Source organism: Ostrinia furnacalis, unplaced genomic scaffold, assembly GCF_004193835.3.
Source record: "Ostrinia furnacalis isolate ACB-3 unplaced genomic scaffold, ASM419383v2 OfSCF6453, whole genome shotgun sequence".
Classification (NCBI taxonomy): Eukaryota; Metazoa; Arthropoda; class Insecta; order Lepidoptera; family Crambidae; genus Ostrinia; species Ostrinia furnacalis.
The window spans coordinates 203150-316615 of NW_021136692.1; the positions used below are offsets into that span (position 1 = coordinate 203150).

Here is a 113466-nt window from a genome sequence, read left to right on the forward strand (position 1 = left end):
CGCATTTTTTACGCAAGGACCCAGGGATAAAGTACTGCACGGTAGAGACAGACAGCTGAAACGAGTGCCAGAATTGCACCGCGCATATAATCCGTTACGTCTACGATTAGGACTACTTGGCGGGTTACAACAGCGTCATCTAGTTCCTGGTGGCAGGACTACTTGGCGTGTTACAACAGCGTCATCTAGTTCCTGGTGGCAGGACTACTTGGCGGGTTACAACAGCGTCATCTAGTTCCTGGTGGCAGGACTACTTGGCGGTTACAACAGCGTCATCTAGTTCCTGGTGGCAGGACTACTTGGCGCGTTACAACAGCGTCATCTAGTTCCTGGTGGCAGGACTACTTGGCGTGTTACAACAGCGTCATCTAGTTCCTAGTGGCAGGACTACTTGGCGTGTTACAACAGCGTTTTCTATTTCCTGGTGGCAGGACTACTTGGCGTGTTACAACAGCGCCATCTAGTTCCTGGTGGCAGGACTACTTGGCGTGGTACAGTGCCATTTAGTTTTTGGTGGCAGGACTACGCTATGCGGCGTGATACAACAGCGCCATATGCTGGCAGCTGGCATTTTTTTAAACTTTATTCATTATTCATTCACGTTTTATTTCTCAGGCAATTGGATTCAATGGGAAAGCTATCGTAAGAACATTCAAATAAATAGTTTATTTTATTATAATTATTCGTTATTTTTTTTGCCTCAAAACTTAATCTCACATAATCTTGGGACTATTTTGATTTTTTTAACTTGTTGTTTAAGGTGTACGGGGATCTTTCTACGTCAGAGGTATGATGTTGAAATTGATTCAAATTGAGGCACTACCTTGAGGCTTGAAACTGCGTTAGGGCGCACGTGCACGGCTGGCTTTTGTGACTGTCACTTTACCTTTCATAAGTGGAGTGAGTCACGAAGCGTGACAGTGACCAAACTTTTTGAAATCGAAGTGTCACTTGCCGATATGGATTTTGATGTATGATGACGCTATTTGGATCAAATATGTAATTGCTCAATAATGAATAATAAATAAAATAAGTAAAATAATAAATGCAACGGTCCTTGTCTGTGAACTTCTCAGACTGAGGAGAAAAAAAGCAGATAAAAACTTGGTACACCACACCCTCTTTGGCGTGATAGACTATTCAGTGGGAAGTTTTGGCTAAGGATGCTTTAGGTTTCTTTTCTACTCCTTCTATAAAAACTAACTAAGTATTCGCAGTTTAGATCCTAATTTCTTGGCTTATTTTAAATTTAATAATCATACAAATTCTTTTACTTTCAGTGCTTTGGACCCTTTTGCAAAAGTATTGTATGTGTTCAATGAAATTTATAATTTTGTTACGAGTAGGTAGTTCATCAACACATTATCGTGCACATAGTGTAACAATAGTCATAATAATGGTGTGTACTTTGGTACAGAATACATCATGTACAGAGTGTAAGGGAAAGGATGACTTTTTAAACATTAAGTTAAACCCTGTTTGTTTCCAAGTAAAAACCAAAGGATTTGCTTCCAAATAATTGTTTCACACACCACCACAGTTTTTAATATGTCGTGTACTATACTGTATAAGAATTAAAATAATTGAGAATGAATCAACGAAGTGATCGTAAAAATAATAATATAGATTTTCACACTGTACAGTGCGATGGAGTAATGAATGTCTGCATGGCAAAAGTGAGTAATGTTATAATATATTTTATCACCATAAATAAAAGATAACACAAATAAGACACCTCTCTTCATTATAAAAAAAAACTTCTGTTTTTAGTGCGGAGGACGGGCCTGTGAAGCTTTTGTAAGTACAACAAAAATAATTTATCTCTCTACCTAAATGACAAGAAAAAACAATTGTACAAACGGAATTCAAGACATACTTTGTTAATTTTCTCAGTGCCGTTCTGGGGCCTGCATAACTTTCGTAAGAATTTTTTTATCATTTCTCTATCATTATGTAATTATATTTCTTTAGACTATTTCAAATAGGTAATAAAAAAGACCAATATAAAATGGAAGTTTTGACAATTATGTTTTCCAAAGCAGGAATCAATTTGAACGTCCAATGAAAAATCACATGTAATGTAACCGACGTTTCTTAACATTTTTCAGGCTGATGGAACAGCTGCCACATCAAGTGTGAGTATTCAAATGACTAGAATGCTGACAGATTACACATTAGATCCAATAAATTAAAGTCACGGTAATTGTGACAAAGTGAACTACTTCAAAACGAACATTCATTGTTAGATAGTATTTTATTATTAACCTTAACTTTCATCAAATTTCAGTGTCTGGGACATAAATGCAATTCTAATGTAAGTATTTTTTTTTCAGATCCTAGCTACGATAACTTTTTAATCAACAATTTTAGTACGATAGATCTCTTTCTTTTGCGGAAAAATATGAAAGCTTCAAGGAAGAAATCTCTCCAAACATAAGAGTTGTAGGTAATATATAAATTCACCAAAGAAATGGAGAGAATTAAATAAACAAGTCCTACAGCAAAATACTGGATGCAGTAACTTAAAACGGATACTCTGGTCCGTAATTTTCATGAATCAGAACAGACGAATGGACAATGCATTTAAAACCAGTGAACCTAATTAATGATTCCTCAGTGGACACCTTTACTATGCTAAAGCCTGTCGCATTGACAAAGAAATTAAGATACTCCTGTATCTAAGAGAATAGGTTAGGTAAGTATGACTGTTTCTAAAAAGGCAAAAATAGCAGTTACAGTAAAGCTACATTAGAGATTAAAGTATTAAACAGAATCAACAACAATGTTATTTGGTGTAATAGTGTTCCTTTTTTATGGATTTCAGTGCACGGGGGATCATTGCTTTTCAATGGTAAAGTAATCTTATGTACTGCGATTTTATTACATGTTTTGGTACCCTGAACCAGTGTTGGACGTTTAACCATTATGTTTTTAATTCAATGTAAAAAATAATACAATCAAAAGTAGGTAAATACGAGATTATTTCGATGTTCAATTATTGCTTTCTGAATATGATTCAGACCATCAATAACGGTACAAAAAGAAAACAACAAATAATATTATAAGCAAAGCTCTATAAGCAAAATAATATTATTCAACAATGATGTTGTATTTTTTCAGTGTGAAGGCACCGGTTGTTCAGCAGAGGTAAATCACATTCATTGTTTTTTCAATGGTCGAAGTTTACTAACTCACTTTAGAAAATGAAATTAGCCTAATTGTATTTTAAAAAAAGTGAGGAAGGGAACACAGCTGCAGAAATAACACCATAAAATTATTGTAGGCGTTATTTACACCCAAAAAAATTCAGCAAAAATTTATATTTTTATACTCTACTCACTCAAAATAAGACTTTTTATTTGTTTTTATAGTGTCATTCGAAACAATGTCGAGCACACGTAAGTAAGAGATAGATTAACAGGCCCACATAAACAAGTGTTTAATGAGTGTTTATGTTTAAACCAATGATATTTTTTGACAATTGAGAAAGGAATAATTCTTTATTCAGCATATGAAATATTAATATAATGAAACGCATAAACTATTGTAATCGGATGGAGACTTTTAGTAATAAGATATGGTTAATAATCATCACTACAAAAAATAATAGACACAACAAAACCAACTGGTAGAGTCATTTGGGAAATAATAGACACAGACAAAATCAAACGGTAGAATCTTTTGAAAAATAATGAACACAAACAAACCAACTAGTGGGCTTCTTTTTAAATATAATGGACACGAAACCAACTGGTAGGCTTCTTTGGTACTGATATGCCACAATATACATTTATAAATCAAATAGTCACACTGGTCCAGGAAAATCCTTAAAATCATTAGAAACCAGGAGATATGCTAAAAATACCCGATAAGTGATGGCTCGTGCAGGTACTACACGAAAAAAAATTAAATCCTGTAGGTAGATGCTCATTATGAAATAGCATGTGAAAGACCCGATATGGAACCTGAGGATTATGAGCGAGGGAAACACCTGTTTTTAAAAAGTTCAAAAGAACAGACATCAAAACGTCAATAAATTTAGAGAGCCACCGTCTTACAAGCGGAAAGCTCTTTGTGGCTTGAACTGAGAAGGCGCATATTAACTGCGCGCCTTCATTTGCTAAAATTTGCAATAGACGAGCAAACCAAAACTCTGCTCTCCTCGTTAAATCACTTCTATTTTCGTATAACCTGGATCACATTACTTCGATAAAACACGGTAGAGATAATGAACCAAAGGCTCTAGCTCAATTAAGTATACAAGAAAAACAATTAAAGAAAAATAATAGACACAAAAAAAAAAACAACCGGTAGAATCTTTTGAAAAATAATGGGCACAAAACCAACTGGTAGGCCTCTTTTGGAAACTAATGGACATAAACAAAACCAACTGGTAGGCTTTTTTGGTAGGTACTGATAGACCACAATTTACATTTTATAGATCAAGTATTCACACTGGTCCAGGAAAATCCTTAAAATCATTAGAAACCAGGAGATATGCTAAAAATACCCGAGAAGTGATGGCTCGTGCAGGTACTACACGAAAAAAACATTTTAATCCTGTAGGTAGATGCTCATTATGGAATAGCATATGAAAGACCCGATATGGAACCTGAGGATTATGATCGAGGGAAACACTCGTTTTAAAAAAGTTTAAAAGAACAGGCATCAAAACGTCAAGAAATTGAGAGAGCTACCGTCTTACAAGCGGAAAGCTCTTTGTGGCTTGAACTGAGAAGGCGCATTTTAACTGCGTGCCTTCATTTGCTAAAATTTGCAATAGACGAGCAAACCAAAACTCTGCTCCCCTCGTTAAATCACTTCTATTTTCGTATAACCTGGATCACATTACTTCGATAAAACACGGTAGAGATAAGCGATAAGAAACAAGAGCCTTTGGTTCACCAAAGGCTCTTGTTTCTTATCGCAAATGTCCAATTCCCGAAATGTCCAATTCCTGAAATGTCCAGTTCCCGAAACGTCCAATTCCCAAAATGTCCAATCTACTATTATGATGGTTTTTTTTAAATAAGTCCTCATAGGTTTAACAAATATTTCAATAACCAATGGATGGCAAAGGCTGACTTCGAAAAAATTAGCTGTTATTCATCATATAAAATACGTACTACCAATAATATAGAAGGTTGGCACAATCGCCTTAACAGTTGGACGTAAAAGACCGACATTGGCACAACTCTTAGATATTTTAAGAAAAGAAACCACCGTAATGGATATTATACATATACAAGAGAAAATCGAAACTAAGCCGAGAGTTCAAAGAAATTGATGAAGAAATAAATGACGCCATATCTCAGCTAAATGAAAACGAAATTAGTGTTGGACATTGTATCGAAATCATTTCGCCATTTTATTCCAATAGGTTTTCCAAAACGATTCACAGAACTATTTCCTTGTTTTCTTGTATGTTTTCAACAAAGCAAGGGTTTTACAATAAGCGTAGGTACAGAATGCGATCCGATGGCTTTTACTCGGATGAAAAAGGACAATAATATAACCAGAAGTGGATAATGACATAACCAGTTAGGGTTCTCATCTTAGTGTTGAATTGGGGACTACCCTTGCTTAACACAGTTTTGCCGAGTTGGTTACATAGGCAGAATGTTATATTCCTTACTGGATACTGGTTACCAAACATGATGAAGGGTATCAGAAAAGTAATAAATCCTATCACTTGGATACCAGTACGACGATCATTTTTTCTTCGTATGATACTGGTTACCAAACTCTGGTATCATACACGGCCGAAGGGTATAATGGACACAAACAAAACCAACTAGTTGACAAACAAACCATATTGTAGGCCTCTTTTATTAAGAGATGTCCAGTCAATATTGACTGCCTATATTGCAAAGGTATACGAAATTTTTTTCATAATTATTAAAGCAGGACTATGTAGAAAAACTGGTAACTTACGACGTCTTTAATTTTTTATGAAGTTTATAGGATTTGCCACATGCGGGCGGCATTTACTTTGCCCTGACCGCAGACCGCATCCCGTGTGACAAATCCTTATAGGTACCAATCAAAATCAAAAGCCCATCAAAAGATAATGCAAAACGCCGAAATCTGTTAAAAAGTACCAGATATGATGTGAAAAAAAAAGAAGTTGAATCTTTCAATATCACCATACTTTTTTCGTTCATAATTTTTTATTCCTTTTTCAGTGTGACGGGGCTGCTTGCTTGTCATCGGTGGGTATTTGGGTTTATTCCCGTCGTCCCCACCGGCCGGAGAAGTGGCGGCAACGGGAAAATATAATAAATTTTAATATTTACATTAAATTCCTGTTCACTGGTGGGAACAACGGGAATAGACCGGTATTTGAACTTGTCTGAGGAATCTCTTATTATTTCCCGAGTCCATGAAATCAATCATGACAGTTTGTTTATTGTCCATGAGCGATGCTGTATTTAAATATATTTTTTTACATTTCTCAATAATTGCTTACAGTGTACAGGGCACCGATGTAAAAAAACGGGCGGAAGGAATGAAATTGCACAACCAACTGAATAAATTATATTTAAGTAAAACAGATTTATTTCTCTCTCTCTCTCTCTCTCTCTCTCTAGCGAAGGTTTGATTTTGCTGTAATCAAAATGAAAAGAGACAAGATCGACCAAGAACGCTAATAAGGGGCCATCCATAAAGTACGTCACACGAATTTCATGATTTTTTGACCCCCTCTCCGTCCTTGTCACAGGTGGTCACATTTCTGAGACCCCCCCCTCCCTAGTGTGACGTCACATGATTTGCAATTTCACATCGANAAATTAACAGCAGTTCCGAAATTAGTTTTATTTCCATTTAAATTAAGTACTTTTTTTTATGAAATCAACATTATATCAAATATTTAAAACGATTGAAATGTGACGTCACGAAACTTAGGACCCCTCCCACCCCTTGTCACACCATGTCACACTTTGTCAACCCCCTCCTCCCCTCTTTACGTGTGACGTACTTTATGGATGACCCCTAAATAAATAGCTCTAAAGATTCTAATACCATTATAACTACGACTCCAGATATTTTTGACATTTAACTCTTCAGGACAATAAATAAACATACACACATATAACTTAGTGTAAAAATATATTACGATTTATACAGAAGTGATTATTATAATATTCTATAACTTTGAATCGCTAGTTCTACGTTCTTAAGATTGTCTATTTTACACCGAATTTTATATTTATCATGATTGTTAATCACAAAAATACTTGTATGCTGTTGATTTGTAATTCCGGTTCTTTAAACAAATACCTACTACCATAATATCAAAACTATTTCCTACATTAAGCTACATTTTTCATTGGAATATCGAAAATAGATCTTTCATCTGAATTCTGAAGCAAGAAAAATATGTGTAATATAATTATTTCTAAAATTATTCTACACTTTCTAAATACTTACTAATTTGAATAAAACATGATTATTATAGGTATTTCATTAATATCTTGAGTAATTATGTTTTTGAAAATTTGTTTTAAATTAGTGTTAGGCAATAATATCCAGATATTTTTTCAACTATTTATTCAAGTGGACATCAGCTAAATTCTATCTGCTAAATTGCATTGCTTGTCCCTGACTCGTGACTAAAATAAATTGTCGATTTGCCCAACACTGTTCAAAACAGGTACTTGAAAGACTCGAATTCACAAATCAACACTGTATTCTAAACATTGAAACGTTTAAAGGAGAAAAATGTTTCTATTGCTATTATCATAATGAATGAAACTTTACTTATATTATGTAGCCTCAGTGATGTAATTAATTGAATAGTTACTGGTTAGCTGGTGGGTGCGTGATGTTTTGAACGGAGAAGGTGGTTAGCACGTGGCTGTCTGCGTCCGGTCTGAGGGTTGGCTTGAGCGCGTACGCGTCGTTTGTGGAGCGGATGACGTGCGCTTGCGCGTCAGGCGACGCGCCCGCCGCGGGCGGGGGGTAATGCCCGTGAGTACGCCTGTGATTGTGTAATGCTGTGCCCTGAAAAACATAAGTTATATCGTGACGTCATCGAAAGTTGTTTTTAATCCAACACTAGTCAAAGAACGTCAACGTGATTATCGGGACCTCTATATACAGGGTGTTTGGCGCATCGTGTGCCAAAATGATTGCCAAATCACTTCACAAAATATTTACTTTGAGACTACGCCTAGTAGTTTTTTTTAAATCGAAATTAAATGATGCGATTTGGGTATAATGGTGAAATTACTTAAAAAATTTATATAAAAGTAGCCGCCTGGCATGGAACGTGTTATGGGGGCTGAAAATATAGGAAATGACAGATTCTATCCGCCAAATAATTTTGGCACACGATGCGCCAAACACCCTGTATATTATTACGCTAACGTTCGTAAAAGTAGCTTATCTAACAGTATTCTACAGGCTACATTTCGGAGAATGTGCGAAGGAATTATACGACCTAATTCCACCAGCCCCCTTCCATCACCGGGGAACCAGAAGCAGGTTAGCGTACACTCCCTACATTGTCGACATTCCACCAGCTCGCACTAAGCGTTTCGATGACTCTATTATAATGTGAACAGCTAGGGACTGGAATTCGCTGCCTGCTGCTGTCTTTCCTAAACACTATAATCCGGGCCTTTTCAAGGCGAGAGTGAATAGGCACTTACAGGGCAGATATGTACCATCCTAGGCAGCATCTCACTTAACATGAGGTGCAATTGCGATTGTCCTAAATAAATAAAAAACCTACCTTGTTCTGCATAAATAAAAATAAATCACTACATAGTACAAAACAAAGTCCCTTTCCGCTGTCTGTCCCTATGTATGCTTAAATCTTTAGAAATACCCAAAGGATTTGGATGCGGTATTTTTTAATAGATAGAGTGGCTCAAGAGGAAGGTTTTTAGGTATAAAACATGTAGGTACATTGAAAAAGAGAAAAGCCGGGAAATTCCATTGCATTGAAGCCGGGGCGGGCCGCTAGTAAAATAATAAAACTTATTTAGAGGTCTAGTAATGGGCAAATCGCTTACTTGGATGAACCTATCGCCGCATACTTCACAGATGTACGGTTTGTCGCCGGTATGCCGGCGTATGTGCAGCGTTAAATCGTTACTTTGCGAGAATGCCTTCTCGCAGTACGTACATTTGTACGGCTTCACGCCGGTGTGCACGCGCATGTGCCGTGACAGCTTGTTGCTTCGCGAGAAACCTGGAACAAGCAAACAGTACACAACTGGTAAGGAGATATCGCAATTTCAGACGACCATGTAATAGATGCAGTCAAAAACGTTTCTTGAGTACTGGCGTAAAGCAAACTGAGCAGGGTCCTGCGGTAGTGGAGTAGTGTAATAAAATGCAATACCAGACGTGACGTCGCGTCAGCTGTCACGGTATAAACATCTTTTTTTGTTTTTTAAAGTGACATTTCCATACTAAACGTCACTTTGCAACGGGGCGTCTAAGCTAGCTCAGTCTGACACCCCGCTGTTTAGTACTAAGTCCCAGTTCGCCTTCTGCGATGAGGGATGTGTACCTATCCAGGATGCCTACAGGGATATTTGACCAAGGAAACGCACAATCAATAACACAATGGCACTTATAATTCAGGTTCCACAATGGTTCACTTATTCTAGTTTCACTGACTCTAAATCGCTATCGTTTAATAATGAGCAAGTTTACGAGTACTTTACAAGTTATATCACAATTTACTAATTACAACAAGAGGAATAATGACGCGCCCGGTTCGCGTCCCGTTAGCTAGCTTTCGTATCCGCGAGAGGGGCGGCGCCCTGTGCGAGGTTTATCGAGTGTTAGTCTGGATACTTATAACTAGGGGGGCAGGATGTGGTTCGTTAGCTCAAGCCAGAGACCGAAGCCTCGATAGTGAGTACGACCACTAGGGAAAGGCGTTGGACCTACGAGGTGAGGGGGTGTGAAGTTCAGGAAGGGTGGCAGCAGGATTGCTACCGCAGGTTCGGGATGAGTATCTCATGCACTACTCGGTAAGGACGAGAACCGGTTGGCTATCAACGATAGAACGTCTCGACACGACGCTATATGGCAAGCCGCGGATTAATGACGAGGTATCGGATCAAGCCAGAGTCGAACAGTTAGGGTTAGTAGGGAACAATGTGGATAGCTATTCGCTAGGGACTCTTTGCAATGCAGCCGAGGGAATGATAGACGCGCGCGCGAACGTCTGGCTGTTACAATGGCTCCCGAGCGAATGCTAGGCGCCCGCGGTCGCCGCCGTCTCATATATTAGCTCGGTCCGTGCGGCGTGCGGCCGCGCAGCCGTAGGGTTGTCAAAATCTCTGCGCTGGGTGCTAGGGCTGTCGATGCGTCGCGGGGCGCGTCACAACTTTAAAACAGGGTTTAACTATGGTGTATAGATGACCCACGCTGAACTGTCCCACCAAACTCAATGACAGGGGGGCGCTACCATCGTTCAACTATATGGTTTCCAACATGGCAAAAATCGGAACCAGCGATCCGGTATCCGGACGGTGGCGCCCCGCTGTCAATGTCATGGATAGGACAGTTCAGTATTTTGGAACTATGACTTTTAATACATATGTAATAAGGGGGCTAGTCTTGTAGCATTTAACGTAACACTCTCTCTCTCTCAAATCCGTTCCGCTCAACTCTTATACCGCATGTACCTACTTACTCAGTTATATGCTATGCCTGTAGATTAGGTACTTACCTTTACCGCATATTCGACAAACACACGGTTTTTCGCCAGTATGAGACCTCCGGTGGCACTGAAGATCTGATGATCTAGGGAACCCTGTAATTACATAAAGACAACATATTTACTGATAACCTTTTTTAAAAAACTGTATTGTGATAAAATAAGGTTCATATTCTATTAAAATATCTCTGTGAAAGGGTTAAATTGATAGTTCAACAAACCTTTTCCACAAAAATCGCACTTGTATGGTTTTTCGCCGGTGTGCCGACGCATGTGCACGATCAGATTGGACGAGTTGTTAAAGCTGCGGCCGCAGTACAAACACAAACAAGTGCTAGCTTTGGATTTCTCGCGCGGATCGTGAGTCTTTTTGTGTGACCTAAAAAACATTTTCAATAAAGAAAAGAGCTAACGATCTGAATCGAGCTTCATAATATACATATTAAAGATAAGAACTCTCACGATCATGTCAGCTTACAAACAAAAACAACGTATCACAATCGATTCATTCGTTTGGGGGCTACGATACCACAGATTTGTCACTCTTATAACACTTTTCAAAATTGGATTTATGAAAATTGTCATCGATGTTGTTTTTAGGTGTTACTCGTCAATTACTTGTGTCTACACAATCTACCCAAATCTATTTGGGCTGGTGTAGAGCAATAGAAACTAGACATTAAGTGTTATCAAACTGCTTTAGCGCCTTTGTCTAGCTAGAAAACATAAATACCTTAAATTATCGCTTCTATTGAATTTCTTCTTGCATATATCGCATTCATACAACTTGTCCGAATGGGTTCTAGTATGCTTAACCAGCAACTCTTTCCTGTAACAATTTGTGTAAAACAAGCAATTTGATTTACAGTTTCAACTGTCATACCTACTATTTTTTTACCAAAAAATAATAAGTTATTTATTTGACCAAATTATGTATTCTGAATAAAAAATAATAATGAGTGATTCATTATGAGCATTAATTACTTAAGATACGGCAAACTACATACCTTGAAAACTGTTTGCTGCAAGTATCACACTGGTACTGTTTTTCCTCGTCTTTAGCTTTGGTGTCCATAAACTTTACAGAAACGCTTTGGCCCTCATGGTATCTCAGTATGTGTTTGTTTAATGATATTTCGTAGGCGAATTTCAGGCCACACGTGGTACATTTATGTTTTCTCTCGATCTGCTTACAAATACTTCTGTGGCGAGCAGCGGATTTTATTGAAGCAAACACCTGAATTTGGATAGTCAATATATCAACGATTTTATCGGTTTAGGCAAGTTATTCATAAAATATGCAGGATAGAAACGACAATAATATTAAATGGTTCTTGTTGGTTGTCCAAATAAATAAATAAATAATAAAAGTGTAAATTAAAAACCTGTCGTGAGGTTTTGGATTTAAATCCCTTCTACTCTTCCCGAGGACTTCCCGATAAAGGACGAATATAAATAATATAAATCAATCATTTGCCTCGAATAAGAGAAGTGGTTATTTGTTGATGTTGTACCTAATTAATTTGCACTGCTTATGATGCTCCAAAATTAGCACTGTCAGAAAATACATAAATATTGTCGTCTCCACATTGCATACACATTCAATTTTATAAAAAGCTACCTTCAAACAAAGATTGCACCTAAGCGACCGTTCGGGATGCTCTGCATCATTATGGCTCATCAAATCTTCTTCGGATGTGAACACACCACTACATATTTCACATACCTGAAGTAAGGTACAATTTTCCTGTAAACAAACATATTTTTTTAATTCGATCTTTAAGAAAATGCCTGAGTTGTTAAACAGCTTCTTACCGTGATTCCATTTGGCTCCAGTAGCTCTTCCAAAAGTATTTCAGACACACAGCTTTGTTTGTTTTTTCCAGCAATTGTTGACAAATCATCCTGCAACGACGAAACATTGATCAATGATCGAATTTAGACGATATACATACATACATAACATATTACATCATTTTATGTATTGTGCTACTTACTTCTTTTTTATTATTTCCTTTTTCTGTGCAAATATGCCGACTGAAGTGTCTTGCCTTTAAATACATTTTCTTACAAAGAAGACAGCACATAACTTTTGTATCTAAAATGATTTAGAAACATAAATTAAAAATGTTATATGAATAATAAATATTATGTTAGTGTCATAAAATTAAGTTTTTTGCACCTTTGTGTCTGACAAGATGGACACCTAATTCTTCTTTGGTATTGCATTCTTCTTTACAAATCATACAGTCATACTTTTCCACGGTTATAGCTTTCAAACGAAACCCATTTTCGGATAGTTTTGTAAGAATTGTCTGCGAAAAAAAAATGTGTTGAATTTTTTGCCACACGCAATTCACACGTCAAATGCCATAACAAGTCAAGAGTCACTACAGTATGGTAGCTTAGTGTATAGAGACATCGTTTCAGCCGAAAGACGTCCACTGCTGGACAAAGGCCTCCCCCAAGGATTTCCACAAAGACCGGTCCTGCGCCGCTTGCATCCAGGTACTTCCCGCGACCTTCACCAGATCGTCGGTCCACCTAGTGGGAGGCCTGCCCACGCTACGTCTTCCAGCTCGTGGACGACACTCAAGAACTTTTCTGCCCCAGCGGCCATCAGCTCTTCGAGCTATGTGCCCCGCCCACTGCCACTTGATTTTAGCGATTCTGCGGGCTATGTCAGTCACTCTGGTTCTCCTACGGATCTCCTCATTTCTGATTCGATCACGCAGGGAAACTCCGAGCATAGCACGCTCCATCGCTCTTTGGGTGACCTTGAGCCTTCTTATGAGGCCCATAGTAAGCGACCACGTCTCAGAGCCATACACCATCACTGGCAACACACACTGGTAAATATAATCTGCCGTAGCGTATGTATGTGGTCTATGGTACTAAAGCCTTTTCGGAAGAGAACATAGAGACATACTGTTGTTAATATTTTTTTAGGTCTTCCTCTTTTCTTCGGTCCCATTAGATCAGCATGATTCTCCCACATATGAGTTGTCAAGTTTACTGCATCGCGATAGCTGGTACCACACAGAGGGCAATAATTATTGCATGTATCATCAAATTCCACTGAAAATAGGAAAATATTAATATTAATGAGTCAATTCAAGTGACTAAGAAATTAGAAAATTTAAAGTGCGTAAACCATTTAACTACCACAATTTACCTTTTAAACAATTTTTGGACGTATGTTCTTGCAACTTCTTACTGCTTTGAAAAACTAAATTGCAATTTTTACATTGAAACGTCGCTGTTCTGCTTTCGGTGAATTTGATATCATCTCTCTCATCCTTCACTGCATCTATGGGCACAAAATGTTAAGATCTCAATAATTATTATTCTGTATTTCACATTAAAAGTAGTCAATTTTAAAAAGATGACTAAATTGTATACTCGTTCAACGAATTATTAATATTTGCCGCTAACCTGGAGAGGTACTTGTACTTGGTACTTGGCTGGCGGCTGGAGAGCCGCCAGCCAAGCTAAAATAATTATGCATTTAGGAAAAATGAATTTATTTTTTGTCTGTAAATCAAACCAAACAGAAAAAATCTTATCAATATCTTGTATCCATGTTTGCGGAAGTTTAATTGATGACTTACCTACGTCATTAAAATCGTCAAGTCCGATCCAATCCACGTAATCACCATCATCTGCTGTTGGTTGCTCTGTCTTTATGTTAGGATCCGTTTCCTAAAAAACATATTTTACAATAAGTACATACAATTTCTATTATAATATCGTATTTATTGTTAGTAATATTTTTTTTGTATAATTTAAACCTGGTATGATGTATTTTCCTGATAAGATAATTCATTTTTTTCTTTTTTGTAAACATTCTGTAGAGTTGTATTAGCTTCTCGGGATAGTTTTCTGAATTCGAAAGCTTTGCTGGCCTTTTCTTTACATATCTGGCATACAGTGAAAGGAAGTCCATCGGAACGTTCAATCTGAAAATAAAAACAATTCTTGATGGTAGGTGGTGTTTTAGGTATACATCGTTTCATCCACAAAGACGCGCCCCACCATTTTTCCGCTAAATTATCCATGAGTATGCACACTACAATAATGACGCTTGGATTGCTCGGATCTAACTCCCCGTACCCCGCGCTTCCCTCGACCAAAAATGGTGGGGCGCGTCTTCGTGGATAAACGATCTATAGGAATATGACCTAAAAAAGCTGCAGTAATTTAGTTAATTTCTCTCCGCTTCGGTGGAAAACGGGCCTTAATGTGGAAATTGTTCCATCATGTATGAAAAAATTTGTAAATACATGGAATTACCAGGTATGTACTCTATAAAAATTCTCAAAATAGGATGTTGGAAGTGGTGGTGCTAAGCAGAACAAATTTAGCGACATTAGTTAAAATAACACATAACATTTACTAGATGACTATACTCAGATGTTACTTACAAGTAACAAAAGGTAGAGTTGAAAGTTGCTGCAACTTTCAATACGACGAAATTTTTTTACATGTACACAAGTGGTATTGCGTTACTTCGGCAATTAAAAAATCTCTAGCTGCTAAGGCTAAGTTCAGCAACCGACAATCTGACGATAAAACTGGCGATAATCTAAAGTACCAACTGTGCTTGCGGCTCCAGAAAAGATACATTCGTGATCGCGCCAGATTCATCTTCCAAATCGCTTCACGGAGCAAAGTAAAGAAATGTTTAGTTACGAAACTATGTACGAGTAATGAAAAAGCCGTATCAGTAGGCAGTAAAATAAATAACATTTACAAAAAGAAGTATTTAGTAGTAGTTAGTTAGTTAGAAGTATTATTTATTTGATTCCAACCACGTGCCCAGTGCCCTTCATCTTTCGTGTTTGTGCGACGTTGTTGGATTTGGAGCTTATCTCAAAAACATTCTTATAAAAAATAGAATAACGAAAGAATTTTCTTATCGTAGTTCATGACCATTATTTCATTATTCTAGGTACATTTGCAATGGAAATCGACGCGACTGCGCACTGCAGCAAGGACCGAAGTGCAATCGATATCCATTTGTTTACCTACTGCATGTTACGTGCGCTATTTCACTGACGGTTCTCGACCTCATGGTCATAATAAAATTGTTTATAGACATTTACCTATTCTCATAAAGACAAATTATGCCACTTACATGAGAACAAAGATAGATATAGTACCTAATACAGGGTGTTTGGCGCATCGTGTGCCAAAATTATTCGGCGGATAGAATGGGTCATTTCCTATATTTTCAGCCCCCATAACACGTTCCATGCCAGGAGGCTACTTTTATATGAATTTTTTTAGTAACTTCACCAAAATACCTAAATCGCATCATTTAATTTCGATTTAAAAAAAACTACTAGGCGTAGCCTCAAAGTAAATATACTCTTTTATTTTTTTTATTATAGCCATGTAAACTTAATGGTTCAGTCCATTTTTAACTTTTCGAAAAACTTCAAAGCTGAATTTAAAAAAAACTAGATGATATTTGCCAGTAAATTTAGATTTGATGCAACCCTACATCAATGCACGTCAAAACAAAATATTTACTTTGAGGCTACGCCTAGTAGTTTTTTTTAAATCGAAATTAAATGATGCGATTTAGGTATTTTGGTGAATTTACTAAAAAAATTCATATAAAAGTAGCCGCCTGGCATGGAACGTGTTATGGAGGCTGAAAATATAGGAAATGACCCATTCTATCCGCCAAATAATTTTGGCACACGATGCACCAAACACCCTGTATATACCCATCACTCAGTCATAGACCCAGATTTAGAAACAACTAGCATAGTATAGTCTCAAATACCTAGGTATTCGTGACTATGTGCTCCAAATAGACATGATGTAATGTAAATACATTGAACAAGTCAATATTTCTAATGTCCGAGGGTATCTTGTCAAAAAGACGCGCTCCTTCACTTGTTATTGTGGTTTGGCCGTACTGTGGCCGTACCTTGTTCGGGTCTTAGGTAACCTCCTCATAGGACCTCATGGTTGAACACAATATAACTCATTAATATTGTGCTATTGATACATTTATAAAACAAGCATTTACTTTTGCCCTATTAGTACTGTCTATCAATGAAATAAAAAATAGATTGAGTAATAAAATAACATTAGACAACAATAATAATTTAAAATAAATAACATTTGTTCACTCATCTTGCAAATCATGTTTGGTAACTTGAGTTAGGTATTTGTTTGAATTCCCAGTTGAGTTTTGTCAGTAAATTATCAAGTTAATGAGTCCACCACCAGACTTTATTTTTAATTTTACAAAAGGAAGTTTTTATTATCTCGTGAATGATAATTATGTGCTGAACTGAAATGGAAAAGACTACTTTCCAACCAGGGTCATTTAGCCTAGGCGCAGACCACCGATTTTGTTAGGATGGGCCGATTTTAATTTGTACGACAATCAAATCGGTGTAATGTGCGCACTTCCATACAAGACATGCCCATACTGATTTTTTTTTTCTTCGGCACTTTTTCGATTTTGGTTAAAGTACCTAATAATGTGCTCACAGTTTTTATTGAACTTCGAAAGTTCTGAGCTCCAAGGGCGTTTAGTTGCAGATTAACTGCCCCACCAAACTATCGGCCAACGAAAAATCGGTGGTCTGCACCTAGGCTTATAATTAACCTTTTATAATTTATATGCCTTTAGCACTGATCAGTTCGAGACATACACATTTAACGTGGTAAAACACTGAGATGTGAAGAGAACATTTCACAGCAGTGTTTCTCATCTAGTGACAAAAATCAGTAACCAAAAACAAAGCAACATTTTCAATGAATAACTTGACTTGGAAACAATGTAACATCAAAATTTCTTATGAATTAATATGACAAAAGTATCTTATACTGTTGATAATTATCACAAAGCGTAATTATCTTGATAATTTTGAACCCTGGTAATCACAGAATGTACATTAACGACAATGTGTATAATCCAGCATACTATACAATATATGTTATTCTGGGTTATAAAGATTAATACTGTAAAGTTTCGTTAAAATCCGTTCAGTAGTTTTTGCGTGAAAGAATAACAGACATCCAGACATCCAAACTTTCGCATTTATTATATTAGTAGGATTTTACACTTTACCTAGGTATTGCATACAATACCGGATGTGCAGCCGGCAATGTGTATAAAAGATGATAAACAAGACTTACAGCCAGGCGGAAACCCAGAAGAATGTTAAGTTTAACATAATTTCATTGTGATTGTTAAAATAAGTAGTTACTACTTAATATATTGTTAAATTCAATAAAGCGCACCGCTTTTGTGGTCAATTGTTAAGATAACTAGAGGGGCATTCCACNTGCTCCTAGACTCAGACGCAGAGGACCTCTGAGTTCAATTCCTAACGGGGGCAATTTACTGCTCAGTTTGGTTGGTAGTGAGGCTTGTTTTAAGTCCGCCTGGTTAGTTACCACCATCTTACCTAAGAATGTTGCCTAAGCAACAATGTTAACAGCATCATTGTTTTGGCAGTTAGAGGTAAGCTAACAAGTTCCCCTCTAATTGAGCTTTCCAGATAAAGCTTGCTTCCACCATTAGCTTAACATCTTTCTACCAGGTGAGATCCAAGGGATCTTTCGGTAGGTATCTACTTACTTAAATTAATAGAAACAAGCAACAATCTATTTATTTTACACATTGCCCGTGGGACAGCGGGTATTCTATACAATGCCTAGGAATTTGATACATTACCTAGGTTTAATGGACAATCATATTCTTAACATTTCATACATTGCATAAACGCCTCAGGCATTTCATACATTATCTAGGTAATGTGTAGAATACCTGAGTTAGACGCATTTCCGGTAACATACACATAAAATGTTTTTAGGTACCTACAGAATTGGTATAGATTCGCCAAGCACAAATTGGATTTCGCTATAGCCTATAGCTAAATGTAGCTAAAGATAATATGTAACTTTTAGCTCTAGCAACATACCTTAACTCCAGTAACATCTGCTATAGCACAGTCCAGAGTTACAGCACCAAGGGATACATCAAACACCGAAAACAATTCACTTTCCTTGGCTAAACAAGTGCGACATACATCTTCAATTTTAATTTTCACTTGTGATGATGAAGCCATTTTCCCATGTAAAATCTAAATAAAACAATAATCTAGAAACTACACTACATGTGTACCAAAGGTACAAATGATACCAAAAAGAAGAAAACAATTTTATCGATCAAATGATTTCCCGAAGAAAAATGCACCTCTGCAATCTCCATCCGTCACACACACACGGATTCACTCACTCACTCACTCATTCTCATTTCTCAGTTCAAATTTTACGGCTTCGGGCCTCGTCCATATAGCCAAATCTTTCCGTAGCCAAATGCCAAAAAACGGAACCCTTAAAGATTCGTCATGTCTGTCTGTCCGTCCGTCCGTATGTCACAGCCACTTTTTTCCGAAACTATAAAAGCTATACTGTTGAAACTTGGTAAGTTAAGTAGATGTATTTATGTGTATTTTGTAAACCGAAAATAGAAAAAAACAATAAATTTTGGGGGTCCCCATCAGGGATGTGAATGGAAATGGATATCCGTAACCGTAACCGAAACTATCGGATATCCGAAATAAAAAATATCCGAAACCGTAACCGTAACCGATTCAAAAGTTTCGGATGTAGGCAGTTTAAATTGATTTTTGTATCCCAACTAATATTATAAATGCGAAAGTAACTCTGTCTGTCTGTCTGTCTGTCTGTTAGTCTGTCTGTCTGTTACGCTTTCCCGCTTAAACCTCGCAACCGATTTTGATGAAATTTGGCATAGAGATAGTTTGAGTCCCGGGAAAGAACATAGGATAGTTTTTATCCCGGTTTTTGAAACAGGGACGCGCGCGATAAAGTTTTTCTGTGACAGACAAAATTCCACGCGGGCGAAGCCGCGGGCGGAAAGCTAGTAGTATTATAAAATATGTTAAGGCATAACAGCCTGATTTACCTTTATAATGTCATCTAGTATCAATTTTTATTTTTTTATTACTTTTTATTCAATGTTAACTTTAGTGTGCGGCCATGAATGAACCGTGTTGGACAACTATTGCAAATTGCATTCTGAAGCTTAGATATCCGTAATCGTAACAGAAAATTTCGGATATCCAAAATGAAAAATATCCGTAACCATAGAAACCGGTATAATATTATTCCTATATCCGTAACCGTATCCGTAACCGAAACTACATATCTATAACATCCCTAGCCCCATCCCATACTAAGAACTGAAATATACTTTTTTTTTTCTATGGATAGGTCTTCAAGAATTTATTTCTTAACTGAATAGTTTGCGCAAGAGACGCTTCCAAAAGAGGTAAAATCTGTGCCCCCCTAACTTCTAAAATAAGGTAATGGAAAAAAACCTATAAGACTACGACGACGGACGACTGACAAGGTGACCTCACCCGCGGCACAATGTAGGTTATTTGTAGATAGCCCAAGCCACACTGTCTAAAAAAAACATTTTTGTTTGTGTGTGCGTCACTGTGTGCAAATTGCATTTTTCACTTGTCACTTGACTGGTGTGGAGAGGAGTGCTAATCATCTGTTTTGTGAGCGGTCCGTGTTTGGTGTTTATTCGACGAACGAGTCCAATTACACAAATTTTCTATCTGGTCTTCAGCTCAGCTTAATTTAATTAGGTATGTACCTACAAATATCTGAAGTTAGTTCGATATTTTATGAAGTATTTGCAAGTGTAAAGGTTCAGCAACTCATTCGTCCAGCTATAGATTTACGTAAGTATAACATGAATACTTACGTATTATTTTAATTACGAACAAATTTTTGCTGATTAGATCTCGTAGTAACATTTATAAGTAGCAGTAACATTTACTTTTATTCATCAAACACAGTTTTGTCTAAATTATTGATTAATATCAATGTATCAGTATTGATTCCAGACTTGTGTTTTTCTGCTAGTGATACTTAGCTGTTCATAGACGTTAGGCGACTTAAAATCAAAATTTTTACCCTTATCCCAGAAATCTTAATGACGTGATGTTCGTGACAAAAAAGCTTTAAAAAATCAATACTTACTCTGAAATAATTTCACTAATATTCTCAAGTGTAATAAAAGTTAATTTAATTCACTTAACAACTCAATTTTAATAGAATTTATTTGAAATTTGACACCACTTTCCTTTCTCTAATATTTATTTATTTATTCATATGGCATACCAACAACTAATAGCAACTTATTGAAGAGTCCTAAAAAATATTTGATCTGTTTGTTAATCTGAATTCCATACTGTATGAATTAAATGATGTGAAGTGCGTGCCACCAACCTCCATATACTGAAAAAATTGTAAAAGACTGTGTTACACACTTTTATTTGTTTTATGGTTTTTTTTTTTTTTTTTATTTTTTTTTATTTTTATTATTATCTGCAATCAGCCCAGCGGCTTTAATCAGATTTGATGTTGATTGATAATTCGACTTTTGGGGAGTGCACGTCCTGTGATGTGTCATCCCTGCTCTTTTTCTTCCTGAGAAGTTTTATATGGAAGCCAATCGCATTCTTTTCAACCGAAACAGGCAGTTGTTTGTATTCACGAGCTGTGTAGCCAGATGGTTGATATGTCGTTCAAGGCGTTGCTTGTAGGATGCAGAAGAACTTTCTATTTCTCCCATGACTGTAGGGATTTCTAGGTACTCGTGCACTTCCGTGTTTCGTGTGAACCATGGGGCATTGATCAGGATCTTTAACACTTTGTTCTGGTAGCGCTGCAGGATTTCAACATTTGAGTGACTAGCTGACCCCCAGAGTTGTATGCCATATGTCCAAATCGGTTTCAGGATAGACTTGTAAATTAGGACTTTGTTTTCCAGGCTTAGCGTTGACTGTCTGCCTAGCAGCCAGTACATATCTGCAAACTTTTTGTTTGCCTGTTCTCTTTTGGCCTTTATGTGGGCTCGCCAAGTGAGTCTCCTATCCAAGTGCATGCCTAGGTATTTTACTGTCGTGTCTGTTGGCAGGACAGCACCATCCAGTGTCACCGGTGAACAGTCCCCTCTCTTTAACGCGAAAGTTATGTGGACGGATTTTGCTGGGCTTGCTCGGATTCTCCACTTTTTCAGCCATCGTCCAATTTCGTCCAGGCATTCTTGTAATTTTGCAGAGGCTGTGTTCGGGTCTTTACTGCAGGAGAGGATTGCAGTGTCATCTGCATAGGTAGCAGTCACAACTTTATGTGACGTTGGTAGGTCAGCGGTGTAGATTGTGTATAGCTTTTTTTGGTATTATTGGATGGATTTTCTTTTGTCTCCTCGGTTAGATCTATAGGAAGCCCGCTGTATCTGTTGGAGGTGGTGATTCCTTTTGGTGTCCCATGATTTACTTTTTTAGTTTGTGTTGGACTGTTGGACATTCTTTTCCTTTTGGGGTTGCGGTCAGTAGGTACTCTTTGCCAAGAGGGAGGGCAAACTTTGTTGACACAATCATCTTCAATTTCTGTGGCTGAGTCAGTGGTCTTGATGTTTCCCAGTGAAGCCGATCTCGGTCTTGTGATGAATAGGCTTGGATGGAATGCCTGTTGGGTTAGTTTTTTTGCAGTGCTACCAGAAGCATTCACCGTCACGGGAGCCTGGTCGCCCACTCCCGCGCAGTCTTCGTTTCATTTGTTTTATGGTAGAATTTTATATATCATCTACTCAACACTTATAAAGAATCTAACCCATATCCTTAGTAACCTGTTGGGTATAAGTAGTGGCGCATTCACACATTTGTCACCAGTAGGCTATCTGCTCCTCTACAATTTGAGGTATCTACTTTTATTACCACTTGATCCCTTTGTCAAAATCAAAAATATTTTATTCAATTTAACCCAGTATTTTATAATTTAGGAACGTCAAAACTAAAAAGGGGTAGCCCTTAAGGAGCACTTTACACCAACCTTTGTCTACCCTAAAATCTGCTGCCCTAGGGCCCAGCCTACCTTCTCGTCAACTCGGCGGGCCTGTCGGGCAACCCGTAACCCACAATTGAGTGGGCCGGGGGCCGTCGATGCATTTGCCCGGGCCTCGATTCAGGGGGCATCTTTAAAAACCCCCACAGGTGGGGACTGGCGGGGCGTTTGCTCGGGCCCATTCTTAGGAGGGCCACTCTCGGTACTTCTCTGATCAGCAGAGCTGACTGAGCAGCGGCATGGAGCAGACCGTACCCCCTACGGCGGGCCGGGGGTCCTGTCGTACCAGGGCCGTGAGGAGAAAACCTCTATAAATAACAACTGGAGGAGGAGATTGGGGGTTCCCTCGAAGCCAGAGAGTCTCTAGCCTGAGGCGGAGCTGCGGACGAATGTCTAACTAGGATAATAACTCGCGGCTCCGTTTCTTTGGGCTCTGGTGGAAAACGTCGGGTTATAATGGGTAGGCCCTGCCTTTAGTGGGTCGGCGGGGAGAGTCCCACATAACCCACTGGCCGTCCCCATCGACCAGTGGGTATGCGCAAAGCATTTCCCGACGTAAAAAAGGGTCCAGCCTACATAGCTGGTTAAACTTACTTTTGGGCACAAGGCCTCCTTATGACTATTGTAAGTTGTAACATTCAATCTCATTTTTTCCAATGAGGCCATTAAATTAGCCAACTGATTAAGTGTGTATGACTATACACTGTGTGGTGGTCTTTATTCTCCAAGCCATGGATTTTTGAGATTTTTCTATTGTCTTCATGCCTTTTAACAAATTGTCTGCCCAAGCCCCACTTAAGCTCATATATTCACCTGCTGACATCATAACATTCTTTATTATTTTATCAGCAAAAGATGTATCAAAAATAAAATTTTAATCAACACATTTCATGGCTCTCTGTATGACACATACACAATCTGTTTTGTAGTAAGAGAAGATGTGCATGTGTAGGACAATATACATTGCTTGTAAGACTTGATTTTTGTTGTTATTTTATTATTGAGGTAAATATTAAAGGTGTTTGAAAAAGATCTATTCTGACTCAGATACTTATCTCTTAGGAGCTTCATGCAGATATAATAATTGCTAACAATCCATGGTGCATAATTATACTAAACAGTATGATTTATTATTATTGATTAATGATTAGTATCCACAATATTCTTCCGTCTGAGGAATATCCTAAGGTTACCTAATTCTTGAAGATATTATGAATTGTTAATATAATAATTTCAGTTATCAGAAACTCAAGAAACTTATTATGCATAGTATTAGCTCTATTGTTAGGAGTCTATCTCTAGGTAGTGTTAAAGTTCAAAAAAATAAGCAGATCCTAATTGCGTCATTGATTTCATACATCTCCTCATAATGTCTCTACATACCTACCCACATACACCATTAACATTACAGCAATCTGTATGGTAATTGGCAAATCAATAGATAGGTACGAATTGTTTGCGTATGGTGGTCTTAAATTAAAAATCGTCTACAGTAAACAGTTGTATGTTTTCACTAGGTGAAATAAAATTAATATGTCAAAACATGTTATTGATAAATGCTTAAAATTTTGTTCAAGTTTTAGAAATATTTGGATTACAAAAGACATAATAATCCTATTTAAATACTTATGATACTTAGAGGATCCTATGACAGCAGCTCCCAATGTCCCAATCTTTGCATCCCGTGACGCAGTTACAATTTTAGTATTTTGTCACGACGCCCTACCCTTTGAAAAAGATACAGTCGAAAGAAATAGGCACTAATATGCAACACAGAAATTAATGAATTTTTGTAAGGTCGAAAGAGGGCGCGTCTCATATAAGTTAGGGAACCCCTGATCTAAATAGAACTAACTAGCTTACCGCCCGCGGCTTCGCCCGCGTGGAATTTTGTCCGTCACAGAAAAACTTTATCGCGCGCGTCCCTGTTTCAAAAACCGGGATAAAAACTATCCTATGTCCTTCCCCGAAACTCAAACTATCTCTATGCCAAATTTCATCAAAATCGGTTTTGGCATTTATAATATTAGTATAGATTTTGTGTATGGATGTGTTATTAATCAAAATCAGCTAATACGAAAAAAGATGCAGAAAAAGGCGAACCTACCCAGATAACATGGCTTTTATTAAACAGTACATAAATGTAAAAGAAACTATAAATTAACGTTTAAGGTATTATTATTGGTTAAACAATCGATCATATTATTTTTAATGTAAGAAGGTAGGTACTAAGCTGTGCGAATTTTCTTGTGTTCACTCGTATTTCGTATAAATAAAAGTAAGATATCCACATGTATAAGAGAAAGTTTAGTGGTTTTGCGTACGCATTTGCCCGTCACTTTCACTAGAACACCAAAGGCGATAAGCAAATACACACCTTATTTATACGGAATACCGTTGCTGTACCTTGCTAATGCTTTTAGTCATATGGATTAAAAAATAAATTGACTTTTGTTACAATTTTTCAATAAATAAATACAATAAGGTTTTAGCTTATGAGGTAGGCTACCTTTTCACTGATCATTGCCGTTGGTTTCGCTTCCGTATTTTTACAGTTCGTCCAAGGAAAAATAACTAATCTGTAGGTAAACCTACACGATAATGATTGAATCATCCAATTAAATATAACAGATTCCTACGGGTGCAAACGTGCGACATTAATTCTTTAGAGATGGGCGCTTCCCATCTCATACTTCATTCTTTCACACATTCCTTCGATAGTCGATTATTATCGATACCATCCTATTGTACCATGCAGTGTACGTTATGATTAGAATAAATCTTTTGCAGGAAATGAGTGCACAACTGAATTGATTGCTTCAGCGAAATGTCATTTACGAACCGCTATGTTACAGTGTAACCCATGTATGTATAGCAACGGGTCTTTACTAAAGACCCGTTGCTATACATACATGGGTCATACCTAAACCACATATCCACGGTAATACTATCTATATATTACCGTGACGTAACCCTTTACTTGTGTACTGTACCTATTTTGTACCTAGTATCTTTTCTATGCAATACTATTACGTTCTTTGGAAAGGTTCTCCAGTATGCATAAAGCCATAAAAAGTTCGTTCAGGCAGCGTAAATAATTCACTTTGTGATAATTTTGGCTATGATTAAAGTTAATTAATTAATTACTCGTAATTCCAAAAAACAGTACCAGTATTACAATGACATTACATTAATAAATCGATTCAATAAATTCGCTGCTGCTGCACTGCTTTTGACAGACGGTGGCAAATCAAGCTAAATACTGTTGCTTCAACATTAGACTCTGTATTTGGAGACTTATGGATGCGGTCGCGAAATTGAATCCGTCACAAATGTTACATTATTTCTGTGACTCATACATAAATAGCTTAGAAGTCGATCGATGATGTTCCCAGTTATTTTCCCGGGCCGGACTTATTTTTGTAACATAAAGTGTAGGACGGGATAAATTAGAAAAAGACGTCCATACAAAGTGTAGACAGGCAACCGCCCACACAAGTGACGAGAATAGAGCTATTTTCTTGCTATTATAACAAAAACGTGACACACACAAGACCTGCCGTTCGTATTAAAGGAACAAACAGCACCTTTTTCGAGAACAAACAAGTAATTACATAATTTAATTCTAACACATCTTGAAGTACATAGTTTAAAATAAGGATTTCTTCTGTCTGATATCGTCACACAAGAAAAACATGTAGGGCTACCATAACAAATCAAGCTACATAAGCTTGCTAGGTTGCTAACTTGCTAGTTGCTAGTAATGTAGTAAATAATATGTTAGGCAGGTAGCCACATTAATAAAAGTTAAGCTATTTTCAACGTTTTGATAATTCATATTTATAATGATTTATTAATTACTTATGTTATTAAACCTTCCACCTCATCATTGACAAGAATTTAGTTAAAAAAAAAAGTTTATTTTCAATAGGTAGGTACTTAGCTGTTTTTAAGTCGTTTTATTGTGTTTTTGAAATTACTTTTTAATCTAGCTCTTTTAGTAATCAACCAACAGAAAAAAAACATAATAGGCTTCTTAACCTGACCTCCTAGCTGCTTTCATTTTACAATTTTATTTTTTGTAATAATATGGTATTGTGATGAACCTACTCATAAATCAACAATTTGATCTGCAATGTTTCTTTGAAATCATCATTATCATCATCGAGCTCAAGAAATAATTAGGAGTAGAAAAATTTACGACTCAAAACAAGATTGTTTTTCACTTTTGTAGTTATATGACGTCATTGAAACTTAAATTTTTGCCCACTTATTCTCAAGAGCTCTTTTGTTCTAACGAATATGTTAATGATACCTCGCGCCCCGTACGGAAGTCAGTCTTGAGCCTCAATGCTAAAGGTTATAATATAGTTTTTGATACAGACGTAATGTTTTATTAATAGCCCCGCCATCAAAGACGTGGCAATTCAAAATGGTCGACCCGATTACTAATTTGTAACCAGTTTAAATTATTTCTAACACGTCCCACAAATGTAACTGGTGGCCTTATCATGAATTTTGCTAAGCCAAGCGAATTAAAATTATACGCAATAATCAAAATGAAAATCGCGAAGTTGTTGATTGTAACGTTGTTGTTGACGTAATAGCAAAAATCTTGCCGTCGCAATGATAGCGTTTTTACGCTGATAGACCAATTTAAGAGTTTATGTATTATTATATGTGCATTAGGGGTCATCCATAAAGTACGTCACACGTAAAGAGGGGGGGAGGGGGTTGACAAAGTGTGACATGGTGTGACAAGGGGTGGTAGTAGGGAATTTAGTGCAATGATTTGTATGGAGACCCCTCCACTTTGGTATAGAAGGCTCATTTTTGCACCAGTTGTTCTTTGGGTGCTCCTGAGTAGATTTCCGTCGGTAGACATCGGGAGCCCCCCCTGTGGTAGCAGGGGGAGGGGGGGCAAGTTTCCTTCTGCCGCGCTTCACTTTAAGGCCCATATCTTCAAAACTATGGGTATTAGGGCAAGTGTGGTGTCATTTTCAGATAATTAAAGGATGGCGAATTCATTTCTAGAACAAACTTTTTGCATAAAANGTATAGATTATTGTTAGACTTAAATAAAAATTGAATCCATCTAGACAAAAAATAGAAATATTGAACAAAATTCACAAAAGCCAAAAAGTATTTTTTTAAATAAACGTCGTTTACTTTTAAACCACTGGAGATAATCTAATAAAAAAAATATATCCTGAAAGCTACATTTATCAGGATTATAAATATATACCATTGTATGGTACTTTTTTCGAAAAAAGGAGGTGAAAAAAATTTTTTCTTCAGGACACAGCGGGCGAAATTTACTGCGCGTCGGAAAAAAATATTTATTTTATCCATGAATTCATACTATTTGGTTCATAAGCAAGTAAAGATTATTATTTTAGAATTTATTTAGAGTTCCTGGCACATGAAGCTACCATAATTTGTATTTTCTCTTCAATTAATTTTGAACTCTATAGGTAAGACATAAGGTTGATAATAGCTTAAATACATTTTAATGTTGAAAATATCATAAGAAGAAAGCACTAAATAAATAACTTGAATTTGTCTAAACGTCTAATGATTATTATTATTTGATTGAATTAATTTAATGATTATTGGATTAATATGATAAGTGGGAAAAAACAGTAGATTGAGCTTAGAAGTGGATAGATCTCGAACAAGGGACGACTAGAAAAAAGGACCAAAATCCCAACAGAACAGCCTAATCTGTTTTACTGACAGCTCCAAGCCAAGATGGCCTTGGGAACGGGAGCGGGCGTGTACTGTAAACACTACGAACACAGTGAACGTTTAAGGAGGTTTGCTAGAGTATTTCAAGCTGAATTCTACGCTATAATTATGTGTGCACTAAAAACAGGGGATTAAAAAACGCAATATCTACATCCTGAGCCACAGCCAGGCAGCACTCAAACAAAGCCATCGCCTCAGTGAAGGTTGAGTCTAGAATTATTCTAGATGCAATCTTAAAGAAGAACAAACTCGGAAGGCATGACAAAGTGTCCCTGATGTGGGATACCTGGACATACAAGGATCGAATGCAATGAGAGAGCCGACAGTCTAGCGAGACAAAGGTCAGAGATTATCTATTGGGTCAGAACTGATAGTTCTATATCTAAAAGCATACCTCATGGCCATAATATGGCCATATCCAAGAAGCATAGGGCTGAATGGGAAAGCTCCAACGATATAAGCCTCTCTAAAGGGAAATACAGGGTCATGGAGAAAACTCATGAAAGTTAAGCCCAAGCAATTACAGGTACGCAAACTGGGCATTATGAAACGAACCACATGTCCCATAAAATGGACCTAACAACAGAAGCTCTCGAGCATGTGGAATAATGTGTGGTTTCATGAAACACTTAATACTATAAGGATGGGTCTGCTTGGGTCAGCATATCCGGCATCAGAAGACTACTAGGTGGCTTTCACTCAGACGCTTAATTCACCTAACTCATTGAAAGGATTATTTTAGATGATAGGGAATAAAAAAGGAGAATAAAGATCCTAATGGGTCGCTGTGGACTACGCTTAGGTGTGGCCCTACATAAGATAACTCAGACAGTTTTGTATCAGCATTGGCTACTGGCAGTATATCAAGGGTTTCGTGTATAGGATCAGTTGCAAGCAACCGACTCAGTCTTCCCTTTACCCGACTGGTTGGGGATGGACCAGAGTCGATAGCAACATGGAGCCTACATGGACCGATTTGCCCGTAGCTGCTGAAGCTTGCCTGGAACTGGTAAGATGTAAGTGCAAGAAGTAGTGCAGAAGCTGGTGCTGTCTGAAAAAACAACTATAATGGTCACAGCCGTAGTCTTTATGCTAAAAATAATCTCCCGTACTATGATTATCAATCCTCACTTTCCTCACACTTACCTTTCCGTTAAATCACTGGTACAATAGTATGTAGAAATAAGTGTTAATTAAAATAATAATCATCATTAGACGTTTAGACAAATTCAAGTTATTTATTTAGTGCTTTCTTCTTAAGATATTTTCAACATTAAAATGTATTTAAGCTATTTTCAACCTTATCTCTTACATATAGAGTTCAAAATTAATAGAAGAAAAAATACAAATCATGATAGATTGATGTGCCAGGAACTCTAAATAAATTCTAAAATAACAATCTTTACTTGCTTATGAACCAAATAGTATGAATTCATGGATAAAATAAATATTTTTTTCCGACGCGCAGTAAATTTCGCCCGCTGTGTCCTGAAGAAAAAATTTTTTTCACCTACTTTTTTCGAAAAAAGTACCATACAATGGTATATATTTATAATCCTGATAAATGTAGCTTTCAGGATATATTTTTTTTATTAGATTATCTCCAGTGGTTTAAAAGTAAACGACGTTTATTTAAAAAAATACTTTTTGGCTTTTGTGAATTTTGCTCAATATTTCTATTTTTTTGTATGAAAAGGCAAAAAGTTTGTTCTAGAAATGAATTCGCCATCCTTTAATTATCTAAAAATGACACCACACTTGCCCTAATACCCATAGTTTTGAAGATATGGGCCTTAAAGTGAAGCGCGGCAAAAGGAAACTTGCCCCCCCTCCCCCTGCTACCACAGGGGGGGCTCCCGATGTCTACCGACGGAAATCTACTCAGGAGCACCCAAAGAACAACTGGTGCAAAAATGAGCCTTCTATACCAAAGTGGAGGGGTTCTTGCACTAAATTCCCTGCTATGGGAGGGGTCCTAAGTTTTGTGACATCACATTTCAATTGTTTCAAATTTTTGATATAATGTTGATTTCATAAAAAAAAGTGCTTAATTTAAATGGAAATAAAACTAATTTCGGAACTGCTGTTAATTTAATAATTTTTCGATGTGAAATTGCAAAACATGTGACGTCACACTAGGGAGGGGGGGGTCTCAGAAATGTGACCACCTGTGACAAGGACGGAGGGGGGGTCAAATAATCATGAAATTCGTGTGACGTACTTTATGGATGGCCCCTTAGTCGGTGCCCGTGACATCGTGATTAGTTCAACTAGCCTATTTCTTTCTTCGAAGTTTTATATCTTACTCTATCTCCTAGTATGAAGATACGAGTAGATATTGAGCAAGAACATGCTATTTCTTTTTTCGAGGTTTCATAATTATTTGTTAGATGCATTTTCCAATATTTTTATTAACTTGTATAAAAAATTCCGATCGAGTTTATGCACTCTAGAAAAATTCCTGGAATATTTCTTTACTTGTATAAAAATTTCCGAACGCCTTTTTTCTCTGTATTTCTTTTTAACGCACGCAAAATTTCGTAGTCGTTCATTTTCCTTGGGCATAACTTCTTATTCGTTTGTTGTGACCTTGTTTACAATTATGTATGGAATCTTTTATTTTCATGTTTATTTTTGTCGATACGAAATTTTAAATATCAGTGAGGTTGGTTTTAATCGCGCTGATGCTGGCTGACCGTCAAGCTGATACAAAATTACAAACAGGGTCACAACAAACGAATTAGATGTTTTGCCCCAAGTAAAATGAAAGACTACGAAATTTTACGTGCGTTAAAAAGAAACACAGAGAATAAAGGTGTTCGGAAATTTTTATACAAGAAAATAAAAATATTGGAAAATGCCTCTAACAAATCTTTTATCACAGATTGACTTGGCATATTAGCGCAACTTAGGAGTTTTATTGTTTGTTTAATAATACTTTACAAATATTTCGCTAAATTCATTTTACATAATTCATTCTTCTTTTATTACGCGTAGATAACGACTTGAACTGGACGTTGATGAATTTCAAGAAAAATAATAATTATGTAAACAACAATGAAAAAAATCTTTCACAACTTCTAAATGAAAAACCCATTGTAATTCCGATTGTAAAGTCAGTATTTCTTTTGGTTTCAGGTGAGATGATGCACAAGATATAGAGTTCAACACGTCATATAAACTCGATAGGTTGGTATTTTACTTGGTATTTTTTTATAATGTATGTTCACTATGTTGTGCCACCCGATGGGTAATGCTAATTTAAAACCAAACATGTTATTTTATGCAAAATGTTTTAATAATTTAGCTATATCCTGTTTTAAAAGACAAAACGAGTGCATTAACGAAATTAAAAAAAGTGCAGCAACATAATGTCAGGCGGCATATCAAGCTAAGCTCGTGGCAACTAAGCAGTCGTAACAGGTGCAATTTTGCAATAATCTGATATACACTGTAGTTTGTTACCAACTCCGGAACTGACTTCAACAAATGAATGAGCGCATGGGAAACTAATGCATAATACCTTTATTGGTTATCTAATTTTATGTGGATTCTAACGAGATATAAAAATAAATCTGCATGTAATCTTCTTTAGTTGAATATTTAGGCAACCTTGTCGCCGAGTTTATATTCTTGTATTTAAAATTGTTTTAATTTTAATTCGGGTATACAGAAAAGAGGCTATAGAATTAATGCCCGTGAAGTACAATACTTTCGGGATCAGTAGCCAGTTTTTCGATAACCTTGATTAATACTACATAAAATAGGGAATTATGTTTAAAAATGTAAACGATAAACAAAAATCGTGTTTTAAATCAATAACAGGAAAATGGCGCTGAAACAAGAAAGTGCTCCCACTCTCACTCCGTCCCGTCTGCCTGCGGCCTTTCGGGAGGGTGGCATTCCTCCTCTCGCCTCCGAGGACTTCGACGATGTTGTGAGTCAGAGTCATTTTCAAACGAATGCTTTATTTCTTTTCTTTTTGTTCACCATCTGCGCTGCTAACTCCTCCTATGTTCTTCTGTCTGATTAATTTGGTTGCGGGTCCAATGACAAATTAACTTTCCCTGGGAAAAACTTGATCTTCACTGGTTGGGGTTTTATTGGCGATCAAACTGTAGATCCTGGCTACACAGGAGTTGCAGCGGTGGGAACAGTCCCGTATCCGCGCTCCAGTACCTATCAAGTGCACAAACAAACTGGATACTTATTTGGTCTAGGAACCAAATTGTGTCATTTTAAAGGTCATAACTTCCTGAGCGAACCTGTTACAAATGTAAATGTGTTTTTTTTTATTATTTGTCCTACTTTTTTTCTAATCATTGTGATGGGATATACCTCACAATAGACATTGTGAGGCATATCATTATTCATTATTTAGCTTAATTTCCAATTAAATTATTTAGGTATTTTCATGAAAAATTACTACCTGTTTTTCAGGATGACTTCGTTGACGCAGTCGCAGAGCAGTCCAAGTTAGTATAGCAAATTAATTTACTTTCCTTCAAGCAATAATGTAATGAAATAAAAATTAAAGCACATTACCATGATTATTTTTATTAAGCCCGGTTTCCACCAAGGTACAGCGGAGCGGAGAAGTGTCGGGCCTTCAAATTATTCTAGAATTTGACAGCGGCGGATCTGTCCGGTGCGGAGAAGAGAAGTGGAAATAATGAAATTTGATTGATTATTCAAAACACTTCTCCGCTCTGCTCTTGGTGGAAGCCGGGCCTTAATCGTAATTACTGGAAAAAATATTGTGGTACTTATTTGCCTTTAATTTATATGGCTTCACCTGTAATTGCTCTGCAGAGAAACGCGAGGTGGGCTTTTAACTCAGGGCACGTGGGCCAACAACGTGATTATGTTCGGGGAGGCAAAAGTTTAATCATTTTCTAATTTCAGTTAATCAAACGTCTTCCAAATATATATTTCTTCTTCTTGTTATATAAATGATTTGTTTTCATCTACAGATGTGACATGGACTTGCAACTAGCATTTGAAGACTGTGAGGTTGCCATTAGAAAATTCTTTAATAACGATTTAGTGGGGGCTATGGACATCATGTCGCCATGGTATGTCCTTAATTTGTTACTCCATTTCAGAGTATTGTTGTTGTTTTTAATTGTTAAACTCAATTGGCTTTTTAAACTGACATGCCTTTTTGAGTTGCTCACTTATATGGCTATGAGTAGACCACATCGGTCACAGAACTGGTAATTGGTAGTGGCGACTGGCGACCACCAGTAAATGGACTGACTTCGATAACATTAAGGATGTTCGTTGCATCTACATATATTTTAATTCATAAGTCATCTTAAGCTTCAATCTGGAATAGTTTATGTATTTTATCATATTTACAATCAATTTTTTCATTTAAAAAAATATCCATCTATTTTCCGAGACATAGTCTCATTACAGTCTTAATTCTCTAACCTAAAATCCCCACCTTTAATCGGTTCTGTGGCATATAGGTATGACTGGCACATAGTTACTTTAGCTTGCTACATATTCTGTTTTTTGTTCCGTCCCAGATTTTATCTTATCTTCTATCTTTTCTCTGATTTTTCACAATAAATATCAACTTTCATGTTTTCAGGTGTCGCACGTCCCTATACCACAGCTTAGGGGCGTCCATTTTTGAGTTCATTCCCGCCATTCTTACCTTTGATCACGGGCAAATCAATCGCGCGTTATCAGCACTGAAGATCTGCATTAATTTATGCAACCAACACAGGCGGAATTTCACGCTTGTCGAGAGCATTGGCACCATTATCAAAAAGGTTAGCTAATCTTACCATCAAACAATACTAATCTTGATATTATTTCAGATTTAAGGTTTATCTTACAATACATAAGAGTTGTTTCCTTATCTTATCGACATCATCAGATATCTCGCCAATGTGTAACATTGTAACCAACGTGAGTCAACACATTCCTTGCAGCTAAAACAGCACAAATGCTAATATATCATTTTTTGTTTTGCTCAGCAAACAATTTGTTGCATTTTGCCGCAAAAATGGTCGTATTACAAAAATCTCTTCTGTTCTGTTTTTATTTCTTTACAATGACCATGTGATTTAAAGCTTATATTTCTTACAGCCCAATTACAGTTCGTACACTGACATGGAAGCTCACGCCGAGCTATGTTACGCTGAAGCCCTTCTACTGCAAGCCGCCATGACAATAATGGAGGGCGAGGACCTGACCGGCTTGATTAAAGGGACTATCAAAGTCAAAAGCTGTTACAACAGTTACAAGTAAATATATTTGTTTGTCAATAGCACTCAGCACAATAAACACCAAGGTTACAATGTAGGTAATTACTTTAAAAAATTTGAACGCCAATTATGACTATCTATTCAACATTACAATCGAAAACCTGACCGTATACCAGTAAATATCCTAACTATACTAATTTAGAGACCAATTGATAACACAAAATCTAAACCAAACCAAATAGGACTTGATAAAAAACTGGATTTCTTGATCAATTAACAAAATGTTAAGTTCTTTTATAAAAAAAAATACTTGAAACGTTGAAACCACGATGTTTCTTACTAACAAACTTATTTCCTTATAGCTCTATTCGAGATGGCCTTTAATTTTCATAAACAAACCGATAATTATGACGTGTACGTACAGGTAACAGAAATTCAGACTAACATTTACATTGCAAATTCGCATCTATTACAAATGTATAGATGCCATAGCGTTTAACTTAACTTGCCGTCGTTCGTTCTACAGATTGTCGCTTAAGAAACTATACTTATTCAAGATTAAGATAAGTATTATTGTGATGTGAGAAGTCAAGGTCAATTTTAGTTGTTTTGCATTAGAAACGCGTTATCTTTACACTTATGTACCTAAATTGTTCATTTAGATTGCATTATATTGCAAATCTTGAAGAGTCAAATTAGTTTCTTTTGCTCACACTACTGGTAATTACTAGAATATTTTTAAAATGCGTAGGTAAATACAGACAAATTGCGTAATTCGGAAATAGACATTAACAAAGGAAATATTACAAGACATTGGAAATAGAAAATAAAGACACATCTTACTTACATACCTAGAATTCACAAGTGTACAATGTAAGAATGTAAGTACATACGTTCGTTAGGTACACCAACTGCAACATACATATTTAAAAATAAGGAAGTTGTGTAAACTTTCCTTAACAACTTTACAAATGAGTCACTATTTAGATTCTTAATTATTATTATTAGGTACATATTTTTTTATTAAGACTCCCCGCAGACTACAAACTTTTTGTCGGCTGATAGTTGGGCCCGATTCTAATTTGTATGAAAAATCGGCCGATACCAATGTGAGAGAGAATGCCTTATGGCATTAAGCTCGCCTTTTTGTACGGAACATTCTTATGTGTGTGCAATAAAGTCTTTTAAATAAATAAATGTGCGCACTTTCATACATGTTCGTTCATACTAATTAACAGCCCGACCCAACTATCGCCTCTCTCTCCTCCGCTCCGTTTAACCACCCCAGACAAGCTAAATTACACCATATTGTCAATGACATTGAGCATATTTTTTTTAAATTCCTTCGCGAAGTAAAGCTTCTGTACGTAGTACCAGGCCTGTTCATCTCCGCGAGTTTACATCGAAAACAAAACACGCACGATGGCCCACCTACAGAATACTATTCGACAAGGCCTCACATACGAGCGAACATTGACTCACGCACGCGTATTCTTGTGTATGATGGAAGAAAATAAAGAAAATGGTGTACTAAATACTGTGCAGTATTTAACTGCCTAAATAATAATAAAAACACAGAATGTACTTTTTTAAGTTGCCTCAAGACACTGAGAGGTAAATAAGTAGTTAATATTATTCATGATAATTCATGCTAAATCATGTATTTCCTCCGCCATTTTCCGCAGTTTGGCACCTCACGTCACATCATTTTACCGAAGTCAGCCCTATAGCTTCGGCGCAGTGCCGATCACTGACGTTTGTCAACAAAATGGTGCTTGACTCTTGAGACAGGCTAAATTACACCATATTGTTAATGACATTGAGCATACATTTTTTTAAATACCTTCGCGAAGTAAAACTTCTGTACGTAGTACTTATTATTATTCTGTGGTAGTACTTATTATTATTCTGTGGTAGTACTTATTATTATTCTGTGGTTTAACTTCATGTTTTCTTCCAGAGACTGCGCGAAGATTCTAGAGAAAAAGAGGTGGGATAATGAAGAGTCCAAGATTCATTTCCACAGCGGCGTGCGGCTCGGAACGGCTACCTTCAACCTGATGATCTCGCTGCTGCCGCCGAAGATCATCAGCCTGCTGGAGTTCGTGGGCTTCTCCGGGAACAAGGTCAGGTTTATTTAACCTTTAACTATGGACGTGAAAAAATAATCACACTCCCATGGACGTCGGGTCTCACAGACCCCTATCTAAAATTCTTCTTATTTTCATATCTGAATTAATTTGAATTTATTAAAGAGTTGATATATATCTAATAACTATTAATAAAGGATTTAGTGGTAAATGTAATCAAATTTTAACCATAATTTAATTATTTTTTTGCAAATTTAAAAAACTTAGACATTTTTCAGTGTTAATTGACTTGCCATCACATAATAGGCTCCTTGATCACAGTCGATTATTAATAAATGAAAGTAATATTTTTTTCCTTGCTAATTAATAACCATGTAACATAAAAACATGAACAAAATTTCTGAAGGACATAAATTAAACATTTTGACAAGGGTTGAAGTTACTAAAATAATACACAGTGGCCTAGAACACTAAAAACAAATTATCTCTACAGGCATGTGTTATCTTTCTTTGAGAGCTTTGATAGACAAAATGTACACCATTCAGAATCGGAATCTGCAGCAATAGTGAATTCTAAGACATCTAAACTCAAAAGAATAATCGTCTACAAGTAATACCTTACTCCTAAAATGTTCTTTAGATAGTTGGGCTAATAATATAGCTGATGTACTCAGATACTTTCTGCCATTAAGTATTATTAAACTAGAGCAATTTACTTAAGATTATAATAATATAATAAAAAAAAATTATAGTTGACAAGTCACATCCATACAAGTATGTTTGTATGGAAATTATAGTCATCGGGTCTCCCAGGCCCGGAGAAAATTTTGGATGGTTATTACTCACGTAATAAGTGCCGGAAGACGCGATTTTATACCTCATCGGTCCAAACACAGTTAAAACTGAAGCTACTGAGATGGTCGAGAGCAGCACGTGGTGTTTAAACCGGAAATCGGAAAGGGGGGTGGGCCTCTGAGACCCGACGTCCATAGTTAAAGGTTAAACAATTTAATGCATTAAGTGTTTATCTGTAAATATTAAGTGTTTATTTTATTGATCTGTACAACTAACCCTGACTCTCTTTCTTTTTCTTTTCTTTCTTTATTTTCTGTATCGATTAATTCTTTTAAATGTATGTATATGTATATGAATGGATTACTTCTCGAGTGGCGACCATAATGTGGTCAAGCGACCTGCAGAACCTGCCTAGAATGCGTGTCATATATCGTTTTATTGTTGATTCTTTTACACGATAAGCCAATACGAGTACATGTGTATTGTGCAGCCTAAAATCAATGATAAGATCAGACCATATTATGGCAGCGTGCATCCTAGGTTAGCTGGTGAAGGTTGCGGGAATCCTTGGAAAACCTGTGGGAACCTAAAAGTGGTTTACCCGTTGCCTAATTTGTTATTACATAATACACTGTTGAGAACCAACAAAAGAGTTTTTAATGTTTTTTTTACTTTTTCTTACTAACAAAATAAAATCACACTTCACTCTGACAGCTGGAAAAAAGTCGTTTCATTTATACATTTTATCCATACATCATTCAATAATTCATACATTCAATAATTAATTTATGTCTTAAGCAACATACACGCTGTAAAACCCTGGTTCTCCTGAATAAATAAAAATAAGATGGAATTGATACAAAGACTCATTCATAAATTAATGTCCCGTGTCTTTTTATTTTAGTTGATAAAAAGACGTTTCTTCTTCTTATTCGTTACGCTCTTGGCAGAGCGGTCGTGGTCACGTTGAGGCGTTTAGGTATTTGCAAAGAATCGGTTATTATAGGTGGTTTCGTGTAGGCTTGTTCTTACTCGGACACTGAACGGATCGCTCCGAACTAGTACAATCGGTCAAATGAACTAGTTCGGTCTTATAGTACTATTAGTTCATTTTAGTACACTGATTCTATTAGGTAGATGGAACGAAAAAAGTCTTTGTTCCTATGCATTTATGGTCCAATATCGAAAAATATTCGCAACACAATTACAGAGCCCTACCCATCTCACTCGCGCTCACATGTCACTAATCTCACGTCTCATTCTAGCACTCTTAGTTAATTTTAGTACCGATTTTTTAATCAGATCGGACGAAAAACGTCTTTATTACTATCACCTTATAGTAGAATGTCGCAAAATACTCGCAACACACTCACAGAGCCGAATCCATCTCGCTCGCGCGCGTTTGTAACCAATTTCACGTCTCTTTCACACCTATTCATTCGTGATCAGCTGTACTAAAGTGAACTAAAAGACCGATTTGAACGACCAATACGGAATAGTTCGTTCTCGTTCACATAAAGGAATTGCTTCCTTTTGTACTTTAGTACATGTACTACACAAGCCTAGTTTCGTGGACACATAATAATCAAATTGTTGCTTTCAGGCTCTCGGCTTAGCTGAGCTGGAGGCTGGCTCCCGCGCGCCCGGGATGAGATCGGTGCTCTGCGATCTCACACTCCTTGGTTACCACCTCGTCATCTGCCACTTCATCGGCTCTACTGGCGACCTGCAAATATGCGAGAAGATCCTCAAGAAGGAACTTAAGGTATTTACATAACTTTGAGTAATAAGCACATATTTTGATTACTTTGTGTGTGAATTTCTAATGCGACACTGAGTTTAGAACTCAACGCATTAGTTCATCTCTATCATTTCTCTCATCTCTCTATATCTCTGTGGTTATGCTTTAAGCGGCTTCACAATGCTTACAATAGAAATGTACAGTTGTGTTCTCTTTCAGACGTTGACGTTGTTATGGCGTGGAAAGGAACGTTTGACGCTGACTTTGTGAATAGGACACCATAGGCTAACTGTAGATGATTTTCCAGGTGTACCCGAACAGCGTGTGGTTCCTGGTTTTCAAGGGGCGTCTGGAACTGCTGCGGGGCCTGTTCGAGCCGGCCATCGCGACCTACAACCGCGTCGTCCTCAACCAGGAGACGTGGAAGCAGTTCCGCCACGTCTGCTACTGGGAGATCATGTGGGTTAACGGGTAAGTTCTGTTAATTGTGAAAAATCTCATCATCATCATCATCATCATTTCAGTCACAGGACGTCCACTGCTGAACATAGGCCTCCCCCAATGACTTCCACATCGCACGGTTGGTAGCGGCCTGCATCCAGCGCCTTCCCGCTACCTTTATCAGGTCATAGCTATTCCTCCTCCGCCAACAGGAGCAGTGTCGTAAGAGGCGACTAAATCCTGTAGCACGAGATGGGCAGCAGCGTCTAGGTGCGAAACCTTATAAAAAACTGCGCTCGCCAACCCGCCTGCCAAGCGTGGCGAGTACTGGCAACTCCCCCCCCTGATGAACGGCAGAGCTAAAACCAGGCCCCCAGTCTCCGGCAGCCCCGTTGTTCCTGACTACGGTAGCGGTTGGGGTGACGACGGGGCGGGGGGTGCTAAGAATCCCCGGAGGAGGAATAGCTACNCTGAAAAATCTATAACGTTAAAATAACGGTACCGTTATAGCCAATGAGCTGCTGTCATAGTGACATTGACGCAATGTCAGTATCACACTAGAAACGTCAGAGGGACGCGCGCCGGATGACTCCCGCGTGCTTTTGTGCTAAGTGATGACTTGTATTTAAAAATAGCGGCCGTACTTCGTACGCGTGGACCCCGTTTTATCCTTAGGGGTGAAGTTTCGAGTTTTTTAGGGTTTACCCGGAAATTATTCATACTTTTCTCGCTGTAAAAACCATCCTTGGACTTCAACAAACATTTTAAAAAAAGAATTGGTAAAATTGGTCCAGGCGTTGTTGAGTTATGCGCTTACCAACACATTTTGCGATTCATTTTTATATCATAGAAGATAAGGCTTAAGCCTGAGAATAGATTTACCAGCCTCTTATAGTTCAAAGTTCTACTGAAATAAATTTTGAAGGCGTGGCGTATAAGAAATTAATGATGTTTTTTCCTGTAATTAATTTAATTTTCCACGGATGCCCACTAGCTGATTGTGACCCAGAGCTGATTATGAAAGCTTAATATAGTCTCAAGTTTACTCCTAACGTTTTAATTGACTTCTTATTAAAACAGTCGATAAACATCAGATACATTTTTATTGCACAATTTAACCATAAAAAACATAATATTTATTAATCATTTATGTGAATTCATTATTTACGGTTTAATCGTCCTGCCAGGCTTATGATGGACTGGCGCGAGGCTGCCTTATACGCCGGCAAGCTGATCGAGGAGAGCTCCTGGTCGCGCACCGTCTACTCCTACACGCGCGCCGCCATGCTGCTGCAGCTGGGCGACAAGCTGACCGCGGCCGAGAGGCAGCAGTGCAACGAGCTGCTCAGGTAACCCCGCCAGCTGACGACTGGCGCTGACCGAGGAGACTCCTGGTCGCGCACCGTCTACTCCTACACGCGCGCCGCCAAGCTGCTGCAGCTGGGCGACAAGCTGACCGCGGCCGAGAGGCAGCAGTGCAACGAGCTGCTCAGGTAACCCCGCCAGCTGACGACTGGCGCTGACCGAGGAGACTCCTGGTCGCGCACCGTCTACTCCTACACGCGCGCCGCCATGCTGCTGCAGCTGGGCGACAAGCTGACCGCGGCCGAGAGGCAGCAGTGCAACGAGCTGCTCAGGTAACCCCGCCAGCTGACGACTGGCGCTGACCGAGGAGACTCCTGGTCGCGCACCGTCTACTCCTACACGCGCGCCGCCATGCTGCTGCAGCTGGGCGACAAGCTGACCGCGGCCGAGAGGCAGCAGTGCAACGAGCTGCTCAGGTAACCCCGCCAGCTGACGACTGGCGCTGACCGAGGAGACTCCTGGTCGCGCACCGTCTACTCCTACACGCGCGCCGCCATGCTGCTGCAGCTGGGCGACAAGCTGACCGCGGCCGAGAGGCAGCAGTGCAACGAGCTGCTCAGGTAACCCCGCCAGCTGACGACTGGCGCTGACCGAGGAGACTCCTGGTCGCGCACCGTCTACTCCTACACGCGCGCCGCCATGCTGCTGCAGCTGGGCGACAAGCTGACCGCGGCCGAGAGGCAGCAGTGCAACGAGCTGCTCAGGTAACCCCGCCAGCTGACGACTGGCGCTGACCGAGGAGACTCCTGGTCGCGCACCGTCTACTCCTACACGCGCGCCGCCATGCTGCTGCAGCTGGGCGACAAGCTGACCGCGGCCGAGAGGCAGCAGTGCAACGAGCTGCTCAGGTAACCCCGCCAGCTGACGACTGGCGCTGACCGAGGAGACTCCTGGTCGCGCACCGTCTACTCCTACACGCGCGCCGCCATGCTGCTGCAGCTGGGCGACAAGCTGACCGCGGCCGAGAGGCAGCAGTGCAACGAGCTGCTCAGGTAACCCCGCCAGCTGACGACTGGCGCTGACCGAGGAGACTCCTGGTCGCGCACCGTCTACTCCTACACGCGCGCCGCCATGCTGCTGCAGCTGGGCGACAAGCTGACCGCGGCCGAGAGGCAGCAGTGCAACGAGCTGCTCAGGTAACCCCGCCAGCTGACGACTGGCGCTGACCGAGGAGACTCCTGGTCGCGCACCGTCTACTCCTACACGCGCGCCGCCATGCTGCTGCAGCTGGGCGACAAGCTGACCGCGGCCGAGAGGCAGCAGTGCAACGAGCTGCTCAGGTAACCCCGCCAGCTGACGACTGGCGCTGACCGAGGAGACTCCTGGTCGCGCACCGTCTACTCCTACACGCGCGCCGCCATGCTGCTGCAGCTGGGCGACAAGCTGACCGCGGCCGAGAGGCAGCAGTGCAACGAGCTGCTCAGGTAACCCCGCCAGCTGACGACTGGCGCTGACCGAGGAGACTCCTGGTCGCGCACCGTCTACTCCTNAAAAAAAACACATTTCATTGAGTATTATGGTATTTTGTATATCTAATAGATGGAATACAATGCTGTCACAACTCACCTCGGTACCTGTCACAACTTACCTCGGTGCTAGGAGAGTTGTGACAGAGGGAGTGGTCTAAGATTTTGGTGATTTTCTTAGAAACCCCAATACTTTAGTTAACTTTGGTGATTGTTTTGAAAACAGAAGGAACGGCGCTACATTAATTTGTATGATTCATAGCTGTGGAATGTTTTTTGAGCGAGATATGGCCCCTAAAGTAAAAATTGTCACAACTCTCCTAGGTCTCCCCTACTCGAAACAAATCACGTTTGGAACTCTGCCATCATCCGCAATTGACAGTTCATATCACTCACTTTATAGCTTATCCCTTTATACAAAACAACAACAACACGACATTCATTGACTCAAGGCGGTACGAAGATCGCGGCTCAGCTTGAGGACATTTTACTCTGCGCCATAACTACATGCTTGATATCCATATTGATATCAAATCAAAAATATTTATTCAATTTTGCCCAGTATTTTAGCACTTATGAACGTCGAAAATATTTAAAAGAAGGTAGCCCATATGCGGCACTCTACACGTCTCCTTATCTTTTGGCCGCTACCTACCACTGTAAAAGGTGTCAGCCACAGGGTTTTGCTTCACAAAGTGTAGCTTGTGTTATTATATTTACCTATTATGTATTACTTTATCAGCAGTTAGCACTCGGCCGGCTCTTAAGTGGGTCGGTCATTGCCCTCGAGGGTCGTGATGCGTATGCAGCTCGCAGTAGTAAACAAAATATAATTTCAAAATAATGTTGATAAAAAATATAGGTATTTTCACTAAACGTTACTTGGTGACAAAACAAACAAATGTTTTTTATAACACACAAAAACATGTTGATCTCCTGTTGAAATGTCAAGTCAGAATCTGATAGTAAATGTGTCAAATAAATTAGTAAATTATGTATAGTTTCTATTACAACATGAGTTATCATTCCTTACAATCAAGAAAGGTCACTTTAGGTTAACTTCAATCTGTGTTAAAGAGGCTCCAACTTCCAACCCACTACTACTTGAGTACGTGTAATAATAACGCGTAAAAATAACTTTGTGTTGGGAATTTATTATCTAACAGGTCCACATTATTATTTGGGTCTATGTATCTATGTGATAAACAAAATTAAAGATTAATGTTTAAAGAAACCTGGAAGCACTTACAATCCGTTGTTTTGTGATTCCTCCCAAATATGAACAAATTAAATACGTCAGACGAACTAGTCTAGGATTCTTGTAATTCCTTTTATGTATAAAAAGCAATAAACGTTTTTTATTATTATTATTATAAGTATCGACGATCGGAGGAGATATAACAGCCTGTACTGACGACAAAATGTGGTCTAACTTCATGTTTAAAAGATCTTCGATGGCATGGTCACCCTACACCCTAAACTCTGGTCAATAGTTTCAAACACCATGGGCCGACTATGCTTCTGTTCCCTTGCCCCCATGTCACATGTATATTCTAGGAACGCGTCATCACAAATGTGCAAATCCGCCGCTTAGAAGCTCTCACTCCCATTACGTCACTATGTACAGTCGCGTTGTACAGTCAGCGTCAAATAGTTCGTCGCACTCAAAGTGACCAAAAAGTTGACAACACTTATTCTTCTTCTTCTTCTTTGGTTTATGGCGATGAACTTGTGTTTTTTCGCCACTGAGGGCACACTATTCCGCCAATGTCACGTGCGCAGCTTTTACACGGAGGATGTTATGAAAATAAATAATTTTGTAGCTGCAATCTAAACAAACTTATATACCTAAAACAAACAGACATCACAAATAAGACAACACAATACGTGAAAATAAAATATAAAAATAACAAACAATTATGGGAGACAAAAAAGGGATGTTTTTGTTGCAGGAGACAAATTAGGGAAAGAAAAAAAAATTGACATTCAAAGGGATAATTTAAAAATGATTGCCAAACAGTATCATCTACCTACAAATTAATTTTGTTTATGTTAATGAATTTAACAAGGGATTTTAAAGTGGAAGGGTTATTACAATTAAGTACACACTTAATGTTAGTAGGGAGTGGGAATTTTTTGGGAAGAAAATCAAACAAGGAGGCGCCAATTTTGGGACAATTGAAAAATATATGGTTGGTTGATCCCTCATCTAAGCCGCACTCACATAGGGAATTATCTTTAATCCGCATTATTGCAAGGTGAACCGGTGTACAAGCATGACCAAGACGCAAGCGACAGATAATGGAAACAGTCCTTTTAGATAAGTGGTGATATTTAAAGAACCAGGGTCTTGTGGGAATGCTCTGTTGGATGTCTGCATAATATCTACCAGCCAATCGTTTAGACTTTTCCCAATGAGTGTTCCATGATTTGTAAAGGTGACTGCGTGGCAGGGAGGAAGCGTCATGCGCATATAACTTGTAATGTTCCAACCTGCCAGTGGTTATAGCAATTTTTTTTTTTTCTTTGACATTTTACACTGCGCTTCTAGTCCCAAACTAAGCAAAGCTTGTACTATGGGTACTAGAGAACGGATATAAACATACTTAAATACTTTTTTTTTTTTGTAAATACATACATAATTTTGGCGGATGAGTCTACTGTTTCATTACCAGGAATTCCTCGATGACTTGGGATCCAGGCCAAAACGACTTTTAAATTCAGCTGATTACACTGATATAGGGCTTCTCGAATTTTGAAAATTATAAAATTATTAGAAATTTGGAGTTGGATTTGAAGGGATTGGCTAAAATGGATTGAAGACAGCTTAAAGAATCGGTGAAAATCAGAGTGTTATTGAGTTGATGAGACATAATATAGCGAATAGCTTCAAGTATAGCAACAGATTCTCCGGTGAACACTGATGTAACAGGAGGACACTTAAAGTTATTTTGTATGCTGGAATCCATACTGCAGCACCTGTGCATCCACCTTCGTCCAGCTTAGAAGCATCAGTATATATCTTGAGCCAGCCTTGCCAGTGTTCGTAGACAATATTGATAAATTCTTGGCCAGCAGAACATGAATCTTTAGTTATACCAAAGTTTAAAATAATCGGGGGATGGTAAAGAAGAGATTCAAAGCTGTTGGAGAAAAGGGGATTCAATGTAATTTTTTCGATCGGAGTGGGGAGACGGCTGAGTTGCAACATCTTACTTTAACTTTGACAAACGTCAAAATCTGTCAAACTCCATACAAAAAACGTTTATGGATCGTGCCATCCACAAAGACTCGCCCCACCATATTCTTCCGCTAATGTGTGAGTGTCATTTATCGGTACACGCTAAATTATCCATGAGTGCACTTATGGATACGCACGCACGCTACAACAACGCTTCCCCCGACCAAACATTGGTGGGGCGCGTCTTCGTGGATGAAGTTAGATGTGGCGGAGTTGCGCCACATCTAACAGCCTAATTATATCAAAGACGTGTTACGAACTTTTTGGCTACTTTGGGAGTCACGAACTATTTGACTGTACAACGCGAAATTGTTAGCGTACAAGCACAATGTGTAAATCCGCTGTCAACTTGTGTTCTTTTGTTCCAACCTCACACGTAACTTCCAGGAACGCGTCGTTCTACAAGCAGCGCATCGCCGGCAAGTCGCTGCCGATGGAGAAATTCATGATCAAGCGGTGCGCGCGCTACGTGGCGCAGGGCGGGCAGCTCATCCTGCCCGGCGTCGAGCTGCTCTGTCTCTGGAACATGTTCCATATTCTGGCCAAGAACAACCGCGGCGCGCAGAGCATTCTCAAGGTAGACATTTGTTTTTTTGAGTTAGCGACAGCGCACACTGGGCGACAGACGAGACGCGCGCGCCCGACATTTGAGACATTTCATACATTCGCTGTCGTCGCGCCGTCGCGTCTCCGCGACTTCTTGTCGCCCAGTGTGCACAGTCGCTTATGTTATGGCTTGCATTCTCAAAGTAAACTTTTTTTAGGTCAGGTTATGGCTTACTTTTGCACATGTGATAAAATGTATATTTCAAGTTATCAGAACATTCAAAATAATGATTACCCCCTTTTCCCTTGATGAATTCGATGATGTGGCTCATTATTGAGACGTTGCGCGGACTTAAGAATAAGAATACTTTATTCAGTATAAGAATACAGTAGGTACATAACATTAACCTAGAAGCTATGCTGAAGAGGCGTCCGCTGAGCAATATTCGCGACATAACAAGTGCCATTTCGAGAAGCTGGTTTTCAGCGGGAACCAACACACGATGAGGATTGCGGAATGCGGATTGCGCGTCTTCTTGACCGAGATCATACCGAGGCAGTTTACAGACTAGGCCTGCTTCTTGAGAGACATTGCACCGTTTTGTTTCATTGACCCCAATGATATTAAAGAACTATAGATATGTTACGTTCATAGAAATTACGATTTAAATCCGTGCCGAGCTATTCCAAATTGCACACATTGACAAATGTAACTGATAAGTGAAACAAAAGATACGAAATAGCACGCAAATGAAAGAGATAGCTATAGTTTTAACGATTCTGCACTAACTAATCTATGTCCGCAGCGCACGCATCCTTATCGCTCTAACGTCAAAACAAGATCGCTTTCTCTTTCTTAACTTGAACATGGCGCATGGCGTCTTGATTGTTTGCATATACAGTGTGAGTCACGTTAAAGTGTACATATGAATTAATTTTTTATAGAATTTTTTTTGTTCCAATTACTTATTCTAAAGAAAACATAATAACTTTTAAACTAAGCGGTATATCTTGATAAAATAAAAACAGTAATAATGCTAAATAACAGGCAATACTAAAAAAATACATAAAATACACAAAAAAGCCAACAAATAATAAAAAAAATATACTTTTTGAAAAATATCCGCTTAAAAATTCGTGTTTTTTTGGTTATTTGATAAATTTCTCCAAAAAATGCCCCTATAACCGGTAGTTTTTATTACTTTGTATTATTCTCTATCGTATTACCTTCGTAAAACGAAAAATCGCATGTCTCTATCCCTCTCCTGGTCGCGCACCGTCTACTCCTACACGCGCGCCGCCATGCTGCTGCAGCTGGGCGACAAGCTGACCGCGGCCGAGAGGCAGCAGTGCAACGAGCTGCTCAGGTAACTTCGCCAGCTGACGATGACTGACGCTGACCGAGGTAGGGTTGCCAGGTCCTAAAACATAAAAGCCGGACTCTGTGCTTCACGGTTACCCAACATCCTGATGCGTGCGCTTGATATATTCTGTAGCTCGACTTTCGCCTGGCGCGGCAACCACATAAAAAGCCGGACACCTGGCAACCCTAGCGAGCAGACTCCTAAATTAACGTGTAGGGGAGACCTAGGAGAGTTGTGACAGAGGTGAGTTGTGACAAGGACGATTTCTCCTTACTTAATATAGTTAGGAAGCTGGTAAAAACGCTGGTTTGTCGCATTTAAGACGCTCTTCTTGACTAAGTACCTGCGGGCGGCGCAAGAGGCACGGTTACGTGAATATGACGTCTGTGTACAAAAAAATGCGAAAAGTAAGTTTATCTTCAAAATTGTATTTCAATTTATATCATGTTGTAGTATATGTGCACTGTTGTGTTATTTTTTCACAAGTTGCATGGTTATTCAGGTCTCAAAATGTAGCACTGATCTTTTGTGTGCGCATCGTGTTTAGAAAATAAAAATTATTATTCAAACCAAGTCGTCATTTTAAACACCTAGGAGAGTTGTGACAGGCTGTCACAACTCTCCTAGCTTACTGAATTTTTCTGATGGGCCATTTCCACGATGTTTTTAGACGTTTTTTTTTGTGTGTTAGTAGGTTCATAATTTGTATAATTGCATGCTGTTACTCTTTTGATTCAGAATGCCTAATAACTATACATGAAAGCCATATAGAGGAACTGTTTGCTAAAGTCGAAATCTAGGACNTAGTTGAATGATAGTTCTGAGATACCGGAAACATTATTTTCAGACGTTAGTGGTGTAGCGCAAACCCGTAAAATCACTTAAAAAAATTAAAAATGAGACAAAAAAAATGTCTCATAGCAATACGTCTGAAAATCTTTTTTATTAGTAAATTTTGGTTATTTGATGCGAACAAAACAATTTTCAGACGGAAATGTGAACGCATTAAATTTTGAGACCGTTTTGAAAATGTTAACAAATTTTACCGATCGGTATCATAGCAATATGTCTGAAAATTGTTGGACATGATAAAATAAGTTGTCCACATGTGCAAAAAATTTATATCAGACAAATTAAGTGTAGCACCTTCTCTATCATACAACTTTTTGATACACTTAAAGTGTCTGAAAACAGGTTTTTGGTAATCATGGCAGCAATACGAAAAGTTGAAAAAAAAATTTATCCGTATTGCTATGATACAGGTCGGCTAAATTTGTTGACATTTTCAAAAATGCGCTCAGGCTATATGCTACGCGAAAAATGTCTGAAAACAAACTTTTTCGTAATACAATTATAAAATCTATGTACATTTTCACTATCAGACGTATTGCTATAATACCGACTGTCTTTTTTTTTTGACACAGCAGAAATGGCCTCCCACGCAGTTGCTACACTTTCGACCGTTACTACACACCTAGTCGGGTTCATAATCATACAATCTAACGATTTTATAGGGTTTTTGCCGTATTGCTATGAGACATGGTTTTGGTCGTGGGCTCTCGTACTATGTGGTACGCACGCGATTGCGCACGACGCAGGCCACACGAAGACTAAACACAAGACGTCCCAATTGGGACGTATTTGAGTATTCACAGCGCGAGCGCTTATAACATATCTGCTTTTGTTTTTATACTATAATATCATTGATTGACCCTCATGCACATTGACAGCTGATCGAGTCGACTCGCGACCGGCTGGAGTCAGGCCCGCAAGAGTGGATGGCTGGCTACGACGCGGACAACCGCGCGCTCCTCCGCTACCTGCACGGCTGCTGCCTCGCCGCCATGGGGCTGCCGCGGCTGGCGCTCGAAACCCTCGACTCGGTGTTCCAGTGAGTACTCCAGGCCAGGGATGTTATTTATATCCGTAACCGTAACCGAAACTTTCGGATATCCGAAATAAAAAAATATCCGTAACCGATATAATATTATTTCTATATCCGTAACCGTATCCATAACCGAAACTACATATCCATCCATCTCCAGGCACTGACCTGTGCTGTGGCCTAATTCACGTATTCTGACAGGCAAGATCTCGCTGACGTTCAGAAGTCGTCCCATTGAAAAACAGTTCTAAATCCGTATTCACAAGGGTCATTTTGATAAAACGATTACTCGATAAGATCGCAACTTCAGTGTTTTGTTGTCGTTGAAGTTTTGTTACGTCGTCCCATTGAAAAACAGTTCTAAATCCGTATTCACAAGGGTCATTTTGATAATACGATTACAACTCAGTGTTTTGTTGTCGTTGAAGTTTTGTTACGTGAATAAGGATACTTATCTTCTACATTTAGTAGTAATTTAGTTCTTACGATCGCTCGAAACAAATAGTGTGATTCCATACTTTTGCAAGGTCGTCTTTCATTTACATTTTACATTACCCTTTCACTTACTAGAATTATTTCTAAAAATATCTCGTTGTTCTTTAAATAAAAATTAAAAATACATATTGATTGTAAAATATGACAAATCATTATAATTTTTTCATTTTTCTTTTTTTTTTTCAGATTGAAGAATGACATAAAAGAGGACACTTTCTTGCTTCCGTACTCGGTCGCTGAAATGGCCATGTGCCATTATCACCTTGGCAACAAAGACCGCGCCATACAAATGCTTCAGGATGCCAGGTAAGGATAATCTCATCATAATTTCAGCCCATTACCCATAGTCTACTGCAGGACGCCTTTCTCAAAGTCTCAAATAATGATCTCCCACTTCTTTTACCGTCGCTAGCAGCCGCTACCAACCTTCTGGAAAAAGTTCATCATCATTATTTTGTAATCCGTACTCTCCAATATGGCAATTTGACATGATTAGATAATGGACAACTTTATATAGCAATTTACGATTTTCAATGCCTAGAAGGTATTAACGATAAATAAAATACCGTATTTCATAAGTACTTAGAATGATTTATGAATGTTAAACGTCTTTAGAAGCATCAAAAGACATTATTATTTTAGACGTATCACTCGTTTTAAATCCCTAAACTGGTAATAAGATAAAAAAGATCAATGATAAGACAACTACAGATGCGTCACTCCTAGCTAAATGAAGCACGACAAATAATAATTATGGAACTTGATTGGCGTGATTTAAATGACAGGTGTCACCCTACAGCATTATCCATTAGCAATAAATTACCGTTATACAATGAGGGCTATCGTTTTTATACTCAACAGTTGGCACCCCTGGCGATTGACAGGACCTTACTCTACAGTGGCGCCATCTTGATGAGTACAAATGCGATAGTCCTCCTACCACTTTCGTGCTCACCAGTTGGCGCCACTGACTTCGCTACTAGCAAGTGACAGGACCTTACTCTACAGTGGCGCCAACTGGTGAACGCTAAAACGATAGCCCCCATTGACAAAAATGTTGGCAAATTGTCTCCGGCGTAATTTCAATACCCTCAAAAACGTATTGTTTCCATTTCAGGAAAAAATATTCGGGATATTCCCTGGAGTCGAGGTTACACTTCCGCATGCATTCCAAGATGCAGCTGGTCAAGAGCAGCTCCCCCGATAACTCGGCCTCCAGCAAAGCCACCACCAGCGTGTAAACTGACAACCCTGCGATTAAGGGCGCCTTCAAATTTGCCGCAGGGTGCAGCACTGTAGCCGCACTGCTGTCGCTAGGTTTGAGAATAGTAGTGTTATACATTTAGTTGCAGTATATATTAGTATTACTATTAAAACGAAAAAGGATTTTCGGCAAAAAATCACGTGAGCCTGAGCGCAGTCACTAGTCGATCGATGAACTGATGCGTGGCCGCAGCGCGGCACTTTGCGGCATATTGAAGACGCCCTAACAACCATTCGAATATTTCCCGCTTATACCAAATCAAATTAACATCATTGAATCAATCATATTGCTTACGTCTTCTCGTAGCTGCCATTATAAATGGTGCCCTACTTTTATACTTTTTATATAACCCTTTATATTAAATAGGCATTATAATAGTATCCATTTGAAGTTTGAACTATATTTTCTATAATATGTATACCCAAACAACGCTTTCATAACAACTGCCTTTGCGTGAATTTCTTGAACGTACACAATGTTTTACTTTATGTAAGTAAACAAATATTCTAAAATATATAGATACGTCATTATAGAAATAAAATTACATTGTACAAAATAGTGAAACAGATTAACGACTGACGTACAATATATCTCGAATTTTAATTTTAGTTATAACATTTCAATGATGTTTGGCTCGAACGAATTACCTACTTTAGATGCCAAATTATATTTAAATAAGTTTCTTAGAAAATATTAACGTCCTGAATCTGAAAAGCTGTCCATGACTTGTGTAAACCAGCACTGACTGCAAGTTTCAATTAAATTACAATCATTTTACGAAAGAATTTTGATTCGATACGAAAGAAATTTGATTAATGTGACGTCACGTGTGACAGTCTCTGCACACAAAAAGATTCACACTAGCTTGGATTGCTACGTATACAGGATTTGAAAAGTTTCTAATATATTAAGTGCACTGAAAATAATATTACGTACCTACATCGTTAAAAATATACCTGATCACTGTCTCATTAGCATATCCTTTATGATTATCAAAAAAATATACAGGGTGGAAACGATAAGTGATCTCACCCGATTATTTCTAAACTATACAAGATATCGAAAAACTGGAAGATGGAAACATTAAATTTTTAGATAGATCCTGTTTATTCTGTAACTTAATATTGATACCATTGGATAGAGCTCGTGAAGCACTTTTAGGATCAGTAACCAGTTTTACGATATCTTTTGTAGTTTTTAAGATTATGAGGCTGTACCAAATGTATGGAAGCCGGAAACATTGAATTTTCGGATAGATCCAGTTTGTTCTTTAACCTATTATTGGTACCGTTTGATAGAGCTCATGAAGCACTTTCAGGATCAGTAACTAGTTTTTTAATATCTTGTATAGTTTAGAAATAATCGAGTGAGATCACTTATCGTTTCCACCCTGTATAATAAACCAAGGATTTCTGATATTCTAAACTAAAACATATTTGAATATGGAATTACATATTAACAATACTAAAAATACATAGGTACATAATTATTATGTTAACCATAAGAAATACGTCAATTCGGATTAATTCTTAAAGGCGGTTAATTTGCTCAGTTTCTACACTCGCGAGCAAAACTATGGAATCACTTACATGAAGTTGTTTCCACGCGAACTTGTGTACTAACGAATTTGTTAGTAACAAAAAAGTGGCACCATTTTAAAGATTAAACTTTTATCTTTAAATTGATACCAATTTCATTTAAATCACACCAGTATTTAAAAAGATATCCCGGCTGATGTGAAGAAGTAACGAAAAAGACATGTATGAACTGTTTGATACGTCGCGAGTTGCGGCCTATTTACCCCCTATAAAAGCACGCGTTTTCAGATTTTTGCTTTCACACGTTGATTCATACACATCTCCGCTTCTTTTGACACCTTACCTGGGATTCTACACCTTCAGAAGCAGCACAAATCGTTGCACTATTGCAAGAAGGGCTCAGCCAGCGGGCTGTCGCACGTCAGCGCCACATAAGCCAGTCCTGGGTTTCGAAAGTTTTAAGACGCTTTCGGGAGACTGGTGGCTTTATCCCGAGACCAAGTTCTGAACAGCGCCGGCGCACATCGCAGAGGGAAGACCGTTTTTTCCTGTCAACCTCTCTATGAAATCGTCATTTGACTGGAATCGATGTCCATCAAGAGCTCAGAAATGTTCGTAAGATAGCTGTTAGCGAGTAGACAGTTCGTCTAAGATATAAGCAATAGAATTTGACTCCAAAAAGGCCTGCCACAGGCTCGAAACTGACGGCAGGTCACCGATAAGCACCCTTTCAATTTGCTCGTACACATCTCGATGGGAAGGCGAGTAATGGAGGCGAGTTCTGTTCTCCGATGAATGCAAACTGTGTTTGCAGGGCAGCAGTCGAAGAGGTCGGGTTTATAGGCGGCCTGAGGAGCGATTTGTGCAGTGCTGGTTCGCTGAAACAGTGGCTTATGGGGGTGGCTTGCTCGACTTAACATCGAGATGTGTACGAGCAAATTGAAAGCGTGCTTATCGGTGACCTGCCGTCAGTTTCGAGCCTGTGGCAGGCCTTTTTGGAGTTAAATTCTATTGCTTATGTCTTAGACAAACTGTCTACTCGCTAACAGCTATCCTACGAACATTTCTGAGCTCTTACTGGACGTCGATTCCAGTCAAATGACGATTTCATAGAGAGGTTGACATGAAAAAACGGTCTTCCCTCTGCGATGTGCGCCGGCGCTGTTCAGAACTTGGTCTCGGGATAAAGCCACCAGTCTCCCGAAAGCGTCGTAAAACTTTCGAAACCCAGGACTGGCTTATGTGGCGCTGACGTGCGACAGCCCGCTGGCTGAGCCCTTCTTGCAATAGTGCAACGATTTGTGCTGCTTCTGAAGGTGTAGAAACCCAGGTAAAGTGTCAAAAGAAGCGGAGATGTGTATGAATCAACGTGTGAAAGCAAAATCCGAAAACGCGTGCTTTTATAGGGGGTAAATAGGCCGCAACTCGCGACGTATCAAACAGTTCATACATGTCTTTTTCGTTACTTCTTCACATCAGCCGGGATATCTTTTTAAATACTGGTGTGATTTATATGAATTTGGTATCAATTTAAAGATAAAAGTTTAATCTTTAAAATGGTGCCACTTTTTTTGTTCCTAACAAATTCGTTAGTACACAAGATCGCGTGGAAACAACTTCATGTAAGTGATTCCATACTTTTGCTCGCGAGTGTAGATACCGTACTTTTTTTATTTAAATATTAAATATGTATATCTCTAAAATTAGAAAATAGGCTTCTATGAAGCTACATATTACCCTTACTTCTAAAAATCGACCGTCTATACATGTATTTTTGCAATTATGTTATGAATGAAGTTATATTGATAGTAGGTACATAATAACCAATTCGTGTTTTTAAACTGAATCTCTGTGTATGTTAAACTTATATTATTATACTTAACTATAATAACAATAATTATTTAATGACAAACCAGAATGCTTGTTATAGATGACCCACGCTGAACTGTCCCACCAAACTCAATGACAGGGGGGCGCTACCATCGTTCAACTATATGGTTTCCAATATGGCAAAAATCTGAACCAGCGATCCGGTATTGACGGTGGCGCCCCACTGTCAATGTCATCGACAGGACCTGGACAGTTCAGTATTTTGGAACTATAAAAGATTTCTTCAGCCTGTATTGTACTTGTATTAACACTATTATTTTCTGAACCTGTTTCCTTTTTCTTGGCATCATAGTAATTTGAATAAAGGTTCTACTAATAATATTTTAGGTCTTTAATGTGAGGTATTATTATAATTAATTACCGAATGTTGAATACCAACGCATTCATTGACAATACCTTGACAATCTCTGTGTACTGTGTATTTTGTGGATTGAATTTTATTCTGACTTTGTTAGTGCACTATTTAATTCACTGATTTAATTTGAATCTTTTGTTGATCTACTTTTTTATGTAGAAATTATTGTGTTATATTTTTTAACAATTTTGTAAATGTTATGTTATATTATTTATTATTGGCAAATCATTTTTACGTGCACCAATTGAACGACATCGTTTAAAAGATACAAAATGTACTATGGCTAAATGATATATTTTTATATGCCTCGTATATCGCCAATATTGTGGTTTACATATAGATATGTATACCTAGTACAAAAATACAAGTAAACGTATATATTTAAACAATGCGTTTCCTAATTTTAATAAGGTATTCCTATATGCCATTACATTTGATTGTACTTATGTGTTAATATTATTTTAATTATAAACAAGTTGTGTTTGTTGTTTATTCGTTTAAACCCGTTAAAAGCCGGGTGAAGTCGCTAGTTGTTAATAAATTAGAATATCTACTTTCAAGTAGGATTTTATGGGAAAGTACAATAACTGCATTTTTATAAAATATTGTTATTTATTGAATATTCGGATATTATATTATTTAAAAATACAGATAATGGTTTGTACTTACGCCTAATAATGTATATAAATTGCCAGTATTTATGTGTCACTATAAGTGTCACCCAGTAGAACATTCCATTTTTGTGAAACTTATTACATACATAATGTTAATAATGTATTAAGAACACTTTTTAAATAAACTGTAACTAGTAAAATCTCAATATTCAAACCAATATACTATAATCACATACCCACCATATAACCATACATATTTCAGATAATGCCAGACAAAACCCCTTAAAAATTTCCTTTTGCTTGATCCAGGCCTAGTACTTAGTTGTTTCCTGGGTAAAAAGAGCAAGAGTTTGAATTAGTCCGTCACTTTACTGAACAAAAAATACTCGACACGTATTTTTCAAACTAACGAAAGAAAGAGATAAAGCGCGCCAAAGTTCGTATGAAGAGGCCCATAACGTCAAGAAGTGCTTAAAAGTGTAGCACTTTCTGACGTCACGGGGAACTTCAACGCACCATAACTTCAAAATTACTTGTTTGTTTGACAAATAAAAATATAGCATGTGTTCAATATTTTTTGATAAAATAATTGGCGGACTAAAAGTTATTTTTTATGAAACTAGCCTAATAGACTCACAGGAGAAATCAGGCGTTACTTTATTTGAGCCTGCCGGCCTTGCCTAGGGAAAACTACATCAATACGTTGTTTCTTATTATTGTAATGATTTATGTATACCATAATGATCTTCCAAATACTTTTAAATTATTCAGAGTACATTATTAATTAAGTTAACTTTGTTGTTAAGATTTATTGTTTTTTATACTGGTACTGGTAAGCCTAAATAACGAATTTATGCAATTGTCGACTTAGTGGTATCCCTTACTTATGTATTGTGGTTACCATCTTGAACAGTTTTATCAAAAACCCGGACAAATTGGTCACAAACTGAAATATGCGTTTAGCATAATTTATACAAATTGCGTTATAGTTATTTTCATCTTAATCTTATGATGTTTCAATTTGAACAAATCCAAAAAATGGTAACCCAATACATATGTTATGTATGACAGTTCGTATTTTATTTAGATAATATTTTTGACAGTCACGTATTTAACATAATGTAGCCTATGTACATAATATGTTACCCAGGCCATTATTATCGAATCAAACGACATTTCATTCATCAAAATCCGATGAATTTTAGGCGCTACGGAGGCACATAAAATATTACTTTCCACGTAACATTTAGAGACGCCATAGTCTGGTAAAAAGTCGTGGTGACCACAACGAACTGTCCAGTAAAATATTATGTACATGTTTAATGTACTTATTAATTAAAATACGAGTTTACTGATGTAATATTTTGTATAAATATATTACTTTGTTCCCAATAGACTTGATACACCTATTTTTATAATGTAGAAATCTGGTATTTTCGAATGAACGTAGATAATAAAGTATTGATGTATTTAATCTTATCTTTTTTTTACTGACCCGTACTTACGTAACGCTACGGGATGAACACTAATGCCCGTATTCACAAACATTACTATGAGGTCTCACAGGGCGCGTGGATGCACAGGGTCACACACGAACCAATCACAGAGCTCTATTCAACACAGTGCGTTCGATTTGTTGCAACAAACAACAGTTGTGAAACTGTTGTTTGTTGCTACTCGTTCACGCAAAAACTACTTACTGAACGGATTTTGATGAAACTTTACAGTATTATTATTTATAACCCTATACAACAGGGGTGGCCAACCGGTCGATCGCGAATATTATTCCAGTCGATCGTGGCAAGGCAAAAAACACTACAATGATTGTGTAACTACACTATGCTGTTTCATTTAAGATTTCAAGAAGTATGTAAGTGATAGATTGCCCAGGGTTTCGTTAGTAAACAGTAGATCTTAAGTCTAATCAAGTTGGCCACCCCTGCTATACAGGGTGGAATTTTGTAATGCCACCTGGAGGGAAAGTACTCTTAATACTGTATATGTTACAGGAAATGTATGAATTCTAGGAATTGTATACTATTCCTAGGAAATGTATACAATTCCGAAGCTATTTAGGAAATGTATAAAATATTGCTTCAGAGATTTTTTAATACGCACATATCCTAGGACATGTATACTTTTCCTAGGAATTTTATAGAATTCCAATATTGTATTAGGAAATGTATAAAACTAAGCGGCACAAGCGCGGTCATGTGATTTGGTGCCCCTCAGTACGCCTAAAATTTTATTTAGACAAACCACATTGACCGATAGGTACTTTTAACTCACAACTATTATTGTTTAGCCTGAAAGTTGTTTTTGCACTATTATACTTTGACTGAAAAAAATATTTGCCTATTGGCATACGTTTCTTTCGGCATCACGCATATTACGCTGAAGTATTGGAAAACCCTAATTTTAACATATCTTTTATTAAACTATTATTGACATGAAGGTTTTAGTACTCCTGTAGCTGGATAACAAAGTCTCGGTTAGGTTAGGTTAGACTTGCGACCTTGTCACATACACAGCGGCCGCGGCGCGGGAGCGCCATTTAAGTTTCGGAGAAAAAAAAAGAAATCTTAATTACATTTCCGATTGCTGTTTAGGAAATGTGTAAATTTCCTAGGAAATGTGTCTAATATAATTTACATTACACATTTCCGGGTGATTTTAGGACTTATACACAAATCCTAGGAATTGTATACAATGACGGATTTCATACATTTCCTGTAACATATATAAAATTTTACTCAAAGGAAACATTCCTTAATTTAGAATGCAGCTCTCTTTCTTTTCAAAAATAAAGGATGTTTTCTTAGGGTTCCGTAGTCCTGACAAGGAACCCTTATAGTTTCGATATGTCTGTCCGTCTGTCTGTTTGTCCGAGGTTTTGTTTGGAAACCATTGGCACTAGAGAGCTGTAATTTTGTGGAGGTATGTATAATTACACCGACAAAACGGTAAAATAAAATATTGAAAAAAAAATTTTTTAGGGTAGCTCGTAAAGTGGGGATAATTTTTTTTTCAACTTCTACCCCATCGAGTGGAATATCGTTGAATAGGTATTTTAAAATGGCTTAGGGGTTTCTTAGACTATTTTTCCATTTATTAATGCGTTTGCAAATTATTAAAGTTTAAAGTGCCAATTTTTGTTTGAGTAGGGCGTCCCCCTATTATTAGGCGTAAGTACGTAAAAACTAAACTGTTGGCTTGAAAAATCTGGAAAAAATCGTAATAATACTACTTTTCATGAACTTTCAAGGAAAACTATAACGGTTAAATTAAATCAGTTAGCTTAAGAATAGTCATTATCAAATCAAACCAAACACTTTTGGACTGAACTTTTTTCTGATCTGTGTGTGACAGGAAAAACATAGTTACCTTTTTGGGTATTATTTATGAATCATGGCCACCGAGACAGTCTATCTAATTATGGAGTTCGAAATTTGACTGACGTCAACCATCATCAGTAGACAAAAGAAATTCGACTGACTTGCCGAACTTGACTTTCGTCGCAAAGCGACTTATCGGAATTTGTGTGGTTTTCTCGAAAAATCTCAATATGAGTGAGCAGCTGAAAACGGTATCTGCTATGAATAAATTGTACATCGGCAATTTGCCCATAGAAGCAGACGAAGCTGCTGTAAGACAACTGTTTGCGGAGCAAAACCTTACTGTGGCTGATATTTCAGTGAAAAGAGGTGGCTATGCTTTCGTAGATTTCCCTGACCAATCGGCTGCGGATCGAGCCATTGATAAGCTTCATGGTAAGTGAATTAACAAATTCAACAACTTATAATGGTAGCATTGTTAGGCGATACACAAACTGTAGGTAGATAGGTAGGTACCTACCTACCTAGATATTAAATCTTGAATGACGTGCATAATCTTTGGTTCTTGCATCTGTAAAGGCCTACCTAATCTCTAATAACTAAACTGCAGAACACAGTAGAATTTCGATGAATGTTTTTATTCGTTTATTATATACTTAAGTGACAGATTTTAGAACTTTTAACCACAATATGTATGTAATTTTAAATAAATAAAGAAAGACTTAATTATTATTTTTCAGGTTACTCTTACTGCGGTTTGCCGTTAATTGTGGAGCCCTCCGTAGCTAATAAAAAGATGTAAGTTTTTTAAATTTAATTCCATACAATTTAAGTAGCCTACCTGAGGAATAAGCCTAGGCGCAGACCATCGATTTTTCGTCTACCGATAGTTTAGTCGGGCAGTTGATCATGTATGGGCATGTACGGAAGTGCGCACATTACACCGATTTGATTTGGCCGATTCTTCATACAAATTAAAATCGGGCCCAACTATCGGCCAACTAAAAATCGGTGGTCTGCGCCTAGTCTTACAGTTTGGTGCACAATTATTGGTATTACGATCATGTTCATAGTTAATAACCTGAAAAAATCGAACTGCCTAAGACGGGAATTGAACCCACGACCTTCCGCTTGCCGAGCGACTGCTCTTCCAACTGAGCGTCCCGTCTAAATTTTCAAATGTAATACACTGTTACGGCCAGCGTTTGTTTCATCAATGTTGGGTATACCTACTATCCTTCATACATCTAACAGAAATATTGTTGCAAATATTTAACTTTCAGTTAAGATGAAACAGCTCTTTACATAGTTATTTAAGTTAAGTAAGTTAAAGTTGGAGATGCGACTCTTAACGCTAAAAATTAAATAACTATGCTCATAGTTCTTAGAGGGATGAAGTTAACTAAACCATAGACCGTATTGCCGTAACATGAACAAACTCGAATATTCTTTCGCCAGACAGGAGCCACACTTGTTTACCTGGTGTCGGGTTAACACTCCATTGTCGACTCGGAGACAATAGTTTCGTTCAATAGAAATAGCTGGAAGTTTCTGTCCCTTTTCGAATCCGTTATTAGGCATTACTTAAAATAAAATGCATTTTAAGCACAGGTAAACAAAAGTTCTAGCTAGATCTACAAAATACTTATATTTTTAATTCGAACTCAGCATCATGAGGTTCACTATAGGTAGTTACTACGTGACACCGAAATGTTTTATAGAAATGTAGAGAATCCACTATAATAGTATTGTGTGATACCTTCTTCCTTCCATCCTAACCTGTTCAGGTTTTACGGGTAGATAGTAGATACCAATTAAAGTAGTAAAATGTCAGTTATACAATGTCATTAAAATATATCTAATGCATAATGCGTAACGTTAAATTATTGCACGTCTGCAAACCCCGGTCGCTTCGGCGAAATTCCATACAATCGCCTTATTAAAATTACTACATAGACAATGTCACTATCACTTTACAATACACAGATGACGTTTTTACACGCGCAACTGTGAAAAGGGTGCAGTCCTGTTGTCCCCCCTGCTTGGCCCCCCTAGGGGAGCCAACAGGATTTCGAAATCCTGTTGTCCCCCCTGGCTAGGGGAGACAACAGGACTAGATTTTTAATCAATGATTTGAGGACTGTTGTCCCCCCTGGCAAAAATTATTTAAAAGCCATAAAATTTTATAACATTTAAGAAGGACTGGAGTACCTGAATGAATGGCAAATTGCCAAACTGAATACCTAAACGTATGTCAAATAATATTAAGATTTGGATAACGAAAAAAATATAAGTTCTTGGTACCGGTACTATTTCAGACTATTTCAAAATCTGCTTTACTTGCTTTTGACAAAATCGTTATGAATTATCCCTACTAAATAATATTATAAATGCGAAAGTAACTTTATCTTTTTTTATAAATAAATATAAACATATAGCGGGCAAAGCCGTAGGCAAAAGCTGAGTACCTCTATTATGCTATTCTCATGTATATGTTACGGCTAAAGATAGTTGTGAACATAAACTTAAGATTAGCCGGCTAAACTTAAGTTTATCTTCGAGAAGCAGCTAAAGTTCGATAACATGTTAGTTTGCGTCGTGATATTCCATCTTTAGCCGGCTAATGTGCACATTAGCCAAAACGAAACGGCTAAAAATGTATTCGATGGGCGCGCCAGGCCGACGGAGGGCTTAAAGGGGCGGTGGGGAGACAACGCGCGCGCAGTTTTCAACCGACTTCAAAAAAGGAGGAGGTTCTCAATTCGACCCGTATGTTTTTTTTTTTTTTCTATGTTTGTTGCGCGATAACTCCGCCAATTATGAACCGATTTGAACAAATCTTTTTTCGGCGTATAGGTAATACCTCAAGGGTGGTCCCATTTAAATGGCAATGCCAGATTTTGTATGGAAGGTGGCGTCTTTTTTTTTTCGCGCGGCCATCGACCAAACTTTGTTTTTTGATTACAAAATAGTGTAATAAACCAAACTTACTATGGCATGTATACCTCTAAACTCAGTCTGAACTGAGTTACGAGCATTAGAAGTTTGATGATTTTCATACTAGATTTGCTTTTTGCGCGCAAGTTTTGTAAGAAATTGCAACAAAATATTGCGCAATTTTTTTATTGCGCTGATTCTGCTGCATACTGATGTCTGGAGCCTTTAATGGATGGTATTGTTTGTTCACACATACAATGTCACTATTTTGTTGCAATTTCTTACAAAACTTGCGCGCAAAAAGCAAATCTAGTATGAAAATCATACTTTTTTATACGCAATATCTCCGCCGATTATAAATCAATTTTTGTTGAATAGGTATTATCAAAAGGGTGGTTTCATGCGAATTTGAAGAAAATATTTCACCCCCGATGGTGGAAAATTGGGGATGAACTTTTTTATACTCAATATTTTTAATTTTTAGTTTTTTTTTGTGTTCACGCATTTGAAGTCGGTTTTATTTTCTTAAAAAGTTATATTTTGTAATTTTAAATACCTACAAATTTCAAGCGTCTAACTTAAGCGGTTTAGATTTTTCATACAGAAGGATTTTCCCGCTAATTCCCGTTCCTGTGGGAATTCTTAAGTATACNATGCTTTAAAATTTTATGGCTTTTAAATAATTTTTGCCAGGGGGGACAACAGTCCTCAAATCATTATTAAAAATCTAGTCCTGTTGTCTCCCCTAGCCAGGGGGGACAACAGGATTTCGAAATCCTGTTGGCTCCCCTAGGGGGGCCAAGTTGGGGGGACAACAGGACTGCACCGTGAAAAGGGACCGGTGGGTGGACGTGTGTAACGTCTTAGGGCTTTCACTACGGATCCTAATCCTAACCATTATTTAAAGTTAACCAGTTCAGTCCTAGGCTGTGACGTGGCAATGATGATGAATGAAGATGTTCTGTTCTGAATAAAATTTTAGCCATTTTGTAGCTTTAGGCGATTTCAAGCTTCAACAATTCAAAAAATATGTCTTCCATCCACCCAGCAGCGCCAGAAAACTAAATAGCGCTCGCGCCCAACTAGCTAGTTAGGCGCCTGCCACAATGCAAATGGTAGTATTGGTAGTACCTACTATTAAAAATTAATCTCGTATTTATAATGTTACGAATGTATGAACAAACGAAAACTACCCTGGCACTGAACCTCTCGCTTTCGCGCCGCGGTGGAAAAGTTCCGGCGGAGTTAATTTTATTTCTAAACATATTACCTACATACTGCCATTCAACTTGCCTGGCCGTTCAATATTATTAAATCTAAAGAACAAATCTTAGCCTACCCTAGATTTACCAAGGAGTGAGATTTAACAAATTGCTAGTCAGTACCATGGTGTTAGGCAGTTACCAGCTTATTATGGGCAGCCTTTAATAAATAAATAGTACAAGTTCTTTGTTGAAAGTGATTCACCTGGTGTTGTTCCCTTGGGAAAAACTAGGCACGGCAGTTATGGATTCTTTAATAAATCAATTGTCAATTTGCATATCTATCAGTCGTATTCTGCTATCATTAAGAAAGACTCGACGATCATTATAGTCTTTTTCACGTAAGATGATCCGTATGACACTTCAAGGTTATCCATATTACGCATACCTACTACATAATTGCAGAATATTTTTGAAAAAATATTTGTATTTTATTAGCAATATAATAAAAATAAATTAACTACTTGTCTTGAAATATATAGTAAAATCTGAGTCTATTGATTATATTTTAATTGAATACGATGTAAAAATATTTTTTATTTAATGTACGCAATGTGTGAAACGGAATAGATTTAGTGCTGGGGTATTTCTTGTATAATAAAATCGATTATTTCCGCGGTTCATTAATCGATTGCAGTGAATACTTAGTCATTAAAAACATCACAAAAATCAACTATATTTTTCGATTATTGACTTTAATAAACACATTGAAAATAAATTAATAGTTTTTAATTTAAAGAAACAGAACCAGTACTTTTTAGGAATCGTTTTTTTGAACACGAACCATGAAATTTGAATATTATCAATAAAAAATTGTTACAATAATATTTGTAATTAAAAAAAACATGTTTTTTGTTAAATAACACTTACACAAATTATTTCTCTAAAAGTAGGTTTTACTAACTCTTCGAAAAAAATCGATAGATGAATCGCTATGGTTTAGTTATGTGACATCTCTAAATCTTTCAAACTCGAAACGTCATACGGATCATCTTAGGTGAAAAAGACTTTAAGTAGGTACGTTCCAACATCTATGTATGGAACCGTTTGCCTTCTATTTTGGATTCAACTTTAAGTAAGTAGATTAGGCAGCATTCCACTTTTCTAATTAATAGGATTTTTGAATTTGATAGAGATTTTTCGAGTAAAAAATATCACAATATGATTTTTTTAACTCGAAATATGTATTATCATTATTTATTCTGTGGTACCTATTAAAACAAAATTATCAAGGCATAATGTCATGCTTTATTAATACCATTATTAGGTTTGATTGGCTGTTGAAAGTAAATTTTTAACGAATTGTTACAGAGTCAATGTTCCGAACCTGCAAAGCGCGAGTGCTACTCAGCTGAAGGAGACTAACACCGACTCTCCGCCAGGAGGATGGAGGTAAGTGTTTTTAAATTAAAAATTTTAAAAGGTTCTACCAGCAAATGTTTCTTCGTTATTTCAGCTTGCAGGTTGCTTAGGGCGTTTTATGTCCATATTGGTTTTCTTGATAACAATTTCCTGATAAAATTAGGTAACTATTCATTTTTTGTTGACAATCTTCTATCGTTCGTTGACTAGCTAGGTAGGTACTACAGTTTAGATACGTGTCTGATAATGAGATGATGTCTTTTGCTTTTACTAGTTACGTCCCTACGAAAGTTCAACTTCAGTTCATACAATTTAATTTACTCAACTTAAATGCATGTTAAATATTTTTTTGATAGTGCACTCTGAATTTTATAGATTTTTAACTAGTACCTACTTACTTATTATTAGTAATAGGTACTTAGATAATGTTGATTCCTCTCATACAATACAAAACAGTCGTAACCCCCTAACTACAGGAATCCAAACCATAAATTTTAGTTAACGTAATAAATAAAATTGAAAATTCGACGTGAATGGCTTAACTGCGACACCGCGCCGCGCCCGCCGCTAGCGCTACCACATTTACGTTCAGTGCGTACACAGTAGTACGAATTTCGTGCGGTGAAGCCACAGGTCGGTACTCTTTGTCCTCATCGTCGGCAGGGGTAGATACGAATTGACGCCCTTATCTAGCGCCAGATCAGAGATCTCTATAGAGCGTGCTCTTACAACTCCACACTTTTCAATTGCACACCGCCGCCGCCGCGCCGAAAGTATTTACTGAGCTATACAGAAAAAGCCGGTTACTACATCCCAAAAGGGGTTCACTGTATAATGTATTTATTTAAACTTTACTATAGTAACTGTTCCGAAGGGTGGAAACGTTGTTGAAATGTGGTCCGGTCCAGCTTCAATTTATTAGCTCGGACGATTACATAATGTGCATAAGCATTCACACCGCCGGCCGTGGTGTGTTTGCTTTATGATAATGGTTTAATAAGAATAACTATTATATGGGCTGCTTGAAATTTGATGCTGAACCATGAAACGGGCGGAGCAAAATGGCGGGAATGTTTCTCGTCGGGTGGAACGGGGTGTAATGGGGGTAGTGAAGCGGATTACAGAGCGAAGGGCACGTGGCGGCCGGGCGAGAGGTGCGTGGGCGGATGGCCACGTGGCCCGGTCGATAGGCGGGCGCAGGCGCGCCGAGCTCGCCCTTCATTCCGCCCGGCCCGCCTAGATCTCCCGGCCAACACCTACGCTCGCCCGGTTCTACGACTACGAAAGGAAAATTTCATCATATAATAAAGACCAATTAGGTATGAAATATGTTCAACAGTCCATGGTGACTAAAGATGTCTGTGTTTAATTCAATTTTTCTGCTATTCCGGCTAGTGCAGTGTAGTGTTCCCTAATCCTAACACCGTGAACCACCACACCATAACTAGGCGCTCTTTGGCATAATTTGATAAAAGTAAAAAAAAAACTGGTCCATTCTTCCGCATTTCTATCATATTCAGAAAAGAAATATGGTTAAATCTGGCAACTTTGTTGAAGCCTAGACAAAGTAACCATTCACATAACCCTTAATATTATGGTTCCCATCATACTTTCCTTTGTACCACGATCCAAAAAACAGTGAAATATTTGAACTTGCGTGCGATAGACACCTAGGTTTCCTCCTACCTCATTCGTCATTAACATGTCGGATCCAAAATTAGAAATTTGCCTTATTTGTCGCCACCTCTACGCTTAAACGATTTTTAAACGTCACGTGGCAAAAATCAAAATCTAAAAACCCGGTATTGATAAAAACTCCCTCCTTTAATGGTTGTCTAAGGCCCAGAACAGACGGTGAAACGAAACTGCAACGAAACTGCAACTGCTAGTTACTTTTGAGTTGCATCTAAGTTTTTGCCATAGCGTCCGTTGAGAGACCACACAATACGCGACCAGTTTGAAACTTTCAGTTTCAGTTTCATTCATAAGAATCATCAGAAAGTTGCAGTTGCGTTTCACCGTCTGTTCTGGGCCTAACAATGAAATCGCCATAAATATTTAAATCTGCCTTCTCTCCTTAGACACAAGAGTAAAAATTATCCTGAAACAACATTAATCATTATTTCCAAACCACATAATCCTTTTTGTTCCTTGTAGAATATTATGAAAAATAGCCTAGAATTAAATCTAGTTCCTGGTATACCTCCACGTTCCGCCCGCTCCTCACACCTACACCCGCCCGGGTCTCTATCAAAAGGCATCTGTCGGCTGAGATGTATAAAAATAGTCACAATATTACCTTATTCAACAATTAATTAGTATAAAAAATGGGTTTGTTTGTGGTAACTCGGCGATACACATGCCAGTAAGGTACAAAACATAAGAGATTATGTCACCGGTGACGGTCACTGGGTACAAATTGTCCACATTGACCACTCTTGGAGCGACTTGCCTTGCCAGTTGTCACCAACCACCTTGGTTTGTGTGAAACAGCCACCAGTGGTTGTGGTCGTAGTTTTCGTGGTTTTTTAACCTTAATTTAATACTAAGCAATAAAGTTCAAAATAATCTTATGCTTAATGCTATTGTCTGTTTGAGGGTTAACGCACTACCAACAATGATGAATGTAAGTTTTAGCGGCATCTTGTTGGAAGAATATTACAATATTACAAGGTTAAAAGAGTGCTCTGTCTCTCAGTTCCTCATGCTTATTCACATTGCTCAGTACCTATGCTCAGATAGTGATACTTAACAGAGTACACCACTGCGCTACTAATAATAACTAAACCCCTTGCGCTGCGCTAACAAGCATAAGAACCCGACCCAAGGCTCTTAGCCAGAAATAAAGTTTTTTCTTTGTAATGCCATGTTATAGAGTAAAGACGGATTCTCTCAGAAATTGATAATATTCTTATTAAAAGCGCAAGCAAAGCGAACGCTAAATTCTCTCAACTTTAATGGAAAATAATCTAAGTAATTTATTATCTCGTTGCGCGAGGATGAACTTGTTAACAAACTAGAGCCCTGTTTCTTGAAAGGTACCTACAAGAAGTTAGACAAGTTCACAAGCTGCAACTGACAGCAAAATATTTAATATTAAACTACCTACAACACTTTTTCTTTATGCGAGGTTTCTTTACGAAACACAATTAACAGTTTCTTAAAGTAAACCGCGACGAATGAATTGTTTTAAAAGTAAACAGGCCAGTAGAATAAGACATGAAAATTAATCAAATCGGAAATAATTCCTACAAAATGTTTGTTTTAATGGCTTCATTTGTTACTATCCTAGGTTTTCGACTTCGATGAAGTTGTGCGTGGTGGGCGCCCCCGAAAGGGGCATTTTTGCTGTTTTACGGTTATACCGTGTAAAGGACTTGCAGTATCGAAAACTGATCTTCATGACGGTTGGAGGGCATATAACTACTATCCTAGGTTTTCGATTTCAACGGAGTTTGGTCTTATTAAACACAGGATTATTATTAAGAGGCAACAAATGAAGCCATTAAAACAATAAAATCTTTTGTAGGAATTATTTCCGATTTAAAATCAAATTCTACTGGCCTAAAAAGCAACAACACATTTCGTTCGACAATCTGAATAAAGTAGGTTAGTTATAGTCTTTTTCACGTTTCACCTAAGATGATCAACATGACGACGTTTCGAGTTTGAAATTTATAGAGATGTCCAATAACTAAACCATAGCGATTTTTGCTAATAACGACATGCTAAATAAGTAATTACCCATGTAGTATGCCTAATATGGATAACCTTGAAGTGTCATATCATATTGATCATCATGACGTGAAAAACACTATAGTTTATTAACCCTTTAACATAAGGGTAGCTAAATTATTTTTGTTATCATCATATTTTGAACTTTATTGAGATGACTTAAGACTCGAACCCAATTATTTTTTTTTTCTATTTAATAACCAAGTAGCTATTTATAGGTAGATATGTACGTTTTTAATGTTCGGATATCGGATTGGCAGTACGTACCTACCTAGATGATGCACAAAAGTTAAAACAACATTCGGGTTAAAAATAGTTTGGATTAAGTAGGTACCTTATTTCATTAACTAAGACCCAAGCTACCAAAACATTTATCTCCTCTTGTAGACTACATAAACGGTCGTAGGTATGCAATAAACAAACTAAACTCCCTTTAGCAAATTCATTGCATATTTCGTTGTTATTACACTGCATTATTCACCCAGTACATGGCCATAACTGTCTGGCCACAAGTGTGATTTCTGAATTGAATCGAAAAAACGTCCATGATAACTCACCCCAACTCAAGCCAAAGGTGTTAAACAAACACTGCCCCTGCCGAGCTTTCATCTGACGTTGCGTGGTGCGTCCCTCTGACATAGGGTTGCCATCTCTAAAATTTGGCAACCAGGACTAGGCTTGAAAACCCCGGATTTCGAAGCCCAGAAACCGGATATGTCAACAGGGTCCCGATTGCGCTCAATCAATGGAGAAGTTTCGTGATGTTGAAAACATTATATTTCTCTAAATGGGATTAAAATATAGGCCAAAACTAAAAAGCTGGTGAAGTTATTTTTGAAATTCGTCAAGAAATGGCTGAGAAATTAATTATTTAAATTACCTACATATTTTCACGTGGAACACATAGGCGGTGCCGTGACGTCACGCCACCTGTTCAAGTTTCAACCACAATGCTTACCACCCCTGGCGTATTGTCGAGAATGACACTATAATGTCAGTCTTCTTCTTCTTTTTGTATATGACCGACCAGGTCTTGGATATGTCAACAAAGGTTACACAATTTTACTAAGAAAGAATCTTGAGTGACCCTGGCTGAAAAATTAAAAACTACTTACTATATTTTTAAAAATTGGTTCTGTCAAAGGCACTGGACCAGGGGTGATTCACTGTTTGATTATTTATTTATTTGTAAAGATAATTTTCATGATTCTTTCACAAATATTAATGGGTTTACTTATACAGGGTGTCCCGTAATGTAACGTCAAGCCGGAACTGGGTGTTGAGGCAAGTTGTGCTGGTTATCAGAAAAATATAAAAAAAAATCTATGTGGCATGTTTTAAAAATAATAGGCATTTAAAAAAAATCAAAAAATTCTACTCCAGGTGACGGTCCTTTTGCTCGTGTTGCCACAAATCTTCACTTTTCCCAATTTTTTTTTTTGTTATGTAACCCTGAATAATGCTTCTCTAAATTGTTATCAAAATTACAAAACCAGCTGCTCCAGCTTGGATGAAAAAAATACATTATTCCCAAAAAAAATTTCAAAATTTCAAAATAAAAATTTTGCCTAGTTTAAACTGACTGTTCTGAAAAAAAAATTGTACTACGCGAGTGTGGCAAGTGACGTCATAATTTGGCGCATTTAGTAAGGATTCCAAAATGGTATAACACTTGGTAAATTTTTGCTGTAATTGTCGACAATTTTTGTTCCCAAAGATGCTGAAAGGTATGTTGGCCATGTAGGTATTTTTAGGATAGTATAGGAATCTAACCTACCATGACTATTGCTCAGAATGCGTTCGTTCGTTTCAGTCAAATGACTTCCACTGCTGGACAAAGGCCTCTCCCAAGGTTTTCCATAATGAATGCGTACTTACCTACATACGTACCTCATTACAAATAAGTAGATTAATTATTTTTTCACTAGACAGCAACCCTAACAGCGTAAGAAGAGTTCAGAGGCACGCGATGGAAAGAGACAAAACTTGTAGGTGAATAAAATTGTAGGTAGGTACGTAGTGCTGTGCGAGCTGAATTCCACTGTATCGCGTCGTAGGAAGACTCGCATTTATTTAAATCGTCTTGCGGAGTAATCCTTCTGTACATGTACTATTACTTATTCTGTGACAATAGCAAGCCGAAGTTACATAATTTTGTTTCAAGGTCAATTAAGTAAACTCTTAAAACTCGTGACTGTAAAACAATTCAGTCAATGAAAACATTACATTCTAAAACTTATTTCACCTTGACCCATTTTTAGATCTTTACCGGTTGAAAATACTGTAATTTCTGAACTTGACCCCTTTTTACGTAACCCAAGTTACTTAGTCACGCACGTGTAAAACAAACATTTTCCGTTTAAGTTCATCTTAAGTTTCTTGCACGTCCAAGCTGAAAATGTTAATTCAGAAATTATTCTGTGGTAGACCGTAGACCTCATAAGTACGTCCATACTTTTGTGTACCATAAGTAACGTTACAGTAAAAACTCATAATTCGTCAAAACCACTTTTGACTGATGCCCTTAGCCTATCCTGCTCTTAAAACTGAAAGTTCGTGGATGCTATAGTAATGTATATTCACTACTGCACTCGTACTTTTGTAACGGTACAACTAAATTAAAACTGGGCCATCATGCTGAATCAAAGGTGCTCACGCGCGGCTGTCCTCAACGATCGGTTCTAGGGCCCTATCTTTGGAATTTGGGTTTCGATGATTTTCTAGCATTACCATTACCCGAAGGCTGTTTGTTAACCGGGTACGCAGATGACGGTCTCCTTTTAATAGAGGCTGACACTAGATCAAAACTTGAAAGTCTAGCGGATACATGCTTGACTTTAATATCTCAATGGGGAGACAGGAATCGTTTGCAGTTTACCCCTCACAAAAATTATCACCTTCTATTAAAAGGTAATTTTAAAGTTTTGCCTCGCATTTTAAATTTTATGGAATAACTGTTAAAAAACGGGAATCGGTTTGTTATCTCGGACTAATTTTAGAGAGAAACTTTAGTTTTGTCGAGCACATTAAACAGATCTGTGAAAAAGCTAAAAATAACGTTTATGCCTTAAGTCATATTTCAACCTCGACGTGGGGTCTAACGTTTAAAATCCTCCGAGTAATATAATATATTTGGCTACTTATTTATGCTCTATTTGCTATGATGCACCAGTTTGGGCTGATAGAGCTATTATAGGAGCCGCTCGACGGATACTACTCCAAAGTCAACGCCTTGCATTGATTTTTCTTTGCAAAGCTTACAGAACTGTGAGCACGGAAGCTCTGCCAGTCCTGGCTGGTGTACTGCCGGTCGACTTAGAGGTACAAAAGCGTGCGGCCATGTACTTCGCATCAAGGGAAAATATAACCTCCGATTTCTTAAATTGCCGCGATCGTTCTAAAATAAGCCGATTATTTGATTCCCGAGAAGTCGTTGAAGAGGAATTACTTAATGAATGGCAAAAAAGATGGGATACGTCAGTCAAAGGACGTCACTTATATAAATTCTTCCCGAATGTACGCGAACGTCTAACTAGGCGATGGTTAGAAATCGACCATTGCTCGTCGCAGTTCCTCACGGGACATGGCAACTTTAAACATAAACTTCACGAATTCAAATTAGTTCCGTCTCCTTTAATTGCGAGTGTTCCACTGATGATGTCTGTCATGACATGAACAGTCTGCCCATCATATCTTGTGCGTGTAATTATTGTCCGTGGTGCATAATCTTTTCTTAAAGGTTTTAAACCTTTGTTTGTCACCTGTCATCCGCTTTGCAATGGAGGGAAGTCGAACCTTAATTTCGAACTCCTCCTATGTTCTTCTGATTAATTTCGTTGCGGGTCCAATGACAGTTTAACTTTCCCCCGGGACAAACTTGACCTTCATTGGTTGGGTTTTTATGGCGGTCAAGCTGTAGAATCTGGCTACATAGGAGTTGCAGAGGTGGGAATAGTCCCGTGATGCCCTTGGTTAATATTACTTGACTAAATTTTCCTGTCAAAAGTGGTTTCGCCTGATTAGTCCAAAATTCATACAAAAATACATGACAAATGATTAATGAAATTAATCAACAATTTTAAAGCGTAATGTTTGAGATTTCTGTATACAAAATGATGACACCTACTACCTTACTACTACTTAGGTACTTATATTTTTCTTTTACCTGACGAATACCGAGATTTCTTAAAAACGTGAGAAAAAATTAAAAGCAACTTTACGTATCTCAAGTAAGTAGGTGTGTGGTAGGTGTGATCATTTTGTATTCACAAATCACATAAACGCTACACTTTAAAATTGTTTTATAACACATTTTTAATGAGCTCACTATTAATTTTCACTAATCTAATAACACTATGAATTTTGCCTGATTGGTAAAATTTTAAATCAGGCTGATATTTTGCAGTTTAGTGGTTTTGACTAACGCCCTTGGTCAGAACCACCTGATTTTAGCAGTCAAAAGTGGTTTTGACCGATTATGAGTTACTGTAACAGTAATCATAAAAGTGTTGATGGCGAACGTATTCTAATCTAGAAGCATTCCTTTCTTGTCGCGATAGAGGGTTCAGAGCCTGCAGCTTTTGGTCCGTCCGTGAATGGCTTTCGAAGTTTCGACCTTCGACCCCCGTGAAATCCGTGTTTGGTCTTCTGTTGTCGATTGGGATTGGTCACTTTGCCCAAATAAGATAGTCCTTAGGTGAAAAGACTGAATCTAGTGACTAGTCTGAAAGCTCCTAAGCTTTCGTGGTATTATTTGCGTGGGAAAAGATTTTGGTGCTTTGTTTCTTTTCAGTTAATGGAAATTATTTAGATTTCATTAAGGTATCAAGTTGATTTTTGAGATTAATGGTTATTAAAATGGAACCTACCTCAGAATGCCTCATATCATAGAAGACCTTCTATGATCTGAGGAAGCTACCTACTATCCTACATTTTATTTTGTGGTGCAATCCTAAAAAAACCCGCATTATTTTTAACAAATAGCCAATAGGTACAATAGGTGGTAGGTAGTACAGGTAGGTGGTCGTATTTAGCCCAACACAGCTCTCCCAGAGTTGTCTTTTTACAAACGGATTTCTCTTTGATCGAACAAAGTTACTCGGTTAATTGGTTTTCCATGATTTCTTAATAGATTAAGGATTTCTTATTTCATAATCATCTTTTTAAGAAAATGATGCTGATTTTTTGATTGTTCGTTAAAAAACAGTGTGTAGATTTTGGAAAACACGAAAAAGTAGGTACTTAAGTGTGAACTTAATATGAAAAGAAAATGTAGGTAGGAACCTTCCTACCATCTCTTTATCGCGATGAGTCAGCGTGTAAGTGCTTGGGTGTTCTAGGGAGTCTAGACTGTCAATCTCGGAGTCTTTATTACTGTTTCTACATAATTTAGAAACGTCTTCATAATCTGTTCTAGTCATAAAGGGTGACTTAACGGAGCCGATTAGGTAGGTACCTTATACGATGTGATTACCGCCAGGGTGGCGTCAGCGAAGGTACCACGTGCTGCCGGCACCCAGCGTTGCTGTGGCGACGCGGGCGCGGGGCCCCGCGATCTCACGCGCCCCCGCCCCGGCCTCCGGCAGCCGGCCGGCAAAGCGAACCGCGCGACTTGGCTCACTCGCTCCCAACGCGCCTAAGTCGCACTTTGTTCCGTACTCGTCTAACGCGCGCACCGGTCATTTCCGCGTGCCCGTTGTCCGAACCGTGTATGTCGTTCGAAGCCCGTGTTTCTAGCGGCCCTTTTAATTTCCTTCTCGATATGGACGGTGACATGTCCCAGGGTGCATCCGGCGACGTCTCTCCGACTTATGACGACAGGTAAGAAAATGCTTTTGCATTCATTACTATTACGAGTGTGTACACGATTATAGCGTGGTAGAGTTCACATAAATTTTGTGAATTCCTTAATTTTTGTAAGTAATATTTATGCTATTGTGGTTAAGCTAGAGATTTAAAAGTAAATGTGTTTTATTTACCATTACTAAAAATTGTATACACACACACTCTCTCAGAGTAATACCTACACGCCTAACATTTTTGTGACGTGATTGATAACAGAATAATTCTAACAGACCGGTGATGCAATACGACGCATGCCAATTTAGCAAAATACACTACAGTTAACCTGAGTATTAGATAGGTAGTTACAGGTAGGTAGGTATTACATAACTGGGACAGTTGTGGAACCCGAATGTATATTTCATGTGTGTCGCCTTCTTGCCCTAAATACAACAAAGTACTTAAGTACCTCTACTATCAAGTTTACGCTACTATCAAGTTTACGCTATGCTTATCAGTGCAATTTAATTTATGAATTAAATAAGAAAGAGTTACCTAATATAATAAGTAACTTACTTGATAAATCATAATGACTAACAGTTTCTTTCAATCGAGCCTAAAATTGACGCTACATACAGGCCTGCCAATGCCTGGCATAATTATTATTATTACTTGTTTATCAAGATTATAATTTAATTAAACAAGTTTTAGTTTATGGAACATTTTTTACTTATTTTTTTGTTTGAAAACTTCTCAATGTATTTTATTTTGTTGAAACTTGACCCACAACACAATGGACAATCGAAACCTAGGGTAAGTGCGCTAGTTTTCATCCAATTATCGGAGTTGCCTACTTTGTGATGCGAAATGAATATCTTAAAATACCCTTACTCATATGTATCATACGTCATTTTAGTCCTTATATAGTCTACTTTACGTTAATATTATATGACAATAAGTAAATACCACGGGTTTTTTTATAAAAAATATTTTATGCAAAAGAGGCGATTTCGCTAGTTTTCGTCCAAAAAAATCAGTTTTCGTCCTAGTGTACGCTGGTTTTCGACCACTGTGTAGAAAAAAAGGTGCAGTTGAATTATTAACTTAAAACCAATTCTACAATACAGTAACTATGGATTGTGGTATATCATTTGAAAGGTAATTTTGTTAGCTTTCAAACGATATTAAAAAGATTTAAATACGTTTCTTACCTAAATTTAGGAAAATATTGCAATAGTTCGAAGGACAAATGGACGAAAAGTAATCTACAGGAATAGCTAATTTTGGTTTTCGTCCACCCCAGTGCTTTCTCATGACGTCATGGACGAAAACACAACAACGTTTAAAGCTGTTTTTTGTTTTCGTCCACATCTTTTTAACGGTTTTTATGGGTTTATTATCACTGTTAAAAAGTGGACGTAAACTAAAATGTTTAATGTAATAGCAATAAAGATCATATTGGAAGAAAAAACATTGTATGTTGTAGGTCGATTGAAGTAAAATGATTATTAAAAATATTAACTAGGTGTCAGGGTTTCCGTCCACGTGGACGAAAACCAAAATCTTGCAAAATTGTTATGCTAGTATTAGTCCACTTAATTATCTAAGATTTCTATACAAAAACTTTAATAAACCCTTAAAATAGTGTTTATTATGCTAATAATTAGACATACGTGCCAAAAACATTACGTAAAGTAGCTAAAATAGTAATTAAACATACCATGAAAGTTCCCTACCGACACATTTTTTTTCTAACTTGACGACGTTTTCCATTCACCTGTGTGCAGCAGCACCTTCCGTAGATTTTTTTGGAGTTATTACTTGTCATATTACATTTTCATGCAGGCAGAACTGTTACTTAGATATTATAGATTGTAACAAGTCCAAACTTGCACGGAAAGTTAGGTTTGTATTCTAATTTCTAATTTTCCGTATTTGTTTGTGGCAAGTCGGTCAAATGGACGAAAACAGGAGCTGGACGGAAAACCGGCGCAATTACCCTACATTCTTCTTTGAGACTGGTGAGCGAAGTTTTCACCATAAGGACTCGCGAAGAATGAAAGTAGCTGTTCCCAGCGAGCGTGACCTACTCGTAGATTACCAAACGTGGGGGTCTGGGGGACCACCATTGAAATAAGTTTTAAATCTTCTTGTTATCCTAGGCCGATTAGCTTAAATTGATTTTAAGATTCGTAGAGCATGACTCTAAAACTTAAATTACAATGTCAATACGAATGTTTTCTAAGCAGCTCTATTAAAAAACCATTTTCTATGCTATAGGTAGGTAGGTACCTAGATCGGTTTTACTTACCTCAGAAAAGAAATGAAACAGAAAAAAAAGGTATTTACGAACTGCCCAGGATCTGTAGTTTGTAGGCTAGGTAAGTAGGTAGGTAGGTATCATATTTTCTCAAGTAATAGGTATGAAGGTATATTAGAAGTAGGTATATTACCTAATTAACAGAATAAATACTTTCTAATTATTTAGCTAAGTAGGTACTGCCATGTAGAAGTACCTACTGTAAATTGAAAAAGTAATTTGAAAGGTAAATCCTACTTACCTACCTACCTAAATAAGTAATGAGTCCCCGAAGACTACAGAACACCTTTTGGTGCCCGATAGTTTAAAGGCTAGAAAATCAGTATGAAAGAACGCACATTACACATATGTACATCTGTTTTAAAGTCAAGTTCAACCATAATCCTTGCTCTAGTTTTTTGAAAGGGCCAACCCTTAGATTCTGAGGGAGGAACTAAGATAGAGCAATACTAATTATTATTATAGTCCGATTTTTAATTCGACGGAATTCTGTCAATTCAATGTACACTAATTATTATGTACATTTTAGAGTTTAAATAGAAAAAAACGTGTTTTTAACACAGTAAAACAACATAATATTATCATTTACGAAAATATGTAGAAAAAAACGTGTTTTTAACACAGTAAAACAACATAATATTATCATTTACGAAAATATGTATTGATCATCAATCATCATTATCGTCGTCAATCAACTTGGATTATAAAATTGGCATCTTGTTAAATTGGTTATTTTATGAACCTAAGATTTTATTAACAAAAGGATTTTCATAAAAAAGGTTTGTAACCCATGGATTATTGGCCAGGGAGTCCAGTAATAGAAAAATAATTTCCCAATTTTTTTTGTAACTTCAAAAATATGATAATAAAAATTCAAATAACCATTTTGAAATGATCAGTTACATTTTTAAGCCTTAGTTTTTCAAGTGAAACCTTAAATTCAAGAAAGGGTTATTTTTTAATTTGTGAAAATGCTCTCCATTCATAATGGGAATGTTTCAATGTTGACAACACTTCTGAAATGTCAAAATTCCGTCGAATTAAAAATCAGAGTTTAGTGCGTTATACGCGCGGTCGAAAGTCCGTTTTTAATGAGAACCTCTCTCTTATTGAAGTCAGTTAAATCCGGTGTTCTAAAAACTGAAGCGAGTCTAAGGCTGGGTTGCACCATCTTATTTTAACTTTGACAAACGTCAGTGGAAACATTGAATTTTCGGGTAGTTCCAGTTTATTCTGTAACCTATTATTGGTACCATTTGAAAGAGCTTGTGAAGCACTTTCAGGATCAGTAACCAGTTTTTCGATATCTTGTATAGTTTAGAAATAATCTAGTGACATCACTTATCGTTTCCACCCTGTATAGTCGTGGCGTGGTCCTTTGGGTAGGTAGGTAGGCCGAAAAAAACCGGCCAGCAGAAAAAGCTACCAGAAACATGCATCTGGAGATGCGTAGCATTGATTCCTAGACCTAAATTGCATTGATGATCAAATGTTGAAAACAGAAGAACATCTGTGATCTGACAGCTCTCATCAACTCCGAATTCCATTTTTTTATCGTCAACTGGCTGGATAGTCTGACTGTCTTTCCCGAAAACTATAATCCGGGCCTCTTCAAGGCGAGAGTGAATAGGCACTTACAGGGCAGATAATAATATGTAGGTACCATCCTAGACTGCATCCCACTTAACATCAGGTGCGATTGTGGTCAAATACCTGCCTTGTTATGCATAAAAAAAAAATAGTGAAAATAAGCTGACCATCAATAAAAGTCATTACCTGGATTGTTATTGGGAGGAGAGGAGGTAACTTAAAATATTACCTATTTACTCTATCTTTCTCTACAATTAGACTGTTTGACACCAGCAACTGTCAAAACGAGACTCCCATGGATTTTGTATGGCAATGCATGCAAGTGACGTCACTATTTTGTCAACTCAAATAACCTTTTTTTTTTTTCAATTACATTTACAAACCCAAAATCTTAATTTACAGGTATGTAATATAAAATTAATTAAGATAGAATGAAGTGTCTTTTTAAAAAAGTTGTTATTGGAAAATGGTATGAAATAGTCTATTCAACAGTAGTTTCTTACTAAAAACTTGTGGTGATGCCCACCTAGGGTTGCCAGGTCCAAAATCACAAAAGCCGGACTTTGTGTTTCATTTGGCCGGACATTTTACCCTAAAAGCCGGACATGTGAGGTGCTCATGAGTGAGTACTATCATCATCGGTTGCTAACCAACATCCTGATGCGTGCGCTTCATTATGATTCTGTAATAGCTCGACTTTCGCCTGGCGCGGTAACCAAATAAAAAGCCGGACAGGCCGGACAAGGCAATATTTGGCCGGACAAAGACCCTAAAAAGCCAAACATGTCCGGCTAAAGCCGGACGCCTGGCAACCCAACACATTAGTCGTGTTTTGTGTGGTAGGTAAGTAGGTAGGTAGATAGTTTGTTTTGCAACTCAGCGTAATTAGAAGTCAAACGAGTGACGATTGAGTTTTAACCTGATAGGTATTCGATCCTGTACCTACCTAATAGCATAATTAATTATCTAGTAGGATATTTTCTATAGGTAGCCGTTGCTTACATATCGAAAGCAAAAACAAATACATAAAGTAGGTACCTAGGTACTTACCTACAATAAGTACCTAAAGAGAAATATGACATTTAGGTAGATAGTAGATCTAGTTAAAGTATAAAATATCACAATACCTATGAACTTCAAGGGAAACTGAAATGATATATTGTAAAGATAAACATTTTAAATTATGATTTAAAACTATGTGCTCGTTTTAGTTATAGTCGCCGACCTACATCACACTAACTATGATGAATATGGGCACCTACATCCCTACTAGGACGGATAGTTTATTTTTGCCAAATAAATGCCGGCTAAGCGGCCGGATATACCCACCCACCCTTCCCTTGCGCCATGCACGTGGTCTTAATCGAGAGGCTGCTGGTCCGTAGCGCGGGCGTAGAGTTTTGTTCCTTATTTATAGAGTGGGTAGGTACCTACATAGGTATTAATACTCAAACGTTTTTATAAAACCACTACCCGACCGTGAAAGAAAATAATTCTGAATGGAACTGTATTACGGGAGATATGAGCTTGTGCTGCTTGAGTGAATACTGAAAATGCGGCATAATTACGTCACACAAAATAATGTTATGATAAAAATAATTGTCTTATTCGCTTAAACTCCTTGTCGGACAATACAATACACGCAAAAATGTGTCTAACACGCTTGACTTGGTGATGTTGACGCTGTAAAGGGCGGGCATTTTGCCGGTCGCCGCCTGATTTGCGCGTGCAGCAGTGCGACGGCTAATTGATTCAATGAAATGAAAAAGGTACATCTTTTAAAACTTTTTAGGTAGGTCCCGTATTTTAGTATGACATTATACGCTAATTGTCAATCACTTAATTTTGCTATCGAAGTACCTACATAATTATCTCGCGAGTACACGGTTTGTGTTAAGCAATACCGATTTCTCTTAATTTAAGGAAACTCGAAGAGGGCAAATTCAGGAACCATTTATTTAAGATGTTACCTACTTACTTAAACGTCGTGTTACCACAATACATTCAGTCGGCATATTATTGAGACGTAACGTAGAGTAATAATTTCCGTGGGCGGTTTCCGTAACTTCACCGGGACTACCGGGAGAGAGTAGAGGCTCTACCTATACATTAAGTAACAAGCCCAAGGCTCTGTTCCATTCTCTAGTGTGGCTCAGTTAAGGGCTTTTCTGGTAGTTAACCTAACATAGATTTCGGAAGCGAATAGGGTGGGAAAAGTTGTGCTCAGTATGTTTCGTTGCGCGAACAATGAATGTGCGTGCAAGTGAATTCTCCCGAATCCTGTACCTGACAGCGCGGGGCTACTTAAGTTATCAAAGTTTCGAACGTTTATGTCTCTTCCCTTTTGTGCAAAGCGAGATACCAGCTTGAGGGATTGAGACAGAGAGATCCGAAAGTAACATTACCGGTTCGTTTGTTCTATGTATTTTTTAAGAATATTAGTTATTTATGCAATACAAAAGTAATTACTCCTCGTGGTAAAAAATATACCTACTTCAGGTACACCTTGTCCGAAATAAGATCGTGATTCATTTTCTGTATGCTTGTATTTGTAGCTTTTTATTTTTATTGAAATTCTAGTAAATATCAACGTTCCCATTCAAAATGCTCGCAAAGTAATTTTGGCGCAAATTCTAATGTCAATCTAAATTTCCATCATTTTCCTTAACCCAAATCTATAAAATTAATTTCGTCGCTAAAAATAAGACCGGCATTCCAACAGCACCTAATGTTGATTTTTCCAATGGAGAAGTGGAAAATTCCCTTGTGCATTCGATTCAGAGTCAGACCGAGAAATATTGTCAGTCCCTCGTTGATTGCGGTCTTGTCTTGATAATGGCTTAGGTATGGTAAAGTATATTATAAAAGAATTACACAAGAAATACAAAGTTCTTGAAAACTTTACCTGAAATGTAGTCGAGGGATAGTAGAAATAATAACTAAAAAAATGATACTTATCATAATTTGTGATAGCGCTACATCCACTAAATATTCCCGTTAAAATCTTGACTTGTCCTAACGTAGGGCAGTAGTTTTTGAAGAATGTCTATCTAGCTACGCTTCTTCTGCTAGTTCACATCATAGATAGCTGCACAAATGTTCCACTTGTCGTTTTAACAGCCCTCTTGATGCGAAGTTGAATCGAACAATAAGCTGACCTGATTTGTTCCACTTTAGCTAACAGTGTGCAGGCAGTGCAAGGAGATGATTGCATCCAATGATCCAGCATCTAGGTACTCATTCTTCCGTCCCTAATCTGATCTTTCTTTGTCTGCTATTTATCTAGCTCTACATATTTTGGTATTTTAGATTATGAAGCTAACTGATTTCATTTTAAAATTCTAGACACCGTCTACATTTTTAATAAAATTAATCAGATTCAAAAACTTTTCAGTTTTCAAGACTGTATTCTCTTTTAAGACTGTCTGCACTGCATTAAATGCAACCTTGTAATAGGAAAAAACATAATTAAACGAGATTATAATAAGTATTGTTTAAATACTTACACGTGCCTGTGTCTAAAAAATCTGATCAATAGTATAGGTACTTACCAGTTGCCACCTGCTAAGTTTGTAATGGGAGTGGCTACTTAAATAGCATTTAGCGCAAAATAACATAATTTGAATAAGATTTCATTTCTAAGTATGTATTCCAATGCCTTTGACGGATCAAATCCCAACTTCCCAACTAATATTATAAATGCGAAAGTAACTCTGTCTGTCTGTCTGTCTGTCTCATCTGTCTGTCTGTTACGCTTTCCCGCTTAAACCTCGCAACCGATTTTGATGAAATTTGGCATAGAGATAGTTTGAGTCCCGGGAAAGAACATAGGATAGTTTTTATCCCGGTTTTTGAAACAGGGACGCGCGCGATATTTTCTGTGACAGACAAAATTCCACGCGGGCGAAGCCGCGGGCGGAAAGCTAGTATCTGATAAATCTTTACGAAGAATGTAGGTACCTGTATTGTGTGTGTATGTGTGTGTTTCTAAGATGTCTGAGAATCAGTATGGCGTTCGCTCAAAGCTCGAGGCAGTGATAGAGGGCCCGGGCGGCCCGGGCTAGAGGGGGGCGGGGTGAGCCACCCCCATCCACCCCGTCTCCAGGCAACTGTTGCTCCCGGGCGAGGTCGTTGCTTCCATTTACTGGGTAGTTAACTAAAAGGTTCTCAACATCTAAGCGTGTGTATGCTACACGCTATTATTATATTTTCATATTATTCTGATACATGTACAAAGTAACCTGAATATTACCATCCTACGTACGCCGAGTAGGTTATGTCATAATAAGTTATGCCAGCTAGGTCCCTGGCAATATTAAATTATTGGAGACTTCTGGCGGAAACGCGCATTTTTAATCATGAGGTAGAAGGTTTGAGGAGACTTTACATTAAATTAGTAAAGTGCTTAGATGTAGGTAGGTACGAGGGTAGGTCAAAAAGATCGCGGAACGGGGGGTATGGAGGGGGAGAAGGTAACTTTTTTTACCTGCATTAATAGTCACATTCATCAAAAGCATAAAATAATACGATTTTCATTATAATCGGATCATTATTCACTGAAATAAAATTCAATAAACAAATCAGTCCGGAAAAAAAATCACTCCACGTAGAAAATTGAGTTTCGCGCAGTCATTAGGTTCCTAATTAAGCTAGGAAAAGTTCTTCAAACTATTTTGAAATAGATTTTTTTGTTTATGGGGACTTGCCTTACTAGTGGCAAAACCTTTTTAATCAAGGCCGAGTCTTGAGTGTTGCCGTCAGTTTTTTACTCTCTGTAGAGACAATACGGGCAAAATATTGGACCGGGTTGAGACTGATAATGAAACTGTGGTTCATAATTAATTATGAGTTTATTAAACCCAAAAAAGATTCCAAACAGTGGCACAAAATGGTGGATCAAGTACCAGGTGTCCTCCTCGGCTGAAAAATTCATAACCGCTGTCTTCTGGGATACTGATTGGTAATCCTGCTGATTGACAACAAATAAAAAAAACAGGAAATAACTACGCTTCACTTTTAGAAATGTTTTGAGATGCTGTGAGGGGGTAAACGAGTGGGGAAAATAAAGCAAAAGTGTGCTGTTTTTACACGACGATGCGCCCGTGCGCAAGGTGCAAGTTGTGGTGGCTGTTGTTCAAAGGGTGGGCTTCGGAATCCTGGAAAATCTTCTCTATAGCCCAGATTAAACCCTCAGCTATTATCACTATTTTTTTAAATTAAGAAAAAAGCTTGGATGAATTTGCCAGTGACAATGAAGTGAAGTGCGCAATTTCGGTCTATTTTGACGATGTTTACGAAAAAAATTTTTTTTGAAGGTAGGTATCAAATAATTAAATGAAAAATTTGATAATTGTATTATGCCAAACAAAGAATAAAATAAGAAGCAAAAATAATTTTGAGTGAAATTTTTTACTTATTACACTCCATTCCGCGAACTTTTTGACTCGCCCTTTCCCTCGTATGTTAAAATGGTTTATCATTGTAGTATTGTAGGTAACCATGTAAATTTAATAATAAACGGCTAGATTAAAAGTAGTCTCCCTAGATTGTTGATCGTATTAAAATAGTGAGGTGGCAGCAGGTATCAACAGTTTTGCGGTATTATCATGGCAGGTGCGCCCGCGCCGCTCGCATTCGCTTCCACGCGACTGCCACGCGCCGTTGATACGTCTCACCCCTTGCACTCCCCCAGACTTTCAGAAAGTGCACTTTCTCCGCGGTGCATCTCGTAAACTTGTCGCGCCCTTTGGGTGAATTATTGCCATAGCACAATAGCAATTTTCTTTTGTAAGTATGCACACGGCATACACACACGAGCCCTAGGCGCTATTGGTACAAATTTCCTACATCGGCAATAAATTAACTTCAATCCAATGAGCATTTGAAATCATTATTATATCAAGACCGTTTCGTCCCACTGCAGGGCAACTCCCTACTTCCTCCTCTCCAAGCTTGCAGTTCTTGGCCAAACTCCTTGCTTCTTCTTCAGCTGGGCTCGACATGTTTGCTTACATGGTTTTGAATGACTCCAAATGATGACGCCTCCCATAATATTTTTGGCAATTTCCTTGTTGCAATATAGACAACGTGCTCCTTTGGATTTCCTGAAAAGGGGTATTTTCTATAATAAAATCTAGTTAAAATGTCTTAAGAACGCAGTGTTCTTAAACGCATATTTTCGAAGATATCCTCAATCTTAATAGTTTTTCCAAAATTGTCAACGGCAAATCAAAATTAAAAAAAAAAATTTTAGCCTAGCTCCCTACATGTAAAGTGGGGATGATTTTTTTTTTAATCTTCTACCCCATCGTGTGGGGTCGTTGGATAGGTCTTTTATAAAATTTCTTAACTAATAAAAATTCCTTAGAATAAAATATTAAGTAAGTTTAGATAAAGTAATTGCTTGCTTCTGAAATATATTGTGTTAACGACGGACACTACGGAACCCTACACTGCGCGTAGCGCGACATGCACTTGGCCAATTTTTGTACATAATTTTCATTGATATGCGAATCATTCATTAAATAAGTAAAAATAATGAGTTATTTTTACATAGTTTGTTGAAAATGTGCCATTCGATTCTGGTCTTTTTAATACTCACCCATAGAGTTTCGGGAAATAAAAAAGAGCACATTGTAAATGTCCGTTTTGTACTAATAGTCATATTTTTAAAATAATATTATACATAGTGGTCACGATTTCGAAAATGCATAAATGATTGGCGTTAAAACATAGACAAAACAATTGTGCGAAAGTCGCGTATTACTTGAACTATGTGAATGCACGTGGGCATTGGGCTGCGGGCTAGCCACAACACGGTTCGTGTGCGGTCCTGCGTGTCCGGTGACGACAACATTGCACTGCTCATCATCAACAAATCAAATAAACATCAATTCTATTGAACAGGCACAGGTATACATAATATAGATTATTTTTAAAAGTGGTAATCAACCAGCATTTTAAAACTGTCAGTCATCGGCCTAACAAAAATTTATAAAAAATGCACTGTGTATAGTGTGTAAACTTATCTATTAAACATTTATCACTAGCTTTTTTTTTTACCAAGACTTCGCTCGTGTGAATTTCTCGGAAATCAGGCACAAGATTATATTGAGGCTTATTATCATTGGTGAAAAAAAATCCTAAATCAGTTCAGTAGTTCCAGATTACTTAATACAAATATAGTTTCAAACTACATCTTCATTATAAGGTTTGATGATTTTTTTTCGTATTTGGCCGAGATCATTTTCAATAAGATCGCCTAAATTGTGCTTTGTTTATTTCAACTTGTTCTAGTTATTTAGAACTAGCGCCCGCCCGCGACTTCGTACGCGTGGACCTCGTTTGTTTTACCCCCTTAGTTCGTAAAATCTGGTAAAATCTGTTGTTAGATATCATGTTGATAGATGGCGTTTCATGGCTTCCCCCGTATTCCGTCAAAAACAGTAGTTTGTCCAGCGCTGTAGATTTTAACCAATGACGATTGATGGCGCTTTTTAGACACGTCTTATTTATTTATTTATTGAAATTTATTTGTCAATGTTGTCATAAATTATAGCCCATATGTTAATCGGGGTTATAAAAAATAATACTGTAAAGTTTCAACAAAATCCGTTCAGTAGTTTTTGCGTGAAATAGTAATAAACATCCAGACATCCAGTCATCATGACATCCAGCCAGACATCCAAACTAGCATTTATAATATTAGCAGGATATACATATTCTACTTTCTTTATTTTATATTATTGAACGTGGACGTGGTAATATTAGTTATTTTTAAAATAACATAGTTTATCATGCTGTTACATCCGTGCGTCCAGTCACCATACTTTAGCCATAGCCTCGCAACAGGCAGTAATTTCATCTGGATTGTAATGATTAAAATTGTAATAAACTAAATAATTAAGTAAATATACAGTGACTCAGCAAGTCAGCATTGATGATAGATGGTATGTGAGTAAATATACATATTAATATAAAATCGAGCTTTATGTGTGTATTTTATTATAATATACCTACACTTTAGCTCATTTCGCGAGTCGCCATGTAGCCCTTGTAGGAGGTCTCTACTATGCAAAAGAACTATTTTATTTATTCCTAATGCAATAGTTTTAGGTCCCGTTGTTTGACGGACTCGCTCATTTCTAAGGTCCTCTTACTCATCCGCATGCATTTATCTAAGGATATTTTATTCCAAGCGGATTCAACAGTTTCTCTAACAGTCCTTCCTAATAGATGCTTCCGCGGAGAACGTAGTATCGCGCATACGGGTCAATCTTCGGATTAATTGAAATACACTCGCTGGCAGGTCTAGACATCCATTTCCTTTGCGCGTTCGTTGACTCCTTGGGTGTAATGCATGATGTACCATTCCGAGCTGCGCTTGCGACACTTGTCACGCGTATATTAAGTAATATCCATCAATTTGCATAGTATTTAAGCTAATAATATCCTTTTTTACCTATTTAATATTTTCCTTTGCTTGGTTATCAAATGTATTTGGTGAAATTATTGCTTGAACAGCCATACTCACAAAAAGTATACAATACATGTTTTAGAAATAAACAGTCGGAAAACTTCATTGTAGTGCGCTGTACTCTGTATGCGAAGAGCGGCAGCTGATTCTTCGCCAATGATAGCGTTACCCCTAGACAAAATAACATTTGTGAGAAATTCATTTTCGTCATCGCTATGCTACGTCTTTTTCGTACGTACTCGTAATTACTTAGCTAAGTAAGTGAAGTCACTAATTGAATTTGTCACGAATGTTACTTCGTTTTGCAAGCCTTTTACATTTTTGGACAGCATACTTCCAGCCAGCAGGGAGTGTCATGGTAATCAGTTCAGTAAAACTTTTATCCGTATTGTATTATATTTTAAAGCATCGGATATGTTTCACCATTCGGGACGGCAAATTTTTGAAGTGGCATCAAATAATCGACAAATAAAAAAAAATAAGACATCTACCTTTCAAATGATCTTGTTGGCGCGCGAAGTTATAGCTTTACCGTTCCTTCTTCGTCAGAAATTGCATATGGCTCCTGCCTGTGCAAAAATAAAGCTGACTAAATAATGAGCCTGTGTTTAATATGTATGTTTTTCCTTCAACCATGACTTAGATTAATAAAACCTAGATGGATAGTCTTCATACAAACGCTTCGTCAAGAGTGAGGCAAAAATCTTATGTCATTAGTGTCAATTTTGTTGGGGAGTGTAGACAGTGAAGGCGATTTTCCCGAAAGTAGGGATATTTTTAATACGTTTTTAATTATTTTATAACTAAAAAAACAAAACGCATCATGTACTTACTTATTTATTGAATTCAAAGTACCTACCTAATTACAATAAGATAAATCGACTTAAAAGTCTCGATTTCATAAAAAAGGAAGTGTATTTGTACGGTGAACAATTGGGAAATAAATTTTCTTGTTACTGGTATCATTCCCGTATTTAATTTTTGAAAGCCAAATTCAAGCAAAATACGCGTCGAATCGTAGTACTTACTTATGAAATGTAACACTGGTCACTTTCTTTAGTTTTTCTGATGTATTTAGACACCCTTTCACAGCACAAACCGTCTTAATTAATTAAAAGTCGTCGGACGTGTTTACCAATTTTTCACTTTGACAGTTCATGTGACGTTTACGAGTAAGCCATTCTGGCTCACTAAAATCTGCCTCACCTTTCGTGCACTGACTATCTATCTAGGTTTTATTAATCTAAGGTTGTCGATAACTCTGCCGATGCGGTGCGTCGACGCCTGCAGCTGCCGACAGGTGACAGCGGCTGCAGTCAGGTCTGCAGTTGGCGACGTGCCAACACTGCCAACCATAAGTGAAAATCGTACACCATTCTTGAAACGCAATCATAATCAAAATTTGTTAATATAATTGCGTATCTTGGTTTTCTTATTTTATAAAAGCTGAAAGTTTTGTCAGCGTATGCTTCCAACCAACACAGGTAAAAACGGTGGAACATTGTGAAGTTTGGGTTATTGTGAAAACACTACTTAATTTTTTTTTTCTAAATTATGCAGGTACGTTATTATTTGTAAAGTATATTTTATAGGTCAAGCTACCGATCTACCTCCCATAGCAGTTTGATTTGCTCATTCTGGGACAGCCTGTATACGAAGATTATTATACATAATTTGATGTTTTAAATATTATAAGAGTCCTTTATAGCATTCTAACCGCTTACTTTACTTGTTAACGTTCCAAAACTTTCAAATCAATAAAATATTAATTAATTAATAATGAGTTAATTACAAAAGGATATTATAAAATTTTTGTTATGTTTTAGTTAGGTCAAAGATGGAACAGCCTATCTTTCTTATCACTGCCACTTGAATAAGTTTTACGTGGTACCTACTTAAATAAGAGTTCTAAAAAACATTAATAAATAATTACTTATATTGTCTGTAAACAAAACAAAACGTGTATTTTTTGCACAGATGAAGCTTTAGAATTCAGGTGCATATTTTAAATATTTCTCTCATAATAAGTCTGCCATTTCATAATGTCGTTTTCCCGGAAATGTGTGTTATTGAGTGATGTTGTTAGAGCGCGGCTGCACAAGAGGCGCGGCTGCGGGGTGGGGGTGCAACGTGCATTGTACGGGCAAGGGGTGTGGCCGGTTCGCTATTGGCTCGTCTTAGAGCTGCTTCTACTAGGGGTAGGTAGCTTAGCTAACTTACATTTGCAACACTTATAGATTTTTCTCATCATCGTTCCATCCCATTTCATAATACCTATTAAATCACCCTGTATTCATATTATCTTACTGTTGATAGTTTTCATAAATTCCAAGTACCTACCACCTTTGAAATTCATACTAAATGTACTCAATGTGACACTGCTAAAGCAATAGAATGCAGTACCAATAATACCTATCATATCACAGTCTCACAGAGGCAAATATTGATGACTTTGAAATAATGAGTTTGATATTTTGCCTACCTACTTATGGGTAACTTCAAATAGAATTTCACTTAAAAGAGCAAGACTGCAGACTGCTTGGAACCCTTCTTTTAAGCGAGGTATTATACCTGGTTTGCTTTATCTTGGTGTGTGGTGTTAAACGACCGCTATTTTGGGACAGGAAGAACCAAAAGCTGCTTAGAAGACGTTAACCCTGATACGCGATTGGCCCTCAATGCAGACTTACAGGGGAGACGTATATGAATAGAATAATATTACCAAATTAATATCGGACGCTAACCTTTCTCGGATACTCATTGTTTGCTTGTTTACATTAAACGATCACAACCTTACTAAATTAATACCTTAAATTATCCTTATTTAAAATTCATTCTTTGCAAAATGCTTTGACTAAACAGACTCGTGCGTCATGTTGATTTTTATGAATAACCTGGAAGTACTGAAGTAAGTTTGTGGATAAAAAAACTGTTAAAAATTGTAATTAGGGTGTTTTTAATATCATGCGGATTTCATCACGGACGCGAGCGCGTGTTGTGTATTCCGCATGCGTATTCCACGTATTACAATACCTACTTGCGGGCGCGAGTGTCACGCTTGCGGGATAATCCCGCGTATTAAAGAAACCCTAATCATTATCCGAAAAACGTATATTGCTGATATTTAACCGCTTGCCATAGATGAAGATGACCAAAAAACAGGGCCTAAGCAGTAGCTACCTTTAATAGATATCATTACTATAAAAAAAATTCTCACCAAAACTAAATAAAGCAAAACCTTGTAAGTTGTTGTTCCACTTAATTGCAAGGAATCTCGAAGCCCAAAGCAGGGCGTCCATCAACTGATTTTCCGCGAGCATTTTTGACACCTTGTCAAATTATGATATTATTATATTAACACGCCCCCTTCAGTGCGCTTTTCATGCGCATTCCCCCTGTGCGATAACATAGGTAGGTCATTCAAGTGAATACGAACGAAACTTAGGTCGATTACGAAGCGGTGCCAACGTTTCTATTAAATCTGAATCTTGTCACTTTCATTCATTTCAGTATTATTAATTTTATACAAAAATCTTGTCTTATTATAATTCATATTAATCTCCTGCTCTACATAAGTTTTAAAGCTTTGAAGGTCGATCCCAGATCCCGTTGCTTGGGGCTTACGCAGCTGGTGTTCCACACAATGGGACTGTCGAGAGATTGTTGTAATGTGTATTTTGAAAATGAGGGGTTGTCTGCCCGAACCGGCGGGTGCACAGCTGCCGCTGACGTTAGAAGAGCGTTAGAACAGAACCGCCAAAAACATTCGATTCAATTGACCGACCCGCCATTGCCGGCAATTTTTTTTCTTTACTTAGGTACCACTTACACCACGTTCTTTGTTTATGTATAAAATATGCTACATTTCTAATAACAAGGTTTATAACTGAGATTTAGATCAAGTCTGCTTAGATCTCCTTTGTCCGGGATTATTAATTGTATTGGTACTATTATAACTTGTAATATCTACAGTAGGTACCTACCTACCTACGTCTATTCAGCAGCAATTCGCTGTATTGTATCATCACGTTATTTGTAAAAATTCAAAATTTTACAAAAATCTAAACGCAGAGAGAGTTACGAAGTTTACTTCTTATCCCAGACAAAATCAATTTGGCTCCGATCCCATTGTTCGACTGTGGAATGCCTACCTGGTTTTGGGATCGACCTTTGTTCCAGCCGAAATGAAGTTAGACTTATCCTTGAAGTCGGATTTTAAAGAAAAACTGCTTAACTTTCACCCGAAGTTTCAATTAGGTAAGTTACTATCCAAAAAGATTAAGATGAATTAAGTGATTTTTAAATACCTATTTAACTACCTTATCCTAATTGTGTCTTTTGTAGAACATGGTATGGCTATGCTCTATCGGCTAATGGTATGGTAGTACTTGGTACTTCTAGCAATTAGTAGTATGGTAGTCTCGTAAAGTAAACAATAATTTTGTATGCATATTTCTTTATGCCACTCAAAGGTATTTTCATGATGAGCATAGTGTGGGGTAAAACATTTTCTAGCCTATTATAGTAGTTTAGGTACCCATCCTGTCTCCAAAATTGCCGTAGAAAATTATATTCTTCCTGTACACCATAAAGTGAACAAGTTCATTTTTTACATTATGGAGCGGCACAATTTGGGCACGCTGCCGCGCTGCTCGCCAAAACGATGAAAGCTTCCAGACAACCTTCAGGTAGAGGACAGTGTTGTTTTGTTGTTGTCTCCCTGCTTACCTTGACGTGTCCTTGTTATTGATCTATGATACTCTCTGAAGGACAGCCGGTAACTAGGTAGGTAGGCGCAACAACCGTTAACCAGACTAAACGTACCTACTTACAATTCACCTGTGATCTTTCCACGACATTTAAGTTCCAAGATTAATTTTGTTAATGTTCGGTACATGTTTGTATCAATATGTAACTAAGAGTGACGTTAAAAACACAATGAAAAGTTCCTACGGTTTTGTAAAATTAATTTTCGCAAAATTGCTCAAAATGTATTCAAGGGGAAAAACACATTCTGGAGAATGTCATGATGGACACGTTGTAGTCGAGTCACTTCAAAATATCTAAGTGCTCTCAAAACTAGTTTAGCCCAAATTTATTTATACATATTTACACTACTATGATCAAATTAGATAAAACCTATAAATATAGGCGGTACCTACAGATACAGGTAAAGGATGATGGGCACAAATGTATGGAAAGTGGTACCCGCTCCAATAGCCATAACCAATATATATTTTAAAAGGCCTTTAGATGTAGGAAAATGTCTGCTATGGGGCCAGTTCTAATTCACGTTTTGAACGCAGTAATTCCACTAAGTATTATAATGAAAGTATAACACAATCATCCATGTATACGAGTATGTATTATGACTACAATCTATTAATGTTACTAAAAGAAGCATTGAAAAGGAAAGGATTATACCTACGATGAACTACCCGAGCTATTAGCCCTTTACTCACTTTCATCATCATCATCATGATCATTTTAGCCATAGGACGTCCAGTTGAACATAGGCCTCCCCCAATGATTTCCACAATGGCCGGTTGGTGGCGGCCTGCATCCAGCGCCTTCCCGCTACCTTTATGAGGTCGTCGGTCCATCTTGTGGGTGGACTTGTTGGGTCTTGTGGGTTTATTCGCTTTAGCAACCCATAATAAAACCATTAAGTAGTAATAAAACTTTAACCCCTTTATTAATAAAAGTTACACCCTAGTTGAACTCTGGCTTAAATTGTCATTTGGTATGGAAATGTCATTTTAATCAAAGGTTCTTCCTAGGTGTAACTTTTTATTAATAAGGGGGTTGTACTTCTTTAAATAAAAATATTTATTTCACAATTATCCCCATCAATAATTATAGAGTTAAGGAAGGATGCTGGAGCAGTAAACCCTTCCTGCCTCGCATAACCTAAGTACCATACGATGGACACGTATAAGGGGACGTCCATAAATTACGTGAGACAATTTTGGCTATTTTTCAACCCCCCCGCCCCCCTTGGTGAGATTTGGTGAGATTTTGCCTGACCCCCTCCCCCACCCCCTAATCTCACGTGATATTTAAAAATCCGAAATTTAATAGTTTTGGAGTAATTTAACTGTGTTTCAAAGACTATTTTTCGATTTAGGGATCCGTTTGCAAACTATTAAAGTTGAAAGTGCCAATTTTTTTCGCGTCCCCCCTAAAAACTAGACTGTTGGCTTGAAAAATCTGGAAAAATTCATAATAATACTGCTTTTTATGAACTTTCAAGAAAACTATAACGGTTAGAGTAGGTCAGTTAGTTTAAAAGTAATAGTCATTTAACTTATGTATTATAAAATTTCATATCTAATAAAAAATCCTTAAAAGAAAATATTAAGTGACTTTAGATGAAGTAATTGCTTGCTTCTGAAATATATTTTGTTAACTACGGAACCTTACACTGCGCGTGGCATGACACGCACTTGGCCAATTTTTTTACTTAAGATTAAAACCCAGTTTTCTGGCAAACTCTATTTCTCTATTTCTTGCGGAAAAAATTACGTGATATTTCCTGAGACCCCCCCTCTCCCCCACGTGAGATTTAGTGAGATTTTTGTTGACCCCCTCCCCCCCCTAAAAGTCTCACGTAATTTATGGACGCCCCCTAATACTTCTTCTTCTTCTTCCTCGGTCCCTCACTAATGAGGATCGCGACCACAGATAACTTGTTCATAAGCTGTGTGGACCGCACGATGCAAACTCCCGCCCACCGTCTTCCTCACCGCGTCCGACCATCTCGTCGCATCCCGCACCAACGCATCCAGCACCTAAGGTCAATTCGACCCGATAACGCAGTGTGAATGTGTTACGTATGCTTTTTTAATAAAAAAAAATCTTTGAACATCAAATGCCTTTAAATAGTTTCCATCCTTTGACTACAACTTAATAAAAATAAGTACCATAACATAATTATTTTGAAGATTATTTGATATAGACAAAAAATAATTTATACAAATCGAATTATTTAAAAAAGTATCACAATGTTGAATATTTGGTGCTCATTTCTTTTATTTTTGAGGACCAACAAGTAACGATCAGATATAATTTTTACATCTCAAATTTTTTTTGCGTAGTTCAAAAGAGGTTAAAATATCGATCGATTTTATTTATTTTATGTCTCAAAGAAAGAGGATCAATCATTAAAATAGATGACCCTTTAGATTTTTTTATTTGCCATTTTTGCTATTTAAAAAGATCATTTAAATACATGCCATATTACAGTGATACAATTATATTTGATTTCTTTGATCCATGTTATATTTTTAGTACCAGTTGCAGTAATTAGTTACTTTATATACCTACCTATGCTGAATAAAGTTACTTAAGTTTTAATAATATTTACCAATTAATTTCTTGACTTAAAAGATTAAATTATCTAGGTACCAATATTTTTTTAAAAAACAGCATAAAATTAATGTTTTTTAAATCTAAAAAAACATGATCCTATTCTATTTCAGGCCTGATTATAAATTCTACTTCCAAAAATCATCAAAATTGGTTTTGTGGCCTGATGTGAATACAAGCTGCTTTTGCAATTAATCACACAGAAGGTTTTTAAGTTTTATTTGATGTATGTGTTACGGTCAAAGTGATAAATGTGAAAATTATGAATAATCGCCGGTTATTATGAATAATTACCGCATGATTTGGTTAATGTGATTAATATGAGGTCATTTATGTGTGTATAAAACTAAATAGGCGGCTTAACCTATTTTTCACTTTAAATCAAAACATTATGTTATAGGCATCATGGAAAAGTAATATTATGCAAGAAACATTCCAAACTCATTATGCCAAATTATATTAATATATGATATCAAAACGTTCAAAAGTTTGGCTGTACACGAGCACGTACACAAGATGTTGTTCTCTTTTAAGAAATTTGTTAGTACTAAGGTTGAATTATTAAATATCACTGTTAAATGTGATTAATTTATCACTTTTACCGCGACTGTCGGTAATTATTCATAATAACCGGTTATTATTAATAATTTTCAATTTATCACATTAACCGTAACATATGAAATACTTCATGATTAAAATAAATTACTTTCCGAACCAGGCTTGGACGTCTCCCTAGAAAAAATAAAGATAATTAAATTAAAGTTACCATTCTTTTGTGAAGTGAATCAACAAATTTATTCCAAAGCCGTTGAGTGGGTCATTTCTTAAATTTTATTCTATTGTTTGCATCCCCCGCGCGCGGTCAGCACGCATTTAAAGAATTTCTTCTGCGAGACTGCGAGTGACTTATTAAATTATTTATTAACTAGCTTTCCGCCCGCGGCTTCGCCCGCGTGGAATTTTGTCTGTCACAGAAAAACTTTATCGCGCGCGTCCCTGTTTCAAAAACCGGGATAAAAACTATTTTTGGCGTGAAAGAGAGACAGGCAGAGTTACTTTCGCATTTATAATATTAAGATTAGATGAGGCCCGATTGCGCTAGCACTAGACTATGAACCCAGGGATGGTAATGTCATAATGAGAATAATTTCGATTTTTAGTTGTTAATGCAGATTTTTAGGACTAAGAAATCCTTAATATACTTTCCAAAAGTGTTTGTTCTACGAAAAAATTAACGAAGTAATGGCCAAATTAATTACTAAATAAAGTTCTTGACTGCCCGACGCGGTAACGGTGACGTCACTACGACGGAACCGAGTGCAGCCGGCGTACTATGTGGACTTAGATTAATAAATTAATCTAAGTATGTGGATGGAAAATATTTTTTTCCAGCCAAACTATCAGTTTTAAAGAAAAACTTAGAATGGTATTTATTCATCAGAATAACGTAATCTATCCATAGGTAATTTAAAAAAATAGAAATTGTATGACTGGGTATGACTTAATTAAGGGATAAGTAGCCCCCCCTATAGGCCCGAAGGTGGGTACTGGGTACGACTTGCTCCACCCGTGCTCGGGAGAGTCTCCGAGCACTCTACAGGGTGTTTGGCGGAAGGTTAGACAAACTTCGTGGGTGTATAGATAGGTAAGGTCATTTTAAGAATACAAGTTCGCCCATTTAACTCTAAGTGGGTTACATTTTTTTTAATTGATATATTTGCTTTCATTTAATTTTTTCCGAAATTTGACCTAAAAACTGCTTCAATTTTTTTTCGCGTGTTTTCAACCGCTTGTATTATTTAATTATTAATATCGAATATCTTAGTCAAATAAAATAAATTTCAGATCCAGATAATGAGCTATTTACGAGCTGCCAAAGTTTAACAAAAGTACCTACAAACCACGATAAAATATTCAACTTCGAATTCAATTTTAAAAAAATTAAAGGTGATAATGGATTGCCAATGATCTTAAAAATATTATTTTGTATTATTGTTCCATTTTCTTCTCTAAACTGAATTTTTGACGAATTTAAATATCTGATTACTACATGTGATATATCATTGAAAAGAAGAGAAGCTAGAGATGTTTTTAAGAACATTGGCAATCCACTATCACCTTTAATTTTTTTTTAAATCGAATTCCAAGTTGAATTTTTTATCGTGGTTTGTACTTTTGTCAAACTTTGGCGGCTCGTAACTAGCTATCCAATCATTATCTGGGTCTGAAATTTATTTTATTTGACTAAAGACATATTTGATATTAATATTAAAAAGCGGTTGAAAACACGCGAGAAGAAAAAATGGAGCAGTTTGTAGGTCAAAGGACAGTGCCAATCGATACTGATAGGTAGGTAATTTTGAAGCCGTACCCAGTAAGTACGGCTACAAAATTACCTACCTATTTTAAAATTTAATAAGGTTCTAAATGTCATAATCTTCAGACTCCCCACTTTCTATTGTAGTGAGTAGGTAAGTACACACTTCCGATGTAATTTTTGCCAAACTAAATGAATCACACAGTGACGTGGCTTGGTTGCTTTTAGTGCAGGCAGGCATTTTAGAATTGAGCTCAGTGTAGTAGATACGCTCTGTTCGAACGTACGGAACGCACGCGTCGCATATGCGCAGCAACGCGACGCTTTCTTTGTAATTTACTTCCATACGATTCGACTTAGCACCGGTATTAGTTTTATTTTTTATGTGAATTTATGAATCTATCTATTTTAAGTATTTTTATGATCGACTTCGTATTGCGTAAGTAATAAATTAATATTACCTTGAGGACTTTGTGAGGTAGTGCCCTCTTTCAGATTTTTGCTAGATTTTATGTCAATCTACTGAACAAGGGCAGCACATCGTTTGAAGGGCGTTTGCTCTCCTTTGACCTACGATGTCTCGACAAATAATTTTAAGGTGAAGCGGGACACGAGGCGGGCGACGCCTGTACCAGACGAAGTAGGCGGTGTCGGGCGACCGCCCTCCACGGGCCCCGGCCGAGCGCTGTGGAAAACGCATGAGCGCGGGGCGCCGTCACACGGACCCAGTAACAAATATACTTCACGAACTGCTATCGCCTCTAATTTAGTGATTGCCCATACTCGTCGTCTCTTTTCTATTGTCGATGTTTTTAAATAATATCACCCTTTATAGTTTTATGGCGAATTGAGTAAGGCAGGAACAATTACCATGTCCACAATCGAGAATCTTGTTGTGAGAGAAGTCATTACCAAAAATATTTTTTTCTTGGAAAGAAATATTACACAAAAAAGCAAGACTGAATTTTCTTTTCTGTCTTGAGTAAGGTAGGAACAATTACCATGTCCACAATGGAGAATCTTGTTGTGAGAGAAGTCATTACCAAAAATATTTTTTTCTTGGAAAGAAATATTACACAAAAAAGCAAGACTGAATTTTCTTTTCTGTCGATTCTTGAATTGAGATTTTTAGCTTGAGCGTGCTCATTTTCTTCATACATTATGAACATAAGCCTTTTCCATAGAACATGCTCTTCTATATTATTATGATCAACGAGATAACTCGTTGAAATAATTCGCCACGCAAAAAAAAAATATATATCTTCCTTATACAGTGTGAGTCACGACTCACGATAAAGTGCACATATGAAAATAGGTGAAACTAGGTCTATTTTATCGACAAAAAAGGTCAAATTTTTTTTTTTTTTATTATATAATTTTTTTTCTACTTGTAAAGAAAACGTAATAACTTTAAAGTAAGAGGTATATCCTAATAAAATAAAAACAGTAATAATGCTAAATAACAGGCGATACTAAAAAATACATAAAATACTCAGAAAATGGCAACAAATAATAAAAAAATGATACATTTTGAGAAAAATCTGCATTTTAATTAGTGTTTTTTTGGTTATTTGACTTATTTGATAAATTTCTCCAAATAATGCCCCCATAACAGGTGGTTTTTATTACTTTGTGTTATTCTTTATCGTATTACCTTTGTAAAACTAAAAATCGCATGTCTATACCTATCATAACGTTTGCAATGATCGTTTGAACTAAGGCTCTCCGGGCAGGCCATTCAACGCTTCGTTAACAACGCAACTGAAAGTGGCTCTAGAATTGTAATTTTAATAAAGAAAGTTACATGTCAAATAAAAACAAAAGATTTCGAAGTAAAAAAATTATAATAAAAATAAACTTTTTTAAAAACAAGCTTTTATTCTGAATTTCGAAAGTTTGTATCGCGCATGGAATTTATTCCTCTTTTTCTCTGTTTGCGCTACAAGCTTTCGAAATTCAGAATAAAAGCTTGTTTTTAAAAAAGTTTATTTTTATTATAATTTTATTTTACACTTTTTAGTTATATCTTAATCTCAGGACCCTGGACGTTATCTAACACTAAAGTGCTCGAAAAGACAAATCCAACGAACCCAAACTCGATGAGTTTCCGCCGTTTTGTTTAGGAGTTCCTATGGCCACCTCCCGACTCCATCATCAGACCAGCTCAATGGTACCATAATATTGCATTGTCATCGGACTTACACATGTATGCAAAATTTCAGCTCAATAGGAAACCGGGAAGTGGGTCAATTTTAAGTTGCAAGATTTGACGACAGACACCAGACATGTGAAAGTAATAAAAAGCTTGTAATAAACATTTTAGTTAAAATTAAAATTGTCTCTACTTGTAGCGGAGAACAATGTTGTGGCAGGCCTTTGTTCAAACGATCATAGCAAATGTTGTGATAGGGATAGAGACATGCAATTTTTTGGTTTTACAAAAGTAATACGATGGAGAATAATACAAAGTAATAAAAACCACCTGTTATAGGGGCATTTTTTGGGGAAATTTATCAAATAAACCAAAAAAACAATTTTTTTTCAAAATGTATAATATTTTCTGTACACGGGCTGTATCAAGAGATCGCTAAATACTATTCGTATCCAATATAACAATGTGTTCATTGTGTTCAAGATGATGTTGGGACGCTTTTGTGGTGCATTTCAGATGTTTGCGAGGGCAAGAACAGACGGCTTTCAGTCCCTTGTAAGGAACAAAGTGGCATCATTTTTGAGCCGAGTGCGGAGGAGTGACACAACAGCATCCTTAGGTAGTGGCAGATGATCCACATGCACTTGCACTCGTGTGGAGAGTGACCGAAGTTGCGGAAAGCACCTCCCCCGGGTCGAGTCAGCGTAGGGTGCCAATTAGGTACATGATTAGAAAATAGGCTAATTAAAATATCGAAAACCTAAGTAAGATACATAAGTACTAACACTAGTCATCAGTTATATTTGATTGATACTAACCTATGGAGAAATACTGTCACGGTGACATAAGTTACCAGTGCACTCGCGATTTTGGGTATGTTGCGATATACCTACCCTTTGATACCTATTTACAATTGATTATATTAGATTTAGATTTAGTGTGCTTATTCTACCCATATCAAAGTCAATTCATAATTCCATTTGTTTAAATTACTTAACTTGCATAATAAACAAATAAATACACTAAACCACAATGAAAAGAGGTCAGTTATAAAGTCTTCAATGTCTTTAAAGGTGCCTGACATAGTTTCTTAAAATATATACCAAATTACTTCAAGCTTTTTATTTTAAATACATGTAAAATAAATAAAAATGCATAGTTTTGCCAATATGTTTTGTTTCATAAAGTTGGGTCAGGTGATTTTGAAGGTATAGGATTTTCTAAGTGACCCGTTTTCTTAAGGATCCAGTGTTACGATTGAGTAAATCGATTTTAAAATAACAACGTTTACATCACTCGACCATGTCTATGTCCATTTGGACATATCGAAATGGCACCCTTTGACGAGCTACTTGCTGTATCTATTCTATCCCTATCTGTGGACCAAGGAATTCAGGCTAACCCCGAAGTGTTTTCTTATTTCGGCCTTTGTCTAAGTCAAACCTGGAAGTGCCGTAGACGGCAATTAGAAAACCGGCCAAGTGCGAGTCGGATTCGCTCCCAAAGGGTTCCGTGCGACTTTTATTGTTGTATGGGAATCTCGAAAGTATTTTAACAGTTATCCAATAAAAAAACGATGGCAACAGCTACAGAGATAGTTCATCTTAAATATTTATGTGCCCGTACCGCCTGTGATTTATTCGACCAAACATGCATTCGTATTTTTTTTTGTTCTAAGACCTGTTTATTTTTGTATTCTTTAATCGGGCGCTATTATAATACAACTATAATATTGATATCAAATGTGTAAAAATAATTGTGGAGTACGCATACAATAACTTCCATTTGGAAGTTCCTGACTTTAAACTACGCCAATGACTGCATACTCAATTAGCTTCTTATGGTTACAATACAAGTAGTTGCACCGAACAAAATATTCCTAATCGCTATGGACTAAAATACTAAATAAACCGCACGATCACTCGGTACATGGTATTTATGTCTACTAAATTACAATTTTAGTATCAGTACTATCAGTAGTGTTATAGTCAGATTTTTAATTCGGCGGAATTCTGACAGCTGTCAATTTTTGACAATTCAGATGTAAGAAACCTTTTTTGCTTTGAATTATTAATAAAAAATATGAAATGAAATTACATCAAGTACAACTTACAAGAATGAATTATTGTGTGTTTTGTGAGTACAGTAAAACAACATATTAACATAAACGAAATCTATCATCATTATCGTCACCATAATCAACTTGGATTATAAAATTGGCATCTTGTTAAATTGTCTATTTTATGTAGCGAAGATTTTACTAACAAAAGAATTTTAATAAAAAAAGGTTTAAACTTGAAAAATATGATAATAAAAATTCAAATAACCGTTTAGAAATGATCAGTACATTTTTAAGTCTTAGTTTTTTAATTGAAACATTAAATTCAAGAATGGTTCTTTTTTAATTAAAAAAAAACTCCGTGGAATTAAAAATCAGACTATACGTACTTTATTAGTGTACTAGCGGCCGCCCGCGACTTCGTACGCGTGGATCCTGTTTTACCCCCTTCATCTATCTTACGCGGTTTAGATTTTTTCATAGAAATGTTTTTTCCCGCTAACTCCCGTTCCCGTGAGAATTTTTCAATATCCTGTTGTAACTAAGCTTTATATTTACTAAGGTACCTGCATGCCAAATTTCAAGCGTCTATCTTACGTGGCTTAGATTTTTTCATACAAATGTTTTTTCCCGCTAACTCCCGTTCCCGTAGGAATTTTGCAATATCCTGTTATAACTAAGCTTTAAGTTTACTAAGGTACCTGCATGCTAAATTTCAAGCGTCTAACTTAAGCGGTTTAGAATTTTCATACAATAGGATTTTCCCGCTAATGCCCGTTCCCGTGGGAATTCCTAAGTATCCTATAACCTGCCCAGGAGTATGAAGAATAATTGTACCAAGTTTCGTTAAAATCCGTCGAGTAGTTTTTGTTTCTATAAGGAACATACAGACAGACAGACAGACAGACAGACAGACAAAAATTTTACTGATTGCATTTTTGGCATCAGTATCGATCACTAATGACCCCCTGATAGTTATTTTGAAAATATATTTCATGTACAGAATTGACCTCTCTACAGATTTATTATAAGTATAGATGTATCNAATAATTGTACCAAGTTTCGTTAAAATCCGTCGAGTAGTTTTTGTTTCTATAAGGAACATACAGACAGACAGACAGACAGACAGACAGACAAAAATTTTACTGATTGCATTTTTGGCATCAGTATCGATCACTAATGACCCCCTGATAGTTATTTTGAAAATATATTTCATGTACAGAATTGACCTCTCTACAGATTTATTATAAGTATAGATTCTCGGTTTTATTTTTCGATAGTGTAAAGCAAAAATCGCTCTTGTTACAATTTTAATACCTATTTAAATTAATGTATAGATCAACTGAATGGTAATATTCAATAACAATCGATAGAACGCAAAATCGATATTTGCGCTTCACTAACGTGAGGTGCGCTCTCCCCGCGGGCCCCGATCTGAGCCACGCCCAGCGCGCGCATTCTCAAACAAAATCAAACACGAAAATGGTTGCACGGGTCGGAGGACCGAGTTGAGTCGGCGCGTCGTACGCTTCGTTCAGTCACGCACGTCACTTCAGAGCCGGGCAGCTCAGTTGAGTAGTGATCTCGTTAGCCGACGATCCATACGCTTGGCGCACACGTGCCATTCGCGCCCATCCCTTCTCCACATTGTTTCCCGAGCGAGGCCGCCACTCGCTCGGCGACGCCATCCGCCGAAACCTCGCTAGCATCTATTGCAATCGGTTCCATTCTCATAAATACATTCTTTAATACCAGATTATGTAATACAAAAATAAACACTGGCATCAAAGAAAACACGTGTGTGCGTACCGGCCGGCAATAATCAAGTCATCTATTTGTCATCGATCGTCCTCCTCCGAGTCAGTTCGATTGATGATATGAATCAATAAAGTTGCCGATTATGATTTAACAAGTGTTACAAAATTATAGCATTCCAAACAATCGTAATTTTCCAAAGTTTGATAATCGGTGTGTAGTGCTTTGTTGTTGAACATCTCAATATTAATCAGTGTAATGGCTAATTCTGTGGAACAACAATTTAGCGAGCTAAATCTCTCGCAAGAAGACCATGATCAAATATTCGAACAAGATGACCACCAAGATCAAAGGTTAGTAGTAATCAGTGATAATCTTTTGTCCGGTAGCTGATAGATTTCTATAATGTGTAATGTTCAGTACCTAATTTGCTGAATTTTGAGATAATTTATTGCCCCCTATAAATTTTTGTAAGACTTCGTATTATACGAACGACCCACATAGTACCTACCTACTCTGTGCTCGATCGATTTGACTTACAAGATGGCGATTACCTTCCTAATGGCCAACATACCTATACCTACCGATACATACACAGAGCCCTGTTGCTTCTACTTTATTACTATTCGTCGAGTGTTTGTTTCGTGAATTTAAAATTGCCGAAGGTAGTTTAGCGTTCTATCACTTGACACCGTAACTAGATAAAATAATCAAAGGCCGCTTTGACTTTTCGTTCTATATACATCCCAAACATTAATAAAAAAAATCGATTCGATATTCCCGATGACTTTCTCAATATTACTAGTAGATTAACCCATTAACGCCCGCCGTACAATAAATAGTACACAACTTTAAGTTACGATAAATCTGATTTAGTGGGTATTTTTACTCTGGAAATAATTCCAATCGGTAAACAAAGGTCTATGCATTATATCCTGAGATGAAACAGACCATAATTATACAATCTTAAGGGGATATTTTGCGATTTCGTTTCAGTGATTTTTTCGTATCTTCTAGTGGGTACTTGATATTTTTTTATGCAAGGTTTAAGTTACACAAAATACCAAATATGTTGTTTGTGTATTAGCTAACAACATATTCTAATAAAAAATACCTAGAAAAGTTCATTTCATGGATTTTTTATCATGCTATAACTCCCAAAGTGATGCTGTACTAAGTTTAGTACAATGGGCGCTTGACATGTTACGTAAAATAGTACAGTAACGGCATTATTATTAGAGTGTTTACTTATTTCTTCATAGTTTTTATATGTAATCATTGTTTTCTTTTTTCGATAACATGGCTCTTTATTTATGGGGTTACAGACAACAAAAAGAAAAATATTGTTTTCCCAATTACGAGCTGTTTGTCGACCTAAAGAGACTTAGTTACATAGTTTTTGGAACCACACGTGAAAACAGAACCAAACGGTATCCTTTGATTACTTATAAAGATTTTCACAAAAAGCCTAGAGACAGATTCGACAAGGCAAAAATAATTTTATTAGTATTGATTGAAAGATAATAATGTGTGTACTATTGGAACAAATTTTGATGCTTTAGAACCATTAGAAAAGGTCATTATATGGGGTCTCTTGAGAAAAAAAAGTTGAGTTAGGCACCACAGGGTGTCCAGCTCCAGTACAATAAGAAGATCAGTGGGTTAGATCAGATGACTAGTCTATAGAACTTTACCAAATTGAGGTAAAAGGAAAAAAAGCGGTGGATGGGTCTTGTTCGCTTATATGGTGGACATGACAATTTCAAATGCATGCAGACTGCACTGCATAGTAAGCCCATATAGTCGCTTAGATCAGCTAGCATTTCGTAAATATATAGTACGCACATATTTGACCTATAAAAGATAAATAAAAGTAGGTAGTCTTGCTTTAGTTGGTGGAGAAAAAATATGAAATAATGGTTATAATCAAAATAAACCAGCAAACAAGCTGATTTGACAGCTTAAAATTACTGTGTGTTTCAATAGAGTCAAAACAGCTTATTGCAAGTGCCTGAAAACACTGTGACAGGATGGAGAAGACTTTGCTCAATATGACTCATAAGCGCCCATTGTACTAAACTTAGTACACCCCTGAAAACCTAACTTCTGATTTTGTTTTTGAATTTCTTTCTGTTTAGTATTATTTCTGAAGTATTTTTATAAAGAAAATAAACATTGGCTATGTGAAATTGACCGTAGTTTTCATTTGGGCGTTAATGGGTTAAGTACGTAGGTAGGTAAGTGCGCTAGTTTTCGTCCAATTATCAGAGTTGCCAACTTTGTGATGCGAAATGAATATCTTAAAATACCCTTATTCATATGTATCATATGTCATTTTAGTCCTTTTATAGTCTACTTTACGTTAATATTATATGACAATTTAAGTAAGTACCACGGGTTTTTTTATAAAAAATATTTTATGCAAAAGAGGCGATCAAAATCAGTTTTCGTCCTAGTGTACGCTAGTTTTCGACCACTGTGTAGAAAAAAGGGTGCAGTTGAATTATTAACTTAACCCTAGAGTAGTCGCGCCTTTCCGTGAAACGTGAGTGCTCGCGTATGAGCGTTTTGCCGCTCAAACATAAAGTCCGGTTGTGTGTCAAATAACAGTTTAAAAATATGAAAATCAGTTAAAAATGATAGAATAAAGCATACACTATTAGAAAATAACGTTTATTAAAGATTTGTGGTTAAATTTAAAGAACAAAATATATTTTGGAAATGTTAGGAAATATTTATAAAAATCTTAGAAACACTATTGTTTTTACCTACATACATCATCAAATATTAAACTTACTAGCACACTTAAAGGTTTTCCTTACATATGACATGTGCTTCAACAAAACAGAAGAACTTCAGCGTGCTATTAAATCCACTGATGGATCGAGATAGTAGATCCTACTGTACTGGACAGAGGGCGGATTTAACTACTCGACCAATTTTGAAATATTTGGATATAATCAAAACACTTAAAACAAAAAATAATCCATTTACTTAAAACATTAATAAAACATAAATACAGTAGAACGCCGATTATCCGAATTAATTGGGACCGAGGTCGATTCGGATAATCGGACATGGACTGATATAGAGAAAAACAAACTGTCATACATAGAATAAACTTTAATAAGTTTAAACAAACAGATCTATTTCTACTTAGGGTTATTGTAGAACTGCTACAATAACGCTCAGTTGAAATATGTCTGAGTTCCAACAAATCAAATAAAAAATTACTTGGTTTTAATTTTTTATGTTACGGTTAGGACCGATTCGGATAATTATCGATTCGGTTAATCGGCGTTCGGATAATCGGCGTTCTACTGTACTCTTTTTGACATGAAATAAAACTAAAATAAAATATTAATCAACTTAAAATAAAAATGCATATGGAGCAATAACTTCTATACAGTGCCCCACAGATATTAGTCCCTTTTCCAAATCATTTAATGCATTATTAATTTCAGTATCTATTTCTTGGTAGGCTATACTTTTTTTCGTATTACTTTTAAAAATATTAGTAACTAGCTTTCCGCCCGCGGCTTCGCCCGCGTGGAATTTTGTCTGTCACAGAAAAACTTTATCGCGCGCGTCCCTGTTTCAAAAACCGGGATAAAAACTATCCTATGTTCTTTCCCGGGACTCAAACTATCTCTATGCCAAATTTCATCAAAATCGGTTGCGAGGTTTAAGCGGGAAAGCGTAACAGACAGACAGACAGACAGACAGACAGACAGACAGACAGACAGACAGAGTTACTTTCGCATTTATAATATTAGTTGGGATTTTAGTCTCTTTAATCAACATTTCTAGCAAGTGAGCTACTGTAACATTTTTCTTGGCAATGTATCTGTTGATCCGGCTATGAAAGCCTTCCAAGTTGTTGGTTGTTCGGATCTGTTCCGTAGCACAACAACAAATTTTCTCAATGACACTATTGGTTTGCCACTCTTTTTTAAAATATGTATTGAATTTATTTATGTCTTCACCGGCGGGCGACTTTAGCATCACATACTGAATACCACTTTTTATGAAATCTCGTGGCAATCGTGCTATTCCGGCACAACGTGATACATGGCGTTTCTTGGCAGGGGTTGATATTTTCAACCTTTTACTCTTTCTGAATAGGCATCTGTTAAAGTGGAAATAACAGCCTTTGATTTCGATTCCTCTAAAAACTTTACCTACTGCTTTCATAGCAGCCTTTTCGAAATCCATCGTAACTCTTAACGGCCTCCAATCTTTAAAAATCGATTCGATAAGTCGGAAAAGGACTTCATAAGTTTGCTGCTTCTTATCTGGGAGTAGACAATATTAATGGTGTTACTGATCTATGTTCTTCATTATAACCGTGTATTGAGTAGGTATAATTGTTTAAAAACTTTTGGACAGGACTTGAACGTCCCATCGCATAATATACAGGGTGTCCCAAAAACAATGGATAACCCTGTAACCATCGATAGGCCTCGCCATGGCCTCCCTAACGTCCAATTTTGACCCCAATAAAAATATCACCGTTTTCAAGATTTTTAAGTTTTTGTGCATTTTTAGAAAATTGCCACCTGCATTACTTTTTCTCATGCCATTTCTACAAATGAGGATACTTTTCAATCTAGTTTTTTTCCTTATCACAAGGGATAGTTGGGCTATCAAAAGAAAATATTAAAGTTCGACAAACTAGTTTAAAAGTATGAAAATTTTAAGAAATTGCAGAGAAGAAGGAAAAATTAATTCATTGTCTTGCACTTTTGATCAGCCGTCGTGTAAAAAAAATGTAGGAAGACCAGCCATAGGACGTCCACTGCTGAACGTAGGCCTGTACCCCAATGATTTTCATAATGACCGCTTAGTAGCGGCCTACACCCAGCACCTTCCTGCTTACCTTTATGAGGTCGTCGGTCCACTTTGTAAGTGGACGTCCTACGATGCGCTTTCCGGTACATAGCCTCCACTTGAACCCTGTTGCCCCATTGGCCGTCCGTTCTGCGTTTTTGTGATTACTTATTTTTTTTTTAAACCTTATAAATGTGCCTATAGACAGATACCCGTGATAATACACGGCTCGGAAACGTGGATTTTTTGGACAGCGTGCTATGGAAGGGGCTATGCTCGGGTTTCTTCACGAAACCGTATCAGAAATTAGGAGATCCGTAAACGAACTAAAGTCGCTGACGGATCAGCAAGCTGAAGTGGCAATGTGCAGGGCACAGTAGTTTGCAGAACTGAGGCAGCAGGGTTAAGGTGGAGGCTACGTACCGGAAAGCGCATCGTAGGTCATCCACCTACAAAGTGGACAGACGACCTCATAAAGATAAGCAGGAAGGTCCTGGATGCAGGCCGCTACCAAGCGGTCATTATGAAATCATTGGGGTACAGGCCTATGTTCAGCAGTGGACGTCCTATGGCTGAAATGATGATGATGATGATGATAAAATGTTGCTTTATTAAAATTCCTACGCTAAAAATTATCCATTTGTATTTAATGCCACTATGCAGTCCTAGTTTAACTATTACGAGAAAAACTCATTTTTGCAGTTTTCATACTAGTTGCTATTCAAGTAGCCATAAGATAAAAATAACACAGAATACATAGGCTTGTGATACCTTTTTAGAATCTCAATTAACCAAGGAAGTTTTTAAGGTAATGGGCACGATGGTCTTCCTACATTTTTTTTACACGACGGCTGATCAAAAGTGCAAGACAATGAATTAATTTTTCCTTCTTCTCTGCAATTTCTTAAAATTTTCATACTTTTAAACTAGTTTGTCAAACTTTAATATTTTCTTTTGATAGCCCAACTATCCCTTGTGATAAGGAAAAAAACTAGATTGAAAAGTATCCTCATTTGTAGAAATGGCACGAGAAAAAGTAATCGCAGGTGGCAATTTTCTAAAAATACACAAAAACTTAAAAATCTTGAAAACGGTGGTATTTTTACTGGGGTCAAAATTGGACGTTAGGGAGACCATGGCAAGGCCTATCGATGGTTACAGGGTTATCCATTGTTTTTGGGACACCCTGTATGTTTGAAGTTACATTTTTGTTACAGAATATAAGAATACGTTTATCACCTTCTTCATTGATGTAGTATGCTAAAAGGAATTTTTCTTCAAACTTTTTTGGCACTACTACAGCACATGAAGTTGGAAATCGCAATTTAGGTACACCCAAGACTTTATTTCGATTATTAACTAATCCTGTTTTCTTATTTTCATATGAAGGAATGTCAGCCATCAAATGTATTCCTTCACATTCTAATTTATACACCATCTCGTCGTACTGTTTTTGTATGGACTCAAAATTTGATCCTGTTGCGTCTTTTAGATTATCGAGTTGCTTCAAAACTAAATTTTGTTCATTGTTTGCCATACACTCAAAATGTGGATTACATTTTACGACTTCGTTTTTTTTCATTCAATGTTATACTGCCAAGTGCCATGGCACCCTCGGTTATAATTGCTACAAAGCCAGAACGAGTTACCGTTTTCATATATTTTTTTTCTGTGATATTTGTGTCTGGAAGCGCTGGTAGGGTAAAAAGATTATGAGACATGTAGAGGCTCCTTAAGAGCATATGACGATTTGTAAGAACTATTTATTAGTCTAAACAAATAAAGAAATTTTGACTTTGACTTTGATAATTGGCCAGACATACAAAAGAGGTTGATAAGTAATTCAGTTACGTAGAAGTATAAAAAAAGCCTTTTAGGAAACCAGTTACGTAGAAGTATAAAAAAAGGCTTTTAGGAAACTAGTTTCCTAACTTCGGTTTCCTTAACGGCCGAAGGGATCTCTACATAGTCATGAAATACTCATAAAATTAACTCTTTATTATGGTTAATGTTTTAGTAATTAAAATTTACATATATGGCATTTTTTTTGTTATTGTATCACTTTACTTTTTAAATAATCACAAAACAAAATAATTAGGTTAGGTAAGACCATATTAACTACGTCAGATTATAATCTGAACGTCTGTATTTCGAGAATATTCTCACATTTTTTGACATTCGTTTTTGACATCCGTTTCATCGGCTTAGAAGGGAGCATCCCTAGACCTCATAAGAAACCTACGCATAAACCTATGCCTTTTGGAGTCTTTAGTTAGACCCAGCGGTTTGGGCTTCTTCTCCATTGTGATTGTTATAATATAATTACTTATTATGGTATGTATAACACTTAAGCTTTAGAAATTTAAAGACTGTTCTCCTAAATACTACTAGCGCTTTTTGCAACTTTTAGATCTTATATCGAAAATTTCATAGGTCCACTGTTTTTTGGTACCATATAACCACAGATATGGATAGGATAGATATCACATGGCAAATACATAAATAAATCTATAATATAAAAATGAATCGCAAAATGTGTTCGTAAGCGCATAACTCAACAACGCTTGGACCAATTTTACCAATTCTTTTTTTTATGTTCGTCGAAGGACACTTCCAAGAATGTTTTTACGGCGAGAAAAATTAGAATAATTTCCGGGAAAACCCTAAAACAGTCCTTTTTTCACGCGCCCGCGGCCGCGTCTTGAATGCTAGTGTAGGTTAGGTAGTATAAAAACGAGCATGCGATTTTAAACGTCAGCTACTTTGTGATTGACGTATCATCGTAGGGTAATTGCGCCGGTTTTCCGTCCAGCTCCTGTTTTCGTCCATTTGACCGACTTGCCACAAACAAATACGGAAAATTAGAATACAAACCTAACTTTCCGTGCAAGTTTGGACTTGTTACAATCTATAATATCTAAGTAACAGTTCTGCCTGCATGAAAATGTAATTTGACAAGTAATAACTCCAAAAAAATCTATGGAAGTTGCTGCTGCACACAGGTAAATGGAAAACGTCGTCAAGTTAGAAAAAAAACGTGCCGGTAGGGAACTTTCATGGTATGTTTAATTACTGTTTTAGCTACTTTACGTAATGTTTTTGGCACGTATGTCTAATTATTAGCATAATAAACACTATTTTAAGGGTTTATTAAAGTTTTTGTATAGAAATCTTAGATAATTAAGTGGACTAATACTAGCATAACAATTTTGCAAGATTTTGGTTTTCGTCCACGTGGACGGAAACCCTGACACCTAGTTAATATTTTTAATAATCATTTTACTTCAATGGACCTACAAAATACAATGTTTTTTCTTCCAATATGATCTTTATTGCTATTACATTAAACATTTTAGTTTACGTCCACTTTTTAACAGTGATAAACCCATAAAAACCGTTAAAAAGATGTGGACGAAAACAAAAAACAGCTTTAAACGTTGTTGTGTTTACGTCCATGACGTCATGAGCAAGCACTGGGGTGGACGAAAAGCAAAATTAGTTATTCCTGTAGATTAGTTTTCGTCCATTTGTCCTTCGACCTATTGCAATATTTTCCTAAATTTAGGTAAGAAACTTATTTAAATCTTTTTGATATCATTTGAAAGCTAACAAAATTACCTTTCAAATGATATACCACAATCCATAGTTACTGTATTGTAGAATTGGTTTTAAGTTAATGATTCAAATGCACCCTTTTTTCTACACAGTGGTCGAAAACTAGCGTACACTAGGACGAAAACTGATTTTTTTGGACGAAAACTAGTGAAATCGCCTCTTTTGCATAAAATATTTTTTATAAAAAAACCCGTGGTATTTACTTATTGTCATATAATATTAACGTAAAGTAGACTATATAAGGACTAAAATGACATATGATACATATGAGTAAGGGTATTTTAAGATATTCATTTCGCATCACAAAGTTGGCAACTCCGATAATTGGACGAGAACTAGCGCACTTACCCTACTGTAATCGTAAAGTCATCGGGAGACAGACGACGCGCGTCTCGATTCCATTAACAAATAAATATGTTATTTTGTAAAATTTATAGCTAGTCTGATTGTGCATTAATTAGTTGCAAATAATATTTTTATTTTTCTTAATGTACCTATAACAAGTAATGATCGTTATTCCATTGTGTTAAAAAGGTGAATTACTACTAAGTTACAAAAACAAGTCAACAAAATTTCCTACAAAAAAATGTTGAATGTTGACATTTTTTGTGATTAGTAAGGCAAAACACGCCTTGAAACCCGACTTAAAATAAATAATTGTAAGTGATTATTATATTATTAACAATGTACTCATCACTAGACCATGTATGTCCATTTGGACGTATCGGAATGGCTTGTGGTATATGTCTATCCTATCCATAACTGTGACTTTAACAAACAAAGTATAGAAAAAAAGACGTACAGCTTTTTGATTCTTAAGTTTGTGTTAGTAAATCCATCACAAAAGTATCAAATTAATATTGTGTGGTGGTGGGCTGGTGGCCCACACTATTATTATGTACTAGCTTTGGCCCGCGGCTTCACCCGCTTTCAATTTAATCTGTCACAGATCGTCATAAATTATAGCCTATGTTATTCTAGGTTATAAACAAAATCCGTTCAGTAGTTTCATCAAAATCCGTTCAGTAGTTTTTGCGTGAAAGAGTAACAAACATGTTAACATCCAGACATCCATACAAACTATCGCATATATTAGTAAGATTTTCGAAAAACAGTATTTAAATTGCTGAACAAATTCATTAGTGCGATGTATACTAAGTAATACAGGGTGGAATTTTGTAATGCCACATGGAGAAGTACTCTTAATACTGTAGATAGTAATAAATTTTACTCAGTTCCTTTCTTTTTGAAAATAAAGATTTACGAAAATTATTCGAAAATGGGAAAGTTCAATAATGTAATTTTTAAAGAATGATTTCAGGAGTTTTGTGTGTCATCATCATGCCTATTCTTTTTATTCACACCTGTGAAAATGAGCTAGATATAGCTGGTAGGTACTCTGTATTGTTATTTCTTTCTTTAAAAATACCGGTAGGTACCTACCTACCTAGATATATTGTATAGCTTGCGCACAGACAGTCACGAGGAATAACATAACCTTCGCATGCCGGTAAACAAAGTTATCATCGTGACCTGTACGCACCGTGTCTGTGACTATGACGCATGCTCCGCCCAAATGAAGCGCCACCCGAGTCCGACGGTTTCCGAATTCGCACGATCTGTGACGTAACCAATAAAAGGTCAGCCGACTAGTAAACCATTTCATAGGTACCTACCTACCTGATAGGATTTTCAATCATAATCCGAATAAATTAGCAGATAGTATTTTTCCCGTTATTATGTATTTTAGTAGTACAATTTATGAAATTATGATTTTTGAAGAGTACTGGTTACGTAGATATTCCGTGTGTAACATCATAATATATGGGACTGTCGCTGCATTTAATTATCGCATCCCGTGTATTGTGTTACTTGTTGTCCGAGTATGTTTAACAATCATTAATTAATATCGCTCGCGAGTTTTAATGCACACTATCATCGACAAGAGATTTCGCGTGTTGTGATTCCTGACCCGACCACGACATGGAACGGAGTTTTTACTGTGGCACAAAATGGTAATGTTTTTCTGTGAATTTGTGCCTTGTACTTTTTAAGTAATAAGAATACGATTGTGGTCGGGCTGGAGATCACGGTTCCTGGCCCGACCACAAGCAGATCTAATAAAATAACGTAGTCGTTTTTATTTTATACGCATGATTTTGAAATGATATTCACAAAATATGTGGTAAACTAAACAGAAATAGTGATAGGACACAACGTAAATATTTTTAATTTATCAATGGATAATCTTACAGCTATCGATACGAAGAAATCAAAATCTTCTATTATGAAAATTTTGACCTAAGTAAAAATATCACAGACTTTAATATTTTTATTTTTAGAAAATTGCCACCTGTTATTTGATTTTCTGATGAAATTCAACAAACTACACAGTTCCAAAGTATTTAAATAAAAAAACAAAAGAAAAATTAATTCGTAATCTCGCATCGTAACGTAATCGTAGGTGACAATTTTCTAAAAATACAAAAAAAAAACTAAAAAATCTCGAAATCCGTGATATTTTTACCTGGTCAAAATGCTATATTGGAGATACCATAGTAAGGTGTATTGATAGTTACAAGGTTAGGTTTTTTCGATACTACAAATTAAATGATTCTGGCGCGAATGATGTAGTCGCGAACAACATTTTCACTGTGAAATGTCACAGCAGGACTCATCCTAGAATTATAATAGTCAGTCACGGCAACACCTTCGAGATGCTTTAATTTATTAACACCCTATTTTATACACTCGCGAGCAAAACTATGGAATCACTTACATGAAGTTGTTTCCACGCGAACTTGTGTATTAACGAATTTGTTATAGTCTATCCAAAATAGCTCGATTAGAATGACGGCTGTCAAACGAATGTGACTAGTGCTGTGTATGTTTCGTACGGTTCACATA

At 37.1% G+C, this 113466-nt stretch overlaps 3 protein-coding genes across 4 annotated transcripts; 2 read left to right on the forward strand and 1 right to left on the reverse strand.

Moving 5' to 3' along the window:
• Positions 1 to 7486: 7486 nt before the first annotated feature.
• Positions 7487 to 18940, reverse strand: LOC114362397 (zinc finger protein 260). The gene is made up of 15 exons (XM_028317790.1): positions 18637 to 18940; positions 14476 to 14643; positions 14296 to 14386; positions 13860 to 13994; positions 13614 to 13762; positions 12867 to 12999; positions 12682 to 12782; positions 12500 to 12589; positions 12306 to 12431; positions 11692 to 11921; positions 11418 to 11513; positions 10906 to 11063; positions 10697 to 10780; positions 9021 to 9199; positions 7487 to 8004 (listed from the first exon to the last, which is right to left on the reverse strand). Exons 1-15 carry the CDS (start codon positions 18781 to 18783, stop codon positions 7801 to 7803), a joined length of 2091 nt encoding a protein of 696 aa, XP_028173591.1. The 5' UTR covers positions 18784 to 18940; the 3' UTR covers positions 7487 to 7800.
• A 1272-nt stretch (positions 18941 to 20212) lies between these two features.
• Positions 20213 to 52332, forward strand: LOC114362393 (tetratricopeptide repeat protein 39B). 2 transcript variants are annotated; one of them, XM_028317780.1, is made up of 15 exons: positions 20213 to 20340; positions 31493 to 31543; positions 32180 to 32291; positions 32795 to 32829; positions 33328 to 33429; positions 33954 to 34137; positions 34457 to 34614; positions 36536 to 36701; positions 39064 to 39225; positions 39509 to 39672; positions 40830 to 40991; positions 46102 to 46291; positions 49355 to 49515; positions 50191 to 50310; positions 51122 to 52332. In XM_028317780.1, the coding sequence occupies exons 3-15, from the start codon at positions 32184 to 32186 to the stop codon at positions 51243 to 51245; spliced, it is 1836 nt and encodes a 611-aa protein (XP_028173581.1). In that variant the 5' UTR covers positions 20213 to 20340; positions 31493 to 31543; positions 32180 to 32183; the 3' UTR covers positions 51246 to 52332. The 2 variants fall into 2 exon arrangements, with proteins under 2 accessions (XP_028173581.1, XP_028173583.1); XM_028317782.1 differs by lacking the exon at positions 20213 to 20340 and adding an exon at positions 20402 to 20436 and having other exon boundaries at positions 51122 to 51863.
• Positions 52333 to 59152: 6820 nt separating this feature from the next.
• LOC114362395 (insulin-like growth factor 2 mRNA-binding protein 2) lies at positions 59153 to 64591 on the forward strand (the record flags this gene model as incomplete). Its single annotated transcript, XM_028317784.1, has 3 exons — positions 59153 to 59435; positions 59741 to 59798; positions 64511 to 64591. Coding segments are annotated over exons 1-3 (344 nt in total), but the record flags the coding sequence as incomplete, so codon positions are not given.
• Between the last annotated feature and the right edge of the window lie 48875 nt (positions 64592 to 113466).

Bases quoted from the DNA above. Each gene is read 5' to 3' on its own strand.
- LOC114362397 (XM_028317790.1), bottom strand. From the start codon at position 18,783: ATGGCTTCATCATCACAAGTGAAAATTAAAATTGAAGATGTATGTCGC. The intron at 14,387-14,475 runs GTTTAAATTATA...TATGTTTTTTAG, and splicing joins AGGAAAATACATCATACCAG to GAAACGGATCCTAACATAAA. The intron at 11,514-11,691 runs GTATGTAGTTTG...AAATTGTTACAG, and splicing joins TGCAGCAAACAGTTTTCAAG to GAAAGAGTTGCTGGTTAAGC.
- LOC114362393 (XM_028317780.1), top strand. From the start codon at position 32,184: ATGGCGCTGAAACAAGAAAGTGCTCCCACTCTCACTCCGTCCCGTCTG. The intron at 33,430-33,953 runs GTATGTCCTTAA...TCATGTTTTCAG, and splicing joins ATGGACATCATGTCGCCATG to GTGTCGCACGTCCCTATACC. The intron at 34,615-36,535 runs GTAAATATATTT...GTTTTCTTCCAG, and splicing joins AGCTGTTACAACAGTTACAA to AGACTGCGCGAAGATTCTAG.